This window comes from Mya arenaria, chromosome 15, assembly GCF_026914265.1.
Source record: "Mya arenaria isolate MELC-2E11 chromosome 15, ASM2691426v1".
Taxonomy (NCBI): domain Eukaryota; kingdom Metazoa; phylum Mollusca; class Bivalvia; order Myida; family Myidae; genus Mya; species Mya arenaria.
The window spans coordinates 56,600,890-56,745,068 of record NC_069136.1 but is presented as its reverse complement, the minus strand read 5'-3'; the positions used below and the strand labels follow the sequence as shown (position 1 = coordinate 56,745,068).

The window sequence follows — 144,179 nt, the reverse complement described above, 5'->3', positions numbered from 1 at the left end:
GGTGATTGCATTTAATTAGTTGCTTTCATCTTGTTTGAGTCAATTTTAGGTAAATGTGGCGTCAGTAAATGCCCAAGGAATAGAATTTCAGTCTTTCCGATTTACGTTTTGTCGGCATTAAGTTTGATACACTTGTCTCAACATATTCGCGTTAGCATGTCGATGTTTGCGTCATGTTCGACTCTGTCTCTGCCAAAATATACAATGTCAACAACAATGACCTTGACCCCTGTACGACCTTATAAACCTTCGTCCATTTTCTGTACAAAATCATCATTTGCAGTATTAAGTCCGTATGGTAAGCGTAGAAAACGATACTTAAAAATGAAGTGTTGAATACCGTCAAGTAAGAGGACTTTTCACTCAGTTTAACTAACTAGTACCCGTTTCGGGCATCCGGTTTTGAGAATACAGTCGCTCCTGTAAAATCTGGTAGTTTTGCCTTTACAAAACGGAACACGTCGCGCAAGATGTATGACAGGTTAAGCGTCGGGTTTCAGATTTTGCGACCAAACCTGGTATATAAGGAGGGTTTATGGAGACCTTTTATGGGATTGGGTTTGGAGCTCTTAAGTTCAAGGTCACTGTTACTTAAAATAGATGTTTACGCATTGTACTGAATAACTTTTGTTATGTGTTATGGTTGACATATTGTGACCAAACTTAGTATTTTGGAAGGGCTTATGTAGGATTAGCAAGGAATTGCATTTGGGGCTCCTAGAATTAAAGCCAAGGTCACTGTTACTAAAAATAGAAAAACAATAGTTGAAACTGAATCTCATAAAGAAGGCTCAAGTTATTCTGTCAATCATTGAAAACCTGGTTTTGTCGCATTGCGGCGATTCTTGTTAACTTTTAATTTGACTTTTTTTGTTTTGTTTTGTCAGGCAATTATTACATCATTATTGGTTTCATTTCTGAGACAAAGCAGCATATAGTTTATCTACAACAGCTTTTTTATATTTATATTTTATACTTTTTAACAAACATCAACATGTGACTTGAACATTATCACAGCATTTGAACACTTTCCAGAAATAAGAACCTTTCTTTATTTGTTAGGTCGAGATTGATATAGCTATTGATGGATCCTCGTAACATTCCATGCTCCTTCCGTTGGACTGATGAGGCAACCAACACAATAAAAGATGATTCTGTAAAGTGGATCGAGTTATCAAAAGGAACCATGTCAGAATGTATATTTAATAATTAAATAATGGCAATGAGTATTATTTTGGCTAAACTCTACAGTGGTGCTGAAATAATAAGTACATATCAATTAGTCACTGCTTAATCTGAGCAGATTACTCGAAGGTTAACTTTCATTTACTTAGATCATATAAAAAAATGCGTCATATTTTTACTCTTCATAGCAGCTCTGACAGTATAAAATATTGCATTTAAGCTCAGTACGCATTAGTGGACTTTATTTAATCTTGGAAGAAATGATATTTATTACTGGACTCTACTTAATCTTGGAAGAAAAGATATTTATTAGTGGCTTTACGCATTATTGTCATGATTTTCCAGTTTTGTAAAAAGAGTTTTGTTATTAGTACTCTTAATATGATGTTTTGCAGCCGTGTTTCTTGTCTTTCAAAATTGACATTGAATGAAAAAAATGCGCAGAAATGTATTTAAAGTTCTGTCATAACCTTGGTTTTTGAGTACGGATTGTTGAAATCATACCTTGGGCTTCCTTAAGGCTATGCTCATGAACCCTATATAATACTTCAAACTAACCCAAGGGCAACAACTTGACAAAGGAGCATAATTACATTTTGCCTAATTACATAGTATTTGCCTCATATTTATTTGTATTGCTGAACATTATTATTTGCAAGCAATTAACAATCGGCATTGGAATTCACAATGGCTTCAAAATAGAATGTATTTACTACACAGAATGTATACTGTATATATCTTTTGTCCAGAAAAAGTATCTCATTTTTTATGCAGGCATAAATACTTGGATGATTACCTGGAAAGAAATCATTTGACGTGTACTCTGCAGCAACTCCGAACAAAAAATATGAATTAACAAAACGAAAGACAAAAAATCTGTTCAAGCAGATTAGGAAGTTAAAGACCTAAATGCTCAAACAATATTTAGAATCAGCAAGATGATGTCTAATGACTGCTTATGTTTATGGTATTACTGAATTTGTGGGTTTGCAATTGCTCAAAATGCTCATGTGTACCTATCTATTGATTCATCAGACATTCATGTTTCAGCTGCTCTGTCAGACCGATTGCCATCATGTTTACTTTTTGCACATGCACACATATTTAAATTTCAAGACACGCTTCTCAAAGTCATTACTTTCCCAAACAGTATAGTAATTCATGCTTACACAAATGTCACGTTATGATTGATAGAGACAAAATGAGGATTAATTTGTTTGCACAATTACATTCAGTTAGTTCCAATTAAGTTAAAATATCTTTAAACCAGTCATCATATCCCTACTAAATTATCAGAAATAAAATGAAGAAAAACATAAATGATCAATTCAAAGAATTTGTTCAGTTTCTACTTGGGATCTATCGATGTTGTGTTATAGTTTAATATCACACATGATATGAGTGACATTGATCACAAGCCCTTTGAATTATGGTATTTGCTAATAATGTCAACCTTCATACCAGATTATAATGTTAAACTCCTCATATACTGTAAAGTAAAAGCTAGAGCTTCGATATAAACATAGAAAGTTTTGTAATACAATGAATTGTATTCAGTTCTTGAAAAAAACTTCAGATTGCATGATCAAAGAAGTTTCAAATGTTAGCTTCACTTTTCGAAGAATAAGAGGAGTTTTTTTTCTCAACATGACATGGATGTTTCACCTTGGTTAAAGTTTTGTATGCAAGAACTATAAAGTTTATATGTTTGTAACAAATGCCTTCATTTGGTTAAAACTTTGCACAAGTCTTCCAAGTAATGCAGACTTCAAAGGCAGGTAATTATGGGATATTTTTTTTCCCAGCAATGCAAAAAAGCAAGCAAGATTAACCTTGGGCATATTTTTAATGACATATGACTTCTGTTTGGTAAAGGTTTTGCATGCAAGTTGTTTAAACTTTTACATACAAATAGTATTAAGATTATCTCTTTGTAACCAATGCCTGTTTTGTATTATTACTTTATATTAGGATGCAGCCTATCAAGGCAGTTAAGTCTTGTGTGATTTTGATGTGAATCATTGCTCTTCTTTAAACTTGTAAAACAAGCTTACATGTATTACTGAACGCTAGCCCTACCAGCATTAAAACGTTTAAGGCACATATAATCATTTTATTGTGAATGATTGCCCATGCAAATGTTATCAAGCTTATAACTTAATAACAAATGCCTTTATTTGATTATAATTTTACAATATCAGCGATGCAAACTCTCAAGGCACATAACTCTTGGTCCTATTAAATGAGAATTATGGACCCTATCATGATAGACCTTCTGTTATACTATCTTAGCGGTGCAAAAGTGGAACAAGCTGTCCTGGGTTAATACCATGTTTTAAAAATGAAATCCTACTTATAATCTTGTTTATAGCAATTAATTAATTTACCCATGTTGCTACGAGTATCTGAAATATGCTAACTAGATATTAAAACCTGAAAATTAAATATTAATTGAGTTCTTTGTGTTTTTTAATTATAAGTAATGGTAATTTAACATGATAGACCTTCTGTTATACTATCTTAGCGGTGCAAAAGTGGAACAAGCTGTCCTGGGTTAATGCCATGTTTTAAAAATGAAATCCTACTTATAATCTTGTTTATAGCAATTAATTAATTTACCATGTGAATGTATAGATAAAAATAAAATTACTTATAACATGTATTTGCATGCAATGTTTTAAAAATAAATCCTACTTGTTATTTTGTTTATTAACCATAAATGAATTTACCATGTCACTTATTATTTACCATATTTTTGAAGCATGAAGCTAGAACATTCACCATGGGGCTTAAGACTTTCAACGTTGCTTAAACATGACGCTAAATCATTCAGCACGGGCGGAAAGTGATGATTCATTAAACATCGGGTTAGAACAATCAGCATAGGGCTTAAAGTTTAAATAAAGGGCTGAAGCATTTAGTATGTGGCTAATAATTCAGCATTGCACTGACATTATTAGCATGGGGCTGAAACATGTTTCATGGGATAAACAGTTTTAGCATGGGGACTAAAACATTGATCATAGGGCTGAAAAATTTAGCATGGGGCTTAAACATTCAGCATGGCGGAAAGTTTAGCATGTGGCGGAAACATTAAGCATGGGCTGTAACATTCAGCAATAGTACAAAATTCGGCATGGAACTGAATGTTTAGCATGGGGCTGAAACATTAACATTTTTCACAACTTTTCAGCACTGACCTAAAACATTCAGTATGGATCTGATTACCATATTTACAAGTCATGGCTAAGGAGCATATATAAGACCCATGTAAATTAATTAAGAATACAGTGGGATTTTCATCTACGGGCCCATTAGGAAAACGTTTAAAAAATAGCACCGAATCGTATTTTTGTAAAGATTATTATTATTATTATTATTATTATTATTATTATTATTATTATTATTATTATTATTATTATTATAATTAGTATTATTGTTGTTATTATTATTATTAGTATTATTATTATTATTATTATTATTATTATTATTATTATTATTATTATTATTATTATTATTATTATTATTATTGTTATGATAACTATTATTATCCCGTTCAGTCATGAGTCGTATGATACACCGAAAGTATTGCATATACAGTCATGAAACTTTTATAGGACTGGTGGCAATAGTTGATCTGTTGTGCACCTACTGGTTGTGTCCCAATCCAGTAATTCTTATCAGAAAAGTCCCTTCACTGAGTAAAGCTTTTTAAAATATTTAGAAAATTGTGCTGCATGTAAACAAAAAACAATTTGCACATAGTACACTTATGAAACGCCATATTTGTTACCATAAAGTGCTTTGCGCCTAATAAAGTAGTCTCATTCCACTAGCTCCAACCAGAGTTTTGGTCCTCTTTAGAAAAGTCTAAAACATTTTTCCAATGTCGCACCAAATGTATTGAAGCTTTTAGGGCCTTCCACAGTGCAGAAGTCTTTTAAATTACCATTACTTATAATTAAAAAACACAAAGAACTCAATTAATATTTAATTTTCAGGTTTTAATATCTAGTTAGCATATTTCAGATACTCGTAGCAACATGGGTAATAAGGGGTTGGGCAAATTCTACGAAATAACAATTTATCAGATTTCCAAACAAAAGCATTTACTTTTTCCGGAAATATCTTAATTCAAAATGAATATGTCTTTTAGTCGAAATTGACAGAACAACCCAGTTAACAATGTGTTGAGGCTTCGTGGTTATTGTAAGTATTTTAAGAAAGATATACTCATTGTGTAAGCAGGAAATGAATTTAATTTACTTAGAAAACGAAAGAAGTTAGCCATAAACCGAGTCGCCGATTTCTTGAATAAAACAATTTTTCTTATAAGAATAGCGTGAAATTTAAGACAATATAAATGACAACTAATTAATAGTCGTGTTGATGCTGAAATAGTCATATACATTTATTATTAAGAGTTTGAAATGTTGTTCCCCTCATTATCCGTCGTACTTAATATTATTTTTGGGTCGGATTTCTTTAAACAAATAGTATCCCATCGTCTTATAGTGTTTGTAGTCATTATGTGTTGGTCAAGACTAAATAGTGAGATATATTGACGTTGCAAGAACAGGACAGCTGTATGCTAAATAAAAAAAAATCAAATAAAGTAAATATAATTCAACAGTACACGTAATCCATTTCATGTGTATCAATTTTACGCAAAATACCTTGACAACCAATAAAGAATATTGTTTAAATCATGATTTCTGTTCTATACGGCCCCAGTAATTAACAGCAATGAACGCTAATATGTCTTGATATCCGCTTTCCAATAGCAATTTAATTATTATTTACGTGGTTAGATACGTGGTTGGGCAGAGATAAATGTCCTGCAAAATACAATTTCGACAAACATCATTTTTCTCTTCTCATGAATGCGTAATGAATTCTAAATTACTTCTGCTGCACGGGTCGTTTTAGAAGCGATTTGCCTCTCTTAGATGAATCCGGTTGAGAAAGACTTGACTTAATCAAAACTTCACATATGAGACAATGAATGCAATGAATGAAATATTGCATGCCCCAATATTTAAAGATATATTTGCACATTTTATATGGTTTCCATAAGGGTCAATTTAAACAAATTTATCATCTTTAATGTTATGCAATTTGTTCCACGACGAGGCCTGTTAAAATTCACATAAAATCAGTAGCGGAATCAACTAGATATCTAGTACATCATAGTCAAAATGAACGATAACAAAACTGCTTGAGTGATTTTTTAAACGGGTAAATCTGATCAGTGCATAGGGATTGGATTCGCCCATGGAGATGTTTTCCTTTGTAAAGCGTTCGTGTCGACCCCTTTGTAATATGTACTAACATATTCTCAGAGTTTATAACGAAAAACAGTTGATTGGACGTGAAAAGTCTGTCTTCTCTCGAAAACTACACCATCTGACATTCAAAGGCGAGGACCATTTTTCTAGCTTTTCCCAGACTGGTTAAATGATAAGTCGACTCTTTTAAAAATCTACTGGCATACATGAAGAAATCGAGGCAATTTGGCATGATCTATTGCATCGTTTTTAAGTCTTTCTTAATGTTGAAAACTTCTAAGTAATTGTTTCTTTAAAAGATAGATCATTCATCGACTCTTAACATACTCTGACAGTAATTAAAACATCTAGGACATTTGACGTGATACTTTGAGTATATTTTAATTTGTTCTTGCTACTGAATTTATTTTTCTTAAGGACCAGATTGAGCATCATTATAACATTTCAAGCACTTTTCCCATGAGCACTCAGCCTGTCGTTCATCGTATAAAAAGAAAATGAAAATACAGATCATCACCTAAGTAGACGAAAATGATGCCCTCTATGGTTGAGCCTAATCACTGGTACAAATCATCTTGCTCCATTTAAGAATAATTGATTACCGCTGGAAATACAAATTTCCTGTTCCTCAAGGATCACGATTTCGTTCCGATGTTCCATTACAATCCAAATGAATGTAATTCAGTCATTTCCATTAACAAATAAGGCTAGGATTTGACTTTGCATTTGCGTACATCTGATGTTTATCATTTTAAATTATTTGCAGCTAGAGGTATAATTTTAACTTGGCCAGACATTTCCGACGACAAATCATAATTTTAAGACACGAACTGTACATTATCATACGTATAAGCGTGTGACTGCATCTGCATATGTGGGTGTGTATTTGCGTGTGTGCGTGCGTGAGTGTGTGTGTGCGTGCGTGTGTACGTGTGTGTGCGTTTGTGTTTGGAATCAATTGGGGACACTTGTATGTTAACACCTTCTAATTGGGGACACACCTATAAACGGAGACGTCCCCGTTTCTCAAATGACTAAATCTAAGTAAAACATGATATTACAAGTATCTCCTGGAAAAATATCTGTTAAATAACCCGTGTCCCCAATTAACCGTCCTGATACGTTGCAAATGTTGCACTCGAAATTGGAGCTTCAAATTATGTATACACACATGTCCCAATTTCGCTTTAGTTTGGACAAATGACACACTTTGTCTCCATTTAACCGTTGTTTAGACAAATGACACACTCGGTCCCCATTTATCCGTAGTACAGAATTTGACTTAATTAGACAATGGTTGATTGACAATGGGCCGATTGTTCAGAGCTTTGTTAAAGTGAACAACGTGATTAACGAGATAGTTGTTAACTTTTTAGCGTTTAAATGTTAGATTAGGTTAAAACGTTATGTTCTCATATAACTAAATAAACAAGAACAACTGAAACTGAAACAGTTGTCTCAAATCTTGTTTGAAATACTGCAGATTACAACTGGATGTATTCAATAAACTTACAGAGCAGTACAGATTTGAAAGTGAACAACTATGACTTAAAACCTATGTTACTATATACAGTAACACATTTGTATAGGGATTTCGCGATTATTTGCATGGCTCAGAGATTATCAGTTTTGCGGCCCGGGCCGATTTTCGATTATTATTTTGCGGCCCATAGAACGTTCGCACGTGAATTCAATTTTCGCCTTAAAATCAATTTGACAACTGTAAAATAGTGTCTTGACTAAATAATCAAAATTTATTAAATTAATCTGCTTGAACATATTCATTAGTAAAATCCTAAAGGGAGACAAACGCGAACACAATTTAGGAAAATATGCTTGTGTTTGATTACCAATGTGGACTTTACGGCGGCGTTTTTATACAGTATTGTCTGTTGACATTCTAAAAACAAAACAAAGGAAGCGGTAAATTTGAATTTAGAATCTACTTGAAAACAACAACTGTACATTCATCTTGGAATTAATAATACGAGTTATTTGTTTGTTCAAGTTCAAACAATCGTTGTACTTGCTACGTGTTCATATTTAATTTTGACATTCAAGACATAAAACGACAGATGTCAGTGATTCGTACTAAGAAAATTCGGATAGACGTTTTTGATATTTCAAGACGAACAATTGAAATTGGTGGGAACATTAAATGACAACAAGATATTTTTTTTTACTTTTGTCTGACTCTAAACAACTAAATTAAGTTTGAGATTTAACTAAACGTGGTCAAGCCAGAAGGAAAAAAAGTTGCACAACTGAATTGCAGGTAAACTTTCAAAAGAAACCTTCAAACTTACAGAATAAGAAAAAACAAACATATGTATTAAAGAGATTAATACACGGCGTAACCGGGCCGTTGAACGATAACATGTTAAACGATTGTTTAAAAAAGTAAGCCTACATGTTGTTATGAACGTTGGATAATGTAATTACAAGCATTAGTTTGATCTTAGGCTTAGTTCAACACAAGGAAACGGAGAGTATGGTGAAGTGACAAATATTGTTTATTTAAGACCCAAGCCATCGTGATATCTAGGCGCTCTTATATAAGATAACAGTTTTGGTTTCTACAGAAAACAGACTTAAATGTGATTTGAATCAGCTTTAAAATAACCGGGTATCCTGATTTCCGTAGAGCTGACACAGAAACATGACACGGAATGTCCCCGATTTTGGCAGACGTATGTCATTAGTATATACAATATGCATGCAAGTTATCAAAATCCTATACAGATACAGTACAAAATAAAAGCAATACATTGGAACGTTTTTTTATCTGCGGATGTTTTGGCCACCTAGCTATTTAAAAAAAAATCCATTTTAATGTTTTATCTGCAAAGGGTAAAATTAATATGGATGAGATGAGACAGATTGCTTAAAATGTCATATTCTTTAACATTGACTTCCATATCTGACCTTGACGTGTCATGAGCGAGACACCTTCCAACGGAGTTTGACAAAAAAAATTCAAGAGTATTCAATGTAACAGAACGTACTGCTATGAAAACGAGCAAACTGGCAAGTTTTGTTTTGATGTTTGAAAAATTAAAATGGAAATGGAATGGACTTGGGGAAATAGGCTGATAGAAAAGCCCCCCCCCTTATTTTCACCCCCGTTTTCTGTATTCCATTATTTGTGGTGGCTACAAAGAGCTCATGCACACATACAAACACATACAATAAGACAGCCGATACAGATCCAAACATGTCAAACATGTCAAACATGTCAAAATATTCGTATGATAAGAGATTCGGAAAACGTTTTCGATGTTGTGAGTGGTGTGGTGGATACAGTAACATTGACTATCTCTTACTCGTTATGAAAAACTGTGTGTTCGAACATTCCGCGTGTCCAAGCTGTTTTGATAAATACAACGGCTCTTGTCCTGCTTGTTGGTTGAACCATCCAGTTGCGTTAGCACACATTAAGGAAAGGAAACGATACTACAAGAAATTGGGTAAAATAGAAACTAACGACTGGTTATTGAGAGAGATGAGGCATGATTACCTCGCCACCATTAAGAAAAGCACAAGGGAAAAGTTCAAAAGTGACGTGTTGATGTTCGCCTTTTTATAATGCAAAGTTCAAATGGATATAAAAGCAAAAGACTGCAAAACATTGCAATATACTGCAAAGCCAAACTATCATGGCAAAGCTAATGAAATGTTTTTTGGAATATCAAAACAACGGTGATACCCCCATTTCATGCCATGATTTTTTCGATGAGTACCGCTGCAATTTCTGTGCCGAGAACTGCCAATGCGACGATTGTAAATTGTACAGACAGAAAATGGAGATTTTGGATGAGATGGCTAACACAGTAAAAACACAGAAACCAGACAACAGCAATACCTACCCGCAACAATCGACAACCGAATCGATGAGTGTTGATATGTTGGATAAGGAAATGTTCATGAATTATTATGAAATGTTCAAACCGCAGATGGATTTGAACGATTCCAGTTCCAATGCGGGAACGAAAAGAAAAGTGGAAAATTGTGAGATGGATAACATTGTAAAAAAACAGAAAATAGACTACAGCAATACCTCCCCCCCAACAAACCGAATCGATGAGAGTTGGTGTGTTTAACAAGGACAATGACTGTATGGATCTTGTTTGATAGTTATGCAAAAAGCTACAATGTGCTTCTATTTGAAATAAATGAACATAAAACTAATATGAAAGTTTTGACGATGAATAATATCGATGAATTATTTTTTTGCTATTATAAGGTCTCCAAATTGTGCACTGGTTACAAACAATCTACAATCTACAACATGTCAAGCAAATCATCTCCTCAGCACTACTCAACTGAAGACGAAAAACTACAGGCAATGGCAGAAGACTATTTGCGAGATGCGGCAGAGCCTAGTATGGATGTGAGCATGGATGAAAAAGAATTCAACGCAGTAAAAGTAAAAGCAGACGTTCTTACTCCACCTGATAGCCCGATAAGGAAGAGGTTCAAGGCATGGGAAGGAAAAGATGAAGCTACAGCTATTGTCCTTTCAGATGGCGACGATATCGAGAATGGGAATTTTAGCGATGATCTTCAAAATTCTTCGCCAGCTTCCCCTTTGGATCATGATAAAGTTGCGAAAATACTTGAACAAATATACAATATTCAGGAGTCAAAATATGAGGCAGACCAGATCAGGAGTTGCGTTGAAATGTACAGAGAGATCAAGTATTGTGAGACGGAAGAAGCGAGGACAGCACTGAGACATAGTTCAAACGATTATGCTGAACCTGAGATTCTAAACGATTTTCTGTTGAAGCACATAGGCTATATGTGGGAAACGATAAAACCATACTTATGAACAATGAACCTGGGGACTCTGAGTATCAGGACTTTGGAGACATTTAGTGTGTTATGATGTTTCAAGTTTTTGTAGATAACGATTTAATTGTAAAATAAACATGAAAAAATGAAATATTCTTTGTCTAGTATTTTCGTAAATGTGTAAAACGCAGCAAATATAGACAATAGTTTATTGTGTCACCAACAGTTAAGACTTGCCATGTTACTGTTGTCAAAACATTTGAATTACATAAACTGAATGAAATCGGCTTGACACTATATTAGTGAAATATTTTTGAACCTTTTAAATAAAGTATGGCTCACAACAACGGTCCAAAAAACTCAAAATGTATTTCGTATGATAAGAGACTCGGAAAACGTTTCAGAGCTTGTCATTGGTGCGGTGGCTACAGTAACATTGACTATCTCTTGCTCGTTATGAAACAATGTGCATTCGAACATTCCGCGTGTCCAAGCTGTTTTGATAAATACAACGGCTTTTGTCCTGCTTTTTGGATAAACCACCCGGCACAAAAAATGAATAGAAGAAACATAAAACGTTACTACAAAAGATCGGGTAAAATAAACAATAGTAACTCAGAAGGAAAAGATTATCTGGCCAGAATCAAGCAAAGCGCAAGAGAACAGTTTAAGCACAACGTACTGAGATTTTCGTTCTTAAGACTTATGATAACATAAAATAAACATAAAAACGAATGCTTTGAAATTGCTTTTTATTGAATTTCGTAATATTCACTTGTAAGTGGCAAAAGTAAAGTAATTCATGAAAAATCTTGAGTGTTTTCGTTGAATAGTTCCATACAGGCAGCTTCGTCTAAGAATTGCTGGTTGTCTGTTCGAGATTTCAAGCGCAAAACCTCGTCTTCCAATGCAGTGTTATTTTGCTTAAGCTGATTGTTTTCCGCAGTCAGCTGTGACAGATTCAATGTCAAGCGTGTAACTTCGTCCTGCAATAGTTGACTATCGTCCGTATTCAAGTTGTGCACATGAGTTTGCTTATACCGATCGTTCTCTCTGATCAACCTAAACACCTTTTGCTGTAGTGCGCCACATTTCTTGCGGTACTCAGTCGTTACTAGTTTGTTTTGCAGAAACGTTTTTTCGATATTGTCAAGTATTGAGACGATTTCTTTGAACGTAGACTCGTGCTTGTTATCACCCATGCATAGTCTCGCTACGAAGCCTGTAATTTGTAGATTAAGGTTGCTTATGTCCGTCATATTTCTATTGTGAGCGATCACTGTCAGTTTTTTTTCGATTTATATCACGTTATGCGATATACTAGTGAATTATTTTTTCCATATTATATGGGCTGAAAATTTGGTACTTTTCATAAACAATCTCAAACAATTATGTCCAGTCAAGAATCGACACAGCAAACAACGCCTTGTGAGAACACCAGTGAAAACGAGCAAAAAAGCGAATCTTGTTCACAGCAACCCATGGATGATATCACTGAAGATGATAAAATGATAGAAATGGCAGAAGATTATTTGCGAGATGTTGAAATCGAATCCATGCAAGATGACAACCCAGACGGGGCAGCTTGTTATATGAGAAATTGCTACGTTTGTGACGGTTACTGTTATGATAGTGATAGTTTTGAAGACATTGAGACCGTAGACGAGGAAGTAAAAATTGACGAAATTGAACCAAGCATTTTTGTGAGCGAAAAAAAGAATTGACATTAGTTTTCAATTCGCTCAAACATTTATGATACTTCATTAAGTGCTTTCCGAATGAAAAGGTTCAAACAATTGTTTTGATGTTTTAACTTTGAATAAATGCGCTGAAATGCAATTTGATTGTTTGTTTTATCTCGATTGAAAAATAGAAGCATAGTAACATAGTAGCAAGCACTGTACCTAGCATTGTAGATTGCATGGTCCATGGCTAAAAATAATGCAATGAGTGGAACGAATATAGTTCATATATAAAACTTATCTTTTCTTCTCATGTCATACTTGTCAAAATCTTCTGACCAAGTAATTACATTACATATTATGGGTTTCAAGAAAACCATCAAAACGTGTTTAAAGAGGTTGCTCAGAAGGTCTGATGCAAAACAGAAAAATATGGACAGTGTGCAATTGAATGCGAACATCAATATGGCAATTGAAATCCACACGTGTCCGAAACTATATCCGTGTTTGATTTGTTTCAAAAAAGGGGATGCTGAGAAAACAGAACAGAAAGCCGCAAGCCATCAGTGCCCTGAACTGTACCCCTGTTTGGTGTGTTTGTTGTATGAGGACTTGTCGAGTGTTGACAAAACGTGCTGTTACAAGCGTGTTGAAGATCTCAGCAGCAGCGACAACAGTGAGAAAAATCAGAACCACGAAGCACTTCGCCAGTTCTTCGCCAGGCGTGGGAGACAGTTTGTGCCAAAACGTTGTTGATAAATGAATAGTAGCAAAATAAAATGTATGAACTGTTCGTGTTTTATTGTGTTTATCTATAGTAATCTATTTGGAATCACTTAAGCTTCAAGAACAACAATGCTTGCTCATAGTTATCAAACGAGTAATGGTCATATAGTCATATATATGTGCAAATCGCTATGCATAACTCCTCAAAGATACACAGAATGTATCGTAAAATGCTACAAAGTACGATGCTTAAGCAAAATAAAACATGAAATAAAGTAAAACAATCACAGAATAATGTTACGATTTTCAGTACAAAATTGACCGTTCAGCAGTAGCTTTAGCTGATTATTATAACGGAAAGTGTTGCCTGTCGTATTCACTTTGATATGGCTGAACCCATGTAAACAATACTCTTTGTGTGTAAAATTTGGGATATTTTCTGTGTTTGAAGGTACGACCTTGGTAGTTATAGTTTCTATAATGTTTTCCCGATTGAATTAAGCCGGGTTTATGCATATACATGAGATATAAATGATTTTACGAGGTTTTAAACATTTCCAATTTCAGAAAATATTTCTACTTTCGATTTCGTTTTTCTGAAAATGAACAAACGTTTTATTTGTTCCTAATGTTTAATTTCATAAAACGATACATAATACATAATTAAGATAATTTCAATTATTTTTAATAAGTATATTTTCTTTATTTTCGTAAAAGTTTAAAAAATAAATAAATAATGCAATTCATGGAATGATATGACGTGATATGTATGACGTCATATTGCAGAGTTCTCGCTGTGCGCTGGTCGGCCATCTTGAAAAATAAATTGTGAAGGTCGTATTTCCAGCTTTCCTGCGTTAAATATGACATGCATGTTTAAAAGTTTTATGCGAAATTGTGTCTAAATATATGATGTATCATATTACCAGCAAGTTTTGTCGATGTATCTATTGAATTCCATAAAAACTTCTGTCAAAAGAAATTGGTCCCAGCTCGTTTTAGAATGCTTCGAACATTCTCGAAGCCGATTTTAGAAACTTTAATTCTCGGCTAGATATGTTGAAAAACAAAGTAAGCAGTGTTAATTCATATCTCTTGTCTTGTTTATGTCATATTTTGAGTGATTTCAACTTTGTTTAGGGACCAAACTGACAGAAATAAGAAATGGCAAATCATGCAAGATTGATAAATATCTTCTTCTATTTCTTTGTTTGAAAAATATGTTGAAAATTATTATTTTTTAAACCAGAGACGGCAGTTCAGATGCAGTCGTCCTGTGTGTCAGAAACCTGGTGATCAAAATGGTTGAAGGTAGTACCCAAGAAAGTACATTTACAAGTAAGTAAAATCACTGAAAAATAATTCCATGAATTGAACTGTCATATCATAAGCTTAGTGCATAGTGTGTTTGGAAATATGCTTGGAATAATTTTTATAAACTGATAATTTATCTAATAACAGACACTGTGTTTGATTTATTACATTGAACTGCTATTAGATAAATTTTCAGTTTGTGTTTGATATCTACCAATGCCATAAATTTATGCATAATTTTGTTCCTGTTGTGAATGATAAGAAATGTTGGGAACATAATACCTTTTGCATGTGAACAGTTTTACTGTTTCTGTTTGTATGTAGGAAGTACTTTGTTTGCAGGATTATTTCAACATAGATGATCTGGATGAAATGTTCACTTGGCAATGCTTTTAAGAGAATGATTTTTTTCTAAACTAACAAGCAATATATGTGCAGTTTTATTAATAAAATGTTTTGTTTCAGAGTTGTGAGGAGTAACCTAGCCTATATAACCTGAAGCTCACCCAATATGCAGTGTGTGCTGCTCTGTCAATAACAAGTAAGTAATTTCACCAAATTTCATCAGAAACAAATCTCAAAGTTACAATGAACAGTAAAGTTTACTCATCTTGGTACTTTAATATACTGAAACACTGAACCAACATGATTTGATTTTGCTCTTTGTACTTATTTCACATTATGGTAGCAGAATTACAGCTATGTGTCAAAGAGATTCATGACATTTAGCATTTGTCATACATTTCACTCTTTCAGTTGTCAAACCAAATGCTAAGTGTCAAATCGATTCATGATATTTAGCATGTGTCATACATTTCACTATATTATTTGTCAAACCAAAAGATGAATGTCAAATCATTTACGCATGCTAAGCAGTTTATCATAATTTTACTCTTATAATTTGTCAAACCAAAAGATGAACGTCAAATTATTTGAAGATGCTAAGCATTTATCATACATTTTACTCTTTTCATGACAAATCGACTCACAAATTTAAGCAAACCAGGTGACGATGTACAAATAATTTATATATATAAGTCTTTTAGTTTGGTCGGGCGAGCGAGCCAAAATCTCGTCACTCCAAAATATTTGTACATCGTCACTTTGTGTGCTTAATTTTGAGATTCAACTAAATCGTTCTAATATCAATGTAAGAAAAAGTTTCATAAGGGGGGTACTCAGTGTGAAAAAACTACATCGCTTAAACGCAAATGCGCTTTGGTAGGTATATAGCTAAAACGCGAATGCGCTATGGTGAAAATCCAAAGTCAAAAAATCTGAAAATTTTGAAATGTTGTCCAATAAATCATGATTTTAAGCACTGTTTTAGTGAACTGCTCTGTCATTTGTAAATCAAAACTGAGAGAATGGTTAATATGTTTTGAAATTAAGCATTTATCATTTTTGTAAAAATCCAATGTTATTAATGAAACCCAAATTTACCAGAGTAAACATTAATTTGCTATTGTATGTAAGAATGTTTCGTCTTTTACACTGTTCCATTTCATTTTTTCAGATGAGATGCCATACACAGGGGATCCGACAGAAGACAGCAGACAGAATTCGTCGATGTATTTGAAATGTCATTGTTTATTTGAAAAAAGTTACCTATCCACACTTGTTCGTTTTAAATTGCTGTTTGTATTACATGTGCTTTGTACCGCTGCTTTTTGTTTCATCAGTAATTCTCCAACACTTGTATTTCGTGTTTTACATGAACATTGAAAATTTAACATACAGTAAATCATTTCGAAAATGAAATTTAAATGGAGAAATACTGATTTATCTGTTTGCTTTTATGTTTGTGCTGTCTTGCTTACCCCAGTAACGCGGGTCTTGTTTGCTATTGTGAGTACTGTTGTTTGTTATTTTTGGCGAGATTCCTTTCTCACTATCCTTTATGTGGCGGTTTAAGATGCAAGCCTGTTGTTTTGTCAATGTCTAATGTTTAGCTTGAATGAAAATTGAAATCAATATTGCAAGATCAAGCACTTTTAAAAAAAGTGTTAGAATGTAGATGCGTTGTGAAATACAAGTGAAATGTACTAGGCTCATTGCATTCTTAGTTTGGTTTCGAAGTGCAAAACTTCATTCATCACAAACATTCCTCTTGAACGACCGAACATTGATATGTGGCAATGTTTTCGTTCAGCAAAATGATTTGGCAAAAGTAATTTAAAGGCTAGCATGAGTATGGAGGTGTCGTTAGACCAGCTTAGTATTGGTGTAAGGTGGTGTACAGTGCCAATACTAGGAACCGCTCATGTTCACCATGTCACGCTACAGGCAATGAAAGATAGGGAGTGGCAACCTCTTTGTATTGCCGTGGTCCGACAGTCCACACAGTCTTTACAATGAGAGGGGAAACATAGGCAATCGGATGCTTCTTCCTAAGTGTGCCTTGTCGAGTAACTGCCTTTGGCGTTGCCTTTATTTTCAAATTTATGAACAAATAAAACTAGGTTAAGACCACATAATAGGGTTACGATGAAAATTAGGTTTCCCTTTTAATGTTTGAAGATAACAGCCACTGGTGTTATACTTAAAAAAAAATGGCTCGCAATACATATCACACGAACATTCAACATTTCAACATTTTGTCAGCAGCATTTTTCATGTTTTCAAAAAAATACTCAGATGTATAAAAATAATGCAAAACATGAACAACAAATTCACAATATCTGCTGTGTTGAAATTTAAAAAATCAAACATGAGATTGTATGAAAAAGCTTCTTTTTTTATTTTCAAACATGTTAAATCTGACGATCATAAGCCATATATGTACAAAAATAATGCAACTCTGAATTGTAATTTTCCATGCTCTCAACAAAAAATATGCATCGAAAATTGTGAAAATCTAGAAGTTGATGAGGGATCTCAAGATTTCAAAAAAAACGAACTATAGGCTTCATTCTTCAAAAATTATAGGCTTCATAAAACTCACTCAAACACTCAGATTTCAAAACCTTCAACATTTGTGCTCTGAAACTGGCGTTCACACAAGATCTCATGAAAAAAATCAAATCTTCATAGTGTTGAAAATCTAGAAATTAACGTGGGATCTCAAGATTTCAAAAAAAATTATAGGCTTCATTTATTCAAAAAATTATAGGCTCATGCAAATCTCTCAAAAAAATTACAAATCTCACAATCATAAGCCATATGCACAAAAAAATGCAGCTATGTCGATGAAACATGAAACATTGATATTTTACTGAAACTGGCGTTCACACAAGATTTCATGAAAAAAATAAAATCTTCATAATGTTCAAATTCAACAAATCGACATCTGCAGCAAATCTCACAGATCTCACAATCATAAGCTATATGCACAAAAAAACACCAAGTCCATGAAACATGAAAAATTGATATCTTACTGAAACTGGCGTTCACACAAGATTCATGAAAAAAATAAAAACTTCATAATGTTCAAATTCAACAAATCGACATTTGCAGCAAATCTCACAGATCTAACAATCATAAGCTATATGCACAAAAAAACACCAAGTCCATGAAACATGAAAAATTGATATCTTACTGAAACTGGCGTTCACACAAGATTTCATGAAAAAAATAAAATCTTCATAATGTTCAAATTCAACAAATCGACATTTGCAGCAAATCTCACAGATCTAACAATCATAAGCTATATGCACAAAAAAACACCAAGTCCATGAAACATTAAAAATTGATATCTTACTGAAACTGGCGTTCACTCAAGATTCAAATTCCACCAAGTCCATGAAACTTGAAAAAAATGATATTTTGCTGAAACTGATTTCACATAATCTTCATAGAAAAACTACTTCATTCACAGATTTCAAAATCTCGAGCCATTTGTACAATAATAATGCGGAATCAAGTGATAATTATGGAACTACTTCATATGAGCGTATAAATAAAAGGGGTTAAAAAAATAGTCCTAACCATTTATACACAATTATAATGCGATGCGCATTAATTTTGGCCATCAGCAGCCAATTGTATAAACGTGGATAAGTCCTAACCAGCGGTTATCTTTTGGTTATCTCCCTGGTTTGGGCAAGTTATCCGTAAACCGATTGTATAAAAAATAAGTTATCCTAACCAGCGCGTGATTCGGCTAACTTTTGGACAATATTTAACCGACCACTGGGAGTATGGTTAACTGACTTATCCAAAACAAAGATGGCGGACCAGACATAAACAAGCTCGATTCCAAACTTATTTCAACGATTTTACAGACACATGGACTCTGCCTAAATAAAAAACAAATCGTATAACATCGATATCCATGACAGTGATGAATTTAGAGGTAAGAAAAAACAATTTCTTATTTGTGACCCAATTTATGCATAAAACTTATCCAAGGAACCTTGAAACAAAAACAGTGACAACAAGCTGCATTTTGAGAACGATATTTACCTTGTTATTGTGTGCATATTATTCCATAATCTTACACTAGTCACGACTCTGGGTCGAGACCAACAATTGCTTGCAGGTCTCGCCCTTACTGTGTATAGATATACCCTCGCTTTAAACATATTTTGTTTCATTTCCACATATTTACAATCAAACTAAACCGCGTGTAAACATTGAGAAAAGTTGACAGCTATGACGTCATTTTCAAGGAATCTTACCCATTCTAAAGTCTATTTCTCCAACTTTCTTTCAATACACCCTGGTTGAGGCACACAGGAGGATAATTGCTACTGTTCAGTAGTATGTAATTATATTATTGAAAACACATAAAGAAGTGTGTGTGTGTGTGTGTGTGAGTGCGTGTGTGGGTGCGTGCGTGCGTGCGTGCGTGATATAAATGACTAAATGTAAGCATAATTGTGATTTGAGACCTAACTGTATCCTGCAAATAACATGTTATAGATAAAAAGACAGATACATTATTTATCTCTTATTGTATATAATAAATGTATGTTTCAGTTGAGTGGTTTTACCATCCAAAGTCAGAAGAACCAGTGTTGATAAGTTCTACACATGTCTGCTACAGCAGGGAATGGAACCAACACCAGCTCTAATACTTCACGAGCAGTAAGGATATACATAGCATTATCAGGTTAGATTGTTAACAAAACTATATTGTGAAATTGAAAACATATTTCAAAAAATATAGCAGTATACTCAGTACAGTCATTTTAATAAAAGAAAATACATTTATATTTATATATAATAATTGGCTTCTTCATAATTCAACCTTCATTAATAACAATGAACATAAATATCATAAAATAAAGTGAGAGCAATACTTAATAGGAATTATTAAGAATGCCTACCCTATCACATGTTATGGGTAATATGTTGAATATCTGTAAGTCTGTTTGACTGCCTGATTTAAAATTGTCTTGAATACTCCATTTAAGGGAAAGTTTTACAGGAACATTCAAATGTAAAGCATGGATTTTTATACTTCTGCTTTATTGCTTATTAAATAGTTTAAATTTGAACATTTGAGTACTATAGAGACCAAATTGCATTCTGTTGCATTAAAATCATGTTTTGACATTCCAGTTCTTGTAACTTATATAGTTTAGTTTTCATGGTGTTTTAAAGGGGCGTTCCCTTTATTGGCAAAAATATCATTCATCTACCTTTAAAATATGTTCAAATGCCTATTTAAACGCACATACACGATTGTTATGATTTAAAATATTCATTTTACTATTCTTCAGAGTGTAGCGGTACTAGCCACTTGATGACCAAGTTCATCTGACAGACTCCTGTTTTAGGAAACACCACAAACAGAAACTTAAAAGTTCATGAGAGGATTAGAAAACGTTTCAAATTGCTGCTCCCAGAGTGTTTAATTGTCAACGTCCTATCTTGTATTGATACAGTATGGTTAAATAAAAATGATTATTGTTAATTATTATATTATCCATCAAATTTGATATCTTAAATCTTTTTCTTGCAATTAAAATTATCATAATATAGTCATTTTATATTTAAATTTCACTCTTAATGATTTTCTTTGTAAACTATTCATTTGACAGGTAATGGCTGAATTGGAAAATAAACAACAGTATTTGACATTAATTATATTGACACAGGACTGCATTTACTGTAAAAATAGTTTTTACAAAAGATGTTTGTCAAACATTATGCCCCCCCCCCCCCCCCCCCCCCCTGAGCGCCATGTTGTCAGGATTATATGGACAATTGTATGACATATGCATGGACCGAAATGACAGCTGATTTGTCACTGACATTGGATGCCGTTGAGGCAGTTTTAAGATTATGACCATTCAATGTTTGAGGATAGAGTGTGTTTTGACCATGACCTTTGACTCTACGACCTCAAAACCCATAGGAGTCATCAGCTGGTCACCAAAAATATAAATGTCAAGTTTAAGGACCATGGGTGCAGGCATTGACAAGTTATCACACAGACAAGCTTTTTTCGTTCAAGGTCACTGTAACATTGACCTTTAACCCGATGACCCCTAAAATCATAAGGGGTCATCTACAGGTCAGACACAACTCCAAGACAAGTTTGAGGGCCATGGGTGCAGGCATTGTCGAATGATCATTTGAAACATTTTCGCATTCAAAGTCACTGTGAACTTGATCTTTGACCCAATGACTCCTAATATCAATAAGGGTTATCTCCTGGTCAGGCCCAGCTTCCATGTCAAGTTTGATGATCATAGATTCAGGCATTGTTGAGATTTCACTGGGAGAAGATTTGTTAACTTTTATGCGTTAAAGGTTACTGTGACCTTGACCTTGACCAGATGACCCCAAAGTCAATAGGGGTCATATCTACTGGTCAGGCCCAACCTTCATGTCAAGTTTGATGACCATACGTCCAGATATTGTTGAGTTATCACTTGGACAAGCTTTGGTCTACCGACGGACCGACCGACCGACATGTGCAAAGCAATATACCCCTCTTCTTCGAAGGGGGGGGGGGGATAGTAACGAACATTTTGTATAAATGATGAATGGTTGGTTTTAAAAAAATCTTATAACAAATATGATAAAATAAATACATTATTGCTAGAGTGTGGTTTTATTGACTTGTTGTTTGTAAAATAAATTTGCATGTCTCTTCAACACTACCATTAAAGATTTATTAATCTTAAATACATGTGTGTGTTGTTACACACTGACTTTGAATTTATTTACATAGTTTTATGAAAATAAAGAACAGAAATTATATTTCATGTCTGTTGATTTTGTGGTCCTGGTAAGTGGAAATGGATTCACGCAATGGTTTATCGAAGGCCATATAGAGAATAAGTTATTAATAATGCATTGTATTATGCTGAGAGGGTTAAATTGTAAACTAATAATTTCTCTGTACTGATACTGATACCAGAAGTCACTTATCATATAAATGAGTTTAAATTTGAATAATAATACTAATTTGAATAACATATAAAACTAAACGTTTTAATGTCAACTTTGAATAACATATAATGTCAACATATAAAAAACAAGATAAATATATTAAATTAGTATCAAAAGGAATGGCCCCATACAAAACTCATTTGATTTTTTCAAGGACAAAGTTGAAACTGACTATACATTCCGTAGATGGCATCTTCTACAAAAAACACACACTTAAATGGACGAAGCCATTGCATTTTAATGAAAGTGACACTTTTTATTTCGGGTTAGCAAATACAATTTATTGGCAACTGGTATTCACTTAAAACATGTAACGGTATATTAAAGAAGCTTATATGAATGATGTTTGCATGCTCATGCATTTTTATTTGATGCAATATCAACAATATTGTGCACATTAAAAGTTAAATACCCCTGTTTCCGGAATGAGCTTATCCGTTGAGATGTTGCATGTGTAATATTTATCAAACTATTTTTGACAGAAGGAGCGTATACATTGTTGACAGTTTTTTCAGGTATTTGGTTGAATATTTACCATTTTAATATGCTGGGCAGATTTAATGAAGTTTGTCATTAAATCTGCCGATGCACAAAATTCTATAAAGAGGAAATATGCACTTGAAACAGGTAAGTGCGATTTTATTAAATTGGTACTACTGTACCATGATATATTAGATTTTCATTTGTCATTTTCATTTTCAAAGGTACACCATAAGCCCTATATATTGGTGTATATTAAAATAATAGGTACATGTTTACGCTACTTAATGGATATTGGATGTGTAATGGATTTGATGGGTATTTTTTTTCATTAAAATTCAACAACCTTTTCGTAATGTCGTTGTATATGCCAAACAAGTCTATGATGTTAACAGAAAAATGCGGTAAACACGCACTGACCGGAACCTTGTTTACCAGTGCATTGTGGGTATTTTTATGAAGTTTTGGTTAGGTTAAAGTTGTCCAAGTTGGTTAACTTAGCCGCCGCATTTTCTGCCTTTATACAAACGGATAAACGGTTTGGATAAAATGGCCAACTTGGTTAAAGTTAACCGCTGGACAACTTTAACCAGCGGTTAAATTTAACCAACTTTTATACAATTGGCTGCGGGTATATAAGCTCCACATTTTTCAATATTTGTCATTCCAGTAGCAAGCTCTTAGCTCAGAAGTGCTGTTAGTCTGCCGGGAGCCCAAAGTGGGTTTGAGCTTCTCAGATTTCTCCTCGCACTATGAACTTGGTGCATCAGAGATACAGAGAAAATATCTGAGAGGTTTTTTTGACCTTCTGGTTTGAACATGAGAACCGTATGTCGCGATACCTCATAGTTTTTCGCTCTTGAGTCTGGCCAGCTCATGTTGTCGATCACTGACATCGCCTGACGAATACGATCATTCTCTGTGATAACCATTAGATCATATACAATTCAAAAGCGATTTTGGCAAGTGATTTGTTATTTGCGTCTGGTAGCATGAGCATAGAAGTATAGCTTCGACGAGATTTGTTTCTCATTGCTCAATATGCTACGGTCTTGGATGCAATGCAATAATTTTGTCAACTTCGCAAAAAACATTTTGGCAAAAGTAGAATTTGAGAGGCTACCATGAGTATGGAGGTGTCGTTAGACCAGCTTAGTATTGGTGTAAGGTGATGTACAGTACCAATACTAGGAACCGCTCATGGTCATCATGTCGCGCTACAGGCAATGAAAAATAGGGAGTGGCAACCTCGATGTATCGCTGTGGTCCGACACTCCACACAGTCTTTACAAAGAGAGGGGAAAACACAAGCAATCGGATGCTTATTCCTAAGTGTGCCTTGTCGAGTAGTTGCCTTTAGCGCTGCCTCAGTTTTTTTTCAAAATTCAAAATTCAATCGCTTCTTTGCTCATAAGGTGCGATACATAAAAGGAAATGCTTTCTGAGATTATAGTTAGCATTTCCTGCCTGCAAGTAAAGCGAGAAAATATGCCTCTATGTGCTTAAGAGGTATGTTTGAAAGTGAACTCTGTAGCCTTCTCTTAGATCAAAAGAGAAATAATTCTACGAGTTTTCGAGCCTAGCGTTCACTGATCGATCTATGCGGATGTAGCACTCGATTCTTGCTTCAGTATAGCCATTCATGTATCTGAGATCACTTGTTCGGCGTTGTACCTACAACGAGTCAGCAATACCCCGTTTGTTACACCCGAGTAGTCTAGCACTCTACATTATAGGTGTAACAAATTGTAGAAGGTCGCCTGGAAGGCCTCTAATGGGTGCTGATTTTGCGTAGTGTATGACACTAGGAAAATAGGTTTCTGGCTCAGAGTTACCATTTTCCGATCTCGCTGATGCCGTGGGTAACCTGACCAATGCCAGTCACAAGTCTGGATGAAAAACAGGGAGTGACCACATTGCATAACAAAAATACTTTTAACATTGAATGTTTGATATTATAACAAATGTAAAATTTTGCTTGTGTTTTATTTCATGAAAACAATTGTGTATAATTATGTATATTGATATGTTTGCAATGTTATGTATGCTATGCATGTTTGTACTTTGTTAACTGCTTACATTTTGAATAAATCTTAAACTGAAATTAGAAGCATTAGTTGTATATGAGATATTTTCAATAGTTATGCAACGATTGAGTGAAACAAAATTTAAGCAATATGAAGACTTTTGTCTTTTGAAATGCTTCAAACTGCAATGCTCACTTCACTTTCACGTGAAAGCAATTTTTAAATTTCATCTCATATTTTTTCAAAATCTTCAAACATAAGAAAAATCTCATGTTTCCTTTGCATTATAATTTCAAACTCTTATAACTCGAATATCAGTCATTTATTCATTCTTGAGTTGATGTCAAACATGTCAGATACAACGTTAAGCTTAATTAGCAATTTGGCAGATCGTGTAAAACACTGTGAATCTGACTTGCAGCAAATAAAGCTATTCATTAGTACGCGGAGTAGCAAGCGCACTTTGGACGTGCTAAGAAAATTTCTTTCACTACTTCACAAATGTGTGAAAATATTGCAAAATACAGCGATTTCCATTAAACCTCCAAACAAGATGTGCAAACCGAAACAGAAGACTGGAGACCTATTGTCACAGGTTCAAAAGCTAAAAAATGACTTAAAAATTAAAAAACAGACTTGAACAACATTTCACAGCGTTGTGGTAGGGAGAAAGAAGTTAACATTTTGGCTGACATGCGATTAGTATCCAAGATATTTCGTAAGACCACCACACTAGGAGACCTTCTCTGGCATCACCTCAACATGAAAGAAGAAACGCGACAAGAGTTGCAACTACAAAACGATGAAAAAAACATTTGTCAAATTTGTGTTACGGACAAAGAGTGTATTGTGTTTACGCCTTGTGGCCATTTGACTTGTCATGCATGTTCAATCAAAACTATTAAATGCTATTTTTGCAGAACTGTTGTTATTGGAAAATATCAAATTTATCAATAAATTGTAAAATATATTTCTCTGTACTTGTTTTCAATTTTGTTTCTTCACGGTGGTATTTATGCTATTACCTCCCTTTAAGAAGAATGAGATACGGGTTTTTAGTAGATGAAAAATATCTCGTAAAACTTTATTGTTTTCAAGATAAACAATTTGGGAACGTATGATAACTGTGACTTAAGCATATTGGAAAATTTGTTCAGTTGCTGATACATAACTTCATGTTCAGATTTTATTTTATTTTCAAATCAAAGACTGTGATTTTAGTCTTCGGGTATTTTATGAAAAAAGATCGTCATCCTAATTTTCCATTTATCGATGTGTTATTCAGCAATTTGTATGACAAAATAATAATCAAAGAACGAGAAGCAAAAATAAGTGGTATGAAAGGTTTATTTTGAAATCGTTACATAATTTGCGTTTCATTGAAACAGAACATTTTTCAAAAGTTATACGCTGGGGGTTTCTTCGTTCGGTGTCTGGTCAAAAAGTTCGTCACCCCAATTCATTGCCACAGACAGTGTCTCATCATTATCACCAGTATCATCAGTATCGGAATGGTAACTCAAATCCCTTCTACAAACTGGGATGTTCGAATCCTTCTTGCAAACTGGGGTGTTCAAATCCCTTCTGGAAACTGGGATGCTCAAATCGCTTTTGACTACTTCATTTGTGACTCGTTGAATAATTCCCTTTAGTTTCCGTATGTGTCGCTTGTGCTCTCTAAGCAGATGCTGTGTTTTTCGAATCGCTTTAGAAGAATGCTGGCCTTCTTGTTTTAGAAATTTGATTTCTCTTTCTAATGTTATTTTCTGCCTTCTATGTGCCATAACGACCATATTCATATTGTTGATTGTCTGTACTTTCGAACATTGTCCAAGGTATTCGAATTCCTTTGTCAAACTTGTACGAACATGAGTTGGTACATTTTTCGAACAGTACTTGAGATATTGCTGAAGTAGTATGTTTGTCTTGTTCTCATACTGCGGAATAGATGTGCTATATCTATATTCGTTAGCCATCTCTCTACGTATTGCAGCTAAGGAATACCCATAATGTAGAATATGAGCTTTTCTTTCATGCTTTACGATGAAATATGGGTTTTTAACAGCGAAATAACAACAGTGAAAATATCAATTTGATATTTTCACTGCAAAATAAGGAGTGAAAATATCAATTTTCAGAACTACTTTTAAAATCCTTTGTTGTTACATGTACTTGCCTTGGTCAAAACAGAACACTGGACTTCAGTAAATTATGTCAAAAAAGGTTAAAAAAAATAAAGAAATATTTTATAAATTTAAATAAATATATAAATGGAAATTAACAACTTACCGTTTATTACCGGTTATCCCGTTTATCAAACATTTTACTGATCTTTGAATGTTCGAACATTTGCTTTCATTCCAAACAAATTACAGACAAAAACAACTGTTCGAACATAAATAAAACTTTATAGCATCGATCAAATGTATTTTGAACTGTTAACCGTTGTCGTACGTAAAATGAGCTTCCTGGAGAATTCACACAACAATTTACAGATAGATCCGATATTTTTTACCCCACCCACATCTCAAAATGTGTCAACAAACTAGCGTGGCATTTTCTCTTCTGGAAAACAAACATTTTAAAGCGAAACAAACTGGTCTCTGACAGTAAGATGACTGTATATTAACTTACTATAAAAACACACAATCTTAAACTAAGAAGAATGGTTAAAATCCAATGAGTATCCACATTTGTTTTGCTAACACATTTGACCTTCCAAATTTTAATTCTATAAATAGCGGCGTAGTAATTTGGTTAAAATAAAAAGTGTTTTCATTATTTTTTGGAACATTTGTGCACTAATAATACTTCATATTTTACTGTTTATAAAGCTTTGCAATAAAAAACGAGCGAATATTAAGCTATAAGAATGAATAGCAGAGAACTATTTCTCAGCAAACCGAAAGTAAAAAAGTTGACAGCTATAATTATGCATGAGGGGCGCCCCACGGGTAGCGGCGTAAAGCCCACCCTTTTCCAAAAAGGGGGTAATTCAGAAATAAATAAAAAAAACAAATAAAACTCCGAAAATAAGCATAAAAGAAACAGAAAATTTGTTTATTTCAGTGTAAGATCGTATTTAATTTCACTCGTGATCATAAAAAAACTACATTTTCACTCGTGGCTTCGCCACTCGTGAAAATATGTTTTTCTATGACACTCGTGAAATAAAATACGATCTTACACTGAAATAAACAAATATCCTCTATTTATATCATACGGTTAAACTTTTATAATGCACAAGTGTTTATCCAATGAAATGAGATTATGATGAGCATTGTTAAAAACAAAACGAATCAGTGTTTTCATTGCATTATAATTTCAAGCTCTTATTACTCGAGTTTCATTCATCAATTATTTAATCCATTCATTCAGTTGATAGCAAACATGTCAAACACAACTTTAAGCTTAATAAGCAATTTGGCAGATCGTATGGAACACAGTGAAACTCAGGTGCTGTACATGAAAACTATCGTAGTAAATAACAGCAAACACGTATCTGGCGTCTTGAGAAAACTTTTGCCATTAATTCGTAAAAGTGTAAAATCACTTCATAAGATAGCTTCTTCAGAAAAACCTCCTAGCAAGATGAGCGAGCAAGACAAAAGAAATAGAGTTTTACCACTAGCCAGAGAAATTAAACGTGACTTCAAAAACTACAAAATTGAGTTGAACAAAATATCAGAACGTTGTGGCAGGGAGAAAGAAATTGACATTTTATCCGAAATCCGATCGGTATCCAAGATCTTGCGTAAAACAAACCCACTAACATCCTTTTTGCGCAATCTTCTTTGCAGGGAAGCAGAGTTGCAACGACAAATCGACGAAAAAAACATTTGTACTAGTTGTGTAACAAACAAAAAGTGTATTGTGTTTATACCCTGTGGACATTTATCTTGTCAGTCATGTTCCATTACCAGCAGCGAATGCCACATTTGTAGATCGGCTATTGTTGGAAAATATCTTATGAATAAATCGTAAACAATTATTTGTATTTTTGCTTTCTGTTTATTTCATTTATATGGAAGGGTGAACTGTGTTAATCACTCAAACACTACCAGTTCTGATTCACACAGTTATGCTGTAGACAACCGCAATACGCTAGTTAGCTCAAATTTCTAACATTGGTTAGCAAAGTTGTTGAATGCAAGTTCGAGAAATAATGTATACGCTTTTTTGAACACTTCAAACTATTTAAACACACAGCAGTGACTGTACTTTTCACTTACTATGGCAAAACGATATACTGACATCGTTGGGTTTGCTGGACTACAGTACAATGATTATTTCAAAAGGTTTTGTTGGGAATGCCAATTGTGTTGTGCTGGAATCTTTACCGTAGAACCTTGTCAACGACATGATCTTTTGAACATTTTCCCTCCAGCTGGCTACTGCCAAAACTGTTTTAAGTATGTGTGGTACTGTAATGATTGTAAGGCTGATGAAACGCCACCAAAAGTGCGAATGAGAAACTATTGTTTGTCATGCTTCTTCCACCGATATGACAATCTTGCAATCTTGGCTGGCTAACCCAATGTAGTTGAAATACAATCAGCAAAATATTTCATGTTTAATTTTTCAATTTTCATTTTCAATTTTCATTTTCAATTTTCATTTTCAATTTTCATTTTCAATTTTCATTTTCAATTTTCATTGTAAATTTTCGTTCTAAATTTTCATTTTCAATTTTCACATTTTTCAATTTCAAACAATACCCTCGTGGGACTAAACGCACTCATCGCCGATATCGGGTTGTAAACGATATTGAGCAGCCTTGAACACCATGTTAAAACTTACCTTTAAAATAAAAGTACACATTGTATACGCAACTAACTTTCCCATTGTACTCTAAAATTGTGTGAAGAAATGATTGAATTACCAAAATGTGTTAAAATATATCTGAGACATATCATATTGTTATGAAATACATATTGTACGATATATTAGTCTAGTCTTTTGAAAAACAGAAACCATTTGTATGCTCGATACAAATGATGCTGTAAAATTCTGTAAATGTTAATTTAATCCCAATGATAAAAACACTATAAAATCAAAGTGTGGCCTTGACCTCTGGGAAAATGCTAGAGTGGTATTTACGTCATACTTATAGTGTAGAAAAGTCATATGACGTTTAAATGAAATCCTATCGGAGATCAAAAACAGACTGATGAAACAGCCGGACGGACACACAGATGGACTAATGGACAGTGCGATTACAATGTACATTCCGTTTGGGGATAAGAATACATTGGGACCTTAAGCGACAAACCCAGTGGATAAACGTTAATTATAAACCTGTTTAGAGGCAACTGGGTCAATTACTAACAAACGCTCAGCGTCAGACACACAACGTAATACTTCAAAGACACACTATTAAAGTGTTCGTCAATAAATGTCGGGGAACGGTCGGCGAAACAATTCACTCGAGTAAATTCTACGTTATGAGTACTCAGCCACGCAATTATTTCATCGTATACTAAGTAAAGCATACGAGTTCAGCTTATGCCTCTATCGTTAAGCACCATAACACATTCCGGGTAATTAACAAAAAAGGTTAAAAGTAAAGTTTAAAGACATATTATGTTCATAACAATATACCCGTGCAAAATAAAACGTGATAATAACAATATTTGTATATGATATTTATGGATATGATTTGGATTATATAGATATTCTTTTGTCATTGTAAACACCTTAACACACTTTTCTAATAAAGTGTTAGAACTGACATTTAGACGATAAAATATTTATTAAATCAGCGTTGATCCGAGGCATCTTTCTTTAAGATCTTACAGAACAACGAAACGCTTTAAAATAGTTATATTCCAACTCGCTGCATATTCATTGCAATATGCTGACCGACATAGAGGAATAGTAAATGCACACTTCCAAACGCACGAGAGCCTCGTATTTTTGTTATTTAACTCATATTTCTTCGTAGACAAGGTACTGCATAAATAACAGAAAGGGAATAGAATCCAAATGAACAACACATCTCCACTCGTCGGCTACCTCGAACGGAAATATGTAGGCTTCAAACCTCAGAAGGGGATGTAAAAGGCAACGTTTATACATGAGGAATATAACTTGAAGCGAGACATGACGCTTTATAAATGTCCATGCTGGGATGTCAGTGATATGCAGTGGTCCATTGTATCAATTAAAGAATTCTAGATAGTCTGGAAGTGATAGATGACGACCGTTGTCATGACGCTGTACATAGAAAATTGGATCAGTGGCAATTTTATTGAAAACACGGTTCAACACCAATGTAGATTGTTCATAGTTTGCACTTGCAAACAGCAGTGAATACATTTGCAATTCCATAGACAATGCGTCCTGTGAAATATTATCAGGTATTGGTTTGTCAAGTAGTATACCGTGTTCTTACCAGAATGCCGCTGAAAACAAATGGTGTGACAGTCTTACATTCACCATTGAACATTCTCGGTGGATTCCTTTTGATACCCATATGCAGCACGTTCGATCTGACCTTCTATTTTCTTTTGAAGGCCTTGATACATAAAAGCTTATTTAGAATGTCAACTGGCTGAATGTTTGGAGATAAGATTCCAACATCAATATCAGGAAAAACGGTGTTTTTGTTTACTTGTTCCACAACCGTTATACGTCGAATTCTTGTGTTTCGATTGGCAATCGTTGGATTCGAACGATTTTCCTTGTTAAAGAAATGAGGACAAAAATTAATTTACAAAACTTTCGGATCGTATTCAAATATTGTCGAACGCAGTTTACTAAATTATAATTCTTCCAAATCGCCGTGACATTGGAAGCGATTGTGTGATACACAGAGTAACATAACTTGGGAAATAATTTCCATCAAAGAGTTTTTCAGCACAACGTACGTTCGAATGTGTGTTTTGTTAAAAACAAATATGATTTCTCTCTCGGTAAGGTTGTAGGATATACGCAATTCCAACATTGAATCTTTGCTTTCTGTGTGACCAACGGGGACTAAATTACACGGATATTCCTTTGGTACATGGAGATAACCGTAATGTTTTCCTCCAATTATAATCGGGTCTTGATCCCTAGGGTAAATATTGTCACAAAATATAGGACGAACAACATCTGAATTACTGGTAGTGAAAGAGGGCCCCGTTCTTGATGCCTTACCAGCCCACATCTGTTTTTCTATCAATGCAAATAGGCTATTGGGAATATAGAACTTCAAATCAGTGTCGACTATAAAAAGAATTCCAGGCCACGTAAATATTAGGTGCTTATCTACATCAGGAATTTCGTCGCAAAGCCTTTCAAATTGATGGTAAAGTTCATACTGAATCAAGACTCTGCAAAGTCTTTCATATTTAATAGGGATAGCAACGAGTAGTACAATTGGTACTCGAGTACTCGGACAATATTCCGATCAAGTACTCGGGTACTCGATTACTCGGAATTAAATTGGTTTTCGGGAAAACAAGTTCGTGTTTACATGTATCGGTCTTGTACATTGTGCGTTGGTCGTAATATTGGCCATTTCATCTTTAAATAAGACTGTCATTATGTACCTTAACAGAGAATCAATAAAATGAAAACAAATATTGTTTCATGGTTTTAAAAAAAAACTTTCAATAAAGCGCGCACTTATTGAAACAAGTATCAAAATAAGCGCGCACTTTTAGAAACAACTTTCAATAAAGTGCGCACGTATTGAAACAACTATCAGAAATAGCGCGCACTTTTAGGAACAACTTTCAATTAAGCGCGCACTTTTAGAAACAACTTTCAATAAAGCGCGCACTTATTGAACCAACTATCAGAAATAGCGCGCACTTTTAGAAACAACTTTCAATAAAGTGCGCACTTGTTGAAACAACTATCAGAAATAGCGCGCACTTTTAGAAAAAACTTTCAATAAAGCGGGCACTTATTGAAACATATCAGAAATAGCGCACATTTATAGAAACAATTACACGAAACAGCACGCACTTTGAGAAACAACTATCCGAAATACCACGCACTTTTAGAAAGAACAATCCGAAATAGCGCGCACGTTTAGAAACACCTATCAGTAATAGCACGCACTCATAGAAACAACTGTCAAAATAGAGCACACGTTTAGAAAGAACTTTCATTTAAGCGCGAACTTTTTGAAACAACTATCAGAAATAACGCATAAGTTTAGAAATAACTATCAGAAATATCATGTACTTTTTGTAACAACCATCTGATGTAGCGCACAAGTTTTGAAACAACAATCAGAAGTAGCGCACTGATTTAGGAACAACAATCAGAAGAAGCGCTAACGTTTTTAATCAACTATCAAAAGAAACCTGCTCTCTTAGAAAAAAAGTATAAGAGCACTGGCAGGAAAAGTACAACCGCGTCTGGTTACAACAGTTTTTACACTGAATATTTAATCACACCGGACGATTAAGAACAGCAGAAAATGAAAAGCAAATTAATTTTGTGCGTTTTACAGATCATCATATCTACTGAAGGTATACAATATTAAATTAGCACATCTATTGAAATAATTTAGCGTTGTAATCATACCATTTATTTCAGCCTTTATGCGTTTTGTCGAAACAATCGTTGGAGCCAACTGAACGAGTACATGCGATAAGACTTAGTCTCAGACATGTGTGGTAATCTCGCGATCCTATGACCGTATTATATACAACCATTGTGTATAACATGGTTTTCTACTGTTTTTTTCTGTTAATCCTGCTACTTAGATTTAAATCATTTTTACATGATAAACAATATAATTATGTATCAATTTTGAGCCTTATAACAATAAACTTTCTGGTTATTCGCTCGATTCCGAGTCCGTATTAAATGATACTAATATAAGGATAAAAACGGTTTCGAAACAGTGCGAATAACCCATATACATCCTTCATGACTTAATGAACACGTGGTTTAATTACCGTCCCAAGGCGACATCCCTATCATTTATCAGTAAAGCTATTTTGATGAGTGTGCGTGATGTTTGAATTTGTGTATATGGTGTATTTACGTTTGTATCTCTAGTTCGTTGTCATTTGGCCCTATAAACATGATTTATCTTTGAATTTTCGAGTACTGGGATTGTCCCTGTAGTTTGTATTGTTATAAACAACGGAAATGAGTACTATTGATTAACTTACATGAAAATAAGAAATCACAATTATATATGTATTGGGAGATTTACATTGTGCAATAATTTTTTAAAGTCATGATATCCATAAGAATGGTTTTCTTTTCGATACGAATATCTCTTATTATTTTATTGAGGATGTGATAATGGATTTTGGAATACATGTTGAAGGTGTGATAATGTGTTGGTCAGTAACAGGTATGATGATTTTGGAAGGGTTTATTTTCTTTTTGCAACATTATGACTAAGTGAGAAATTGTGAGAAAAGGATGGGGTTTGTTTACTTTTAAAATGTTTTAAATTTCTAATTTTAGTATTAAAACAATAGCCTATTTAAATGGCAAGAGATACCGTTATAATAAAATGTCAAGTGAACGACAGTGTGTTAAAATGTCATTAGAACAATAGCCTATTTAAATGTCAAGTGACCAACGGTCTTCTCCAACAAGATTCTACCGCTGTCGGGGTTTATAGCGCTCATTGTTTAGAAGAAAATATATACTTATTATTCACTCCGAGTCCATAACATTCACTCATATTATGTATCATATCAACGAAACTCCGCTGTTAAAGGGTACCTCACACCAACATTGTTTAAATGTTGTTCTCAAAACTGTTCTTTTTTCAATACGTTTATAGTTAAAGTAGTTGCATTTCAGTACATCAATATCAATTCAGAACATAAAAAAGTGCATACATATGGATCAGTCACCAAACATTATGTTATCATGTAACACTTATTCCGTAAGTCATAGACTTGGAACGTTATAGTGTAACCAGGCTCTTCTATTATTATATTTTTGTTCGTAAAATATCAACAAAATGTTGGACGAAGTTATAAGAACAGAACAGAACAAAACTGAACAGAACCAACGTTTATCAAAACATATATTTTGTACAACATCATGGGGTACAGAATATAGTATTATTGTATAAGTTGTAGTATAATAATAGTATGAATGTTTTATAATACAATAATGTCCATATAAAATCAGTTTGGTACTGGGGATGAGTATTATCAAATTAAATGATTAAGAATAGCATTTAAAATACACTGCGGTTCTTTAACATAATTACACAGCCTGCTCAGTTCAAACGTAGAGTTTACTGAGTTTTATAGTTGGTAGTATTTAAACATGATCATACAAGTCTGCACGGTGGATGAAATTAACTTATCGATTTCATACGTTTTTGACGGTTTTCTTTAGCCAAAATGTTTAATTGTGAGGGTGGACGAAGTTTAGAAAAAGAGTGAAGACCTGGTACGCTCAGTGCATTAAACACAATGTGTTCAACATCGCCTTTGGTATCCGGCTGTTGCGTGCACTGTTCCAAACTGTAGCAGTTGTTGTGAAATTTCAGACAAAAAATTCGGTATCATAAATTATTTACCTATTAAGGAAAACTAAACCATTGGCAAAAATATCAAAGCGCTGAACGTGTTAATCGAGACCAGCTTGTAGTTTATACGAGCAGTGACTTACGTAATAGAAAATTGAGAAAACAGCTGGTAGCAGGTATGTGTGAATTATGCAGGTTTACAATGAAATATGCGTACGATAGCACGTGGAATTAACTTTAAGGTTATCACCAAGCCTACAGGTAAAGCTTTAACGTAAGATTTAGAAAATTACTGTAAGACACAACTGAAGCTAAATGTACAAGAATACATGTATACAAGTGATGTTTCGAAACTTGTCTTCTATATCACAGTTTAAGTCAATTCTCATTCTGGATCGATGCAAATTCATTCTTGTGAGTATGCATCATTTGATAAAATATTTGCCTGGGGGAACGTTTATTTTTCTTAAACCAGCAAAAATGTCCCGTTTTGACCGTCTACAGATAAATATTGACTTGAACGAATATACGGGCAAAAATAAAACACTAAAATATATATACATGTAAACAAATACCACGCTCACAGAATACAGCACGTGGAACTAATTTCACGGTTATCATCAATATTTATGCAAAAAGCTACAGAAACAAGCTCAGTAGCAAAACGTTTAAACAAGCCTACAAGTAAAGCTATAACGTAAGATTTTGAAAATTACTGTTAAACACAACTGAAGCTTCATGTACAATGTTACATACAAATTCTGTTTCGAAACGTGTCTTCTTTATCACAGTTTAAGTCAATTCGCACTTTTATTTTATTCTGGATCGATGAAAAGTCCTTCTAGTGAATATGCATCATTTGATAAAGTATTTGCAAGGGGAAAGGTAATCGTTCTTAAAACACCAGAAATGTCACGTTTTGCCCGTCTACAGATAAATATTGACTTGAACGAATATACAGGCAGAAATAACAAGAATATATATAAATGTAAACAAATATCACACTCACAGAATACAGCACGGAACATAACATAGTTTAACATACTTAATTCTTAAAATTAATAATGCTAAACACATGGCACTTGAGGAAACTTTCTACTTCTTCTTAACCTGTTCATTATATAACGTCCAACGAAATCATGTCATTGGTCAGTTATCCACCGTTGGTCATTTGTCTCTTCCACTATTACTCTTTGGATCAAAGGAAGCTTCATATCAAACAAACAAACTTATCTTTGACCACGTCCAGAACTATATACGTCAATCTAAACGTTTTTGAGTACAATTTCCAATAAACCTTATCCCGATCCCGATCTGACCAGTTCCTGTACCACTTTCCTTATTACACGTTTCTTTTCTTCAACCTTTATCTTTTCTTCCTTTTAACTAATTGATTACAAACTAAAACAACTTGTTTTTTACACAGCATATTTTGCACCATACGACTGTAAGATTTATTTATTATTTATCGATATATTTATTCGAGTCACTGCAACTTGCGCACCAGCCTAGCAGCGTGAATGACTTACAGAAGAGAGACCTAGTATAAGCCTCAATGCTTTCTTCTCAATTCTGTATACACTATTGTTTTATTATATAAAGTTACATTTATATATAGATAGATCTTTTATTTCCTCCATATGTGAAGAGTATAACATGTGTACAAGAAAATGAACAATTTCAGCGATGCATATCAAACAAGTGCATGAATACACATATATACACAAAAATGGAAAATCAGATTGATATTTATATGGTACAAATGCAATGAAGGACATAATATAACCATATACGAGTGTTTATATTATATACATGCACTTAATACATATGAATATTACCCGTAAGTAAAGAGAAACACTTTTTGTATCAAAAGAAGACAAAAAAAGGATTTTATAACTATAGAGTACAAATCTCAGAAAGCTAGATGAAAGAGAAATTCTAGATTTCAGTTTGCATCAATGTTACAACAACTTAAGTTATTAAAATATTATCTAAAGCAGATTGCAAAGTTAGAAAGCTAGACGAAAGAGAAATTCTAGGTTTCAATTTGCATCCACGAAGCCAATGTGTTATATGATATCACTTTAGGGGAACACTATATGAAGATTTTAGTGTCTAAGCAGTGCACATCGATTGGAAATATAGGACATATTATAAAAAACTAAATCATACGAATATATGAATAAACAATCATGGCAAAAGATCACTAATGCAGACAAACCACTATTATATATAAATATGTAGCTATTGGCATTTTAGACATTCTAATGCTAACATATTTTACATAGTGCGCGAGCCAGAAAGAGACAACTAGACGGAGTCGTGGATAGTCCACCTGCAACAACACAAATTATTATAATGCATTGTTCAAGGGGTGTTCATTTCAGAAATGTCATGTATTCAATGAATCCATATTTTTTATACAAATACTGCCATATTTTATTTTGAGGATCGCTAGCTTGTGGACAATAGCACAGGCGATGAACAACAAAGTTGTCGTTAATGCAGAGACACTTAGAGCACTGATGTTGAAGAGTTCGCGATGATAATTACCCCACTATATGAAGTACTGTTCTAGATAATTCAGCAATATTTTTGTCGCTTACTCTCACAATTGTCCATAGCAATGAAGGTTGTTTTTATTCAACACGAATGGGAGTAACTGTTGTAAGTGAGGTTGGCTAGAGAGTCTCGTCTCGTTCACGTTTCTCACACAAATTCACACACGAGTGCAATTTTCTTTTCCAGACGTACTTAGTAGGAAATGTTCCTTGTCTGATATATATGTACAGATTCACGCAATCTATACTTTTGTAAGAGTCTGTATAACTCGGGGATATAACCCTTAGACTGGGGTTCATAGTTCATATATCTTATGATCCTATTATTTAACACTGAATTTGGTAAATATGTGTTCGGGAGGCGACAAAGCTGACCGAAAAACTATAGTTTCTTATAATCGAAACACGTTTCAATAGAATTAAATGAAATTGAGGATAATGCAAAATCCGTAATTATCCATAAACCAAACGATTGAATTAATTTAATGCAAAACATGTGCGCTCCTTCTAGTTTTAATATGTCTGTTTTACGTATGTTTGTCCATAGATCACAACTATACACACTTTAAGGTAACACTATGCTATTATATATTGTTTTCAATGTAAGTGGATTAACAGATGTCTGGTTAAACCCACAATTACATATAAACAGTAAGGTGCCTCTCAATTAAACACAGGCATCCGATACAAGCTTAGCAGTGGTAAAAAAAACTGTCACACTTGACACTAATGTGTGTGTAGCAATCAGTCTCTTCAATCACCGTTTGACCAAGTTTAAACTTACTAATACCTTGTATGCGTCCACACTCATTATAAACAAGCACAGCACATTTTGAAGCATTGTATTGGAACCTCCATAGCGACGCATATTTCTGACAAATTTCCAACATTGCGTTAAGTAAATTTACGGATAAAGATTCGAGAACCATATTGTTAGCAACAGTAGGAGACCGAATTTTAACATTATAGAAGAAAATGCTATGTCCACTCAATTCAATCTCATTAGTTAATCCATTAATAAAGAGGAGATACAAAATCAGCGAGGTTTTTCCACCCTGTCGAATTCCTTGGCGTCGAACCATGACGACGTCAGTCCTTGATATTTCATATAACTCTTCATATTGCTGTACATGGCAGAGAACGCGAGGAAAGTTGTTTGGTCTTTTTTACATTCATTAATCATTTTATACAAAAGACCATCGTGCCAAACCTAATCAAAGGCCTTCTACCGTCCATATAACACACATATTTTTTTCAATTTAGTTCATGAGTAAGAAAAACTATTTCGCGTAGTATAAATGACGTCATTAGACCCCCGATGTTATCTTGGAAGCCACATTGCTGCTTATTTATCACTGACATTTTATCCGCGTTGGAGCGCTTTGAAACAATCATTTCAAAGAGTTTGAAAATAACCGAAGAAAAAGTTATCGCCCTGTAATTGTCAGGAGTATCCTTCCGTTTGTTGCCACCTTTGTGTAAGTTAATAATAACTCCCCTTTTCAAAGGTTTTGTAGAAGGTCCGAAGTTTGATAAAGACACTTCTCGGGGTTCTGGTTTATTTATTGTGGTTCTTTAAACCAGGATATGATACGATATACTTATAATATTTAGAAGAATAAACAGTTTTGCGATAAACTAAGTATTACTGTAGTAAAATGCCTTTAAACTTTACAGTTTGAAGTTCAGATCAGGAGTGGTTAGAGGAAAGGAGAAAGTTAGCGTGGTGCATTGAAGATATAAATATCGTCCAATGAAATTTTGAATTAAATATAAAAAAAACCCGTTTAAATCATCACCCCATACAGAACATTGCACATACATGAAGATTACATGAACTGAACGAATGACTGTTACATGGACAGCACAAGTGACAAAACAAAACGGACTGCTGGGGTGGAGTTGACCTGTCTACATAGGTAAAACGTAACATTGAATATGTAAGTAATAATAAGAGAAAGTGTAGACTTAGCGTATATCATGTGTTCATAATACAAATCATCAGGGCCCGAAGCTTTGCCCTTTGGACACTTGAGTATTGCTGTTTCAACATCTTTAGGAAGAATGGTAACTGTTGGATCTGCTTTTATTTTTTATTATATTTTATTTCGCGTAAGGAGTTGTCTAGCATGGACGACAAGGTTCGTTTCCACTGTTCGTCAAATTCGACGTTTTCAGATGGCGAATAAAAGTTTTTAAAATACAAGCCCCACTGCGTGGTTATATGTTCACGGTCTCTAACAACAGACTCGTTAAAGTTCATTCCCAATTCTAATTGGGTAGTAGTTTTATGTCTTCTATTCAAAATGTTCAAGAAACGATTGCTGTCAATTTCGGCTGTCAAATTTAATTCCTGATATAGAGATATGTATTAACACATATTCTATGCAACTTGCGGAAATTTCGTTTTGCTGCTTTATACTGTTTATAAGCAAAGTGTTCATTGGAGCACGGACGTCCTTCGTAGCACCACACGCGCCGCCGTTCCACCATGTTCGCGTGCGCTGGTGTTAGCTCGGTATTCCAATATGGTTTCAAATGTTCTACATATTTCTTCTTTGTGAACGCTTTAAACGAGTAGTCCTTTAACTTACTAGTTAATATAGCATATGTGTTATCAATATCAGAAATACTCATGTTACAATGTTTCAGATATGAATCACTACTTATAATTATCATTATATCTAACTATGTCATATTCCACAATTTTTCGCCAATTCAGCGTATTACTCATTTCATCATTTTCGCAGTAATCATAACCAATGTTCAATGATACATGCAACATTGCAAATACTGGCATATGTCTAGAAACATTAAGACAAAGATCATCAATAATTTCACAATAAGGTCACATATCAATAACCTCAATAGGCATGCAAATAGAGTTAATCAGGGTCATATGGAACGTACTAAAACACAGCACCTGTACAAGGTGGTAACGTGTTTAAAGGAAGTACATGTGTAATCATTAAATAACTTACACAGTACATTGTCTCTAAGATTTAAGCACTCAATATCATAATTTGCATTGAAATCGCCTAAGAAGGACACCACACCCACTGGGAGTATACATTCCATATATCGTATAATTTGTCTATGAACTCATGATAGTGGTCATATGATTAATTTGAGCAAGGTAGGTAAATCTGTACAAAAACATGTCCTCTGTAAGTGTTATTTGCAACTGAATCCCTGTGATCCTATCGTCGTCAAATGCATGCGTAACAATGAAATTGTCTAACCGTTTCTGCCATAATATTGCAACCCCACCCTTACCAATATTTCTTCTGCTCGTTATGTCAAGGTTTTTGTCACATTTAACGATGTTATTATAACTGGTAAAACAGAATCCATAAAATGCACATTAAGAGAAAAAAGACAATGGTCTGAAATATTACAATTATCAGCCTCTTTTTGAAGTAAGACATCAGATAAATAAGATGAGCTAGATAATATAACAGTTACATTCAATGTTAAAATATTCAAGTTCATAGCGTTCAAGATACTAATATATGCTAGATGAATTATTAATAATAGATTAACAAACATATTATTTGGATTTAGTACCATTTCACTTCTAACTATATACTATGCTATGATTTTAAAACACATATTGGTTTCTGTGATACTGAAACGAACTGTTAGGATCACACTACGCATCTTCTGCATTCACCCAACTGTCGCCGCTTCACTTCCGGACGCGCCCCCTGGTGATGGTGCCCCGAAGACCGATACCTCTGGCGTTTCGTATCGATCCGCATTCTTGGTGGTTGACCTCGCTGCCTGAGGTCCGAGCCAGAAAGCTAGGGTTTACATGTTACAAAACCAGGCCAAAAGTTATCATCCAATAATAGGTTGGTATGTGTGTCACCATTAACGTTTAACCGGATGATAACATTTGTACATGAATTATTGCATGGAGAAATGTTTAGATTGGTAAATTTGGGCCACATGATTTAACATATATTGGCACTTCATCGATTAAAACGCCCTTTTTAAATCTACAAATAAAGAAACGCTTGTATGTCGGCGTATTATTTCCGTAAAACCGTCGTTGTCACTGTGTGTGTCGCTGGCCAGTCCTGTTATTAATACAGGTATATTTTTGATGTCATTTGTTGAAGTATCCATGACATCAGTAACACTTCTGCTTTCGGTGAAGTGTGTAGCACTGCCCGACTGTACATCCGGGTATTCGCGACCAGTCCCCTGGTGCTGTTCTTTCGAGTTAATTCGGTCAATGATCGTGCAAGTTTCATTTTCCGTAAAGTCCGCTACAGCCGCGACTACCTCGCTGAAACGTTTTGGGCCAAAACTGACCTCTGGCTGCTTAGACCCTAGTGAGGACGGCACCTCAGTGCCGTGTTGCTGCTCATTGGGTGTTGATTATCATTTTTTATTCAGTTTTCCACAGCCAGTACACCATTTCCGATATAGTTCTCAATACTGATGACGTGCATCGCCAGATTTTGCGCTTATTCTTTCAGAGGAGCTAATTTCCGTTCGAATTCAGGGATATGTTTCTTAACATCATGTACACTAGCCTGTAGTACTCTGCTATAATTAAACAAGTCCGTTTTTATATCATTGACAGATTTCATAACACAATTAGTTTGCTCCTTACGAATCATTTCCGACGCGGCAAGAGTCTGCTTTACATTTAAAACATCAGTTTGTAATGACAATACAGTGTCTCTGAGAAACTTCATTTAAGTGACATTAAACTCACAACTGCATTGTGAATGTTGTTTTTTTTACGGCTGGAGTACAAGGGAAGACCTACTTTTTCTAGCATTGCTAATCATGTCTTTAAGCACTGAATACTCTTCCCCCTCTAACACCGAAATGAGAACATGTATATCATTAACTAGCTTAACTGCTACCCGCTCACCCCTACGAGAGGGGATTTTACGATTAAGTCCAGAAGTTTCCTGAAACGGAAAGTCATCGTAAGATTTCACAACATCAAAGAACTGTTGTCGTGTAGCTTCTAAGTCTGATTCATTTGATGCATAGTCCCTGACAACTTGTGATACAAACATCCCTTTAGGAAGTTCTCTGAACAATGTTATCAATCGGTTGTGCTAATCGAGTGTTCATAAAACACGAAACATGCATTTATGATGAAAGCCTTGATTCTGTGACTTTAAAGTGTTATAATGCATATCAAATATATATAAAAAGGTAGAGACAGGAAATTTTACCTGAATAGGCGCAAATGCAGGAATTATATCAATTATTTTCCTATGCCTTAAAAGTTTCTTGTACCGTCAAATTCAGGTATTTCAAAATAGAAGTTCCAACGCTCACGAAATGGTAGTATAATAGCTTCTTTTGAAATGTGCTTCTCTCTGTGTACATATTTCTTCATTTAATTCAGAATTATAACTATCAAATACTTACAGCTCTATGCTGCATTTCTGCTTTTTTCAAGTAACAACAAATATTTATCTAAAAAAAAAAGATAAATACATAATTACCTGAGTGAAGTTTTCCAAAATTTGAATTAAAACGGACAATTGCTGTTTTTTTCTCAATTATTTCATTTAACCTCTTCATTTTTTATCGGTTGAGATTTTCTGGGTCGCCATCAGTAAGAAACTGGTGAAAGAGAAACAGCCTGTGAAATTGACATTTTGTTGTTTGGCACAATTCACTTATAATATATAAAATTTAACCCAATGAACATAATTTCAGACGAACCTGTTGCTATAAGTCAATGTTCTAATATTAAAGAAATGTAGCAGCTTCGTGAAGAAATGTACAACATTGTCAAAGGCGTTCCAGAGTGGACAAGTATCGCTCGAAAGGGACATAATTGCGTATATGATTTCACTCAATAGAAATATAAAACAAAATGTTAGAACAAAGAAATTGAATAAACAAAAACTGAAGATGTTTTTTTTATGGATTTTGATGCATTGTTAAATGCATTGTAGCGATGTCGTGGTTGATTTATGTATAACTCATTTAATTTGATTCATACATAGCAATATCAAATGTAATCTAGGACGTGTAATACATTGACGAAACCTCGGATACCCTAGCTGTAAACGTTACATTCTAACGTTGTTTTGTTCTAAATCGGCGATATGTATTGATTTCGACTTTGATCATCAACATCATCTAGCTATGTATGAAATTCTTTAAACCTTGCGGTCAAGGATAACCCGTGATAGTACAAGCACTTATTTTTCAACGGGGTCCTTTGTTTTTGCTGAAGAGATAGCGGGCGGAAGAGGCAGTTGTGGGATGGAAGTCCGGGTGCGATACCCTAGTTCTTTTTCGAAGAGAACCCTTGGATCTATTACATGCTCGGTGTAAAGCACCTATACACGGGGTACAACTTTCCTGGGTTAAACCAGTACTGAGTACACCTATTTTACAAACACTACCCATTAAATGCCGAGCACCAGGCAATGCAGCTACTTGTACCAACTTTTAACGTCTTCCGGTATGATGCGGCCAGGGATCGAACCCACGACCTCTCGCTTCGTAGGCGGACGCCTTAACCATTAGGCCAAGGAGACGGAAATAAACATGCTAAATAGTTGAAGTAGAACCAAAAATAATTACTATGTATATTTATAAGAGTAGTATAATGTGTAATACTTTATCCTACAAAAAACCTGCACGCCATATTCCGTTACGTTTATCAAGTCTCTATATAATTCCATCATTGTTATGATTTTCAAATAAATCAATACGAGAAAGTCTTATCTTATGGATGCATCTATCTATCATAAATAGAATAACATATTCAAGAGATTACAATAATATTGGCCTGTTTCCAAAGTTTGAAATTTATTCATACACTCAATACTATCAGAGTTTTAGAACATGAGGATATTATAAGTGCTAAAGATCAGGCTTTATGCAGGCACATAGTAAATACATATATGAACACAAAGTGTACACTGAGGTTACAGTTGACTGAAAGGTATGATACATTCAAATTACAAAACGAATTACAATGTTCAATAATCAGAATAAAAATTATGTCAAGTTTAATCATTTTAAAACAGTAAAAAAACACATTATGCCAATTAACAAAATTCTCCGGAAGAATAAAGACTTTTAAGGTATATTGCATGGGAGAATTCTCCAATTTAAAGCGCCAAATAAACGAATGATATATGTTTACAAAATGAACAGTTTTTAACATTAAGTGGTAAACGATTTTAATATGTGTTTCACAAATATTGATAATTTCCTTAAACCATTTTCATTCGTACTTGTAAAGAGGTTCATGAATTGAACTAAACTTGGTGTTACATAAAATGCAGGTTTTATAAACGTTTTTCTTAGATTTAAAAAAATCAGGACATTCTATTACATAGTGGTATTCGTCACCTATTGTTCTGTTGCAACGCATGCATTTTCTATTCTCGTATGGGATATTACTACATCGACCAGTTTCACATGGTAATTTGTGATTTCTCATTCGTTGTGCATTACTTTTTGTATATATGGCATAGGTGTTATACAGATATTTTTCTATTTCAAACTTTCTTTTAATTGTTTTATAAAATCGGAAGCTTGTGGATGTGTTTAATATATTGTACCAGTCAGTAACAAACACATCTTTTAATTTCTGTGATACTGAGAGTGTTAGCCATCTACAGTTAGTAAATGTATGTGATAACCAAATTCTATACATTCCTGTTTTATTAACATTTAACAGTTTTAATTTTATTTATCCAGATTAATTTATTTTGACTCCCGGTATTTTGAAGATCATCATAAAGACAAAACATCGCATAGGAAAGTTTTGTCGACAATTTTATTTTCGAAGGTAGTACTAGGTGTGCCCAAAATTTAACCATCCGTGTTTCTTTGTCAATTCGTACAGAAAATACACCAGTCTCACCATACACCATTGCGTTTGGGGTTGAGGATCCAATGCATAAAATGCGCTTCAAACAAATCAATTTGCATATTTTTTGGGAGGTATAATGATTTAGCTTTTTTTATCATACAAAACATTGCTTTTGTATCTTGGTTTGCAATATGTTTTTGTCAGAAAGAAATTATCCAGAACAACTAAAATATATTCCTAGATTTGTGTAACCTTTCACAGTTTCTATGTCCATATTATCAAATTTGAAAGTGTGATTTGTCATTCTACCAGATGAGAATATAACAATCTTTGTTTTATCAAAATTTTCTTTTAAATGCCATGTAAGAAAGTAGTCATGATATGCATTTAAACAATCTTGTAAATCATTTTCGGTTTCACAGACAATTGCTGTGTCATCAGCATTCATAAATATAGATATTTTCATATATGACAATAATTGATTTTCACCGATTTCGATGCCATTAAGCTCTTTAGTGTTAAAGAATTCGTGCAGGTCGTTAAGGAACAGGGAAAATAACATTGGAAAAGATTTTCCCCTTGTCTGACCCCTATATTACTTGCCAAATAGTTAGACGACTCACCATTAACCCTAACACACAATTTAATAGAATTGTACATATTTTTAATGACCTTTAGAAATTTACCACCAATGTTATATGAAATACGTTTCGAACAAGGATCTGAACGCCAGACAGAGTCGAATGCAGCTTTGAGGTCAATAAACGTACATAATAATTTCCTTTTAGCTCTTAATAATTGTATTTAACAGTGCAGCACAAACATTATATCAATTGTTGAGTAGTTTAAGCGAAATCCCTCTTGAAGATCAATTATATGGTCTTTATTTCAGCAAATGTTTGCAGAGGTTTATTTAAAACACCGGAGAATAAGTTACCTAAACAACTTAAAAGTGTGATCGGCCTATAATTTTCTGTGCCTAGCGGGCTTCCTATGTTTTTAAATATTGGTTGAATAATTCCCTGTGTCCACGATTCAGGGACATAACCAGTACCTAAAACTGTTGAATAGTTTTGCATATATATATATTCAAATAAATTTAAAATAGATTGAATGTGTTCGTTTAAAATTAAATATTTGCCACCAGCCTTGCCATTTTTCAATTCTTTAACCACTTATTGTATTTCTTCCTTAGTTATTGGGACGTTAATACTATTAATATGATCCGGTGTCTCAAAAGGTGGGTTATTATTTGCATTTGTTTCATCGTTAACAATAGTTGCATTAACATTTTCGAAATGATTATATAGGTCTTTTAATGATTCTTCAACATTAGGTTTGCTTTTGCCATTCAATATAATTTCCAGAATTGCTTTGGATCTTCTTGTTTAGATAACTTAAGTTTTGAAACATTGTAACAATTTTATAATTTTTAAATGTTGAATTGAGAGTTTTTTTTAAACTCCTCACTTTCTCTTTGAGTGTAAGTTTGCATAATTCTTATTCAATTTGTAATCATATTGTGCTCGATGGAATTTCTGTCTGGCTTTTTTACAGTTTTTATTGTACCAATTGTGCGTTGTGTTGTTTGCTCTGTTTTTTTAATTTGAATTTTTGTCTTTTGTTTTAAAAGACAATTTTGCACTGTCTTCAAAAATATTTGATAATTCATTTGTGATATAATCAATATCTTCTAGTGATACATCGTTACTATTTATGATATCTTTTAATTCTGCATTAATTGAACACATTTTGTTTTCATCAACATTTTCGATGAATAGCTCTGATTTGGTTTTACCCACATTCCAGGGGTCAAAGCCTGATTGGTTGTATTTTTAATTTGTTTTTAGCTTATATGAATTGTGAAAGATATCGGACAGTGGCCGTCTGACATCATTGGACAGAAATCAAATACATCAAACCGGTCAATAAATTTAAACATGGCAGTTGAAGTGATACAATAACGCTTGTTTCTTTAAATGTGCATTTACCGATTTTATCACCATTAGTCCTACCATTCAATATAAACAGATTATTTTTCAATAAAAAATCTAAAAATTTACTTCCATAATTGTTCAATGTTTGATCACAGCTAATTCTTTCTATACTAAAATTTGTATTTTCAAACATTTTCATTCCAGACATATAATCACCGTAGATATCCAACAGGTCAAGTTCATTAATTATGTCATAGTCAACTTCTATAAAATCTTTACAGTTTCTAACCCTGTAGTTATAATCTCCAAACATACATACGTTATTAAACTTTGTCGATAACAGTTTTATGTCGTTATTGATTTCCAAAAAAGGATCATCTGATGCAAAAGTTAAATTTTAGGTGGTATGTACACAACGCCAAAAACAGTATCTTTTGTTTGGGGAATCAAGTTTGAAAATGAAAACCAAAGCGTTTAATTAGAATCCGTTTCAACTAGATTAACATATTTCGAGATATTATTTTTAACTAATAATGCTAAACCCCCAAACTTTCTTTTCATAAACTCTTTTCTATGTTTAAACAAAATCGAAAACCATTTATATCAACAGTATCTAAAGAATCAGTTTTAGTTTCCTGTAAACCAATTATATCAAAATCACTTATATATTCTTTAAATTCTGGGTTTATAAGTTTAGATTTTAGTCCGCATACATTCAAAGAAAAAAATCTAAGCTTATGAAAACATGTTTTAGTATCATTGATTTGACCTTGATCACTAACGGGATATTCTCCCGGCCTGTCCTAATGAATGTTACTGTTAATCTCCTCGTGCGTTTCGCTGATATTCACACTTCTCGTTTGAGGTTCAGGCGAGGTCACGGTCGTTACATCGTTCGAATTGTCACAGACGCGTTTAACTCCTGTCTCCTCAAGGGAAGATGTTTTATGTTTGTTTTGCTGGCTATGACTACGTTCACGAAGAGGTCCTTATCTGTTCGGAATTTCAAAGTTCGAGGTTTTTTGTCGAGATCGCCCGCGGTCATATTGTGCGGCAGGTCTGGCAAAAACGTCGCTTTGTTGTGGGGGATCCTCGTACAGATGCAAATTGTTTTTATTAACATCATACAATTGGTCATCAACATAGAGGCGGTCTGCTACAATATCATTTTTGTCACCTTTTCGTTTAAGTATTCGCATCACGGGAAAGAGTTTCCTCCTCTTCTGATCGACATCATATGGAAAATGTTTATTCACATACTGATTGCATTCTTTTCATATTAAATTTGACACCTGCTTCTCGAATGAGATCACTATCGTTGGAACTTTGAAAAGTTGTCAGTATCGGGCGTTTAGGATATTTCGGGCCTCCAATTCGATGTACCTTTTCTATAGTTATGTTTGATAAATCTAACTTGTTTACATTTACCTCTGTCTTATTTTGTAGTTTGTTTGTGATAAAATTTCTTAGTGTAGTTTCACAGTTTTGCTTGCCTGGAGTTCCATCTGGATTATTATCGGGATCTTCTGCAATGCCTGTGAATACAAGGTTGTTTTGGAGGGATTTACACCGAGGGTCAGTTAAATGGTTTTGCATAGTTCCTGCTGTCATTCATCTTTGTCGACAGATTTTGATTTTCGTGTTGCATTTGTTTCAATTTCAGGTTTTTGATCATTTTTAATACATTTGTTTCCATGTTTGACAGTTTAGAACAGCTGTTTTCAATCACTGAGAGTCTATCGTTCATTTTGCTGACAAGATCAATAAGCATTTGGGTTTATGGTCTGCTGCTGATGGCATACTGTATGGCATCATCAAGAGGAGACCCGGTGGCGGTGTTGTAGGGGCAGGGTACCAGGGGAAGTTGAAGCCATAGGGATGATAATCAGCATTTTGGTCAAATATATTGTTGTGATCGTCCGTACCCTGTTGAACATTTGACTTTGACTTTGTAATGGCTGCTGCAGGAGCTGCTAGTTGATCTCTGTTGATTTTATTTTCCCAACCCTCTTTGATCTGTGAACCCGCCATTTTACTGCTCCTTGTTTACTCGTGTTCTTGCTCTGTTTAGTCTGTTCCGACATTTTAGCAGTGCAGAGTTTTTCAATAGTGATTAGGTAGTCACTTGTATCGTTTTTAAAAGTTTTAAGTTTCTTTTAAGTGTCCATATTTTACAAATAAAATGATTTTTTACAAGCCAAATTTTGAGCGGCCATAACACCTGAGCCTCGTTTCCGTCGGCTTCCGAATCAAGCGATTTTTAATACTTCACAAACGAATTTATAACGAAAGTTGTAATATTAAAGAGTAAATAAGGCGATTTTATATTACTCCAAAAAAGTTAATTTTGGTTGCAATATGGATCGATTGTTATTTTTTTAATATGCACACACATGTAAACTGTTTAAACAAAAAAAATGTATTATAAAAAACCATTGACGTTTTCTGCACCTTTTTATCTCCGTGCCGGAGCCAAAAGAAACTGAAGCTGGTACTCAAATTCCCAAACCTGTCCAAAAGACCCGAACGCGGTCAGGCCCCCGATTTCAAATTATTGGAGATGCAAGCTACACTAAGTCATAATCGTCTTGTATATGTATTCCGCAGAGGAGAGCAGTGAACCACAGAAACAATCCCCCATCATCAAAAACAAGACAGATCGAGTAATAGATTGATACAAGCTGATTGAACATGTTGAAAAATATATTTATACAAAATTCATTCTCAAACCTTACTTAGAACATTCAATAAGGATATTGGACAATAATTACCGACATTTTAGGCATCTGACTTCTTATTAATTGCACAGACATGAGTAACTTTTAATCGTGATCGAAAACAATGAGTAATTAAAGAAGTCTCAAAGAGGCTTGAATATTGTCGGTGCCATTTCTCATAACCAATAGCCATTCACACAATCGAGCCCGGCTGCTTTACCGGTTTTTAATGATGTTTAAGAAGTCGAACCACTAGAATTCGTAGATGTCTATTCGGTACTGTCGTGATTGTCTGAGATTGGAATAAGTTATTTAAAATGTTTGACTTATCAGTATTTCATACATAAAAGTGACATAAGGGATGGGAGGTGGGAGGTCTTTAGATGTTGTCGTATTACTAGCACTATTCCTCACAGTTTTCCAAATGTGTGATGAAGAGAGAGTACTTTCCAAAAGTGTTGATGCCAAGAGTGACATCAATGAGAATCTGATTGTATTTAGCCACTGGTGGTCATTGTTTATCTTCTGTATATACTTTTTCTCTGACGTAGTGATTTGCTTATTCATTACGAAACCACTGATGGTTTTTTGTATTCATCCTTACAATTTTTAAGGTATTCATATTTAACTGAATGCCATAAGTTGATCAATTAAGTTGTTCGCATAAATATTGATCTCGGCATAAAAACTTGAATTCCAATCAAAAGATGAAACTAACACACTTGACATCGTGTTTTGAAATTCTCTGTTATAAGCGTAAATACGGTGCTAAAATATATGATTATATGGGATGTAATTAAAAATGTCTGCCAAATATACGGAACACATTTAATCAAGGGATTCCAATGAAGTTATAACGCTAATGTGTTGAAGGAATGGACTAGGCGCTGAGATATCTGAGTACTGACCCACTAATGGGTAGTCGTTTGGCAATCATTGCTCCGGGAATCACCCGATCATGGGGATTTACCAGAACCATTGCTTTTCTATATTTACTCATATTTTTCGGTAGATTAAAACAACTGTACTTGTTGTGATATACGCTTTTTTGGAGTATGAGCGCATCTTTAATTCGGCTGCATTGCTTCTTTCAGCAATGTTATCCTTTACATTAACGACGCTTAATGATTTGCAATTTTAAAGACGATGTTTTTTGTTTTGTTTCAATTTCGACAGGCATTTGACACAATGCTATAGTTGGTATAATATAACGTCTTTATTGACAATTTTGACATACACATCGATTTTCACATTGATTATTGTGAATTTGACCGCTTTTTCGTTCGCCTATTTTTAAATTCGACTGTTAAAGTATTCCGAGATGATTTACAGAAGGTGCATTTGAAATAAGAGCGTCGCCATAGACGACTCTTATCTGGAGGGTTTGGAAAATGTTATGGTTGACGATTTTGTTACGTTAACTTCAATATTCTATCGACGACAGTATCTATAAAAGACGTCACCTTAACTCTGCAGACTGCTTGGGGGAAGTCGATAGTAAGGAAATGTCTTCTGCGAATGTAGGGTTGTTACATTTAAAAGACATCACATTTGCACCATATTTGCTTTTTTCTAGAGTATAGAGTAGCTCGTCGACGTAGACAAGAAACAAAAACGTTGACATGACCCCACCCTGACGGACTCCGCGCACGATTTCGAAAGCGTTAGATTTCTTGCCGCTATATCTGAGGACGCAACGCAGGTTGTTATTTGACGATTGAAGCAGGTGAAGGGGCTTACCCCTGTCGCACGGTATCAAAGGCGGCGCGCTGGTCCAGACACGCCACGTAGACGTTGCTGCCAATATTTATGCGAAAAGCTACAGAAACAAGCTCAGAAGCAAAAAGTTTAAACATAAACCCGGTTTAATGGCACTGGGTAATCGCCAAAGACATAGAACATAAAATCAAAAACAAGTAACATGGAAGAACAGCACAAAACTCCTCAAACAGCACTATATGCACACACATGTAAACTGTTTAAACAAAAAAAATGTATTATAAAAAACCATTGACGTTTTCTGCACCTTTTTATCTCCGTGCCGGAGCCAAAAGAAACTGAAGCTGGTACTCAAATTCTCAAACCTGTCCAAAAGACCCGAACGCGGTCAGGCCCCCGATTTAAAATTATTGGAGATGCAAGCTACACTAAGTCATAATCGTCTTGTATATGTATTCCGCAGAGGAGAGCAGTGAACCACAGAAACAATCCCCCATCATCAAAAACAAGACAGATCGAGTAATAGATTGATACAAGCTGATTGAACATGTTGAAAAATATATTTATACAAAATTCATTCTCAAACCTTACTTAGAACATTCAATAAGGATATTGGACAATAATTACCGACATTTTAGGCATCTGACTTCTTATTAATTGCACAGACATGAGTAACTTTTAATCGTGATCGAAAACAATGAGTAATTAAAGAAGTCTTAAAGAGGCTTTAATATTGTCGGTGCCATTTCTCATAACCAATAGCCATTCACACAATCGAGCCCGGCTGCTTTACCGGTTTTTAATGATGTTTAAGAAGTCGAACCACTAGAATTCGTAGATGTCTATTCGGTACTGTCGTGATTGTCTGAGATTGGAATAAGTTATTTAAAATGTTTGACTTATCAGTATTTCATACATAAAAGTGACATAAGGGATGGGAGGTGGGAGGTCTTTAGATGTTGTCGTATTACTAGCACTATTCCTCACAGTTTTCCAAATGTGTGATGAAGAGAGAGTACTTTCCAAAAGTGTTGATGCCAAGAGTGACATCAATGAGAATCTGATTGTATTTAGCCACTGGTGGTCATTGTTTATCTTCTGTATACACTTTTTCTCTGACGTAGTGATTTGCTTATTCATTACGAAACCACTGATGGTTTTTTGTATTCATCCTTACAATTTTTTAAGGTATTCATATTTAACTGAATGCCATAAGTTGATCAATTAAGTTGTTCGCATAAATATTGATCTCGGCATAAAAACTTGAATTCCAATCAAAAGATGAAACTAACACACTTGACATCGTGTTTTGAAATTCTCTGTTATAAGCGTAAATACGGTGCTAAAATATATGATTATATGGGATGTAATTAAAAATGTCTGCCAAATATACGGAACACATTTAATCAAGGGATTCCAATGAAGTTATAACGCTAATGTGTTGAAGGAATGGACTAGGCGCTGAGATATCTGAGTACTGACCCACTAATGGGTAGTCGTTTGGCAATCATTGCTCCGGGAATCACCCGATCATGGGGATTTACCAGAACCATTGCTTTTCTATATTTACTCATATTTTTCGGTAGATTAAAACAACTGTACTTATTGTGATATACGCTTTTTTGGAGTATGAGCGCATCTTTAATTCGGCTGCATTGCTTCTTTCAGCAATGTTATCCTTTACATTAACGACGCTTAATGATTTGCAATTTTAAAGACGATGTTTTTTGTTTTGTTTCAATTTCGACAGGCATTTGACACAATGCTATAGTTGGTATAATATAACGTCTTTATTGACAATTTTGACATACACATCGATTTTCACATTGATTATTGTGAATTTGACCGCTTTTTCGTTCGCCTATTTTTAAATTCGACTGTTAAAGTATTCCGAGATGATTTACAGAAGGTGCATTTGAAATAAGAGCGTCGCCATAGACGACTCTTATCTGGAGGGTTTGGAAAATGTTATGGTTGACGATTTTGTTACGTTAACTTCAATATTCTATCGACGACAGTATCTATAAAAGACGTCACCTTAACTCTGCAGACTGCTTGGGGGAAGTCGATAGTAAGGAAATGTCTTCTGCGAATGTAGGGTTGTTACATTTAAAAGACATCACATTTGCACCATATTTGCTTTTTTCTAGAGTATAGAGTAGCTCGTCGACGTAGACAAGAAACAAAAACGTTGACATGACCCCACCCTGACGGACTCCGCGCACGATTTCGAAAGCGTTAGATTTCTTGCCGCTATATCTGAGGACGCAACGCAGGTTGTTATTTGACGATTGAAGCAGGCGAAGGGGCTTACCCCTGCCGCACGGTATCAAAGGCGGCGCGCTGGTCCAGACACGCCACGTAGACGTTGCTGCCAATATTTATGCGAAAAGCTACAGAAACAAGCTCAGAAGCAAAAAGTTTAAACATAAACCCGGTTTAATGGCACTGGGTAAACGCCAAAGACATAGAACATAAAATCAAAAACAAGTAACATGGAAGAACAGCACAAAACTCCTCAAACAGCACTATATATAAAAACCTTTGTATGTTTATCAAAGATTGTTAGGTACCGAAAGTTTGATATTGTACAGAACCTTCTCTTGAAAGTTAAAGGACGTTGTTATGCATCTTAAGTTTTTCTGGAATCCGTGTTGTAGTTGGCAAGGGAAGTAAATGTTTATTAGTTTTGTGAATGTGTTTAGCCAATTGAGGATATCATTTTCAAATATTTTACAGAAACAGGGTTTCAAAGAAATTGGCCGATAACTAGCGGAATCTGATTTATCCTTACCCTTTCCCTTGTAGACGGAAATGACAACACTCGTTTGCCACGATAACGGGACGCGCTCTTTCGCGATAATGCTATTGAAGATTACGGTCAATCCCGAAGTGAACTCAGCGCCAGCGTTAATTACGTGTTCATTTAATACGTTGACTAAACCTGGATCTAAAATCTTCATGCAAGGCCTTTTATGACATTATTCATCTCTGTGAATGTAATTATTTTAGTAATAATGTTCGTGGCATACTTATCTTCTTGCAAATAGTGATTTAATTCGTAATGTTGCCTTGTATCTAGTTTATTAGCCGATGTTATCGTACGAAATACTTTCGAGAAATGGTGATTGAATCCCTCGACGACCTCTTCGTGTTTGTAAGATAGGTTTACAACGGAAATACAATTACCCTTTTCGAAGTTTTTGCCACTTCTTGCTCGCAATAATTCCCAAATGTTCTATGATCCAATTCAGCAGCTTTATTAAGGTCATCAAACACTTTCCTATCGTACATATCACGATGTTGTAGCTGTGTGCGCCGGAATTCTGCAAATTGATGTCGCGGGGTTCAGTTTGATCATACCATTCATTCTTTGCACACCGGGCATGCGCATAGAAATGCTTTAACTCCGCAGACGAGTATGGTTTCACGTGCTCGTTAAAGGTATCTACGGGAAGGTGTGCCGAGGCTGAATGTGGCGCACTGACGAGTCTCTCGTTTAACTCGCCCGGATTCCACGTTACTGTACTGTTACAGAGTATGTCAATAAGGGTATGGGCTATAAATTATTTGTAATTTACCAAATGAGCGTCTGTGCTCTTCGCTCATGATAAACACTGTCTTTTACTGATCTTATCTGATTTATTTATTGACGCTTGCATTTTAAAAGAAATTCATATAACCAGATGGTCTGACGTTAAGATTTGATTACAGTAACACTGCGATCGCTCGAGGACGCCGGGGTCCGGACTGAAACCTTCATGGAACCGATGATTCAATTTTCCAGTCTGTTATGAAATATCTTTCAGTGTTTTTTTTAAATTAAATCGACTGTTTACTTGCTGTACACATATGTGATATAAAAAATATTTATTACGAAATGTGTTGCGTTGTGGAAATCGCTTATATGTTCAAAGGCTGTCGTATACAAAATTATAAAGAAAAAAACAATTATGAATGAATAAAAAGTTATGTTTATTTTTACAAAAAGCACTTCTTCTAAACAAGCAAAATTGAGATATGACAGTGCATGTTATGGCATTAATCAGATTTATGTTTCGCAAAATCAAGGTTGATGATTGGCGCATCTTGTCTGTCTCGCGAACTGTTTAAACTCATAAGTATCTTCTCAAATGCCCTGATCAACTATCATCGGTCATGCGTAAACAGTTATAAACGGTTGTTCACACCTTATAAAATTTCCTTTTAACTGTCATTGCAATTTTTACAACTTGCAAAAACACCTAGCAATTGTTTTTATTTATTTTGGAACACGCGTTCGAGATAAAGTGTGAAATTATGAACTCGAGGGATCAATAAGTTTTTGTGCATGATTTGTGAATTTGGGACCGGTTATAGAGCTCGACTCCTCGACTTATTAAGGTTTCGACTGCAGCGTCAGTATATTCTAAATGAAATTAGAAGGAAAATGTTTGGGACCAAGCTCCGACCTCGAGGGACTGCCGGATCTCGAACAACCGCCTGTTCGAAAAACCGCAGTTTTACTGTATGCGATAAGTTTTGTATAAGCACACGTCGTTGATCGTTGACTTCTCAATAAATACATGGTCGAGTACGATTAGGAATAAATGTAAAGTCAGCGTTTGATTCATTCAAACACTGAGCAGATTTCAGATTATTGTGATGCACAAATCGTTTTAGCAGTACAGATTTAGGTGACATGACACCTATTTGCCAGTTCACCTGCTAGAATAACGGTGCCTATTTTAGAATATAATGCATACAGGGCGTTTACAATGTTTGAAGTTTCTTTGTACGATCAATATCGTTACAAACAGGCATATAATTACAAATTACACATAAAGGCAGGTGAATACTAATCTTAAGTTCAATTCCGAGAATTCGGCTGCTGCTAATATTATCTAGTTTTGTTACATACTTGCATATGTGCTTATAATCGCGTTACCAGCTTTTCCGCAAGGTGACATACTTAAGGGATCTAGTGAATCGTCCATATTCACGTATGAAATATTATTAGTTGTAATAGAATCAAAGAAGTTTAGAGATCTGTGAAGCAATTTGTGTTCGCTAATAAGTGCTATGTCCACCTTATACGTATATAAAATAGTGTTTAACGTGTAAGCAGATGACATAATGCCTCTACAGTTCCAACATGCAATGTTTAAAATCATAATTGTTACTAGTATTGTGTTTACACTGACCATGGTAATTGTAAGTTAATATAAGAACTAGATGCGGTCAGTTAATGAACACTATCGAACTAATACTCGTCCCTGGCTGAGTCCCATTCGTCCTTTTCGTCCCGGTTGTAACCACGGTCGTATCAATCGTCGTTGAAGGAGCCTCCTTGAGACTGATCATGGTTGTTGCCATGGTGACGTTGACAATCGTCGTCATCCCTGGTGTTACCATAGTGCCGGACGTCCCTCTTGCGTCGCACCCACATCCGCTCCTGCTCAAACTCTGCCTTGCCGATTCATTTGCGAAAGACTACTACTTCCTGCCAATAGTTCTCGTTTTCGACAACGGAAATGTCCTCGGAATAAATGTTTATTCTGGCAATAACATCGTCACCTTAAAGGTATAGGGTTAGCTGATGAAAATTTGTTTGAACCCTTTGTTGATTTCATTAAAATAGTAAAACTCATAGAAATATTGAATAACAATTATTATTACTATTACAAATAAAACTACTAATATTATTATTATTATAATTATTATTATTATTCCACATTCAAATAGCACTCTTTTCATATGGCACATGCGTTCAAAAGTGCTTAACAAGTAAAACGTCTATACATTTTTAAACATACAGGCATATAGCTTAAACACAGCATCAAGTGTAATACATACGTTAAACATAAAACTATCATAAAAAATTTTTATTCATATTACACATAAGATCCAACATGTTTTTGAAAAAATCACAAAACAAGTAAAATCTCCATAAGAAACAAGGGCAATCTTGAGCTTGGATATGTCAGATAAACGAAATCATCAGTTACCTTATATTTTCAAAAAGAAATGAGTTTTCAGAGATGTTTTAAAAGAGTCGAACGTGTTTGAGTTCCGTATTCCCAGTGGAAGCGCATTCCACACCTTTGGAGTAGCATTTGCATAGCAACGATCAACATTTGTAAAAGTACGGGATCTTGGTATCAAAAGAGTTAAAGTGACACTTTGGGATCTAAAAACACGCTGTGGTCTTTGTATCTTTAACATATATTTGATGTATCAAGTCGATTGATCATTAAGGGCTAAATAGGTAAGTGTCAATATTTTAAATTCAATCCGGTTATGCACAGGAAGCCAGTGAAGTTCCTTTAACACTGATGTGATGTGGTTGTATCGAAGAGTCACGATATTGATACGAGCTGTAGGTTTTCGTTGCATTACTGGTTAGATATTGTCTTATGTGGTCTACTTGTCGTAATTGAACATAGCAAGATCGATCTAAAAAATAGCATTCACGTGTTGTTTCATGTCAATTTTGGAATCCAGAAAAAACCTAGTTTTTTACGCAAGATGTTGGATTTATCTCGGAATCTTTTTAGTCAGGTCCAGGATACAATCTGCACTGCGCTTTGAGCTAAACAGTGTAAGTTCGTTCTGTTTTGTTTGCATTCAATTTTAGCATATTGTGGTGCATCCAGGACAAAATATCATTGAGACAGGGATCTACTTGACGCACAGCTTCAACTTGTGTAACAAGACTGTTATATCTTCAAAAAGGCGGTTTATTTTTTTATTTAGTTATGAGATAAATAAGTGTTTCAGATTACTTCTTTCAAGGTGATGATTACAAGAAGGTGATCATAAGGATAACACTGAGTGAAATGAGACGGACGTTGGTATTTCATAACGGTTTAATTAGTGACCTATTGTGATAGCTCACCACAATGTATTAACATTAGTTATCTTGTATAATCAAATATATGTATGACAACGATAACAACACTCTCGTTTCTTGGACTTTCAACACATCATTTAACGACTTATAACTATGTTGAAGGATAATATCTACCATTTAGGGAAGCTTATATGGTTTGAGTTTACACTAAACGGTCAGGCTTTGGTCTTAAAATACCATGAATTCACTTCTGATCAGGCGATGGCTGGCTTATGGTGAACTTTGTTTAATCAACAATAAATCTATGTCTTGTGATCTTACACATAAAATAATCAGAAGTTTGATCACTTAAAAAGATAGAAGGGGTTATTATAAGTCCATCGTCGGATAAGGAGAAAACAATGAATACAGAATAAACCATAGAATACGTAAAATGTTTATTCTTTGAAATAGTTAAATGACTACTAAGACAGTATTGAGCATCTCGTAGTTTATATTTTTATCTATGTTTTTTATGGAAACGTCCAATTTGGGTATAAAAAAGACTAGCGAACACCGTTTGGTCACGTTCTGGTGAAATTTGACATGTTAATCAAAAACTAGTTGTCCAATCACAAACTCGTCTTTTCCAGGCAAATGGCAGGGTCACTAGTCAAAGAAAGTAGTCCTTATTTTAAACACACATACATGAATGTTGTATAATTGTTAGTTACTGTTTTAAGACCGTTTTTAATATTACATTTGATCAGAAATGAGCAGAAAGTTTCAAGTGTCAGGTTTATTGGTGTAAAGGCCCATACTTGATACATTTATTATATATTATTTAAAGTTGGTATGCATATGAGTAGCAGGCTCAAGGGATAGTTGAAAAGTCACAATAACAAGTCCAAATCACGTAACACACTGTTTGTACATCATATGAGCATACGAATGCGAGATTACGACACATGGCTTGCGATTAAGTCATATTTTATCGTATTGGATGCACTCGATCAGTTTGCTAAAACGATGGTTTAGACAAGATTCAAAAAAGGAGGACATAAATGGTATGTATACAAACTTCATTTATTTCATTATATGTGCTAATTCAGAGTTGTAAACTGTCTGTAAATATGATATATATATATATATATATATATATATATATATATATATATAAAAATAAGCAATATTATTTTGCTTTTCGTTTTCTATTATTCTTAAAATTGTTCTTAAAAGTGCATGCTATTTCTGATAGTAGATTCTAAAAATGCATGCTATTTCGGATAGTTGTTTCTACGAGTGGGTGCCATTCTTGATAGTTATTTCTTTAAGTGTGCGCCATTTCTGATAGTTGTTCCTAAAAGTGTGCGCTATGTCTGATATTTGTTTTTAAAAGTGCTTGCTATTTCTGATAGTTGATTCTTAAAGTGCGCGCTTTGTTTAATAGTTGATTCTAAACGTGTGCTATTTCTAATAGTTGTTTCTAAAAGTGCGCTATTTCTGATATTTTTTCTTAAAGTGTGCGTTATTTCTGAAAGTTGTTCATAATCATGCACCATTTATGGTACCTGTTTCTAAAAGTGTACACTATTTCTGATAGTTGTTTATAAACATGCGCTATTTCTGATAGCTGTTTCTAAAATTCCGCTTTGTGCAGGAACTTTCAAAATGTGTTTAGCTAAAATACTATGAAAATGGTTTTCGGCAAAAACGTTAAAGGCATTTTAAAAAGTGTAACATCTTAAAATATTTATTGAAAGTTTTGAATTGAAAATTTTCCTTTTACAGCGATGTTTATCGCTTATTAGATATATATATTGAATGGCATTATTTATTTGTGACATAAATTAAGAAAGATACCAACTCTACGGGAAAACAGTGTGAAAGACCTAAGCAAAACACAAGCATCAAAATATCAATTGATAAATTAGAATCAATACATTTAAATGCAAAAGTAGAACTATTATTTTAAAACAGAGCATGGCTGAAAACAACGCCCCAGTTGATTCTGCTGCCTTACGGGATGTCAAGACAGGGACAACAATAGACACACCCGAAACGGTACGTATGAACAAGTCTTAAACTGCATGTATAAACAAGTTGAAAATTGTATTTATTGACAAGTCTGAAACTGTACGTATAATCAAGCCTGGAACTGATGATACAAACTAGTCTAAATATGTTTGATTAAAAACGTCTAAACAGAAACGAACAAGTTTATTCAAGCTTTAAACGCAGATGTCTTAGTACGATTTCTTACAAGGCTATCTAAATACATCCTGATTATACTGTTTCTTTTCGTTATTAACAGAATGTCTCATTGGAAAAAGAAACGGACGTTAAGCGTGGTCAAGAATCCAAATCAGATGGGTAATACAATAATTTTGAGTAAATTTACCTAAATTCCGTAGGTTTAAAGTGTAAGTAACATAGATAGGTGAATAATCTTCTGTTGAAAGTTCTGAAAATGAAAGGTACATCTTGTATTGTTATTGTCCGATATAAGAATTTGATCAAGGATTTGACGTTAGAAGTGGGTACACTCCTTCCATACGAACAGCAAGCATAATAAGTTTGAACAATTTGGCTGATGTTAGTCTAAAATGGTGCACTTTGACACTTTTAGGGCGTGAAAGCTCCCCATCCCCGACAATTTAGTGTATATGTAACAATAAGTGTTGTTATCCATTGATAAAAAGGATAGGCAATTTATATAATCATGTGTTTATTTAGAATGTAGGGAAAAATAAGATAACTTGGCTAGTTGTTTAAAATAATTTATTATCAAAGTATGTCGTTTGTTCCAATAAACCAAATACATATCAAGTGGTCGCGCACATCAAATTCAGAATGAGATAACGTTGATGCACTAGTTTGAATTATGAAACTTTTTCTATTGAATGTATTATATCACTAGTCTATCACGAGTTAACTTTACATGACGCAATCGTTTATCTTTGCACACACCAAATGACCTGAAATACATTGCTTTTCAATGAGACAGCAAAATGTACACTTTATATTATTTCATATCGGAAACGTCTCTTACTAACGACATTTACGAGTATTCATAGATTGTTTTCAATATAGCAAAACGCTTTTATCATGTATTTTAGTAAAAGGTCACCCGAAGTTCTATAGCAGACTATTATTTAATTATGTCTATTCTACCGGCAACCACGACTAATTAGAATGTTGGTCATATAACGTTATTTCTTAAATTTATACAAATATATGTCAGCTCGTTTGTAAAGACCGATAAAAGCTGACACGATTAACCCTGGAGTCCGTTCCATAGGTAAAATCCAATACTGATCTGAAAAGCCATGTGTAATTTTCCCTGATTGGGATCAGAGACACAAATTCTATACCACTTAACCACCATCACCCGTTTCATTATTTCAACGACTTCTAGTGAAACATTTTGAATTGTGACAAACGTGCAGCTATTTGCAAAAGACAAAGTAGGGTCTGACAGCTTCTGCAATGGCCATCCATTGGCATCGCTTCTCTACGATCTGTCATGCACGCCGGCATTTACCGATTTAATTTTTCACTTTGCTTAGTTTATCCATGTAGTTTTACTACAACCAAAATAATTCTAATAACAAAATTGACTTATTTATTTGCAAATATACTCGTTTAAATGGTAAGTGCTTTCATGCAATTGGTGTGTGACTTCTTGAAATCGACTACAACATTGTCAATATTTATAACGTTATTTAGTTGCCTTCATTTTTCCAAGTACCTACGTTTTAATTATGAGTATTTACTTCAAATTGATTATTGTGTTTTGGAAAACAACTCAACAACAATTAAAATGAAATCCTAGCATTACGAAGAAAACTTATGACGGAAAAATCTTCTAAAACAGGGTTTCAGATATCCTATATTAAGAAAAACATTCTCAAAATTCTTTAATGGTCGTTTTGATATTATATACAAAGTTCAATAGTAGTCTTAAATCGGTGATTGCTAATTGTAGTGATCACCCCGATTTTTATGGTGATGTCTTAAAGAAATTTCGTAAAATTAAAAAGTTTCCAGCAGGTAGTTGGGCAGAATAACTAAATGAATTACTTGGATTTTAATTAAACCGTGGATATAACGGGGGCAATACCTTATAGTACTTGCCACCGGATTTTTGAAGTTGAATTTCTCAAGTAAAATATAAGGTTGAATATAGCGTCCTTACAAAACTAAACTTTCAGTGCTTTGATTTTATGAAAAGTTTTGCAAATTCAAGTTATCTTTAACGCTTAAACCGTCTTTTGCTGGCTAGAAATGTTCCGGCATGTGACGTATTTTTCTTAAAATATTTTACATAGGTAAAATTTGGAAGCAAAGTTCAGCTAATGCATGTCGTTTTAATGTTTCGATAATATTTTCTTTATTTGTTCCCAGTTTTAATACAATGATGTTTTTTTGTTATTCTGAAACGTTATTATCACAGAGTCTTTAACCTTTTATTTGCTAATGCAGACTGTGTGTGATGCTCATAGTTTCAAACAATAACTGCATCGTATCATTGAAAAGTTTGTTTGCATTAGGTACTCTGAATTGCATTCCTCCGTCTGCAGATAAAGTTGGGATCCCTAATAATTGAAGCACTTTGCGTTTACCTATAAGTTTATTATTATATTTTCTATCATAAAGCTCCTCAAGTTAATGCATACTTTAATAAGACTTACCTTTTACGTTTTAACTTTATTCAGGATTGTTGCGATAAGAGTGAGGTTAATGCACGTATACTGGTTTAACCCCAAAATTGATATTTTACTGACCGTTCCAAGGCGGTAAACTCGATAAACATACCTATTTTATTAATAGTATACATTCACTGTGTTGTTTGTGGAGTTTTGTGCTGTTGTTCCATGTTTCTTGTTTATAATTTTGTTTTGTTTTGTGTTCTATGTTGTTGGCGTTTACGCTGAGCCATTAATCGGGGTTTATGTTTAAACTTTCTGCTACTGTTTCTGTAGTTTTTCACATAAATATTTTCCGAAAACGCTCAATATCCTTCCACTGATTTTCTTATTTTTAATATTTTATACCTGACCCCTCTAAAGGGATATTTTGTAGAAATTATTTGAGCATTTAACGAGGTTAATTGTTAAACTCAACTGTGTTTAACTATGTCTTTGTGATGATATTTAGCTGATAATTCAATTGGTATTGCTTAACTTAATAATAGTCGATACTACCAGAAGTATTTAGAAGCAAAATTGGTTTGAAATGTGCATTAAGTAAGGAAAAACAACCGATGAATGGTTACACTATGCCGTTCGCTTCTGTAGTATTTACTAATCATCCTGATGGTATACATGAACTTGATTCATAAAATATTGTTCTAAAAACCTAAATTTGCTTTGATCATCAGCTTACCAAATGAACTTACATGTATATGATTTTCATAACAGATATGTGTCTCCCCACGACCTTGAAGTCTTTAAAAGACCACTTTGCTTAATCAGTGCTGGCCCAAGAAATGAACTGAAGTTAGAGGTGGACACCATTGAGCAGCTTTCCAAAATTGATTTACCGTGTGTAGTTGTTGCAATTGCCGGGCTTTACAGAACAGGAAAATCGTTTTTGATGAATTGCCTCGCTGACCAAAATAGAGGTAAACATATTGATTTTACATGCATTCGAAAACTTGGCAATTAATGATATATTACTCATTTGTATTTTATCAACAGGTTTTGCTCTTGGAGACACAATAGAGTCAAAAACAAAAGGTATATGGGTCTGGTGCCGTGTTCACCCTGAGCAGAAAAACACAGTTCTGGTTCTTCTGGACACAGAAGGACTTGGCGACGTTGCTAAGGTAATTGTTTAGTCGACTTTGTTTACATTTAGCTCCGCTGCTGTAATCGTAATTGACTGCACAACTCGGCAAATATCGTCTAGAAATTATCTAAGCCAGGGTTGTGTTATAGATCGCAGATTTGGGGTTAAAAAATTTAGAATCAGATCAAACAAAGTTTGCGAGAGCCTTTTGTATGTTTGAACAACTACGAATACATGTACAACTCAAGGTCGACCTCTTCATCTTAGTGCTACTTACTTTATTAATTTAATTCAATAACAGCTACAAACTCTGTCGAATCATACATAACCTGAACACTGCGACAAATATCGCAAAAATAGACGAAATGATTGGTTTACAAACATACAATTATTATTATTTTCATACGGTTTGATTCGGATTGCACACTATGTTGGAAATAAAGGTATATTTATTTATGCTTTGGGTATGTGTTGCTAACTGAAATGGAATAAAACGATGCTTGAAATTTTGAATAACCTTAAACAGCATTATTAAATGTAGAAATATACATACATCCGGAATCCAATTAAAATATGATTTTTTTTTCGATGATCATATCATGCACTGTGCATGGAACTTGGAAGAGTATTACATCTCTCACTAGATAAGGTACCTGGTATGTTTTGTCTCAATCTATGTTTACAGGTTTTGATTGTAGATTACGTGCATTCTCTTAATGTCCTAAATTCAATTTTATTCTAAGACAATTTATTATTAATTTATATTCTTCTGGTAATAATTCAGATGATAAACACTCTAATTTCGACTGAAAATAAAAATACAATATTGAAATTACCAACATACGTATACCATCTGTTGAACATGATAAATCTGTAAGTCTTATGTTGCAACTGTAGTTTTCGGGTCAGTGACTTTTTTGGAATTTGAATAGACTAGAATTAATTAAATTGAACTGCTAATTTTACCCCTTTCACCTTATTTATTATACATGAGTACCAGATTTTTACTGTTTTTTGCTGTTTTGCCCAGATTATTATATAGGTTATGATACGCTGGGGTGCTGAGGATGCATTCTACAAGATCGTATAGCTATGCTTTTTAGCTCACCAGAGCACGAAGAGCTCAAGGTGAGCTTTTGTAATCGGTCTTTGTCCGTCAATCAATCCGTCCGTCTGTCAACAATTGCTCAAATAACTTCTCCTCTGAAATTACCTGGCTAAATTCAATGAAACTTCACAGGAAGCTTTCTTGGGTGTCCCTCTACAATACACAAGAAGGGGTCACGATTTATTTACAACAACAAAACAAAATGGCCGATATCCTGTTGTGCTTTAAAATCTCCTCTAAAACTACCAGTCCAAATTTAAAGACACTTTACTGGAAGCTTCCTTGGGTGACCTTCTACAAAAATAAAACAAGGAGTCACGATTTATCAACCATAACAACAACAACAACAACAACAACCAAATGGGTGACTACCTATTTTGCTTTAAAAAGCAACTCTTCTGAAATAACCACTGCAAATTCAATGAACCTTTACAGAAAGCTTCCTTGGGTGACTCTGTACCAAACTACAAGGGATCAAGATTGATCAACAACAACAACAAAATGGCCAACTTCCTGTTTTGCTTTAAAGAAACATCTCCTCTAAAACTACAAGTCCAAATTCAATTGAACTTTACAGGAAACGTCATTGGGAGACCCTCTACTAAAATACAACAAGGGGTCACGTTTGATCAACAACAACAACAACAAAATGGCAGACTTCCTATTTTGCTTTAAAAACATCTCCTCTGAAACTACCAGTCCAAATTCAACGAAACTTTTCAAGAAGCTTCCTTGGGTGACTCTCTACAGAAATCCAACAAGTGGTCACGATTGATCAACAGCAACAACAAAGAAATGGCTGACTTCCTGTTTTGCTTTAAAAAAATCTTCTCTGAGACTACCACTCTAAATTCAATGAAACTTTACAGGAAGTTTCCGTGGGTGACCCTCTACCTAAAAAACAAGAGGTCAAGATTAATCAACAACAACAACAAAAAAATGGCCAACTTTCTGTATTACTTTAAAACAAATTCTCCTCAAAAACTACCAGTCCAAATTCAATGAAACTTTACAGGAAGCTTCCTTGGGTAACCTTCCACAATAATACAACAAGGGGTCGCAATTGATCAACAAACATCTGGCTAACTTCCTGTTTTGCCATAAAAACATCTCCTCTAAAACTACTAGACCAAATACACTGAAACTTTACAGGATGCTTCATTGCATTACCTTATACAAAAATACAACAAGGCATTGAGATTGATTAATAACAACAACAAAAACGGCCGACTTTCTGTTTTGCTTTAAACAAAACTACAAGGCCAAATTGAATGAAACTTTACAGGTAGCTTCATTGCATGACCCTTTAAAAATATATAACAAGGCATGCTCATCAGTAAAGATATGTTTAAATTGCAACATTTTTATTAATGTTTTATCACAGTGTTATGGTCTTTTGCTTAGGTGAGCGGTTTAGGACCAAGATGGCCCTCTTTTTTTATAAATGCAATCATTTTTCATGAGACCCCTTAGCTTCCGGTTCCAGTTTTCATTCAGATGTGTTAAAATCTAAAACATTTACTTGGGACCAAACGTAATACAGAACATGGAATTTTGAAAACAAAATTGTTTGAAAGATTGCAAATAAAATGAGTATATAAAAATTACCGAAATACTACATTGGTTCCTGATGACTGCATTTATAACGAATTTCGAGACCGATTTGAGCAGGAATTATGCATTTCGATAAAGTATTTGATTTCTTTCATGAATGTATGAAATAAGAACAATTTGGCAAGATTTAAACAAAATGTATGCTTTATAATTGACAATTCAAAGAGTGAAAACAAGACTCTAACGACAGAGAGAGACAATGACCGATTCATCACGTTCTTTCTTTGAATAATAACAGCGAATTTGTCATTTATATTTCACATTCGATTTGTCAGTATTAATCATGTTTACGTCTTTATGTGCAAATGATCAGCATTTTAACAGAACTTTCATTATAACGTATAACGTAGCCTTTCTTTCGAACTTATGACACAGGGTATGTTACCATATCGTACAAATAAATAAAATTGTGGCTACCTAGCAAAAGTCGTAGTAGCTGATACCTTATGATAAACATGTTGGACAATCTCGTGTTTTGCATGTTGATGTCGATAGAAAAGAAATATCGAAGGAGTCCCTTATTACTGTCGAAGACACTCGTACATATTCGTAAAGTATCATAGGCCTATATATTGACAGCCATTCTGTCCAGATATTTCTCTTTCAATTCTCGACCTTTGTTGGTGAGTTATAACGTGTTTAAACGCTTTGTATGACGCCATAAGTCCAAAATAAGGTCGTGACGATACAACAGATGTATTACTACATATATTCCCATTTTCATATAATGAAACAAAACACTCTTTATATTTATATTAAAACAGGGAGATCCAACTCATGACAACAAACTCTTTACGCTAGCGACCCTGTTGAGCAGCACACTTGTTTATAACATGAAAGGGGTTTTTGACCAGGATGCTGTAAATAAGCTCACGTAATATCATTTATCAAACCCTTTCTTAGACTTGTCCTGCAATTGATACCCGGAAGTATATTCAATAGTTTACATATTTAATTCAATCAATTTTGAGGAATTATTAATTCATAATGTACATGTATTCTTCAGTTTTGTGACAGAACTATCGAAAAATATAACACTTGGAACGAGGGTTGTGGATGAAATGGCAGCTCTTCAATGCATTATGCCAGGTTTCGTCTTAGTCGTTAGAGACTTTACTTTGAAACTGATCAAAGACGGCAGAAAAATTACGGCGGATGAATATTTAGAAAAATCCCTTCAAGATGTTGACTACGAGAAGTCAGAGAATGAGAGATACAATCGTGGAAGAGCGTCTATTCGAAATTACTTCCCAAATTCAAGACGCAAATGTTTTTTGTTGCCTCCTCCTGGGGACCTGGATATCATTGAAAACCTTGAGATGTTGAAATTCGAAGATTTATCGAGAAGGTTCCAGGAGCAAACAACATATTTCGTGTCCTATATCTACGCACAACCTCCAAAACAGCTCGTTGACAGCAAATATGTCACTGGTTCTAGTAAGTTTCCATTTTATTTAAAACCTCAGTTATACTTAATCTTTAGAATATTTAAATCGGGAAATCCATTAATGAAGTTATGACAGTAATTAAATCTATTCTTTGTAGTGTTTGCGGAATTAACAAGAACATACGTTGAAGCTATCATCAGTGGTGGAGTACCAGATGTTGAGGACGCATTTGCGGCTGTGGCGAAATCCGAAAATGAGAAAGTGAAAAAGGGAACACTTGACATGTTTGAAGATTTAATGTCGAAACACACTGTTCCGGCTCCAATAAAGCAGCTTGAGTCACAGTATCGAGAGGCGGAACTGGCGTCATTAGCGCACTTTAGGAAAAACGCTGTGTTTGATGACGATAACATTGTGGAAAAAGAAGTTCAGGTTTGAGATCGTTTTTCGCAATAGCAATTGCTGTTTATTCATGATTCTTACTGGTTAGCCATACACCGGTTATGGCCATTTTAAGTTTTAAAATAACATATTGTTCCTATCTAGTATCAGTTCATAGTTTATGGTGTTTCAACTAAAGGCAATTAATAGGTGTAAACATTGTATGTTACAGATGAATATGGATATTTTCTGGGCGTCGATGAAAGACAAAAACTTGCGTTTAATACGTGAAAAATGCAAGGCAGCACTCGAAACGTCAAATTGGGTGGTAGATTTCAAATCACAGTTAGATAAAAGAGAGTTTGAAGTAGCGGGTGGTTATTCGAAGTTTAGACAGAGGTTGCAGCTTGTGGAAATAGCATTCAAACGTACATTTGCTGGATACGATGAACATGAGGTAAAATGTATGGCTGTTGAAATGGTCGTGTTTATTTTGTTGCATTTTATTGAAAGTAATTTTGAATATTATATTCCCGGGTTTCGACTTTGTTTTTGGTACTAACTAAAAATCTATTACAACAAGTCGTACAACTTACTTTATATATTTTTTGAAACAATAGGATGTACATGTGTATACCAGATATAATTTAATGTGTTGAAGTACATGGTCGCCTGGAGTGAGTTCTTGGAGAGTATCCAATCAAAAGAAGTGTTTATCATGGGCAAAGACGAATCTTTGAGTGAAGAGGAAAGAAAAAGTAAATGCTCATTTTATGTTTTGCAATGTTACTTTAATTATGTTAGGACAAAAATAATACATTAAATTTAAACATATCTGAATAAACATATATATTACACATTATAATAAAACTTTATGTGTTATACTATTATAAACATGATATATTGGAATAGATTTTCACGAGATAATAATGTTATTGATTGCTTGAGAAATAATAACGATTTTAAATCTTCTTGACTTTAACGTTCTATATATGAACACTGTATCATACAAACAGAAAGTTAATATATTATGTGTGTTATCATAGCCTTTTCTCAAATTTGTGAGGTTTCTACTTGGTCTTTCTTAAAAACTATTTGCTTTTATGGGTTCACCAGTATTCAATTGAGAAAGTAGTACATAAATCATTAGCGTTTGAAATAATGATTAACGATAGAAAATGATGTGTAGTAAATTTAAATATAATAGAAACAAAACTGATATTAATAGTAAACACTCTTTAGAAGGAGAAGCAACTAGAACAAATGCTGTTGTTTTTTCTAAGACTCTCTTCTTTGCCTTTTTCGTGTAACATGTAACGGCGTGGGATCAGGTTATGCAGACATTGAGCTTAAAACGTCCGACAAATATTTCATAAGATTAAGAGAGCATTATAGCGAAATCATGCAGCATAAAATACATAAAACTATCGTTTAAGCTGTTTTCAATAAAAGAAATATCATTCCTTTCGGACAAAACCATTTAATGTTTATTTATGATTATTTTGTTCATAATTACCTCTAAAATAACTTCCATGAACGTTTAAAAAGGCATTCTAAACGAGCGACACATATAATAGAGAAACTATCGATATGAATGCCTGTACGTATGGATACTTATCCGTTCTATTCCGAATAACAATACAACGGTTGGGGGATATTAGTCCCTGTATGGTGGCTAACCGGAGTAAATAATGCTGCACAACCATATAATATAGGAACTGGTAGACATAGCAATGATGTTTATCTCTTCACTTCCAGAGGAGAAACAAAAACAGGAAGACAGATTTCAAGCGATGTCTAATAAGATGAAAGAGGATGCTGCAAACGCCATAAACGCACAAGAGGCGATATTCAGACGACAACAAGAAAAGCTAAACAAACAACGAGAAAAAGAAAATGCAGAGCGTGAAGCGGATATAAGGAAGTTTATGACAGACCGTAACATTGTTCTCGAGAATATGGTCAAAGAGCAGCAAAGGCAGATAGAAGATATCATAAATAGGCCGCCTATTGTACGTGAAGTACACCGCAAAGGTGGCCGTGGTTGTGTTGTACAATAAGATATTGAAATTCGGACTCAATGACAGACTTGCTATCAACAGTCATAAAAAATTGTAATGATTCTAATGAATACGATGATTTATTGAATTGTTACCACTTGTTCGCATTTCATTTTTTACTCATTTTTGAGGGAATTTTGAGCTTTGTTCACATCATGATGAAGAAATTGGTAAGTAACGCCTATGATATGTTCTTGTTTTTATAATTTATTTGATAACAAATGTTCAATCAACTGAATAGGATCGTTATACTAATTCGAAAGAAATGATAATGCTGTAAATGACTTCTTATCTCATGTTGAAAAATAATAGATATTTCGTTAATATACAGTTTGTACGATAGGGCATGTGGAACGTTTCAATTAGCCAAAGGTCAGGGAAATCCTTTTGGTAGCTGGTTAACTATTTATTGGGAACATGTGCTTAAGTTTTAGGTACGCAAACGCATTGTTGTGTATCTTGATTGGTGTTTGCTTTGGCCTATTTTGTTAAGTTTTGCAATTTTCAGGATGTATTTCCAATTGTTGATGGAAGATTCTTTTAAATTGATCAAGTTTAACGATGATGCTATACAAAGGTAATAATTAATCAGTAAATGTGAATATGGGCTAGGATGATAATGGTATTTTTCAAAATCAATCTTTATTAATGTTCAGTGGCTTTTTGATAATGACCCTTGCAATGGAAGTTTTAAATGCCATTCAAGATATCACAAAGATATTTGCTTATTTATTACGTAACTGTTAGCTCTGTGAAGCGTATGTACTATGTTTATCAATAAAATAGTTTTCAAATTCCTTAGGTAAAGAGTGATTGTTAACACAAATGTACAATCCAAGTTAATCCAACAATTTTAATAAAGCATATTTTTCTGATATATTGCACTTTGTATCACGAGTATACTTTCAATTATATGACCATTTAAAAGCATTGTTGCAAAATTGAATTCGTTATAAAACCAATTCTCAGTGTTACCAATGCGCTTAGTATACATACATGATGTACCATATCAGCCGTCATTTGCATGAATATATAAACTTGAATGACTTTTGATTTTATTTAACATAAGTATTGCTACTTAAAATTAGCTTTCATTTATATAATCGGAATTCAATTGTTTGATTTTATCAGTTCTTTGATTTAATACATGTTTATAATCTATTATTTATTTTACTTACTTATCAATACTTAGTTTGCTGTTATCATTTAATCAGAATTTATTCATATTGGATTGCTTTTAAAAAAAATATACTCGGAAATTAATTATTTGATATGAAATAGGCGTTGATTTAATTCATGTTTAGAACTCATTGTTTTGTTTTACTTACTTATTACTACATGAAGTTTGCTGTTGTTTATATAATCAGAATTTGATATTTAAAGTGTTTATGTGTTAACCTTTTGCTACTGGGCTTGTTTCTGTAGCTTTTTGCATAAACTTTGATTGAATACATATTTACAATATATATCATTTCTGTTTAGATTTGACTATTTCTACCTTTTAAAGAAGTTTTAACAAAGATATACATGCGTCTGCACGTCTTTATATTATGTTCCACATTTTGTTCTAAAACTTATCTAATTAGAATTGAAAAGCACTTATATAACCTATATTTTTTTAATCTGTACATAAAAATTGTGTATTGTTTTGTTGGTTAAACGATATTTTAAAGATGGTGCAGAACAGGTACAACTTTTTTAATGATATTCAACATGATGTTTTTTGTCAAAGAAGGGGATTTAAGAACTGCTTGGACTGAATAATTAGAAATATATTTAACTGAAAGGTATTGTTTAATTCACTTTTCAACCAACAGGAATGCACATTCCTACCACTTCTTTGATTAGCTATTGCAGTACAGTATATGTTATGGTTGTGCGTGTTATTGTTTGTGATTGTGTATGTTTTATTCTAATTGTGTTGTTTGATTATAGCACTTAATGATAGGTTAAAGGGATGATAAAGTAATAAATATATTCGGAATAATTATAACATGTAATCAAATAAAGGTTCGTGCCATAAATGAATGTATGTTTTTCGTTAATACATTAAAGGTTAAAGCCACCACTGACAGTATCCGAAATTATTATAATTGTAAGTAATTTTAATGAACAGTAATAGAAATATGAGCAGTTTAGTACCATTACCCAAATTCCGCGGAAACGATAAAATAAATACATACCATAGTCATGCTCATGACCATTATTTGGTTTTTAAATGACAAAAATATTTTTTTTATGGTTTTGAATAATGCTTTCATGTAGTCTTTTGGGCTTAAATACAGGAAGCAGGAAGCTAAGTAAAATGAAAGAATTTAGGGTGTAAAGGGTATAAAAACTGACCTACCCTACTAGCCTATGTTTGAAGAAATGCGATATGACGATACTGACGAACATACTGTTATTGTGCATGGTAGTCGCCAACTTCTTATCAAGTGTCTGAAGTTCACAATATTTAAGCCATTCTCAATTTCAATATCAGTCCATTTAATGCTTAACGTATTCAAAAGAGATTGAACACGTTGTACGTGTTTTCTTTATTTAGAAGCGCACTTCTTAAAGAATATTATCCAACCAATATAAGAATGTTCATTATTAACTTTCAAAATGGTCATTATTCCAAAACAAAATTATTCTACAGGAAAAAAATGCAGTTTCTTAAAATAAAAAGGAACACTACAGGGACATCCCAAGTAATAGAACATCCAAGTTTAAACCCTATTAAGGATAAGAATTTTTTTCTTAAGCAATACCTTCACTTTATGTTTTACTGTTAAATTATCGTTTTTACCAATAATAACAAGAACCTTTCATATGTTGGCGATATTCAATCGCAAAAGCATGACAAAGCACACAGTAAAATAGATTTATGAGGGTATCAAATAAATAAAAAAAAAGTTAGTATAAAATGTAATTTTGGAAATTCTTGGCGGAGACACTGACAATACTGACAAATTTCCCATACATATAAGTATTCAACTGAATAGTCCATTATAATATTAATTGATATTTCGCAATATGACACATTTTAGTGAATAATGACATCTTTTAACGCAATATGATGGTACTGGTTGTACAATTGGAAATAGTTTGCATAGCTTTTCAATATGACATTAAACACAATTGTTAATTTATCCATGTTTAGCGTTTGACAGTTGCCATCAATATCAAAGGTTTTCAATGAATGAAAGTGCTCGAGGTTCTCTAGTTGTTCAGAGTTCTGGACAACCAAGGTTCTTGATACTTGTACATTTCTTTCTTCAGCTTATAACAGTAATTACCTACATACGCTCGTTTAACGTTATGCTGTTTAACGTGTTTTTTTTAAAAATAACTTTAAACAAATTACTACCTTCAAAGGTCAACGCTCGTGTTCTGTGATCGAAAAGGTGTTTTCCCGGTAATGCATCTGACAACGCTTCCATCATAAAGGGGTTCCAGTCGTCAGTATCTTAGTCTTAACACTCCAAATGATTTGCTATCCGTACGTGCAGTTTACAAATGAAGATTTAGTCCCTTTGATATGTCTACAATTGAGTACATTCATTTGACTAAATTTTCAGCTTAAGGAGAGAATATAAGACACATTGATGGTGTCCATGAATAGGTATAGCAAACAATATATCTCATGTTAGTATGCCCCTTTTCACAAAGAATTATAATTATGAACATTTGGACAAAACCTCTGTCAATAAGAGCATATACTAGTTATGTTGAACTGGTCGTTACATGGTCATCAATGATTTCATCTGCGTCCTCGTTTTCTTTCAATCCATTCTCCTTACACTTGACGAGTAACGATAACGATAAGGATATCCGTTGATTTTGGTGGCATCGGTGGGATTCGAACCGCTGCGAATATGTTGCATTAAACCAAAGATTCGCTCGGCCACGCTACCTGATATAATATTCAGCTTGGTTTTGAGTATATGTAATTTATGTCTACAAAACAGAGCATTAAAATCGCATTGATTGATTACTGACAAATATCAGTATTAATGTATAAACAACATGAACTGCAGCCTCACAACTAATACACAATCGTTTCCCGGGAGGACTGATACTCACAATTAATGTCAACGAAATGAATTAAAGGCAAGTGATATTATAGAATAATCCTACATCCCCCAATGACACCAACATATTTCTCAAATGTATCACTGGTAAAATATTTTGTAAGGAATGTACGCCTGGTGCAATGTTGTTTCTTATTATCAGTTGAAAATATGTTGCTGCTGATTGCTGTAGCTAGCTTTTATGATGAGAACGTATTTCAAACAATCTTGACAAAGTTTAACCAAGGACATTTTAACCAAGAAATTTGTTTGCAAAACTGTACACATTGTCTTGTCCAATGACATGCTTATTTAGTACTAAAAAAACAAAGTAAAGCTGAAGTCATACCGCTACACAGTGCCACCACACAGTGCCACACAGTTTCTTTGAAGTTGGAAGTCAAACGGCTAGCAAAAGATATTTCAATGGATTCGAAATTTATTTCAAAAAGTGTATAACTACGCGCAGACGTTTGTACATTCAATCGAAACTGGTATTAATCACTTATAAAATAACTAGCCTTGATACCAATGCAAGGACATCTATTGAAACGTAATCACGCTATAGTGCTGTTGGCAGCAAAAACATGATACTGGTAAATCTTCGCGTCAGTTTTACAGATAACAGAGTACATAGGATTGACTTTACTATGACGTAATAGCTATTTCCGTTCGTTGTGATTTTATAATATGACCCCCTTTTATCTGCTTTAAGTAAAGGTCAGCAGCCAATTGTACACAAATGGTTACTTCTTTGGTTTGGTCAGAGAAAACCAAACTGTTAATTGATTGGTAAATAGTTTTCGAATGAATGGTATTAACAAATCAAATAATTTTAAATAAAAAACTAACCAATATATGGTATGTTGACAACATAATGAAAATTAATTATGTATACAAAAGACCTTAGATGATTTAATAAAGAATATGTATAGTATTCAAAGTCTACATTTGGTCATTGATAATATCTTTACATAGAAATGCACAGGAAACTCTAAAGCAATAGAATATGCTCTTTGTCTTTTACCTTTAAATGTATTAAATTCCCATACTAAATCCGGCTTATCACGGTGTACATGCCATTTGTTACAAAGTAATATTTAGATTTTTCGGATACTGCCGGACAAAATCTATTTGCTCTATTTAACATTTTTCCAAAGATGTTTATTGCGACAACGATAAATGCAAGACAACCGCATATATTTTTGGTATCATCGGGCACATATTAACATAATTCAACGTGTGAAAGTGTGACAAATAGGTTGAAATAAAAAAATAATTCCTTGACGAACTCCCTCGGTTAAACTTCTGAATAGTACCTAATGTGCTTTTTCGTACGCATGCCGTATGCCGTATGTAACCATCATACGCTTAGTTTTTAGCATTGCATATTCATTGGAAGTAATGATCAGTTGAAAGCAATTGCCCGCCTTAAAGATGTCCGAAATATCATCATGTTTACATGTGACAAAATCACATGATATGTACAACGTAAAATGCAAGATGCAAGATCACGAGCACGTTAAAAGCCTACAAGCAAACACAAAAAAATAAATGGCAGCGGTGGGATTCGAACCCACGCCTCCGAAGAGACTGGTGCCTTAAACCAGCGCCTTAGACCGCTCGGCCACGCTACCTCATATGTGCGTGAGTTTTATTGTTATATGTAATACTGCTACCTTCATATTTGCATGAGTTTCATTGTTATATGTGATACTGCTACCTTCATATATGCAGGAGTTTGGTTCTGATATGTGATACTGCGATTTTAAACGGTCCGTATTGTACACATAGTACATATATACTCATTACCAAACAAGGTATGGTCGCGTTGCCAAGCAGTTAGTTATAACACATACATTCACGAAAACGCAGTAGGCAAGCCCGTTAAGAAATCGATATAGATCAAGTACCAGTGAGTCAATCGAAGCACGAAAACACCTTGGTCTTACCCTATTGGGCGACGTCAAATGGACATCACATGAATCGTCTTCAGTAACCAATGCCTGAAAAGCGAATCAGAATCCTAAAATCTTTGAATATTTATCTCGCTAAAGTCTGTAATGCATATCATATGAATACAGTGATATGACATGGGATAACTGTTCCACTGACCTTAACAATGCCATAGAATCCGCTCAGAACAAAGCAGTATGAAGAGTCACAGGAGCCACCAAGTTTTGTAATATTTAAAGACTTCTAAAAAGATTATACTTGGCTACCATGACTGAAAGAAGTGGCCAACATAGATTTCTACTCTTCTACAATATGAAAAATACCCCAGCATACCTCTCTGATGTTATTCCAAATCAAAATAACCAGGCTTACCTATTGCGTTCTTCTTACGATGTTCCAACACTTCATACTCTAAACTATATCTACGGTTCCTATTTCTTACCCTGTACCATTCGGGATTGGAACAAACTTGCTCTCAGCGGACAACCTTCTCCCACACGCAAGGTGTTAAACGACAACTTCAAAACAGAATAGTTCCATAATCAACACACCACTTGATCATCAGCAGCAGAATAAGTCAGATGCATAACACTCGCCTTCTACCTAGAGGAAGCACTTTGCTATTTGAACATCATCGTCGCAATCTCACTTAATCACCACTATGTACATGAGGGGCCGACTCGCTACCTTATCCAATGTTTGAGATACCGACAAAGCCGTCTTCTTAACTTTTCGGACGAGCCCTGTGCAACAACATCCAACATTCAGCTGTACAATATACGAGCATATTTCTTCTGAGGAAAGCAAACTTCCGTCCACACGTGTACAGAACTTCATTACTGCAACTAACCGTTTTGACTTGTAGTGTTGAACGGATGTTGATGGGCTGCCGGCCAATATGTGTGACACGACTTCTTCTTATTTCGACGTCTATAGTGTGTGTGTGGGGGGGGGAAGTTCAGATCAGCATTTTAAATTAACTCACTAATTATGCATAGCCTTGTCTGATGCTATACTTTTTAATCGATTTAACACGTTTTACTTACCAAGTGTGTCACAGGGTGTTTTATTTGAGTGTATTGAGATTCATGTAACCCTTATTTGTACTTGTTGAAATAAAGAAACAACTATTTTATTGTCTCTTGAGTTAATATTTCCCTCATTCATAATCAACATTTAATACGTTATAATGTTCTGAACAGCATTGTGTTCACTGTAGTATTAAGGTGATAAGGTATAGGGTATAATACTGTAAATAACAATGGTATTTGCATGCAGGTATTAAGTGACAAAGTAAGTACTATACTACCTTAAATGAAACTACACTGTATTATCGTAGCTTAACACCCCAGTGAACACAATGCTGTTCAGAACATTATAACGTATTAAATGTTGATTATGAATGTGGGAAATAATAACTCAAGAGACAATAAAATAGTTGTTTCTTTATTTCAACAAGTACAAATAATGGTTACATGAATCTCAATACACTCAAATAAAACACCCTGTGACACACTTGGTAAGTAAAACGTGTTAAATCGATTAAAAAGTATAGCATTAGACAAGGCTATGCATAATTAGTGAGTAAATTTAAAGCTATCGTTGATAACAGATAATGCAATGGAGGGCGATGTAGAAACAGAATGCATCTGTGCAAAAGCTCTGATGACATCTACATCAATAGTGTGCGCTGATATCTCTTCACTGTCATCACTAGAGAACGTTTGTTGCCTAGATAACGTGTCAGCATCAATGTTTATCTTGCCGGGCCGGTAAAATATCTTGAAATCATAGACAGCAAGTGAAGCGATCCACCTTTGACCACATGCATCAAGCTTCGCAGTAGTCTGGACATAGGTGAGTGGGTTGTTGTCCGTAAACACCTCGAATGGGACACCATACAAATAGTCGTGGAACTTATCACAAAGAGCCCATTTAAGTGCCAAGAATTCCAGCTTACTTGAATGATAATTCCGCTCAGGTGGTTTGAGACTTCGGCTAGCAAAGGCCACAACCCGATCTACACCATCGAACTCCTGGTACAACACGGCCCCAAGACCACTAGAAGAGGCGTCAGTGTGGACCTTGAATGGCTTGCTGTAGTCTGCGTAGGCTAAAACAGGCGCACTGGATAGCTTCTCGACAATATTATCGAATGCTTTCTGCTGATCGTCTCCCCAGCTGAAGACTAGCTTCTTCGACTTCTGACTGGCACCAGAGTTTCCAACGAGGAGGTTATTCAGAGGGCGAACTATGGTAGAGAAGTGCTCTATAAACTTCCGGTAGTATCCGGCAAACCCTAGAAAACTTCGAACCTCCTTAATGGTCTTAGGGATAGGCCAGTTTTTCACAGCTTCTGTCTTGGTTGGGTCCGTCTTGATGCCATCTTCGGAGACAACATGTCCAAGGTAAGTAACCTCCTTTCTTTAAAACTCACACTTCGAAGCCTTGAGCTTTAAATTGTGTGAACTCAATTTCTGTAAAACAGACTCTAGCCGTTCCAGGTGTCCGTCGAAGGTAAAAGAAAAGATGATGACGTCATCGAGGTATATAAGACATTCTTTAAGGTTAAACGTACCCATGCAACGCTCCATCAGCCTCTGAAACGTCGCTGGAGCATTACAAAGGCCGAACGGCATACGATTTGCCTCGAAGAACCCAAATTGCCAACCTGGAACGCCGTTTTCTCCTTATCGGCCTCTTCCATCTCAACCTGCCAGTATCCGGCCTTGAGGTCCAACTTGGTAAAATACTTGGAACCAGCAAGAAGGTGAAGAGTATCCTCGATACGCGGAAGTAGATATGCGTCCTTGTGAGTTCTTGAATTCAACTTCCGGTAGTCGATGCAGAACCGGATGGTTCCGTCTTTCTTGCGAACAATGACAACATTTGATGCAAACGGACTTTGTGAAGGTCGTATGGCTCCCATGGACAGCATCTCCTGCAGATGTTCGCGCACTTCATCTATCAGTCCTGGGGGTACTCGCCTATAGGATTCCTTAAAGGGCTCCGGGGTATCAAGTTTGATATGATGCTTCACAAGATTTGTGTTGCCTAAGTCTAGAGGCCCTTGGGAGAAGACACTTTCCCATTTCCATAACAAATTTTCAACATGTTCCCTCTTGTTTTCATCCAAATGACCCAAATCTACCTTAATTTTGTCTAGGAATTCCTGTTTTCCTTTTGCAGGCGGATTGTCTTCTGAAGACTTTTTTGAAGGCTCGGGTGACCATGACCGCAACACTTTAGCTTCCTGGAGATCGCACAAAATACTACTAGGTCGTATATCCATCACCTTTGCAGACATGTTGTAAACCCGAACAGGTACTCGACATGAAGTAGTTTCACCAAGTCTCACCACTCTCGGACAAATACCTATCCTAGTTGATGCTGTAGGAGATTGTTCAGTTACTGCCGTAACACAATCAGAATTCTTCCTGACAAAACCCGAAAGAGTAACTGTTTCAAAGGGTTGAACCTGTATAGGTCTGCTATTCGTACTTCTCACGGTCCCAACTGGAATATGGGCAGAAATGGCCATATAAGCAGAGAGCCATTCAATGGGAAGGGATTCACGTTCAACATGAGACAATAGGCGTATAAAGTTAGTTCCAATAATTACAGGTACTGACAAGTTGTATTCCGTGTTGTTTACAACCAAGACTGGGACAATAAACGCTTCCTTGGTTATATGAGGAACTTCAATATCCGCTTCAAAATAACCCAAGTATGGTATCTCATTACCATCAGCCCCCGTCAGGCGTAACTTGTCTATAGAATGAAGTTCAGGCATTGGATTTATCTTTTCAAAGAAATCTTCACTGACTGTCGTAATCATTGACCCACTATCAATCAAACCCTTAACCACATTACCATTCATGACTATGTCTGCTTCATTAGCATAACTAACTAATCTATCAAAAATATTTGGACAATTCTTAGGGCTTTTATTCATGTTGTCACCATTTTGCCAATCAATAGTGACACCTACATGTTTAAAGCTTTCTCTCTTGTCTCCTTCTCTATAGCACCTTCTATCTCTTCATTTCTATCTTCTTGGTCCCCTTGACGTTCTCCATATCCACGACCACGGCCTCTATAATTTCCACGAAATCTTGAATTCTTATATCCCCCTCTGTAAGGCTTTGGTTCTTTCTTCTGCTCTTCCTGTTTGTTCTTCATATCTTCAAACTTCATATCAAGATCTTCAATCTTCTTAACAAGATTCCTGTACATGTCATCCGTCCTCGAATCTCTTGTTATTCTATCAGTGTTCTGCATATTGGCGGATGTTTGATGAATTTTCTGCGTCCTTTGTCGTGCTCCTGACCGATCAGTTTGTAACTTAATCTCATACTCTTCTGACCTGACTTTGTTACGTAACTCCTCGTAATTCATTCCACTATCATAGTAAGTTCTGGTGGCTTGTTTTAACTCCTGATTCCTCAATCCCCTCCAAAATCTATTCTTCAATTTGACCTTCTTCTCTCTCTCATCCATAGTTGATCTCCTGCACACCTGCAACAACATCTCCTCTAACCTCAAACCCCATTCAATGATCGTCTCATCCTGTCCCTGCTCAGCTGAAAGAAATCGTGACAAGATACTATCTTCACTCGCTACATTCCCAAAACTTTCCTCCAACCGTTTCATAATATCAGACACACTGACTTCCGTTCCCAAATGTAATAAAGTTTTCCTGGCTTGATCTTTCAATGCTTTTCTCAGCCCCTGTTTTATTACTTCGTCAGAGTAAGTATATCTTACACTTTCAAATTCGAGTTTAAACTCTTCAAATGACGATTCATTTTTGGGAACTGGTTCTCTTCCAGAGAATGGTGTCAAATTCAGTTTCACATTTAGATTGATGTTATCTTTGACAATGGGCTTCACTGTTCTATTCTCACTATAAATATCATCCGTGATTCTGGTTTCAGACATGCGTGGTGTATACTGATTTGAAAAACCTCTCCTCGCTTTTTTATGTCAATCATTTTTCTATCTAGCTCTTCTCTCTCCTTCTCTATGTGCATACGATCATCCTCAATCTGCCTCTGTTGTTTAATGAAATTATTCTCTCTCTCTCTAAAACGACATTCCATTTCATCAAATCTTTCAGACATTTTCTTCTGCATCTGTGTAAGTCTTTCTTCATATTGCAGAATATTCATATCTCGTTGGTTCAATGGTTTGTTATCCCGTCAACCTTCTTTTCAAATTCAATTCGCCTCTCGTCTAATGCCTTTTCTTTCACTTTCAGTTTCAAGCTCCATTTCTCAAACTTCTCCATCTTGTCGTTAAAGCTGTTTCTGCCAGAATCCACCTCATTGTCCATCCGTCTGTTGGGTGAAGAAACATAAAGCTCTTTTCTAAACGTGTGATCTTGAAGATACACGTTCTCTTCTAATTTGTGTAAACTATCTTCAAGTTGTTTCAAGCTATTGGGTGTATCTTCAAACTGCGTAAATCTAAAGTCTGTATTTATTTCTAACTCTTGAAGCTGATCTTCCAACTTTCTAGTTTCAAGTGAAAAGTCAATATCCCTCTCTTCAGGTACAACTAGTTCGTCTCTGGTGACAAATGACGTGTCTTTTCTATGCGCAGGAGTGGATTGTAGTAGCTCCTCTGGTCTGGTACGACTAGCAATTACTCTTTGCCTTTGTTCACATAAAAGCTCTAACTCTTTATTCCGCCTCCTTCTCTCTTGCAATTTTAGAAGTCTACTTTGAGCACGTTCCTCTTCTAGACGACCCCTTTCTCTCCTTACATCCATCGTTGTGTCCCTAAAACTATACGGTAAACCCCCTTCAGCCATATCAAAAACACTTTAAATTTCACTAGCCCTTCTTCAATAATACACTTTCAAGAACACTTTATAAACTTCCAATTTATAATGGCAATGATTAAATGTTTAAGCACGTTTTTATGTCCACTTCAATTATGCAAAAGCAACACAACAACAATCACAACGTCTTATCAAATGTGAAATATCAAAACACAAAACATACAAGCACATGTGTATATAAATTGATTGAAACCAATATATTTTGCATCCAACAAATCAAAAGTCCCAATAAGTCACCTTTTCAATGTATTATCTCCCTTTCACATATCTACATAATGTGTTAGCTTAATATTGCTTAAGTTTGACGTTTCTGATTACTTCCCTTTTTTAACTACCTGACATGAGCTTTTATATGCAACCCGCATAAACAGTCAATACTCTATGGATGTCAGATCTTACTTCCCTTTTACACAATCACTCAACAAAGACTAGATTATCTCCCTTTCACTAGAATTTGCCATTTACAACTGCACCGCACACCTCATTAGCTCTCTTATACTAATCACAGAAATCTCAATTCTATAAATATTCTATCTATTGCTAGGCAACTGATATCCAGTATCAACTCATTCAAACAACTACCTTTCACAAATAATCAGAGAAAATAATGCAACTATCTCTGAAAAATTGCGCGCTCCAGATGGGGATTCGAACCCGCTTCGCCGGATCGTCAGTCGGACGCGCTAACCATTAGGCTACGGGGCCAGTGTATAATATGGTTATCGAAGTCGTACAAATAACGACCGGCGCGTTTCGAGCTCGATTCGATTTTGGTACGTTCACGGTTACTACGGCGACGGTTTCGAATAAATGAAAGAGTATGCAAAACTCAAACAAAATCAATGATTTTGACTTATCAAGATGATTTAATAAAAAAAATGGTATGTACGTATGTATAAACAAAATCAAAGAAAAACAACTTTCTACGTCACTACTTCATAACTCAAACATGCATCTAAAACTATTTGTTTAATGTTAGTGTTTGGTTGTTGTTGTTTTTTTTATCCACACCGCACATGCAAATTATAAATTTGACTGCAGTGACGTACAAATAATACGTATATGGTCCAATTATGAAACACTCCCAATATTGATACAAAAATGATATTGTCAACAAATTCTATCATGATGTATGGCATAATTACAATTAACATAATACACTATTGAAAAATATACACTGGCCCAAAATAACGGTATTATGCCAAGACTATGATCTCTTGCCCACTTTAAACGGGACAGCAATTATCCAATCAAACTGGACAGTGTATATCCTTACAATGGAATAGAATAATCACTCACCAATTATCCGTCGACAGAAACTCCAAAACACATATTAAATAAACACAATATAAGTCCGATCACAGTTAACACGAGTGACCACTATGTGTTAATGTAAACTAACACATACATGTACCTAGGGTACACGTGAAGTGTCAATGCACTAAATCCTGTTCATCCACGGTTCCAAGGCTCCTGGTAGCGTTCCGTCGACGTCCTAGGGTCCGGAATATGGTTCACAGGGTGACCAGTAAAACGTAATCCCCGGGGTAATATCCGATCATAAAAACTATAGTGCACTTTCCAGCGTTCAACAAGATATCAAACACTTGTATACGTCCATTCACCACTAAAATGGTTCTCCTTAAGCGTCCTCAGAATGCGCTTGTGTTCGACTGCTCCCGTTCCGTCAATCCCATATGTTGAGGCGCCAATGTTACCGGAGGTCTAGCTCGGGTTCGTATTATTGCAGTCGCTTTGTCCATGCAACCCGTCGTCAATAATACGAACCCGAGCTAGACCTCCGGTAACAAGTGTAAGCTAATATTTTCTCAACAAAATATAGTCCATATCCTAATTAGCTACATTAACCACTTTTTTCGTAACTAGAACATGTCAACTCCAACACGGAAAGGAGCTAAATAAGAATTAAAAAAGGCTTGCCTTCCGGTCCTCTCAGAAACATTTTATTTAGTACATATATGTTCACTGTGCATTTATTTTTGTATTTTATTTAATACATCCATATCCGAATATTAACGAACAAATAAGTTAACTAGTATCAAAAGGAAGATACATTTGACTAAAATTTAAACAGTGCGAATGGTAAGACAGTATATATTTTTTAAATTACATTTATTAAAAAAACACAACTTTACTCCAACATAAATGTACAAATGTGAGTGAAGTGTGTTAACACAATTTTAGTTGTCAAATACCAATAACAACAGCAGACAGCAAACAAAAAACATTTTAAAGCAGCATAGAGGTGGTGGATATCATTAAAGGCTACGAATGTTACAATAGTCCAGTATAAAAACGTGCTTAAAAATATGGGTGCATTAAGGCCCGTGCAGATCTGCGAACGAGCCCCTTCCCTGCCTATTTGTACAAGGGGTTGCTACAGTAAAAAATTGTGGGCAAAGTATTCGCCTAAACTCGAACATGCACTGACAAATTATTAGTTTACTAGAACAAACTATTAAGTGTCCATGTAGATATAAATTACATTTTGGCTAAATTGAAATTGACCTGTACTGTAACTGATTGATCGAAATTGATTGCAACCAATTTTTATGGAATTTTGTTGTTGTGTTGGTACAAAGTTTGGAAATAAGAGCGAAGACCTGGTCGCTCAGTGGGTTAAAACACAATGGGTGCAACATCGCCTTTGGTATCCGGCTGTTGTGTGCGTTGTTTAAACAGTAGCAGTTGTTGTGAAATTTCAGACAAAATATTCAGTGTCATAAATTATTTACCTATTCAGGAAAACTAAACCATTGGCAAAAATATCATATCGCTGAACGTGGTGATCAAAACCAGCTTGTAGTTTATACGAGCCGTGACTTATGTAATAGCCAATTGAGAAACACCTGGTAGCAGGTATGTGTGAATTATGCAAGTTTACAATAAAATATGCGTACGATAGCACGTGGAATCAACACTTAAAGTTATCACCAAGCCTACAGGTAAAGCTTTAACGTAAGATTTAGAAAATTACTGTAAGACACAACTGAAGCTAAATGTACAAGAATACATGTATACAAGTGATGTTTCGAAACTTGTCTTCTATATCACAGTTTAAGTCAGTTCGCATTCTGGATCGATGCAAATTCATTCTTGTGAGTATGCATCATTTGATAAAATATTTGCCAGGGGGAACTTTATCTTTCTTAAACCAGCAAAAATGTCCCGTTTTTACCGTCTACAGATAAATATTGACTTGAAAGAATATACGGGCAAAATAACCTAGAATATATATGTATATATACATGTAAACAAATATCACGCTCACAGAATACAGCTCGTGGAACTACTTTCACGGTTATAATCAATATTTATGTAAAAAGCTACACAAACAAGCTCAGTAGCAAAAAGTTTAAACAAGCCTTCAAGTATAGCTACAACGTAAGAATTTTGAAAATCACTGTTAAACACACTGAAGCTTCATGTACAATGTTACATACAAATTCTGTTTCGAAACGTGTCTTCTATATCACAGTAAGTCAATTCGCACTTTTTTTATTCTGGATCGATGAAAAGTCCTTCTAGTGAATATGCATCATTTGATAAAGTATTTGCAAGGGGGAAGGTAATCGTTCTTAAAACACCAGAAATTTCCCGTTTTGCCCGTCTACAGATAAATATTGACTTGAACGAATATACAGGCAAAAATAACTAGAATATATATATCACACTCACAGAATATAGCACGGAACATAACATAGTTTACCATACTTAATTCTTGAAAATAATAATGCTAAACACATAGCTAAATAACAGCAATCAAATAGTAATCAATAAACACCAAATGAAAAAACTAACAACAACATTGACAATGATTTAATATATAACATGGACAGAATTAGGAATAATGTTTTAGGTCAGTTCAATTATATGAACATCTTTGTTTTGTAATTTACACCCTTGTTACGGTGTTTCATTATTTTCAAGACCTCCAGTGAATCGGATGAATACGGTTACATTTGTAGCAATTCACAACACGTAAAGATCGCTTTTTAATTTCAAAAACCAATTTGTCTTAAAATAGTCCTCTAAGTCGTAAATTGTTAAAAGAATCAAAACATTGCAATGGCTAGACGTCCTTTTGTGATTAAATCATAGCCAGGGCTATAGACCCTTTATAATTATTGGATATCCAGTGCAACAGGCCCTTTTGTGATTTAAGGATAGCCATGGCTACAGGCCCTTTTGTGATTGTATAATGTTTACCAAACATAAATTAAAATGGAATTGGTTGTTGATTTTTTTATTTAACTCAATAAACATACCTTTTGTGATTATATGATAGCCAGGGTTACAAGCCCTTTTGTGAATATGAGATAACCAAGATTACGACATTTTTGTGATATTAGAATAGCAAGGACAACAGGCCCTTTTGTAATTATAGTAAAGTCACGGCAACACGCCCTTTTGAGAATATAGGATAGCCAAGGCTTCACACCCTTTTTTGATTATAGGATAGCCAAGGCAAAACTACCTTTTGTGAATATGAGAGCCAGGGCAGCATACCCTTTTGTGAATATAGGAAAGCCAGGGCTAGACACCCTTTTGTAAAATGTAGGATAGCCTGGGCAACAGGCCCTTTTGTGATTACAAGACAGCCAGGGCTAGACGCCATTTTCTGATTAAAGGATAGCTTTGGCAAAAGGCCCTTTTGTGAATAAAGTATAGCCAGGCCAAGACGCCCTTTTGTTATTTAAGGATAGCCAGGGCTAGACGCCCTTTTGTGAATATTGGATAGCCTGGGCAACATGCCATTTTGTCATTTTAGGATAGCCAGGACTAGACGCCCTTTTGTGATTATAAGATAGCCTTGGCAACCGGCCTTTTTGTGAATATAGTATAGCCAGGGCTAGACGCCCTTTTGTGATTATAGGATAGCCAGGGCTAGACGCCCTTTTGTGAATATAGGATAGCCTGGGCAACATGCCATTTTGTCATTTTAGGATAGCCAGGGCTAGATGCCCTTTTGTGATTATAGGATAGCCTTGGCAACAGGCCTTTTTGTGAATATAGTATAGCCAGGACTAGACGCCCTTTTGTGATTATAGGATAGCCAGGGCTAGACGCCCTTTTGTGAATATAGGATAGCCTGGGCAACATGCCATTTTGTTATTTTAGGATAGCCTGGGCTAGATGCCCTTTTGTGAAGATAGGATAGCCAGGGTAACAAACCCTTTTGTGATTATAGGATAGCCAGGGCTAGACGCCATTTTCTGATTATAGGATAGCTTTGGCAAAAGGCCTTTTTGTGAATATAGTATAGCCAGGGCTTGACGCCCTTTTGTGATTATAGGATAGCCAGGGCTAGACGCCCTTTTGTGAATATAGGATAGCCTGGGCAACATGCCATTTTGTCATTTAGGATAGCCAGGTTTAGGCGCCCTTTTGTGAAGATAGGATAGCCAGGGTAACAAACCCTTTTGTTATTATAGGAAAGCAAGGGCATCAGGCATTTTTGTGATTATGGGATAGCCAGGGCAATAAGCCCTTTTGTGATTATAGGATAGCCAGGGCTAGACGCCCTTTTGTGGTGATAGGATAGCCTGTGCAACGGGCCCTTTTGTGATTATAGGATAGCCAGGGAAATTGGCCCGTTTGTGATTATAGGATAGCAATTGCTAGACGCCCTTTTATAAAGATAGAATAGCCTGGGCAACGGGCCCTTTTGTGATTAGAGGATAGCCAGGGCTAGACGCCCTTTTGTGATTATAGGATATCCAGGGCTACAGACACTTTTGTGATTAAAGGATAGCCACAGCTTCAGGCCCATTTGTGACTATAGGATAGCCAGGGCAACATACCGTATTGTGATTATACGATAGCCTGGGCTAAACTCCTTTTGTGATTATAGGAAAGCCAGGACTAGACGCCCATTTGTGATTATAGGATAGCCAGGCTTAGACGCGCGTTTATGATTATACGATAGCCAGGGCTAAGCGCCCTTTTATGATTAAAGGAAAGCCAGGGCTAGACGCCCTTTTGTGATTATAGGATAGCCAGGGCTAGACGCCTTTTGTTATTATAAGATAGCCAGTGCTACAGACCCTTTTGTGATTATAGGATAGCCAGGGCTAGACACTATTTTGTGGTTATGCTTTTGGATATGCGAGGCGTGTGGCCATTTTCTGATGCTTTAAAAGCCCGTACTGGTATGATACACTATGCCTTTGCTAAAAAATGAAGAATAACTCATAATCATTGTTATTTTTTTTCTACCTCTAAAATATTTTTGACAATAAGATCAACCATAAGATTGTATAAAAATCAACATTGATAAATGGTCTTTATGTATGAGTATGTTTTTAAATAGTTTGTAAACCGTACAAAATGAATTAAAAATGTTAGTCAGGGTATATGGAAATTATTTGTAAGATCGCACTGTCGCATCGCCAGCATGTTTATATCCCTCGAACGCAGCTCCAACATAAAAGCAGATGGCCACACGGTCGAATTACGACATTCCTCGCAGACCTCTGGCACACTTGGCAGAAGCTGTGATCTGCATGCCCTAGAATAACGTTATACTGTTTAATAACCAGTCAAATTAATTTCTTTATACGTATATATGTTCGTTGAAAGTATTCATGGTATCATTGCATGTTTGCGGTAATACTTCCTTCAACATATTTACTATAACATTATATAATATTCACACAAACATTACTACAGGTATCCTTTGGTATGCTGTTGTCATTTCTTACTGCCAATCATTATGCCTCATCATTGCAAACAATAAAGTATTCGTTTCAAGTACCTTGCGGGCTCCCTAAAGCATCAGCTTCTCTGTTTTCTTCTGCTGATAAGCCTCTGTATGTAACTGAATTGAACAGCAATATATAGATTAAGTATTCGTTATTTTTCTTTTTTACATAATCACAAACCTATTTATTTCGAATACGAAATAAAATAAACAATTATTCAAACAACGAACTTATAATGGTGTCAAATAGATCAAACAAGTAGTATTCACTGAAATATAGTGGATATTGTGAGGCCTATCTGGTGACATTTATCGCGTCGAGTTCGGTGTGTTAACACGTATCCGTCGAGACCGCAGGTCGAGACGGACACTTATTTACACACCGAGCGAGACGTGATGCAGGTCACCAGAAAAGCGTTTTATCGTAATTTTCCATTTATTATAAACCTGCATAATTAATTTTCATTTTTATTTATTTCGTTTCAATTGTATTTAAATTTAACGCCATCTTTCAAATGTCAAGATATGGAATGGCTTGCGCGTATGAATGTGTTACGTACTAGTGTGTATTGAAGTCAAGGGAGGCTACTACAGCGAAACGTCAGAAGTTACAGAATTCACTTAAAAATAGGAAGAATTGTTTTTATATCTTAGCATAATTAACAATTTTCTTATACGCAATTAATTATTAAATGTCACACCAGAAAAGAAAACAATAAAAAAACGGTACTTATTTTACAAGTATACACTTATCATCATTTCCTGTAGACGTACAGACAACGCGAAAACTTTTTCTTCTTCACAGGACATTGCGACAGGTAAACACCTTAAGTTTACCTGTCGCAACAAATTTTTACCTGTCGCAATGTTACAAACAGTATTCAGTTACATCAGTCTAAACCTTGATTTTAAGCCTCTTTTTTAAATAAGTTTTGTAATTCCCCATTATTACAGGTTTAGATCTTTTTGGTTAAATTTGTCCTACAGTACTATAATAAAATACAAAAAAAGCTAAACATCATGTAAAAAAATCAATATTCGGATCTTATGTCATAATTTTTTTCTTCCCTTGCCTCCCCAAAAAAAACTCATATCTGGTTCATCTACCCATGGAACAGCTAGATCTTACTCTTTTAATTTATCTTTAAATAAAAGATACAGTACGGTTATAAAATGTAACGAATTGTACTACAAGTCAAACTCAGGCGCAACATTTATGCGAAAACGAAAGTAGAGTTCTTGTTATTGGCAATGTTAAACAGAGTGGAAAGAAAGCCAGCTCGGTATATTAATCATCATATTTAAATTAACACGATTGCCGGGAACCACTTCGCCGAAAATAAAAACATACGAATTTTGTAATTTCCGAACATTTCCGTAAAATAAAAGTATCAGAGTACGAGCTGAACTCGGAACCTTACGCGTTTTATCGGCTTTTACGGAAACATGTCGAAACGGGGTTTACAAATAGTGATACACGGATTAACACGCTGAATAATCATGATATAATAGTTAAAAATAACTCTGAACATTTATTTAGAAACTGAAAGTAATTTTTCCGAAAATTAAACGGTGCTGACTGTAATTTTTCACCGGACATTGTGACCGACCAAAACAAAAGTTTCGTCGGTCAAAATGAAAATAAACCGGACATGTCCGACTGTCCGACGGACATTCGCATTGTCTGGACGTAACGCGGCTATTTTTAACAAAGTAAATATTCGTGGGATATTTTGACGATCATTATATGCAGAATTGAGGGAAGTTCGCCAATCAATCGCTATTTTTATCGATGACGCGAATTCGCCTTCTTATTTGTATTGGCAAGCTGCTCATGCTTATGAAATTATGATAATGCTACAATTTATGAACTTCGAAATGGCAATCAACTAGTTGTATATACACGACTAACCATGATTCGCGGATGTAATAGATATATTTGAATGGTCTCTGCTTTGTGCTTATCCTCATGTTTCTTTGAAGAGCCATGTTCCTGAATATTTACATGCTTCTGGTGCGTGAGTAAAGTTAGATTATTTTATGAATTTAAAAGTTGACAGGTTTAACCAGTGCTTTGTCACGCTATTTTTAGCTACGCGAAAGTAGTTCCAAGACTACTCACGGTACTCGCATGATACGGAATCAGAAAACAACAGTATGGTTATACAATTTTTCAATACGGCGTGTTGTTTTTTCACTGTTGGATATTGAAAAGAAAATTGATAGGCATATAATAAAAGCTGATACAACACACACATGCTACGTTAATATCAATGTATTATCATACATCAGAGGTCAAACACATGCTTTAGATTATTAAAGTTAAAAGCATACTTAACAGATAATACTTATCATTAAAGACTACACATTTACGAGTATACTCATATTGTGTAAAGCTGTAATAAGTTGGTTATTTTCTTGATGCTTAAAGGCCACTGACCTATTTCCCATCTAATAATATACATCGATCTAAACTTTACCTCCAAGCATGACAGTAAAAACAAAATGAACAGTAATTGGTTTAGGTAAATGTATTGACATTTGACGTTCTAACCTTAAAATTTAAAGGGGTCAACTGCTGATCCTGACCTATCCGCCTACCTAGTTTTAAGTCCCTTGGCCCAAGACTTCTTTAATCATTGATTGGAAACTGTGGTGACGGCCGGAAAGACTAATGGATGGCCCTACTACTATATGCCGCCCTTCTGGGTCAAAACAATATGAACAAATACTAAAAATTGTGAGTATAAGATAAGGTAAAATAATACCCATACCATCATCATGTACAGGTGGCATGCCAATAGGTCCCCCTTCGTTACGATCTAACAACAGAAGTTAATAGAATTAATAGAATTAATAAAAGTATATATCATATGACACATACTTTATATAAAGTCAATCAGCAAAGTTAAAACTGGGACAACACAATCATTTATCATATTGCTAATACGTCTTTGTTAGTGGTGTGAACATGACTTGGTGGCGAGAGTATGACTGTTATACGGGAAACAACGTCACATCGTGTTGTACTATTCTGCCAGGCTCCATCAACCACTAAAACCTTCTAAGTAAGAGCAAGAATAATATGTACTATGCAATGAACAGCCATTTTTCACCAAGCGTCAAATAATATTTTGATTATTAAACTTTAACAAAATAAAAAGAAGAAACACCATAGTAAGTACATTTACAACTGACGTAGATAATGTTACATATAACATAAGTTTGGAGAAAAGTTATATTCGATATACTACAGTTCTTTAAATGTGTTTGAGATACATTTATTGAAGTCAACCTACAAGTAACAGATGTTCATCTAAAAGACGGTCGCTTTGCTAATTTTATAAGAGTCCTGACATATGAAACACTTTGCCAATATCATTGGAAAGAAATAAAGATAAAAAAGGTAATCAATTTTGTCGTAATTGTTTGAAATGTTATATTTCAGATGTTACAAATAGAGAAAAGTGAAGTATGTGATGTAATATATATATATAGCATACCATGACATCATCATACTGTGTAATTATCACATTACCAAGTAGATTTATGTAAATAATAAACCAACGCTCGTATGTTGTTGCATTGTCTAGTTGACCATAGTGCGACAGTTATTAAAAACAGAGACATGGGCCTCGCAAAACACATTAAATGTATTAAGGGTAATAACTTGGGTTAAAGCCTATCTTATTTTCTGGTATTTCCTTATGGAACAAATTGACATCTAGTATAGCACAGACTAAGAAATTATCCGTTTTTAAATTGCTAGTAAAGAATCTTTTTTTAGATAATTTGGCATAATTAGTTATGCTATCAAAAGGCTTTTTTTCTTCTTTTTTCTATTTATTTATTCAAAGATTTTCAGTAAAGGAACTATTTTAACTTAACCTCGCATTTTATAAGTACTACATACTGTCATTTTCATACTATAATGTGATAATTATAATATATAACTTTCTCAACTTATAATTTATTATGTAAAGTGACTGTGATACAACTACGGCAATATTTATTTTAATGCATAAAGACTAACTTTTAATATATTTGTGCAACTTCGATTACAGCCATATCATTACTTAAATATGCAATGCCTCTCCATGCCAAGCCACCAAAACAAAGGACCACAATGGAAATAAGAGTTTTCTCTATTTTGTGTCATCCTTGGTTCGGTGTGCCTGTCATGGCTATTGATAATATCATGTATGTATAATGTTATTTACTATACATGTTGTTTACTTTAAATGTCCATGTATGTGAATTCCTTACCGAAATAAATCTATCTATCTATAACTAAAACTAAAACGTGAATATATTGCAAGTTTTTAAAGGCCAGGGCTAAGTCTAAAGTTTTTACCAGACACCGGCAACTTCTACGACACTATGACAATGACAATACCTTAATCTGTTTAGATTAAAAAATATAAGCTTAAACTGTCACCATTTGGAGCATCGCTTGGTTGTACTGCAACAGTCAAAACATTCGGAAGGGGAGTTGCTGTTTCACTTGATATTCCAGTCTGGCGCAATACGTTGGTTGGGACTTCGCTTTCATTGTCGTCATTTCGCCCTTGTTCTAAAATATCTCTTAACTCCGACCTCTGTGCACACTTCCAATTATCCTCCAATGTGTGTGTAACTGTGGTCTTCAATACAGGTTAAAATTCTACGTTTTTAAATATTGTAGAATTTAAAAAGATTGTTAGTATGCGTATCATTTGAAGAGCATAAAATTATATGACTCGAGTACAAGCAATCTAATGAAATCTTTAAAATAGGTCTGAGAGACCTTTATCGCAGCGTACTGTTAAAAAGGTATCTTACAGATCCATCTGCTTCTGTTGTGTTCGCGCAGTCTGTTTCCTTGTTTTTCTTGATTTCCAGGCCTAAGCTAGGGATCGTTTTGGAATTTTCTTTCTGAAGAGGGCATTTCTCGACTTCTCCATTATTTTAATGATAGGAGCGTTATAATAAGACACAACATAATACAAGATTTTTCATTTTCCATTACACATGCATTACAACATTTACAATTCATTTTTAAATGGAATACAAACGTTGGCCAAAATTATCTTTACAAAGTTCATCAAGCAAGTGCTCAGTACAATTAAAAGAACGCAAGCTCGTTATTGCAGGTATGTTAATATGGATTATAAAAACAGAACTACCATAAAATAACTATAGCTGGATGTGACGATAATGAGCTTATAACAAAAGAATGAATTGCGTGATTGATGTCATAATTGGTGTATGAACACAGTCGGGCTGGTTAAAGTGTGTGGAGTCCGAAGGGGTAAAACATACACTCATTGGCCATTTACTTAATACAACCATTAGCCATATCATGCATATACACGGCAAATATGAATGCAATCATTAGTCATTCGCTTGCATACAAACGGCAAAAGATTTAATGAAAACATTAATGCTATCATAAGCCATTGCCTTGCATACAAATGGCAACAGACTTAAAGATCTATTAAAACACAAGGTAGCAAAATGAGAATGGTGGTAAAGCGTTAATATGTTCCATTATAAAGCTTACTTAAACACGGATCAATGTCTGTGTTAAGTTTCTCGACATTTATCACTTCCAGTGATATCTTAAATTACTATAAGTTTCAATAGTTTGCCTCACCTTGCTCACGCTCGCAGGAAGTTTTTCAAATAAAGGATTCTCCGAGATTTTCATCACCAGACGCATCTCCATCGATTGTCGATTTCACTTCGATAGTCCCCTATAAATAAAGAAATGTAACGTACAATTCCAAGGCAATCATCAAACCTAGTATTCGCATGGTACATACAATTTCAAAAGGACACACACACACACACACACACACACACACACACACGTAATATTATGGTTTTGGTTTGTAACAAACTCACATGTCTCTGTATGTTTTAATGTGTGTGTCTCTTCTCCATATAGCATGTTCATCTTCAATTTAAGGTGTTGGGGAGTTTTTGTACATTTTACCACAATGTGTGAGCATCGTTGTCTACTGAATTCATAACATGCATGGATCTCGGTCCAAAAGCCTTGAACTTAAGTAATAGTTTGAATAAGGTATTTTTCGAAGATATAATTAAAAACCAACGCGTTAAAATTGTTATTTTATTACCTTGAATTTGCACTCCGATAGCTGTTCCGTTGCTTCAATCCATTGATGTATTTCACCTTCGTCCAATTTAGTTTCTGCATCTAATATTGTCAGTGAATGAGTTCCTACACGACCGCCCTTTTCTATGTAGGGAGCCGTTGCTACCCGCGCTTTTTCATTTCCCCTTTTAGTTGTCTCTCCATAATCTACATTTGAGCTCTCCTGCAAAATACATGTTCTATAATTCTCTAAATTTGTAAAACATCCACACATACCTTAACAATCTAACCATAAGGGGACATGTCTTATATCTCGTGCAGCTAAAAAGCTGTGGCCGAAATGTACATTGTGAGTGACTTATTAAAAGCCTTTTGTTTTATAGCGCTGTGACACGCAGATTCAGTTTAAACTTATTCTAAATTCCTAAGCCGTATGTTGGAAATGTCTGCATGCCAAATTGTCTTGAGGAACTTTGACAAAATTTGCTCAAAATCGAGTCATGACCTAATGATCATTTGTTTGTGTTCGAACTTCTACAGCATTAATACAAATCAACATACTGTTTATTAAAACCAATATCATTAAGCAAATAACACAAGCCTTTGGCGGCACAGGCTTTGGACCTTACTACCAAAAGAGTGATGCAGTGCCAAGGGAAAGCCGACATGTTGAATTGTTAGAGTGATGCAGTGCCAAGGGAAAGCCGACATGTTGAATTGTTAGAGTGATGCAGTGCCAAGGGAAAGCCGACATGTTGAATTGTTAGAGTGATGCAGTGCCAAGGGAAAGCCGACATGTTGAATTGTTAGAGTGATGCAGTGCCAAGGGAAAGCCGACATGTTGAATTGTTACTGATATTTCAAATTAATGCTTTGTTTGTTTCGACACCAAAATAACTTACGTCTGAAGATTATAAAATCGACCTTCACCTACATTTTTTTCTTGTATATTATACTGTTACTATGATTTATTTCGAGCTTAACTATTAGTTTGAATAAAGCCACTCTAAAGATATTCTGTTTTGTTACCTCCAAAATGCAGTCCAAAGGTTGTTCTGTTGCACCAATCAATCGGTGTATTTCCTTTTCGTCCAATTTAGCACGTTTATCTACAGGTGTCAATGAAGGAGTTATTTTACAGCCGCCCTTCGCTATGTAAGGAACAGATGCTACCGGCGTTTCGTCACCACCATTTTTCCTTGTCCCTTCATTATCCACAATTACTTCGTCCTATAAAATAAATCAAGTTTCTCTTAATATGTTATATATCCTTAGTATCCATTGGCTCCATAAAACAGCAATGATTGGCTTTGCTCTTGGACCTGCAGCCTCGATTTATACTTAAAACGGTGTATTATCCTCCTCTAAATCCTAAGGTTGTAATATTGAAATGTAAGCATGATAAATTGACTGATTAAAATTGGCCGAAATGTACATTGTACGTTATTTTGACCATCGTCAACTGTCCGTCATATGTCGTTTGACCTTAAGCATTGCTTGGTAGAACTACGACTTAGTTTATTTTAATTATAATTAAAATCCTTCCCATCAGATTTTTGTGTCCGATCTTTCTCAACCGAAAAAGAGGTTCAAAGCTTATGGTATCAGTAATTGCATCAGCCTTTGGATTATTTCTAAGATGAGTGATCATTTCTACGTATCAAATAATCAAAGCAAACAGCCTTTCATGAATAGCATTACCACCTCGGACATGCACTCACAATATAAATGTTCATACCTCAAAATCTCCCCCCTCTCTCTCTCTCTCTCTCTCTCTCTCTCTCTCTCTCTCTCTCTCTCTCTCTCCAGTGTGTTATTCATTGTTAGATAAGTAATTTAGAGCACTGGATGACCTCTGCATATGAAGCTATTTAAAAGGATTTCCAAATCCATGCTTAGTTTGCTTGAAGGCTTTGAACACATACCTTATTACGTTCAATAGATGTCTTGGTAAATCCCATTTTTTCCGTGTATCCTCAGTTTGGTCCATGATATGAACAGCTTGCTACTCAGACTTATCTGAAAGTAAAACAGGGATAGCTGTGTTTGTATGTCCCGCTGCAGGTGGACAGGAAATTACGCTGACACTATATAAAAATAATCCCAAATTTTGGCAGTACAAACCTAGATGCTACACGTAGCCCACTTACATCATGTGGTGCAAACATTTTGCGTATAAGCAGAACATAATTAATTAATTAGATTCCTAGTGTCGTCAATTCACACAGAAATTGTGCGCAAAGTGAAACTTTGTACATTTATACCATTTTCTTTTGTCCATACATATTTTTAAGTTATTCCCCTTGATCGAGTGTCAAACAAAAAGTAGTAGCAAATATGTCTTATGTGTTTTTCATGCGATCATTTAAATATATCAAAGTATAAAACCTGCGTTTACAAAATTCATTTCGCAACCATAAATATACACAGAAGGGTTTCTTTAGTTCATTATCTTTCTCTTACTGACGGAGAGGTTATTTTATAGTTCATGTGTAATGCTATTTTTAAAATCTCAACAAAATGAAGAAAGTACATCAAAACAAACCCAAGTGTCCGAGATCCACCTGGTAAACACCTTTGAATTGCTAAAGAACAAAATGTACAGGTTTTGTTATCTTTGTAGAACAACGTTGCATAAACATAAATGGGAAACCACTTGAAGGTCATAACATGATCGGATATAGGTAGATAACGGCCAATTTTGCCGAAAGCCCAACAGAAAGTTTTTTGAGAACCTGAAAAAAGCATGAAGAAAATGTGTCGGTATTCGAACCTTTTATTCTAGGTAATAAACTAAGGATCACCATAGCCTACCTTATTTGCAAACAAAAGTATGTGCAGATGTATGATATATTTGTAGCAGACAGGCGCAGCAGAAGGTTAACTGAGTTATGATTTGACCGATGCGTCTAATGATATAAAAAAATCAAAAGCGAGCATGCTCTAGTAAGCATACTTCTACCTGATAAACAACTACCATAAAGTTAAGTGTCATCATATCTAATGCTGATCGATTCTCTGCAGTAAGGCTGGTATATAAAGGTCAAATAAAATATTCGCCATTTTTTAGTATTTATTGCTTATTTCGCAATACAGTTGCTTGTACGAATTAAGTATTTTGAGAAAATCTCATAATTATCAAGGGAGAGCATTCTTGTTAGTTATGTTTATTAATATTGATTTGTCTGCCTTTTATTGTTTTGCGCTTTCATTATTCGTTCTGTGATTTTATTCGGGAGTGAACGCTTGTTAACATTTGTGCACTGTCATGCCCTATACTTAAGGAATGATTCACATTTCGAAATATTTCAACACTAGACATGTCATTCGTTACTTAAATAGCAATAGAGATATATAACGTTTCAGTGACTGAGTTTTGCTTAAGCAGGCATTTTATCTTCGGTCACAATTGCATTGTTAAACGCAGGTGTGGGCGACGATCTGATTTATGTATGCCATTTACAATCACCAAAAACGACAAGTATAGTATCTCAGTAGACAAAGTATGAGTCATATGACTCAGTTATCTTCTGTTTACTTCATAAATAATTTTTTGAACAGTGGATTTAAATCAGCCATTGTTTTTTATGATTGCCTTATCCTCGTTCAGCAAAAATCACACAGATCTTTTTGAAGTACGGTCGTAGTGCTTTGCATTTTGATGGTTTTTTTTGCAAGTCATGCTCAACCTAGTCATTTCGCAAACACTGCGCAAATCTCTATACAAGGCTACATAACATTAGAGCTACACCATATGGCCAGGAAATAGAAGCACTATCAGTGAAGGCTGCGTACAATACCTACGTGTTTTATAAAATATGTGTACAACTCGTGTCAGGAGGACCAGCATGCAATACACAAACAATATCCAGTACATTTCTTTACTACACTAGCACACAAATGTGAAGAAATATATTTGTTTTTATTATAAAACAATACCTTTGGACCCACCTTATGCATCCTCCATGTACATTAGCTTGTATTAATCGGATTATGTATACTGTTTGTATTCTTATCTTGTATCGTTTATTTAAATAAATACTGTTTAAACCCAAACCCAAATAAAACGTTACTTTTGCATTCATTTTCTCGCTGTTCTGAAAAACACTTCAATTAACCCTCACATTATATCATATTTAGGCATTTGATAAATATAAAATGCTGCTACAGTGTCAAATCGCAATTTACAGTATACTTATACACAAATGATCGGTTAAAACACCCGTATAACAAACTGCGTTTCTGGTTCCGCATTACATACTGGACAGTGTTACCTTCTTAGATCGTTCAATATTGTATTTATTCGGTGAATTCCCTCGTCATGAGTTTAGTGTTAGTATCTATCTATATGTTGACATGGTCTACTTATAAAAATAAAACAATCATTTTTTTATTATTTTTTTTGGATTGATATAACTGATTTTCATAAACAAAATAGCACAGATTCCCGATTGGCATATTGATATACAGTCGTTAAAATCAAATTTAAAAGCTATCGCATAATCAAACGTGTCTGTCGGCTGAACATTTAGGTCTTTGTCCCTATTACAATTGGTATTGAATTACCGTGAATGTCAAAACAATGCCAACTGTGTACTCATGCGTAGGTGTTTCTGGGTCATATTCGGTGCATTCGTTTCCTTATCGTCAGTTGTCAATCTAGGTCAACCAATGTTTTTGGGTATGGTGTATCTTCTTCTTTTTGAAATCTGTCAAACTAATATTCTGTATATGGTGTTTAGAATACATGAGTTTATTATTACATATTTTGAAGAGTTTTCTAAACAAAGTTAATTTGTGCATCGTATGAGTAGAGGTTGGGTTAAATATAGGTATTTTCTAATGTTTTTAAATACACTTTTCTGATTGGTCAAGTAATGTCTCGTCACGGTAATGGAGTCCCAGAATACGTTTAATGGCGGATGACCCTATACTTATTTGAATGATGCTTTTATTATGAAACTCTATGATCACACAGTTTTAAACCTTTTAATTTATAAGGCAGACTGTGTGTAATGCTCATAGTTCCAAACAATGACTGCATCGTATCTTTGAAAAGTTTTTGCATTAGGTGCTTTGAATTGTATTCCTCAGTCTGCAGATAGAGTTGGGATCTCTAATCATAGAAGTACTTGGGGTTTACCTATAAATTTACTATTATGTGTTGTATTGTTAAGTTTCCTCAAGTAAATGCATACTTTGATAAGATTTACCTTTTGCGTTTTTTCTTTATTTAGGATTGCTGGGATAAGAGTGAGGTCTGTGCACTTAAACTAGTTTAAACCCCCAGAAAATTTACATTTTACTGACCGTTCCAAGGCGGTACCTAACAATCCTTGATAAACATACCTAGTTTTTTATATAGCGCATGTATGCAATGTGCTGTTTGTGGAGTTTTGTGCTGTTCTTCCATGTTTCTTGTTTGTGATTTTTTTTTTTTATGTTCTATGTCTTTGGCGTTTACACAGTACCATAAATCCGGGTTTATGTTTAAAAAAATTGCTACTGAGTTTGTTTCTGTAGTTTTTCGCATAAAGATATGTATGCTGTGCATGTAATTGTTAATAACTTGTATTGACATTAAATCATATATCTTTATCATGAAGAATCATATACTGTTTATTTCATTCCTTAAGACGTTGACAAAGTTTTACGCCCACCGACATTGGGTCACCCAGTGTGTACATGAAAGTGTACATAGACAGTTGTAGAATGTTAACATGTCAGGAATGTATACAATGGACTTTCTTGATTTACAAAATGGGCATTTTTGATGTCCTCGATAAAGATTCCTTTAAGAAAGAATTTGGTGTTTCTCTTTCAAAGCATGATTAACAATCCTCTGTACCGGCGACTTGTCACCCCTGCCCATCTTGGCTACATTTACTACAAGTTCTATAACTGACAGTTGCTATGAATCTATTAGATAACTAGACTACTGAAAAGGACTATCAACCAGATGAACCATTGCAAGAATAAGAAAATTTACATAAATTAATGTCGTTTTGTTCAACGCATTAAAGCTTAATTAATGATGTATCACAGCGCTAACGATACATGCATATTTCGCAGTTTTAGCATATTTTTCCAATGCGAAATGTATTGGGTTTGTATACCGCGTAAATCACAGTAAATTTAAAATAGGGCGTCGGTATATGTGTTGGTGCTAATCACGGGATCTTCACATGCTAATTAGATACACTATAAACTGGGAAACCAGTATGAGCTATTTTTAAACGGGTAAACTCAGCTGAAACAGCTTTAAAATATTATTTCAATCATGTATTATCGGCCTCATACTAGCTCGTATTGAGTTAACTAGCCTTGATTTGAGAAAATTCTATTTTGCCCATGTTTCGAATACCTGGTGTCTAATCAATTGAAGCACAGTTTCTGGGCACGGGGTAGATACAGTTACACGGAAGTCTACAATTCTTGTCAAAAATGACGAAGTAAAATTAAAACTTGATTTGAAAATGTGAAACAAGAAAACTGTTCACTAAATAGAAGCTATCTTCAGGCAATTTAAGCGTTGTTTTCAAGAACAGCCACTTTATAAAACTAGAATGATTTGGAAATAGTGTCAAAAAAGCGAAATAACTATTTGCTTAATACTCCTCTCAATAAAAAGGTGCAGTTTATGAGCATGATAATTGAAAAGCAGGTGATAAGGCAGTTACATGAAGTTGAAAATTGCATGCCCCAAAATCTACTTCATTTATCATCAATCTTTCCCAATCACCGACCCAAATTTTAGTTTTTCAAAACATATTTGATAGTAAAATTCTAAAAAAGGACATAAAACTTTTGAAATAAATTGAAAAAATATTTTGAATTAATTATTTAAAATTATTTGTTGAACACGTAAGCATAAATGTAGTCAAAATCTTCATTGAGTTGGAAATATTTTTTACGTAAATACGAGTAGAACGGACAAACTAACATAAAGTGATATTCGGCATTAGTATAAAATATGTTTATTTATGATCTAAACGTGCAATAAAGCAATACCTTGCAATTTATATTACAAGAGAGTGCAAAAATAATCGTAATCAAGATAATGCAATTCTAAATGTATCATTGATATTTACACGTGTTGACTTGCCATGTAAGATACCCCTAAAAATGTTTGTGATAATTTAGATTAGACTGCGAATCGATGCTGTACATATTGGGCCTAATGCTGTAGTTTAAATGATGCAAAAACATTTGTACAAAGTGTTCACCATCCCATAGAGCTAAAACTAAGAAATTATTGCACATTCTTCACAGATTAAGAACAATTATCCCTTGCCCTGCAAATAAGTATACCCCATTATTAATTTGCACGTTATAGTTATAATAATAAGCTGGTTTGCATTTATTTATTTATTTAACATCAGATTAAATTACTGCTTGTTTTACTTAGCATCGATAATGGAAAATATCCTAGCTCATCCTGATCTGCTGTATTGGATTATTTGAGAACGAACGCCAAGAATATGTTCGCAATCTTCGAGGAGAAATGTATTTACCTATTTAATAGCATTTATTGCCCAATTCTCACAGCCATACATAATAATAGGGGCCGCAATACATTCAAACAATAACAACTTTGTCTTTGCATCGTGTTAAACTCTATTGCAAATTTATACAAGATGAGTGTATGATTTCAATGCTTGCTACTTCAAAGCCGTAACAGCATTTATAAAACCCCATTGTTATCTAATTTCTATACAAAAAAAAAGGTATGTGCAATTTCCACAGGTTAATCATTTATTGCCCAAGTAAAGATTTTTGAAATAGACGTGTTTTTTTTTATTTTGGTGAAAAGAATTTAGACCAGTCTTGCTTGAGTTTCTTTGTGCTAAATAAAGGACTACTAGGATAAGAAGTAAAACAGTGCTATGTCATGTTAAAACAGTAAACATGTACAAACATTTTGTTTAAATCATTATGGGTCATATGCTCATTCTTAATATGGTTTACGAACAAACAAAAAAAGAGCAAATGGTTTCCATAGTTTCAGTTTAAGGGGAAATCAAAATGCTCAGTGTAAAACATATCATTCATATCGCTTTAAATTGGCATAAAAAGACTTTACGTTACTATCATCCTACTAATTATACAATATTACTATTTCTTCACAACGGATAATGCATAACAGTGTCAAAAGCCTTTTCATAGTCAAACTTACATAAACGCGCACTCAAGGTTATCTACTGAGATGTTCTCACTGGTATAACATCATCATTACTGAAACTAACGCACTGTACGTTTGAGTGTTGCACAAATGACAGTCAAAAAGGGTTATCATATGTTAGAAGTTGTTTCTGGTGACTTTATACGTTGAAAAATAAACTGAATTTTGCCATATTTGGGTACAACGTTTAACCTATGTTTAATAAGGAAGTGTACTCAGATTCATATGATGTAAAGTGCAGTTGTATTTATTAGTTTCAAAAAAAGGTGAGCCACATAAGCAGATAAAGATTATTATAGTTATAAAATATGTTCAATATGTTTACCCAAATTATTCAGACAGGTCAATGTGTTCAGAAAGATCAAGTACTTCACATTTTCTGGTTATGTTTCCAGAACTTCTTTCACATCTGCTAATGCCAGCTTCTATTTTAGCCTTAGTTCAAGAGGAACATATTACTATAATAGTTTATATTCCACAAATATCGTTTTAAATTAAAAAGTTGAAACACTGGTTGGACAATGTGGGCTTTTTTCTGGATAAGGCGTGCATTACAAATTTGAGAATGAGTTTAGACTGTATACTGATTGATAGTTGTTCCTTTCATGATCGGCTTAAGAGCTTTCATTATCGAGATATATCACGAATTTTGTTTTGAGCAAATATGTTTTGCATTATTAAATCAACGACTTCATGAGCAGTATGTTCAACATTAGACAATTTAAGAGATACGTTACGTTTGTAAAGTATCTTGATGTAAATATGAATGATAAATTTAGTATTGCATCAACTATATTACGATTATGTTCGCACCCTTTTTAAATTGAAATGGAACGTAAAAAATGTAACACGCTCAGATCGTAAATAAACCATATAATACTTATATGCTTGATTTTACCGATACTGCAAATAAAATCTTAATCTTGATAGTTTTTTATCTGAAAATGAGATCGTCCAAACATAACATTGCCATCTCAATCGATAAGTACACACGACCCCGGTCGTATGTTTGTAAAACACCTGAGCTATTGCAAATGTCAAAACAAATATTCATGTTCGATATATCTAAATCTGTTCGACGTACTGGAACGGCATTCCGGTTGTTATAAAAACAGTCAAGTCGTGATGTCAAATGACTATTAATACTGTGTTCAACCTGGCTGTCCAGTTTACTAAAGTGAATCAACTTCAATCATTCTCGCTCATAATAGATAAAGGCCAAAGGCAACAATACTTATCTTTTTTTTGTAGATTAAGGACATCTTGGAGGTAATGAAGATTATATCAAATTTCATTTTCATTGTATCTGATCAGTCCAAGTCACCGCTCCTTTTCAACACAAATCATTCATTAGCAAAACAAATGTGAGGTATAACACAATGCAGATTGATATACACAATACAAGTTATAGTCCGTTTCAGATATGTTATGTGTAATAAAGGGACTCGTTCGTAAATTTTATGTCGGTAACCATTTTAATACCGTGTTGATATTGAGTTATTTGACATATTCTTATAAAGTAACAGCAACTAACAGATTCCCTTTTGTAACAGAATTGTGATAATCCAGGCCTAAATAATTCAATGTATAATAGCGATCTTAAGTTTTATAAAAAAAAATAGAGCGTTTTTAATAATATATTTAATGATTATAAACATGAGAGATCAATTTGAATGATGATTTATTGAGCATTTGAAGAATACTTTAATATCAATTTCACACGCAAATTATTTGTAAGATATCTGAATCAATAAAACGCAAACGTGTCCCCTAAAAGAATAAAGGTGTAAACAGTGATGTTCGACACTTCAGGCGCACAATGCATGTTCATCTGCGTATTCTGCAAGGTCAGCATGTCCTTTCCATCCCAAATAGGTTCCACAAAAGACAATTTAGTACCTTGTGAATACCATTAGTTCCAATTAAACTCATCAAGTGTCAAACGTAACCCTGGATGATTTTTCAACACCCGACCATGTACCACAACAATACAACGTGCAGCTCTTATTAATCATAAGTAGTAAGTATCTCATTTTGAATCTAAAACCATGTGGTTGCTTTTTCGTGGAAACGGTTGCAAATATAACGCTGACAAAAAGGGGGTGTCAGAAGTGGGATTCGAACCCACGCCCACATACGTGGACCAGAACACTCGTTATGAAGGTGGGACAAACCTTGAGTCTGGCGCCTTAGACCACTCGGCCATCCTGACAACTTATATGTATAGAACTACTGTCAAGTAAGCAGGTTGTTCATTATGCAGCCTTGGCTGGTTTTTGCACTCCTTTCAGAGCTTTGTTTTTACAACATATTTAGGTGTAATGTTAGTCGCTTATTTGCATGGGGTTTAGTGGTCTGTTTTAGATGATCTCGATTATTCTGTAGTTGGAACACCCCTTGGTTGTCACGATGTAATTGGGTCTGGTTTTTGAACGCCTTTCGCAGCTTTGTTTCATAAATTACTTACGAGATGTGCCATTTACTTTTAAGTCCACTGATACCATTGATATTATTAATCTTGCCTATCTACTAAATTTCATTTTACCTGGGCTCTAACCTGTGTATTAAAGTATAAGTTTGTTTAGGATTGCTTCATATTGATCAGTCTTAGAGTTTGCGCACTGAAACATGTTCACAGGCTTCATTTTTCCATTGGATTGAGAGTGATGGGGTGATTTCAAGTGATAATGTTTATCCAAGATTGCATAAAATCATTGAAGTCTTTGGATGTGAATTAGGGACCACCATCACTATCAATCCATGACGAACACTTCTTATCTAAAACTATGGCCTTATTTTAGAGGTCATGTCATTCCTCCGTTCTGGTCATACATAACAAAAAAGAGCGTGTCAGAAGTGGGATTCGAACCCACGCCAACATACATTGACCAGAATACTCGTTATGAAGGTGAGACACACCTTGAGTCTGGCGCCTTAGACCATTCGGCCATCCTGACAACTTATATGTAAAGATCAACCAAATAAGCTTCATTATACATATAATATCGTAATACCTTGTGACAATACATGATAGAATACCCAAGATAAATTAAGTGATGTTAAAAATATGTGGCTCCATAGCTCAGTGGCTAGAGCGCCTGTCTAGTAAACAGGAGGTCGTGGGTTCGATCCCCACTGGAGCCTTTTGAAACAATTTTGAGATATAGGTTTTAGATATTTGTACAGAATAATGACTATGCAAATCTTAAGGTAATACATATAATTTTGACAATTATAAGTCGCTTATTTGCAGAGGTTTAGTGGCCTGTTTAAGATGATCTCGATTATTCTGTAGTTGGTACACTCCTTGGTTTTCACGATATATTGGGTCTGGTTTTTAACTCCTTTCGGAGCTTTGTTTCACAAACGAGATACGAGATGTGCCATTTAATTTTAAGTCCACTGATACTGTTGATATTATCTCTTGCCTATCTACTAAACATAATCTAAGCTGGGGTCTAACCTGTGTATTGAAGTATTAATTTGTTCAGAAGTGTTTCATATTCATCGGTCTTAGATTTTGCACACTTAAACATCATGTTGCCATGATTTTGAACAAACACCAGCTGCATTGTTCCATTGGATTGAGAGTACTGAGATGATTTCAAGTGACAATGTATTTTCCAAGTTTTCATAAACTCCTTGTAGTATTTTGATGTTAAGCGGGATCCGCCATCACAAACAATTCTATTCGGAACACCGAATCTTGAGAATTGCTTCTTTGATTTCTCAATCACATGTGAACTTGTCGTTGCTATCCAATCAACGTCTATGTAAATGATTCCTCATTTACTGTGTCAAAGATTGGGTAGCGATACTGTTTCACCCTCTAATATAATTCCATCATAATGACTCAAAGTGTCTTTAATCTAAAGATATGGCCTTATATCACAGTTCATGTCATTCCCCATTCATTTGGCCATCCATCGATTATACAGTCAATCGATATCTCAAAGGTCTTATCATTTGCGGTTTCATCTCTTATTTCTTTATAGATATCTTCTTATGCATATTGATTTAATTTTCTCTTGTTCTGGTCACATCAGATGATGTGTATGCATGACTAAGAGAGCCTTCTATAACAAAATCCTTTCACAGTTACATTCGCATATGGAAATTCATGTTATACCTAAATAGTTCCCTTAGTATGTCTTGAACATGTTTTGAGCCTGACTTACAGACTTTCTTAAGAATGTTAGGAAGAGGTCAAATATCATTTACCACTGTCACTATACGCCCATACGCAAAGCGTGAAAGACCGTAGAGATCAAATAACGCTTCTTTTCAGTTTGTGCTCATATTCAAGCGGTCTAATATATATCTTGTTATAGAACAACACCTTGTCAATCCTTGCTACTGTCAACTAGAAGTGCTCTTTCTAAGGGCATCGTAAGACTAGACTTCAGTTTGTGTCAGGATTTTTTTTACCTTTTTAAATCCGTCCGTGCACTCATCTGTCCAATTTCAAGAAATATTCTCACGGGTCCTGTTTACAATGGTTTAAGCATTTCTGACAAAAATGGCAGGAATTGTACCATTCAACAGAATCGTTTGACTCCGCTCACGTCGAGACAATAAGAAAAGACATCACCCGTTCGTGCCAATTTCTTTGTCATCAAGTTAAGTAAAGATTTTGCACTGTTCAGTTCTGGTACAATATCATCTAATGCAGGCAATTGATATCTTTTCCTTAGGAATCCTTTTTAAAAGGAAACAAACATCAGACGATACCATTGCAAGAAAAAAAGAAAATTGTCAAAAACTTAAATAAAATTAATATCGTCTTGTACACGCATTAAATCGTACATACTGATGAATCAAATCGCTTACGACACTGTATATTTCGCAGTTTTTGGTTATTTTTCCAATTCGAAATCAACTAAGAGTGGTTACGACGTAAATGCCAGTAAATTTAAAAAAGGGTCGGTATATGTATCTGTTCAAATGACTATATGATAAATATCGCTATCATTCTTGTTTGTAGCGTTGTCAATCACACAAGGGTAAATACTTTTTCAAAAAGAATTTTATTTTTTATTTTTTAAGAAAGCAAGACATCGGGTTGTCTTGTCCGTGAAACGAAAATAAAAATAAGATTATATCGCCTGATTGTTGTAATTTGATAACAATCTGGACGCCAGAGCCAGCAGTATAGGTGGAATGGTACGCATATTTTATAGCATTAGTTCACTAAGATATGCTTCTTTGATATTAATTTTGGTTTGAAAGCATGCTATTGTATTGTACATTCTTAAACTCTAACGTTGATAAACCAGACTTTCAACATAAAGGCGTGTCCGGACTCATAGGTATGCCTAGAAAACGTGTCGAACCCATCACCCTTTGTAAGAACGGCGAATACTAAATACGTTTATTTACTTTCACAAAAATGAATAAAACAAAGTATTCAAGATAGCTCAGCAAAAGATTGTTTTGTATTAAGAACCATGGGTAAAATTAATAAACGAGACATCTCAGATTATCATAGGTTGAATTATAATTAATGATCATTGGTCGTGTTTCCTTTTGATCTCTGAAAGTTCTTATAAATCAAAAGACGGAGTTATATAGTTCATAATGATCTTTGCTCTTCAAGAAATCTGTAAGTTAAAACAAATTCAAAACGAAGTATTCATCCGGACTCTTGACAGCCATGGCAAGACATTTTAATTAATAAAAGACAAAAACTAGACTATTAGATAACACACCGATTAAATATTTATTCAGATAAACAATTCTTATATAAAACCTTGCAGTTCTTTCGCATTAGGAATTAAGGAAATACTAATAAAAGTGCATGATAGGTGAATAAATATACATGAATTCGATGAACTTGTTAATATGTTAAGAGATACTGATATATATTCTGGAATTTACTAAGCGTTCATTACAATATGTTTGTGTAATTTCGTTCAATACTATTAGCACATCAATCAATATATTAAGCACAGCAAAACATAGTGAATGTTTGACAAAACAGTAAAGCAAAACTAAATAAAATAAATCATACAAGAATGTACAAAATAAAAAGTATAGGTTATTCATTCGGAGTCAAGTAAGGGAAAATAATAATATAAAAACATGAAAAAGTTGAATACATATGTACTTACGTCGAACATAGCATTTATATCATTCATTAAGTTGTGCACAGTGTTTCCAGAGCGTTATATAAGACCGGCTAAAAATAATCTAGTAATTGTATGGAGGCAGTATTTCGCAGATTTCTTAATGAGGCAATGTACCGGAGTCAAGGTAGTTTCAAATTTGTATAAATTATTTGAATATGGCTGCATTGCTGATTGTGTTAGTCTACGTATAAGTTAGAGTTCATTTTGGCAATCTACAGAAAATGGGGCGAGCCCAGCAAGGCTGCAGGCCGAGAAAGCACGCATCATTTTTTGTGGATCGCCAAATTGAACTCTTACTCATTTGGTGATCACACTAAGTTGACCCACTAGCTCCGCCCTTTGTGAAGTCACGTGGTATTATTAAATATATAATATGTACAAATAGGACGTTGTTTAACATCTTATTAAAAAAACATCTTGTATATTTTGAAATCCCGTACCAGTTATTATAATAACAACTAACTTTCTAAAAAAGAGATATAAGACTAAAATGAAATTTTAAGAATTGGCATCATAATAATAATATTATATATGACGAAATTAAATATATAAAATGCGAAAACCACACCAAAAATGAAACAACACTGCAGCCAAACATAATCGTACACATGTGAGGGGTTTTTTTAACAATAATTATATGAAAAACTACAGGGACAATTACAGTAAGTTTAAACATAAACCCCGTTTATTGGCACTGGGTCAAAGCTAAAGACATAGAATACAAAAAAAACAACAATCACAAACCAGAAACATGGAACAACAACACAAAACTCCACAACCAATACATATATATATATAAAATAACTAGGGGTGTTTAACAGGACTATCTGTCAAAAACGTTTTATAACAGCACACAACTCATAAACAACGCTTGAAATTAGCAGAGCAGTGTTAAGAGGTCGATAATATCATTCAAGACAAAATATTTGACAATAACCAAGTATATAAAAAACGTTTTCTATGCCAAACAAATCAACAGTTTTTATATCTTTATTATAATAGCTTAAAATTATTAACCGCAGTTGCTTGAAGATATGAGTGCTATTAAGGGCCCTACTGGTGCTCTAGGAACAAACCCTTCTTAGCCTATTTTGTGTAAAACACTGCCACGATTAGACTATTTGACCCAGCCTTAACTCAAACTTGTTCATACACAGACACATTATTAATTTACTAGTGATTATTCATACTGATAATAACTACATTTAATATTATTGTTCTGTCATTGATTAATCGACACAGGTCATTTTAATAAGGCTCTATTATAATATAATTATTTGTTTGTAAACTATTAACTACATACCGGACGAAATTACTCCTTTATAAGTCTCCTCGGTGGTTCAAATGTCCTTATCCATGAAAGTCGCTTAAGACGAAATATCGTTCGCAAACTAAATGCAGCCGACGAATTGTGAAAAGTTAGAAATTTGACGAACAAAAACGCGAAAAATATGTGTCAAATCACCTTTGGTATCCGTCTTTTGCTTGCGTTTTTCAAAACAAAGTAGCGGTCAACATTTGTTATAAGGGCGACTTTTCAGACGATATGGATTCATTGACATCAATGATTTTAGCTTATACAAGTTATGTCACCTGCGAGATTGCTGTCATGACTTCAACAAAAGAAAGATTGCGAAACCCTACTTTAACGGGTACGTGTACATGTGGACTACCTTCTGTGCATCATGTCATCCAGGTATGTGTACGTGTTGACTACATTTTGTGCACTATGTATATGAAAGTGTGGACTACGTTTTGTGCACTATGTTATTCAGGTATGTAGACATGTGGACTACATTCTGGGCACTATGTTTGTGTACGTGTGGACTATTCATGTGCCCTATGGCATCCACCATTCAACTGCAGCTTTTACATGCGCGTGTAGCTTCACGTTTACGTACACGTACATGTAGTGTTTCGCAACCTCTCTAGAACTGTTAAATTACCTTCTAATTTGTTTTATACTAGATATATGAAAATGCTAGTGCGTATGTATCCGTATATAGTCTAGTCAGGGAGATTGGGTATCGTTCTAAGAAGACCAGCAATGACCCGTATAGTCTGGCTACATATAAGTCTTGATTTACATAAATTGACACTCAAAAACATAGTATGTACAAAAGTAAAGAAATATTACAGTTACAATATACAGCATGCAATATTACATAGTGAAACATGCTTAATTCCTAACAGTATCATGCTTAACATCAAACAAAATATCAACTTAAAATCAAATAACACGAAATAAAATATTAAAAAAACAAATGTTAAGAAAACAAATTCTATGAAATAACAGGGTTTTTTGTAACTAACAAACTCGTTATGGTATAGTAAAATCATTTTACACTATTCAAGAGTTTTAGTACATAGCAAATGTAATACATTGTCATTGTTTTTCAACGGGGATATGCCAGAAAAGTAGATAAAAAATCAAACAATGGCTTGTGAACTACTTTTCTTCAGACAACAAAAACACATACATTACAATCAAAACACGAATTCAATTTGTCACGTATTTGTTCTATAATATAAACATATTTTTGTTCTCTGAAAGTACGAGTCACACTTTGCCGACGAATTTCTAAAATCCAATGTTTTACAAACAAACATTTTAGTAAGATAATTAATCATTGACAAATCTTAATTGTCTTTTAAAAGAATCAAGCTCAGCACACTATTTTGTTTTCATTTTATTCTTTCGTTTTTATATAAATTCTGTCAAATTCTCTATTCGAAAATCATATAAAGAATAGTTACGATTAACTATATTTGTTTTAAAAGGTTTAAGTTATTCGGCGAAAATCATTGATTATTTCGAAATACAAAGAAATTGGACATCAATTGGTTTGTTCCAATGTTGTTTAAAGCATAAGAAGAGGGCGAATTTATGTTGTGTTTTTCTTCTCTCTGAGTGTATATGTCTGTCGGGTGTGCGAAGAAAATAAAACACAGTGTAAAAAATATTATACTATGTAGTCGAGTTCAAGTTTCATTTTATGATATGTATATTGATATATAACTTTAATGTACATTAGACTATTCAACTATGGTTTCAAAAATGATGAAAAAGTATTGGTCCCATTACGCAATGATTAACTCACAAAGAACCATATATTTAAAAAGATAGAACAAAAAAAGAAAGACCAACAGTACTCATCGAGCCACTGAAACAGGAAAGGTGAATCTGCTGATACCTTAGTACCACAACCTTTAGCTGATAAAACTGCTGCAGCATTTCAGCCGACCTTATTTCAGATCGACAGAGACTATGATCCGGTTAAGGAAAGGCCATGTGGTCCATTACCTGATGCCTTCAATCCTGGCAAACAAAGGGCGGACTACAACCGTTCCAAATCTCGGGAACGCAACTTCGACGCGTGTTGGAAAGGACCGGATCATCCATAACACAACCGGCGTGATCCAGTACTGTTATCAGTTCTGGCGTTTGGTAACTATATGGGTAAAAAAAAGTTGACCACGCCCGTCAAAATGACCATATGGTCGGGATCTCAGGAAACTACCTCCAAGACAGTAACATTCTCTGCCCCTAGACATTTGACTAATATAGTATTATTTTTAATATATAATACGTGTTTCTCTTTAATAATGTATTATAGGAAGAAGTCAAAGTCAGATAGACAGTCGTCGTTTGGAAGAGTGAAGATATATATGTTTACATAGTTTTATTTATTAAACACAATAAAACTGTAAATAAAACTGTAAAACAACAATAGTAATATGTACATCCAAAAGGCCGCCAGTGAGAATTTAACTCACGACACCTGGTTTACAATTATTCGTTATTATAAATAAAACCGTAATTACACTTGGAAGTTAAAAAAAAATATATTCATTTAACTTTAGAAATGATGTAGAATCAGGAATTGAAAACTTACTTCCAGGCCTCAAGACATCTATATTTTGACTCCTTTTTTGTAGAATAGGAAACCGGAATAGGAAGTACAACTACTGTAAAAAAGCTACGTTACTGTCTTGACATACAGGGGCGTAGCTTGATATAGGCCGTGAAGGCCGGCCAGTATTTGGTCGCTGTACTGCACTTTGAATTCATAATCTCACTTGTAATGACGCAACACATTTTGGGTACTACCGTGGAGCTGACAATTCTACTTCAGAAGGGAGACAACGATCTACTTCACGCTGTTGAATAGACAAACGTTATTGTCAAATTGAGCAATGAATGGAGGGCAACGTATATAAGCTCAGGCTTCGACATTCAACCATCAATGCTAAGAAGAGCTGACCGACAACAAAACAGAGCAAATCCTGACGTGCAAACACCATCTGACTACTTCTGAATAACCTTGTAAAATGTCTTCATTGATCATTTAGTACAAGAAATGGAAAGCCGTATACTATGAAGAAAGATACAGTATATAACATTTGCTACCTTCAAAATATGACATTCTGCAGGACGGCATACTGCCATCATTTTATACTGCTTATGCCCTGATCTCCACCAAACATTTGACACATTAAAAACAGAAATTGCTGGATGGAAGGTCAGATGAAGCATCGCAGCCGTAAGTCCGTCAAGACTACAATAGACCCTCAAGCAGACCAACAAGGACCTGTATCTGTGCATATTTACAATATTCGAGGTTCTTGTTACCATGCTACCTACATCAGCCTCTTGTGAAAGGTCGTTTAGTGGAATGAAACGAATAAAAAAACTTCCTGCGAACGACAATAAAAAGCGACAGGTTGTCACCCTTTGCCCTAATCCACAGCCACAAGAGCATGTGCATAGATGCTGACTGCGTCGTCAATGTGTTTAAGTCGCAAGAATGCCGGAATCCGCAGTGTTTTAATGATACCGCGGAAAGTCAAGTGTGCTGTAGAAAGTGAAATAATATAAATGGCATTGTTTGTGCAAATAAACATTTGTTTATCGTTGTTGTTTTTTCATCAACATGCATTAATATTGAGTGTAGTTTAATTAATATAAATATCAATGTTTTATTTCTATGACCTGTTTTATTCAGCTAAGATACATACACCACCTAGCTGAAAAGAAAATACGGGGGCATTTCACCCAGACGTTTGACTTATGGACGAGGACGTGGCATAGCACTTTCCGGGAATACTGGCGGCATTATCATGTTGCTGGCGATAGGTCGTATGAGTGAAGCTCTTACTCACAGCATCATCGCCAAAGAGGCTAAGTGATTGAGTATAAAGAAAATTAATATACAGACATTACTCGTCAAATGCGCCAACAGAGTTCAATTCGGAAGACGTTTGAAGTAAGACGTTTCCATCACGCTCAATACGGCATCTTATTGACCTTTATTTGAAAACAAACAGTTTACAAAACAAATGTTATTAAAGATGTATTATAAACCCAGAGGGCTTATTGTACAAGAAACAGTTAGGTTGATTTTGTTTCAAATGTACTTAATTTACATTGTGATATTTGTCTGTTATCATGTTGCATCATTTAGTCACTGAAAAGTCGCGAATTACAAATAAAGTTACTTGATTGAATGTGATATAACAAAGGATATACGTGTATTATATTTCGAAGTAAATATGCTTGGTGTGAAGATGGTTGAGTTATGTAACTAGAGAGCAGTTTATCAAATTTCTAAATAAAGCACTTTTTATTTAATCGTTCTGTAGTATTATATGACTATTTGAATATATATAATTGTGCAACCATTTCTTTTATCTTCGTTTTCTGTGAATAATCTGATACAATTTGCTCATGTCAACAATAAAGGAATTGGTAGCCGATAAGTCTTGTTTATTTGCCCTACCTCTAAACATACAATTCGATCATAAAATAGTATTTAAAACTCGTTTGTCAAATAAGAACGTATGTTGAGGGTTTGGGCCTTAATTTCTTTGAAATCACAAATGTAAAAAAGAGACCACTTGATAAAGATCAACCGTTAAGCCAAAAAGCTTTAACTGTATGAACTTTAAAAAAAATCTAATTGTGTAAAGATTATTTTTGATATCGGTGAGAATACTAAACTAATAAACAAAATAATTAAAATTATTGGTTGGTGTTAATTCTAATCATTTGTAAGATCGCTACTCCGCATTGCCAGCATGTTCTTATCCTTTGAGCACAGTTCATACAGAATAGCCGATGACCACATGGTCGTATCACGGTGTTCCTCGCTGACCTTTGGCATGCTAGACACGAGATGCGACCTGGAATCCAAGGAAATACGTTATATATTTCAAACAAATAATCAAATCAATTCACTACAATTTATAATTATCCTTGAAAGTAGTCATAGTATCATCAAAAGTTTTTGGTAATACCTTCTTCAAAATATGTACAATGCTTTTATACAATTATCTTGTAAACAATAGTACTGGTAAGTTTTGGTCTGTAATTGTAATATTTTAAAAGCCCATAATGTATGATGAATAATTACAAAAAATATATCCCATTTAAAGTACCTTCAAAAACATTTATAGGGCTCTCCAAGTCATCAACTTCGATGTCTTCTTCAGTGCATCTCCCATTGTAAACGACTTATATGAAAATCAATAATGTTATATAATATAATAATATACTAAAAACGAACGTTTAATGCTGTTATCATAATTAAGGTGAAAATCTGAAAAGGCAATACCTACTTTAATATTTGTATAAGCATCAATACCAATACATTGTTAATCAGTTGATGAAGAAAACGTGTATTCACAGAAATATGTCACATAATACACATTTGTTGATGTTAAGAACACAATCAACATTCGTACGTATGTAACAGGTTTTTTTGTGAGGAAAAAAAACGTTATTTCGAACGCTCATTTCCGATTTCGGAAAGGGCTTCTCTACCAAAGATGCGATGTTTTCCCTTGCCGTTAATTACAGAAATACTTAAATGATTATAAACGACCTTATGTTGAACTGTCGATATGATGAAATGTCTTTATTAAATCTATATAAATGCATTACGGGTGATATTGTGCACACCCGTAATTCGACGGGAAAGATACGAATAATAAGGGATATGTACCAAAGAATTAATTCTTTTGTAAATTCGTGTTCTATATTTTATGATTACTTCGATTGTTTTGTCGGCCTTCGTCAATTTCACATTGATCTGTTCACTCTTTGTTGAATATAAAGAGGTATATTGACAAAATGGCTTAAACTCGGGCTTGGCAATCGATGATATTGTTGTTAAAGAGTTATTATTTGTTGACGACTTGGTCATTTTATGAAAACCACCTGTCGAAGTTCTGCAACATCTCGATAGACTGTCCGAAAAGTGCATTACTTAAATTTATCAGAAAACGCACTAAAACTAAAAGTATGCTAATTCGCATAAGGGAGAGATATTGGCCACGGACATTTGTACCTATAATAGCCAGCCAAATAATGTTGTGAATGATTTTATTTACTTAAGAGCTGTTTAGAACTATACTTGTAATTTTGCGTTAAACCAAAAACATTTACTTGATAAAGCGTTAAAAATGCCGAAAACTTTATCGTATACATGTACGGATTTGGATCTGAAACCAATGTTATTATGTCAGCTTTTTTATGTCGCTCATGTTCTTAACAATGCTTCCGAAAGTTGGGGGTAATACCAAGGCGAAAGAAAATGAAAGAATTGATTTGATTTTTTTAAAACGTCTGTTAAATGTAAGAAAAGCATTCACGAACAACTAGTGCTGAGAGGGAGCTTGGTAGATATCAACAGTTTTCCCATATATTTGTTAGAATTACACAATAATAGTTGTTGTTTTTAAATTCTTGATAGTTATCAGAAGCATACAGGTGTATACGAAGTACATGTTTCTATGCATTATCCGACTGTTTAATGGAATGAAAAACTACGTAGCAAATGTAAACAAAAAATATAAAAAAAAGGAATTATGGTTTTGCTAATAAACTTGTAAAATTCTAATGGTATGTACGTGAAATCAGTCTTATGTAAATTCAAAACAAGAAAACAATGATAGCAAGGTGCAGTTTTATTAAGAAAGATAACTCTTGCTAGAAGAGTTACTCGGGTTAACAGACAAAATCTCTCTTTGATTATGATTGTTACAGACCAATGATTTTGCGGGGAAATAGTCATGTGATCACTGGTTTTCATTGTGTGCAAAAAATGAATCATCGAGTTACATATGTTTTACTTGTTTTATGAGTTTTAAGTGACAATTCATACACAAGGGTCAGTATTCGTTTGCATTTGTTGTCTTTTGTATTTGTAATGGTTTTGCAATGTTTTTAAATGATCAATAAGTTCATTCAGCTGTATTTATTTAGTTTCGTTAAATTATTTTTCGTGACAGGTGTACATTTTGTATTGAAATAGAAATGACAGTTCTGATGTGCTCTTTTTAGTCTATTTCCACAACTAACACATGTGGGCTCGGTTTACAGCTGATTATCAACATATAAATAATACAGACACCGTGAGAGAGAGACATTCGGGTTTAAGAGCGTTCAATTCCTTACAATGGTAAGATCATTGTTGATGGGATGTTTTGTGTGAAGTGCATTGTTTTTGTGATCATTTGTCATATATGTATGTTTTAGCCATTTTATTTAATCTGCCACTGCACACGATTAAATTATATCATATAATACTGTATACTGTATAGAATGTTTGCGATGTTAAGACAGTTTAACTTAATTTAATGAAGTAGATTATTCATATGCTTATGATTGTTGATATTTGTCTTTTCAGAACGTTCAACTAGGAATTATGTGAGTATTGTTGACGTTAGATACCTATGACATGAATACAGAGAATTGGTGAACATCATTGTGTTGTTAACATTACTCAAGGATTATCCATTGAATTGAATGTTGAAGTTTAATGTTGTTCCTCTTCATCCTCAGCTTAATTGATCATATAACTTATATTAATATTCTATTATTTCATATTTTATATGTTGAATTACCCATGATTTCGTTGTGGTAACGAAGACGATTTACCTGGTTCAAATCTTAATGAAATATTTGTTATGTTCTGTTCTGTTATACGCATATTTTAAAAGCGGTCATAAAAAACTGATGTTTTGTTATAACACTCATATTGCGTAAATCTGTTATATAACTTGATAGATGAAAAGAGGCTTCTAAATTAGAAATAATATTTACAATTACTTTCAATTACTGCTTCTGTTCTATATATGGTTATATATTTAATCCACGATCTTTCTCTATCTTCCCCCTTCTTTCCTACCTTTAATCTTTCTTTAACACTCTCCTCAACAGCTTTAAATACTGTTAACATAATCTGTATATTTTTGTTATACGTATATATACATGTATAGTACTGATATGTAACTTGTCCAACAGTAGTATGTGTATAATATTTACTGATGTTATAATATATACAAAAGTTAATAAAAATATCCATCAAATAAACACGATACTTAGGTAGCAATAACCAATGAAACAAAACAAAGTTATATTCAAAATCTACCGCCTCTATTGTACGCCTAATCATTTAGGACGTCTAAAGAAATTCCACAGAAACTGAGGTGCAAATGCTCGTTAAGCTGTCTGTTAAAGTCATTACCAGAAAGCGGTTAGTGTCTACTGTGCTCCAACGACCTGTTTGTTATCTGAACTGTCTAAGAGACCAGAATCAAGTAAATTCATACACAGAAAAATCAAACTCAATACGACCAGAACAGAGCTGATAATTGACGAACTAGACAATCTATCACATTTAACTTAGTTTTGAGGAACAATTTTTTCAGGAGTGGAACACACGCACATTGCAACATAGTCTGGGATAATAAGAAGTTGATCAAATTTGACAAAAGAAGATTTTATCAGATTTTGGTTAAAAAACATTCGCATTTTATTCGGAAAAGTCTGCCGGCAATATAAATATGTTATTGCGTCAAAATGCTCGAGACAACCCAATCAACAATGCCTTGAAGGTTCTTGATAATATATTTTCAACTAAGAAAGATGTTCAAGAAGATAATGCATTTCCTCGTTACAAAAATTCAATTATCTTTCTAAAATTCCTGTAACCACCACAAGCCGCGATTCATTGTTAATCAGATTGTCCTGAATATCTTGACACAAAAACATAATAATTCTGTTTAAGGACATTTCCGTAAAATTTCCTGACAGAGGTTGGCTTCAAAGATTCCTTTATAAGATTGGCGAAAACCCTCTTTTCTAATATAACATTTAAAATAGCAAAAAATGAATGAATTTCCTTTTATTTACAACGTGGCGTTCGTCGGGGTTGCCCTCTCTCCGCTCTACCTTATTTTTCAGTTGTCAACTCCAATGAATACATGTGATAAGAATGAAGGTATAAAAATACATGAACAGCACCTAAATGTAATCCAGCTTGCAGATGACCACGCTATTTCTTAAAAATCTTAAAAAAAGATATACCATTTGTTCTAGATATAATAGATGTTAGGGGGAAAAAATCAGGTCTCAAACTTAACAAGACAAAAACAAATGGACTTTGGAGTGGCTTATCCAAATGATATCGATATGATATATGATATAAAATTTACAACTAGATACGTTAAATCTCTTGGTGTCTGTTTTGGTAACGATAAAGATGAATGTGTAAATTTAAGTTAGACTACCAGAATTGAAAAGTGCAAACAGCTTATACACGCATTGAACAAACGTAAGCTTACATTACTTGTAAACCTAGCCCAAACTATTGTAACATACGATTCTATAATTTAGATAATAAATTCAATGATTTTTTATTTTTCTGGAACGGAAAAAAAGACGAAATAAAGCGCACGACAATTATTGGAAACAAGGTTGAATGCGGCTTAGAATTGACAAATTTCGGGTTCTTTTCTAAAACAATGAAAATAAAATGGATTACACACCTGATCACATAGACATCGCCAGCTGGAAAATAATACTAAATGTACTGTTTGACCAGTTCGGAAAGAATTTCAGCATCTTTCACATCAGCATAGAGTCTATAAAATCTATAAAACCTATAGCTCCAAATATAAATAGATTAACCAAATTCAATAAACAATGACTGTCAATATGGATTCATTTCACGCAAATGGCTGATTACCAACCCAAAACAGCTTACAACTATTATACTTTTAGGAAGGAAATTATTTGGAGTAATAAATTCATAAAAACAATAATAAAAGACTTAAGCATGCCCTTAAGCACTTATTACTCAAAGACATGTTACTTTCTCGCTATACCCTTGTTTTATGTTTTTGTATGTACACATTGTATGAAATAGCGATTTTTATGAACTAATAAGCGGATTGTAAGCTTTTGGCAAATTCAAAAAGAAGAAAAAAAGAAGAAAGCATTTCCTAAATAATGCTTTTTGATTGAAAAATTCATAAAATTGTATTCTATAAAAGTTGATCACCTCCTCATTACACCTACACATGTTGCAACGGATGCATGTATTTGCTTGCTAAATATTAAACGTCAAAACTAACGCTAAAATGATTTTTTAAACATTTTTAAAACATTTATGTTTTGGTCCTTCAAACTAACATTTGCACTGTAGAAGGTCCTTAAGGTGTATGTTTTGACAAGTTACTTATATAGTAACAAGAGAATATTTTATCATTGTAATTGTGATGTATGTAGTAGTAAAGGGGGTATAATAATATATTTAAGTCTAAATGTAGATTTAGTTCTTTTAGTAGTTGCTTCCCCTAGAAAATAATTAAATAACTAAAACAATGCTACTTTAATTGTGTTTAAACCGGTCATGCATGGAGTTTTGATTGTCACATGACCAGATTATGTGAGCTCCCTTTGTTCGCAGTAAAACAGGTTTATTTTGTGTAGAGTTTGGCTTTGTATTAAATAGTTTAAGGAAATAGAATATTAGGAGGTTTAGCAATACGCAAAGCACCAGAGTTAGTGATTGTTGTCCGCTCGGTCCGATAGACCGTGTGGACTTTTTATTATTCTATGATGTTATTTAATATATACTGGAATTATACTGCGTATGAACTATTTAAAAAGTAAAAGGTATTGCAGACGTGTTGTTTCGTGTAGTCAAACGTACTACTTTCACGAAACATGAATGTTAGAACCCACTACTACCATCTTCCAGACACATATGTATTTGTTAAAACATCGGTTTAGAAGAGCTGGTTAAAATTGGACCAATGTTTATTAAGTCTTGAACATTAACTTTTATTCTACTTACCACTGGGATTATGACAATTGTTCCCTGGTGGCGGTATCTCGTATAAAAAGACATAAAACTTTTTAACGTTACACGGTCTAGCCTGTTCTTATTATCACTTTATATCTTTGAACAGTCGAAATTGTCGGGGGATATAATGCTTTAAATTTTCAATTATACACACTATTATAAATCAAAATATTAAGCTTTGAATGTTGGTAAGTGCCAACGACTGTTCATTTAACTAGATGATTTATCTGATTTCGGCCTTATTTATACAGAAAAGGCCTTTTCTCTTCAGATGAAAATAACGATAGTCAGCCATGTTCGTAATTTGTTTCCCTTTTCAATTCAAAAACAGACAGACAGTTAACGTTTCCTTCTTATTCGTGGAATTCCGCAAAATTGCAACCGGATGTTAAATAGTTCTCAAGCTCTGTCGATGTATTTCATTATTTTACGATTGATCTTTTGATTGAACAAAACAAACATTCAAAGCTTCATTCAACATGTAGCACATATGTGTTGTTGTAATATTATTTTTTTATTATTTTTTTAATGACAAAACATTAAAACTTATGGAAATATCCTTAATTTACTCATTGTTACCCAAGTCATGATTCAAGTTTGGTTCACTTTATTCCACATATATAGTCACAATTCTCATCAGTACATCAGGTTCCTTTGTATGGACACCAAAGCCCATTTAAAACCCCTCTTACTGTATAAATTCAAAGCTTCTATGTGTATTAATGTTGCAGTCAGTATTTGTGGATATTTTATATATATAACTGATAACCGATACAGCCTGTGGTGTTATGTTTATTGTTTATTCAATAAACATAACACCACAGTCTGTATCGGTTATCGGCATAAACGGTACCAATGTATTAAATGGGACGACCAGGTTATTTACCTATGTCCTAGAATGACAGTAGATATAACAAATGATCAGTAAAAAGTTCAGGTAAATGTCTTCACTGTCATCGTAACCCTGACCTTTGACCTACTGACCATAAAATCGATACGGGTTATCTGCTGATCATAAACTACCTGGCTACTTAGTTGGAGGTTAATTGGCCCAATCTGCCTTCAGTTATCGATCGGAAACAGTTTACACGGGCGGACGGACTAACAGCCGGATAACAGTCCGATTACTATGTTTGGGGGCATAATAATAACAACTGTGAGTAAACAAAAGGGTAAAATAGTTCACGTACCTGCATTTCTTACAGAAGGAAGACCAACAAATCCCACTTCGTTGCGACCTTAAACAAAAAATAATGAAATTCATGAGAATATGTATCAGGGGACAAGGACTTTTCGACACGAGCATGCATTTTTTTGCGATACACCTTCATATAAATAATTGAGGGAAAACTTTAATCTCCTATCGGGCTCCGTGACATTGCTCTTTGAGATGATAGCACAAATGCAATAACCACTTGACAGCTATTGCCATATAATGATTTGATGATTTCTGTTTAATAAAATAAACGAAATAAATAATATCTGACGAACTCTTACAACTGACCGGGATAATGTGACATAAGTTTTGAAATATGTTAAATGCGCTATGATATCTATAATGCTCTATCATTTTTTGACATAAAAAAACCCACAAAATGACTGGACATATATATATATGTATTCATGTTTTGCATTAAAATACTGAAATGTATATAATACTGGCATGGCACAATTTTACGAACCTATTGCATTTACATGGCTCATATAAACTTAGTCGGACAAAAAAAAAATACATAGAGAATAAAATGTGGAGAAATTTGATCCCAATGTTACTATCCTAGGTTATGGTGTAGTCAGAGAATATGCGGAAAGGGCTCCAAGCGGCATTCAACCGACAGGTGTTTCCCAAGAAAATCCTAATGCTGTGTTTATGATTATGTTTTGCGGAATTATATCCTTTATCCATACCCGATGCAATTTTCGCAAGCTTCCAATTCTTAATAGCCAAACATAAGGGGATACACGGGAGAAACCTAGTTTTAAACTGTTCGGGCTCAACCCTGGCCCCTTATTACATTCCATTTGTTGTAATTGAAACCAACATAATTTATGAATACATTCCGCAAAACCTGCATCATTTATCCTCCCAACCCAGGTTGAACTAAATGTTCAAGGGAAATAAAATCCTTTAATAAATAACTAGATGTTTGATATTTCTAGGTTATTCCATCGTTCCATCGTTAAGACCATCATATGAATGGCAACACAAGTCAGGAGCATGGCGCCTTCAATTTTCCGCCATATTTTTCTTTAGAGACATATATACATCTAGTTCCTCGCAATCAAGCTCTTCACACAGCAAACAAAGAATAGTTACTGGACCCTCTGTTTTCTCGTCTGCCGATGGTACCACAAAATCGGTCATGCATTAGACAAATACAAACATCAGATGTTGACATTCGTTAGTTACGCGCCTGCCCCCACCCCAAAAATCGTCAAAGTAATAGATTGTCACTCGATGCTTTTCTACGCACAGAAAACTTCCTTAAAAGTGGCAATTTGTTCAAAGGTACTGTAAAAAAATGCTACAACCAAAAAGCAGACATTTATCAAAATAAAATTAAACCCCGAAATGGAACTCGGGCCAATCAAGTGCATTTGGGTGAACCGGCAATAGTCTAAATGCACTCTTAATATCCTCTTTTAAAAGCATTACCCTTTGTCCCAGACCTTGTATCATTGTCAAAATGTGTGTATTGTAATGTGCAAAGGGCTAGGTCAATAAAATCGTTTACAAAATTACCAACATGATCAGATAGATGGTGTTCCATCTTAAATTCTCATTTGATATTCTAAGGAACCAGACTAATAGGTGACAAGCAATGATTTGCAATTGGACTTGAAACAAACGGGCGTGCTACACGACTTGCAGCTAATTCCTTCGATGTTTTGTTATGCCACTAACTGAGTATGTAGACCTAATGTTAGTTGCAAATGATGTCTGCATGGGACTGTAATACAAAGGAAATCCATATGTAAATCCGTCAAGTATGACTCGCTTGATCGCTTGTATAATCATGCAGTTCAATTTGTAAATAGTTTATGTGAATTGATTATGTTGGTAAGGACAAAATGACAGGAGTAAGCAACTGATTACTTCTGATGACAGTTCAACCGTCGCCAGCCATACACTCGTCCAAAGCTTCGCCTTCCTTGTTAGCTACTATATTGGGAATTAACATTATGACTGTTAAAGTTTCCCATCTGGTCAGAATTGTCATAACCTGCCAATGTGGTAGTGTTGGCAAGAGAAAACAGCTCTCCGTTTATTACTCGTCCAGGCATGCTGTTGAGATTGCTTTAATATTAGAAGAACTCGTGTGTTCGCATCCCAATGGTTCGAACTAACGTCCCCGATAATCGGTTATGACGGACGTTTTCATTGGAAAATAAACGCGATTACAGTACACGACCAAATCGCCATTAATTTATCTGAAATATGAAATCCCATCTACAATAAGATTATAAGAGCTCTCACATATACGTTATAATTATGTAGAAAAAAAGGTTAAAATGTAATGTATTAGACACGAATTATTGCAATGATATCCATATTGTACAACATTGCCCTCCACGTTAGAAATTGACTTTTGGGCTAACCCTTACCCTTACCCTAATAGTCTGTATAAACAAGATCACCATGGCCGTGCCTTTTGCCCTTATTACCTCAATTTCAATTTTGGCAACTTCTGGCCCTGTCTTTATATTTATCGGACAAGCTTTATGTGTATTAGATGACTGTGACCATTACATTTGACCTGCTGACCTCATAATCAATGGGGGCTTCTGCAGGTCTTGTTCAACCTCCTACCAAATTTAAGAATCTTAGACTCAAGCACGCTGTTGTTATCAACCAGACAAGCTTTTTATGCTCAAGGGAGCCGCGACCCTGTCCTTTGACCTGCTGACTTCAAATCAAAATGGGTCATTTGCAGGTCATGACCAACGGTTTTGTTTACCGCCTGACCGAACGACGGACCGACATACGCAAAGCAATATACACCAACTTCTTTGCATGTGGGCATAATAAAATAATCGATTACTAGCAAAGTTTATAAAAGAAAATAAAGAACCAACGTTCGACTGTTGTAGCTGTTTTGAGTCAATGGTCATAACTCGACACTTACTAAACCCAGACGTACGGACCTTGCAGCACACGTGTTATGTTACTTTTAACAATCTTAAAATTATTGTAAATATATCGTTTGTGACGTCCGGGTTCAAGTAAAACATTCAAGACGTCTGCTACTACTACGAAACTTAGGCAATGACAATACCCCTATTTTTCTTTGAGCAAAATATAACCTAAACTGTCATCATTTGGAGCATCGCTTGTCTGTACTGCAACAGTCAAAACATTCGTTAGAGGAGTTGGTGTTTCACTTGATATACCAGTCTGGCGCAACACGTTGGTTCGGACTTCGCGTTCATTGTCGCCATTCTGTGCCGACAAATCTCTGTCGTTGGATGCAAATGCCACCGGTGCTACAATAGCATCGGTCTCCACATATATTACCCAGTTCAAACTTTGCATCGAAGAGGTCTACAAAAAAGATTAAAGTTATTTTATTTAATGAGCCCGGTATATATTTATTTGAAAGGACGTTATCAATTCATATTAAACGTAGTGAATTTTTGAATAAATAGCATACATATCCATTCTTTTCTGGTGTTTTCACGCTGTCTGTTTCCTTGTTTTTCTCGGATTCCATGTCAAGGGTAAGAATGGTATTGCAGTTATCTTTCGGAAGAAGGCGTTGCTCGACTTGTCCATTATTTTCTAATTATTGATATAAATGTTGCCATAAGAAAATTGGTGATGTTTATATCGAATATCTTATAAATATAGATATAAAATATATATAAAACTATAAATCATTTGACTGAAGATCATTTTTAAATGAATCATGATAATAACGACTTAACTAAAACGACTTTACTAGGTAAATGTACCTGTTTATACAACATTTACAATTCATATTTTCTTTAGCAATACAAATATTTGTCATTAATAGTTTTACATACTAGTAGTTCATAATACAAATGGTAAGTACATCTGAACAAAAGGGCCAAGATGTCCCTATACTGCATGTCAGTGGTTATTATGGGCGTTGCTGCTCTCTATGGAAGTAAGTGGTTGCCAAGTAATTTGATGATTGATAAGGGGTTAAGTCCTTGTTAAGGAATTTCAATCCTAGTGCCAGCAAATATCAAGAGGTTGTCAGCTGGTTGTCCCAAGGGACAAAAATATGATGGCAATAGAAAATGACTGTTGCAATGAACGTCAATGGTTGCCGAGAAAGTCATTAATTGCCATGGATGTAGATAATTGTTAAGCGAGAAATAGTTGGTAAGGTAGTCATTGATTGCTTAGGAAGTCAATGTTGGGTCAGGAATCTCGTGTTTGCTAAGAATATTAATGGCTGCTAAGGCTGTCAATGGTGGCTAAGGACGTCACTGTTTGACAAGGAAGTCACTGTTGCTATTAATGAAGGTAGTTGCTTAGATCATCATTGGATGCTTTGAACGTTGTTGGTTGCTAAGAAAGTAGTTCGCTATTGATTGTTACGGATGAAGGAAGATAAAGAAGTAATGACGTGCTAATGAAGTCATTGGTCAAGTAAGTTGGTAGTTGATAAGAAAATCATTGGTCATTGAAACGCAAAGGAAGTCATAAGTAGCTAAGAAGGTCCTTGGTTGCTTTGGAAGTCATTGGTTGCAAACAAAGTTATTTGTCAATTAGGAGGTAAGAGGTTGACGAAGTAATTGGTCAATAAGAATGTAAGAGGATGCATTGGATTTATCTGGTTGCTAAGGTTGATTTTGGCTGCGAACGAAGTCATTGTTTGCTAAAGAAGTCATTTGTAGCTATGGATAAAAGTAGTTGCTAAGGTTGTCAATTTCAGCTAAAAAGTCTTACGTTTCTCATCATCGCCGAAAGTTTTTCCTATTAAGGATGCACCGTCATTCTCATCACCAGACGCATCTCTTCGCCTCATACATTGCTTTTGGGTGGTATCCTATATAGAAGGAAATTTAACGTACAAACCAAGTACACTCATCAAACCTGATATTCGCATGTAGTTGGAAATTATAGGAAATTCTTGGACCTTTATTTGAAATTATTTGTACCATTGAATTAATAAAACGATCTCAGTGATATACATCTAATTACAAATCATTTAACAGTTTAACAATTGATAAAACGATATGTCTTCTACGACTAAACGTCAACACTAATCCTGATTTTTTTTACCTCTCTAACAGATTCAGATGATTGTCAAATTTTATCTGGCCTTTTCTCTGGATTAACCAAACTATGTTTCACTGTTTATTGTCTTTATATATATATATAGCCGTGCTGGTATAATAATATCATAATTATGTTTTCGTTCCGGATAGAAAAATTCGACCCGAGGGTACCTGCGTTGCCTCGGCAAGCCTCATAACCGGCACTACAGCGTGCCCGAGGGTCGGGTTTTCAATCCGGAATGGACACACATAAAAGGGTGTGTTTTTTTCAAGTATACCTTGAATTATATTTTTTCTGAAAAAAGACATAGAAAAAGCACATTGTACATTTCACCAAAAAGCGCGTGCGATGATGTTAACTGACGTCATGAAGCGCAGTATTTTTAATGCATAAGTCAAGAAGTTCCTTCAGTATAACGTTATTTAAGGATTATTTGGTTTTGTTTTAAAGATTTTTTTTGTAAAATTAATGTTTATGGAAATAATCTATTGATATCTCATAGATGAGTCATGCGCTATGGCGCAATACTTTTTATTTATTTTATTATACACTTTATGTAACCATAATTATGATATTTCAAAACTACAGAATCAAGCTCAGTAGCAAAAAGTTTAAATATAAACCGGGTTTAATGGCACTGTGTAAACGCCAAAAATATAGAACACAAAAACAAAAAAATACAACCAAAAACATGGAAGAACAGCACAAAACACCACAAACAGCACAGTTCATAAAATCAAAATAACCCTTAAAAGACGAAATAATGAAGGAACTTCTTGATGCATGCAGTGAATAAAACCACTGCGCGTCATGACGTCAGTAAATATCATCGCACGAGCTTTTTGGTGAAATTTACAAAAAAATGTTTTTCTTTGTCATTGTTTTATCTGGCAACGCAGGTGCCCTCGAACCGGAAACACATGACAGATATTATTATTCTTCACTCAATAAAGGATCTTCACTTACAACTGATGGACGACTTCCAGTGACCTTGTTAGATGTGTCCGGTCCGGATGGAAAAAAACTCGGGCACGCTGCGTAGCCGGTTACTTGGAAAGCCTCATTACCTGGCAACGCAGGTGCCCTCGAACAGGAAATTCATGACAGATATTATTATTCTTCACTCAATAAAGGCATTCGGAACTCCTCGGCCATTTTTATGGAAAACAACCTCGGATGTATGCGGGTATATCAGTTGAAGTAGTTCGTAAAATTTTGAATTATATTTTTATTTAAATGTAGTGTTTTAGAGTTGTATTTATTGATCTAAGTTTATATTGATTGCCAGTGAAGTGAATTATAGCAAAAATCATTAGGATTCCCACGAGTAAAGTCATAAAGTTTAACTGCTAAATAAGATTACTACGCGATCTACTTGCAGCGGACTTAAACGTGCCCCTTTTTGAGTATGTAAACCGTCCAAATACATCCGAGGTTGTTTTCGATAAAGATAACCGAGGAGCTCCGAATGTCAATAAAGGATCTACACTTACAATTAATGGACGACTTCCAGTGGCCTTTTTAGAAGTGTGGGGAAGATCTGGAACATTCGCTTTCCCATTTCCACACGCGCCTGTCTCTCGAAAGTCAGATGATTCCTGTAAAATAAAACAATATATCTTTCACGACACATCGTATTACATGAAACGTATATATGCACGTTAATAATCTAATCATAGGCAGTAGAATTTTCATGCATTCACGAACTGCGCAGTGTGGATATGTTGTACGTCATTTGTTGCAACCTATTGCTTTTAAAGACTTTGTCTTTGGCTTAAGAGAATGACATAGGTTGGTCGTGTTTTGAGACACATAGCGTCTAATATACTAATTACGTGAGTTCACTATTGTCTCAATTCAATCGAAACCGTTATGTATCTCTTGGGTGGTAAATCTCAATACCTTTTATTTCTTATATTATACACTTTATGTAACAATAATTATGATATTTCAATAGATGATTTCCAAAAGCATCAATTTTACAAAAATATAGCTTCAAAACAAATCAAAATAACCATTAAAAGACGTCATATTGGAGGAACCTCTTGACGGATGCAGTGAATAAAATTACTGCCCGTCATGACGTCAGTAAACATCATCGCACGCGCTTTTTGGTGAAACGTACAAAAAAATCGTTTTTCTTTGTCTTTGTTTTCACAAACAAGTAATTTAGGATCTGCTAGAAAAACAATCAATCATGTGTGTCCGGTCCGGATAGAAAAATCCGACACTCGGGCACGCTGCGTAGCCGGTTACTTGGAGAGCCTCGTTATCTGGCAACGCAGGTGCCCTCGAACCGGAAACACATGACAGATATTATTATTCTTCACTCAATAAAGGATCTTCACTTACAACTGATGGACGACTTCCAGTGACCTTGTTAGATGTGTGGGGAAGATCTGGAACATTCGCTTTCCCATTTCCACAAGCGCCTGTCTCTCGAAGATCAGCAAAAGATTGTTCCTGTAAAATAAAACAATATATCTATCACGACACATCGTATTACATGAAACGTATATATGCACGTTAATAATCTAATCATAGGCAGTAGAATTTTCATGCATCAACGAACTGCGCAGTGTGGATATGTTGTACGTCATTTGTTGCAAACTATTGCTTTTAAAGACTTTGTCTTTGGCTTAAGAGAATGACATAGGTTGGTCGTGTTTTGAGACACATAGCGTCTAATATACTAATTACGTGAGTTCACTATTGTCTCAATTCAATCGAAACCGTAACACTGAATATTCCAAAATTCCGAGAGCATTTGTTTGTGTTAGAACATCTTAAGAAATCGAACTTCAAAAGATTTTGTTTTAGTAACTCTTCATAACTTTTATAGTTGGTCATCTTTTAGTTCCATAGAAAATACCTAATAGGCTTTCAGCACATACCTGACTACCTTTAAGACCACTTTCTCTAGGTGTCTTTGTATCTTCATCAGGTTTTGACATATTTAGACCATGCAATGCTAAGCTGTCATATCTAAAAGTAAGTATCGGAATTAGTCGGATGGAATAAACATCAAATTTACATTCATTGCAAAGAATAAACTGGCTCGGGCGGTAACTGTGTTAAACTATCAACATAGTTAAAAAGAAGTTTGGATTAAATTCTTAACAGTTATAAAGTAAGCCAGGCGCAACGAATTTGGCCTTTACCAGTGGTCACAAGCTGACCATGGACAAGAAGTGATCAAATGGTTTTAATAAATTCAACTTAAGTTCTAGCTGTATGAGACTAAAGAGAAACAATTCTAAGCTTTGACTTTACACATACAGACGGATCTGTGGACAACCGACAACATCTCAAAAGGGGTTTCATTTAAAAAAAAATTCAAAAGAAAATAATTGATCACCACGTGACATCCTTAGACACTTATGCATTTGCGACACATGATACGTTGTACATGTGTTACAGGTGACAATATGCCCATGTGTAGCAAGGTCCATGCTTTGAATTTCACCATTTTAGTCATACCCCTTGATCGACTGATATATAAGCTAGTAAGTCACATGTTATAACTATTCGATCATTCTATAGGTCATATATCAATAACATATATGAAGCTTTATTCGGTACCATAGAAAACAATTATGTAATATTTAATTTTATTAAAGACTGATTGTTTCAAACAGTGGTAGAGCCGTTGAATAGTGAATATCGCAAAAAGCCATATAGAACAATTGGGGCCATAGGCCCCTGAATCGCCCACTTGGTATATGGAACTCTGTCAATGGCATCAGTGTCGTACCTTTTCACTAGACAAAACCAATATTTATATTTGACCTAGATTTGATAAAGACAATCATGTTGATGCTTGGATGAAAATGACTGTATTGACTAGATACCTTCAATTGAGTTCACAATGTTATTCTATGAGTTGACCCGTCAATCTAGAACACACCCAACATGACCTATTTTCAAACTTGACCTATATTTCATGAAGACATGTTTTTAGCAAATTTTATGCAGGTCGGATGAAAAGTACACCATCTCAAAATATTTCTTTGATTTGGCCAATCGACCTTTTTGACCTGACATGACCAATATCCGAATTTGATGTATACTGCATTAGAATAATCAGTCTGGCCAATGTTTATCAGAATAAGACTAAACTGTGGCCTCTTTTGTGTTAACAATCTTTTTCTATTATTTGACCTTGTGACCTTATTTCGACCCGAGATGACTCATATTCAAAATTGTCCAAAATTTCATCAAGACAACCATTCTGACAATTGATAAGACGCATTGGTCTAAAATTGTGCACTCTAAGGTGAAAAACAAAGAATTAACTAAGTGGCCCACCTTTTAAGCCCGAGATGACTTACATTCGCAAGTGTCAGCGGTTTAATCAAGGTAATCATGCTTACAACAGGGTCTTTCTAATATTTGGCATAGTAATATAGTTTTGGCCCGACATGACCCATATTCGAACTTGCCCGAGGCAATTATTCTGACCAACGTTAGAAACATTTGGTATTTGTGTGTATTTGTGTATGGCCTCAATTGTGAAAACAAGGTTTTTCTAAGTTTTGACCTGACCCGTATTCGAAATAGTCTGAGATTTCATCAAGGAAATCATTCTGGCCATTTTTAGAAAGCATTGTTCAACAATTATTCTGACCATTGTTTAGAAACGTTGGTCTACAAGTATGACCTCTATTGTGTAAACATGTATTTTTGTAAGATTTGGCCAAGTGGCCTAAATCCTAAATTGTGATCTCTATTGTGATCAGATTGGTGAAGAAATAAAGTAGATAGAGTGGTAACAATATTAAATAAGATATATTTTTATTAATCAAGGACAATCACTCTTGACCTACTCGTCATATTTAGCCCATAATCGAAATTGGCCGAGATCCTATGGTCATACATAATATGTTTAAACATGATTACTATTGGTGAATAGATGAAAATGTAAACAATGTTAAATATGACATTTCTATATAAGTTAATGACAAAAACTCTTGACCTGCTGTAAGATGTGTAAGGTTATATACATTATGTCCAAGTTTAAATAACATAAATTTAAAAATGTGGATGTTTCAAGGGAAACAAACTGAAAATGGACGATGAACAAACGGCCCTCACTAAAGGACCAAAACTGTCAGATGCCCGTGATCTTCTTCAATCACACTTAATATGCTCGTAGAAAATACTTACATTTTTTATTTTCTTTAAAGAACCATTTTGCGTAGATCTGCATAAGAACAGACTTCAATGACATAAACGGGTATGGTCTAGCTCGACAATGGGTAACCATTTCCAACGTTCAAACAGGTAAGTTTTCTATAACCTGAAACAATCAAGAAAATAGTTTTACATATCGTAGATATTTGTTTACTTATTCTCAATAACTATACTTAGGATGGCTGTATATTCATTGTATAAATGATTTTGAAAATTCCATTTAATACGTTAAATATCCAAAATACTTCCTACCATTGTAAGAGCATTTATATTAAACTAATATTTCTTACATAAAAGTGCTTTTGATCTTATAAATAAATCTCGCCATCGAGTAAGATACATTCGGTGACCAAAGTTGAATACAACATCATACCTTGTAGTCTGACAGATCTTAGTTGATTGGTGTAATCGTGTATCGATGGTCGATGAGTGAATTGAGCAGTCCTCCCGTTGTTACTTATGCCAGCAATGTGAAAAGTGTGCTACACCGGAAGGTAAGTAAAGACAATTTTATAAGCCCCTTTCAGTAAGACAAGTCTGAAATACATACAGAATATCACTTTGATTTTTTCATCATATCGAGCTATTTTGCAGTTTCTTTCAAATTAACGAATTATGTTATAAAATATACAGTTAAAGAAGTGCTCATTTGTGTTTAAAAGGGTTTATATAAAAAGGTCTGCTGCCTTTTTAGCGTTTTTACGGTGCGAAAGATAATTGCAAAAAGGAGGGGGAAATGGGCCATTTGGTAACCCGAAATAAGCATGTATATTCGTGACTCGTATATTATTAGTGGGTGCAATAGCTGTAACATTACACTGCAATGAATAATTGTCTTTTGAAGAATTTTTGACCAATTTGAAGGTAATGATGAAAGATTGCAATTTCAAAGACAATGAAGACATGATCATGGATATGATTGTGTTTGGTGTCTTATAACAAAAACAAATGAAAAAAAAATACTTTGAACAAGGCTATTCAAATATATCAAAGTTTTGAATATTCACAAGCGCAACTGCGGGAAATGCAGGAACCATAGCAAAGAAAACCCGTTAACGTTGTTCGTTCGAGAAACGTCACTATTCCTCAGACCAGTGAGAGCACCCTCAAAGATAGAGGTTATATAGAAAATGAAGCCACCAAAACATAAATCAGAACTTGAAACCATATTAGGTATGGTAAACTATCTGAAAATGTTAGCTCCAAACACTGCTATGTAACAGCCCCTTTGATACAACTACTGTCAAAAGATGTTGAATTATGTTTGGAAACTCCACAAAGAGATGCATGTGACAGAATGAAACAAATCTTCACAGGACCGGGCATGGTTTTGTCGTATTATGACAAAGGCAAGCAATTAACATTGCAAGTTGATGCATCCAATTTTGGCCTCGGAGCAAACATAATGCAAGACGGGAAGCCACTTGCATTTGCATCATAATTACCAACACAAACTGAGGTCAATTATGCATAAATTGAGAAGGAAATGTTTGCTGTTTTTTCGGCTGCAAGCGGTTCCACCATTGTGTTTATCGTCGCAAGGTCAACGTGCAAACTGATCATTTGCCATTAGTTTTTATTTTTCAACACAGCTCCTGCACTATTCCAGCGTATGCTACTTCAGCTACAGAAATATGATCTTGACAAACAGTACCTATCTAAACAAGTACCAGTTGCAGACACACTGAGCAGGAACGTTTTAAATGAAACGTTAACTTAATTGTAAAAAGGCATAGACATGCACGTGCATATGGTTATGTCGCATTTACATGTATCTGTCAGAAAACTTGATTGAAATGAAGGACAAAACCAGTCAAGATGAGACTTAAGTATTGTTGAAACGGACTATACTTCAAGGATGGCCAACCTCTAGAAAGGTGTGTCCGCGATGAGTAAACTACAATCGATGGTTAAGTAATGAAGGTAAATAAAATAATAATCTCCAAATCAATGCAGTCTCACGCACGTCACATGGGAGTTGAGAAACGTCCCAGAAAACCCCGAGATGTTATGTTTGACCAGTCTCGTGTTAAAATGTAACACATGTTTAAAGCACAGAAACTCAAGCCCAAAGAAGCCATAAATTCCGATTGAGGTTCCTGATTATCCATGGCAAATTATTGGCACTGATTTATTTACCTGGGAAAACAGGAACAATCTGCTGATACTGGAATACTATAGTAGGTATCTTAGGGTCAAAGAATTAACCAATGTGAGAAGGACCACGGTCATTAACAGAATGACCGACATAATGGTCAGATGGGGATTTAGTGAGGGAATTAGTGAGAAGGTATTATCAGATGGTGGTACTTGTTATGTAGGAATTCGTCGATTTTGCAAAAGAATGGGATCCAATCAGACAATCAGTCCCTGTCACAGTCAGTCAAATGGACTAGCTGAGATATATGTGTCAATTTGTAACAAAATTCTTACAAAGGCTAAGGACACCAGGCATGATCCTTTTATTGGTATTTTAGAATACCAGACCATCCCTCTTAAGTCAGGTAATTCCGCTGTTCGGTTAAAATGGGCAGACAAGTGCGCTCTTTCTTCCCAATACCTAAGGAAATCTTAGGTAAATTTAGTGAGGCGGAGTAATCAAGATAGCAAACAGGGGGGGGGGGGGGGGGGGCAATATTATGATAGACAATTAGAGCCTTTAACATTTTGGAGAAAAGACAATGATTCAACAATCTAATAAATGTTGTAAACCAGCCTATGTAGTTGAAAAACTGACTGAAATGTCATATACATTTTAGTGCCCTGATGGTTGGTCTTTGTACACCCGAAACAGACGGGAACTGTCAATGAGCCCTACCACGGTCAATTTTCAGAGCAGAAATACAGGAAATGTCCTTATACAAAACACCTTCCCAGTTTGACATCAAAGATTCGGAAAACCCCCTAATTGGCAATAATTCCTCCCCATGTATCAACATTTGTACAACCATAAGATATAATTTTCACAAAATATATATTTACGCACATACTCATTTAGATAAAACCGTAAATCGAAATAAATAGATGGATTTCATCTTGTAAATGCATAATTAGTAGTGTGTTTAAGTTATATGGTTACACAAATATTTTATACGTAAGTTATGCTTATATCTGTACGTTCCATAAGCAAGAACTATTCTGTACGGTTCATAATTACCAAATATTATAGCTTTTATATATCATATAATATTAACATATAACGTATTCAATTAAATTGATCACAGTTCATGTTGGTCAAATATGTATTGATTGTTACATTCATTGAGAAAACTTCCTTATTCTTCTGTGCCATCCATGATGACGATTCAGCCTTTCAACAAATAAAACGTCGATCAATATGAAACTTAAACGTCAAATAATTTGATAGACTTCATTCAATTGGTTACAAAACTATTTCAGCCATTATAGAGGTCATTGGCTTCACACAATGATTTGCTTCGATGGTTTAATAAATTATTTCTGCATTTCTCGTATCTATATCATTTATTTTAGTGGATACAAATAATTATGCAGACTCTATAAAATCATTCTGAAGGTGTTTTACATGTAGTGTTCTGGAGTAATATGATCGATTTCAATACGCAGACATTGTCTGTTCAATTTTGTTGAAAAACGATATTAAACGAACCACCTTTAAAAGTAAAGGACAAAAATACCTCCGTTAACCTCAGCCAACTTCACAAGTAATTTAACCACAATATCAGTCGTATGAATATACCACTATAACCTTGAAGTACGAACTTTATATTAGTACCAGCTATACCAGTCTTAAATTGAGTTTAAATAAGGCAACCTGGGTGTTCAACATATGATATTGTTAAACACATGGTTACATTAATAAAATGTTGCTTTAACTTGTATGATTATGATAAGAGATCAATGCTTTAGCATGATAGTGTTTATTTGTCGCTTTATGTTTTAATTTTGTTATTTGGCTTTTTATTGACTAGTGTTTTATGTTCACGTTATCTACATGTATATGTATCTTAGATTCAGATCTTCATTGTTTAATTGTCTTGTTTCATTGTAAGGAGACATATATTCGTTCAGTAATGATTTTCCCCTTTAATATGTTTATAATATATTAATCAGGCATTGTTGGAGTATTCTAGAAGTTTCTGTTTATTTCATGTTTAAACGTTTTAGAGCGAACAAAATTCATCGAATTATAGAAATTGAGAGAGAAATATTAAGGATAAGGTGGTGTTCTGGGACATTCTTATTTGGACATAAGGGTAAACTTTTTTCACCACTGGTCTTGTGGTAAAATTGAAGTATCTTTGAATGGTTACATATCGTTCAAGAAGTTCCCTAGTGCTAGAACGTTTATGAAATCTTAGTTTAATTAACCCATTCGGTAAGGATTACATATCAACCTTTTGTGGGAATTATTCTGAAAATGTTGTTTGATTTAAATAGTACTCATATAGTGTATTAAATACTTTATGTAATTTAAAAAAACATCCTGGATCAGTGAAGATATTTTGTGGTTTTAAAAGTATTTTCATTTTCGCATTTCTCATTCAATATTTTGATGGACTGTGAGTAAATAAATGTTGTGGTTGTGTTAGGAAGTCGTAACAGATTTGAGGGAGCGGCTCGTCCGGGATTGCAGATTAAATTTTGAATTGTTTCATTTTAGTTTAATATAATTACATTTGATACCCATATTTTGGTGGAAACTAGCCATTCCATTCATCATTCATACATGTGTAACTAAGCCTTTCCTGGTGGAGTGTAATTTGGCTAGAAAGACGGATTTGCTCAACCTAGCTAGAAGCAGTGAGAAAAAAGGGGAATCACGGCAGCTTAAGTTAAAATTCAGCGAGTTACAAATTGAAACAGCGAGCCAATCGGTGTGAAACAAAAATAGTTTCATACTTTGATGTAACATACACATAAGGATTGTTCCACCATTTCAATGAAAAACAAGATGACAGTTAGTTCATGCACTTCGAAAAGGATGCAGACATTCTAAAATGGCCTCAATGGACATTGATCTTGGGGTTTGTTTAGATGAGCAAAAATGGTCAAATTTACACGAAGCTGGGTTTGGGACAAAGCTCTCATTATGGAACAGTTAAATAGCTCAAAATGTTTGAAAATTGTAGGAAGGAAATGACCAGACCCATGTAGTATCCACAAGAGCTAAGGAACAGTTATTTGACAGATGGTGTATGACTTAGAAAATTGTCAAAACATATGAACTTCCATTCAGATAAGCATTCGGATATCAAATCATTCTTGAATTAAAATCAAGTAGAAATTATGAAAGAAGCTGCTCATCTAACTATTCCTTGACCAACACGGTATCATCTAAAATAAATAAAAACCAACTTCCTAACATGAACATTCCAAAGCTACTTTTGGTCATTTGTTGGGCAGGCCAATTGAAGTATGACTTAGCAAGTCAGAGAGAACAACAATTACTAAGATGTTGACTTAGCTGACACGTTTAGAGGTGAGTGTTTGGATACTAATGTAAACGAACCATTTTTTCTTGTCACATCTGAATGTTCTCAACCAACTTTAAATAATTAACGTTAGGACACAATGTTAATGCCACAGCTTAATCAGGAAAACGAAATGGTCCTGAGATTACCACTTCGTTTGAAAAGACTTTAGGCGAAGATGAAACTTCCAGTTTCTTACAATAATGAGAAATGGATTCTGATGGGAAAATGGCGACAACCTTATGTCCCTGCTGAAGATTATTGGACTGTACGCCACCACATTGGAAAAATTTAGTAAGGCCCATGAAACACCCATGTCAGTTCATCTAGGTGCTAACAACAGTTGCCATAAGATACTTCATCATTTATATGAGCATGGCCACAAAGCAGATGTTTTATGGCACTTTAAATCATGCCAGAATGGACATATTTTAGGGAGTGCAAAAAGTTTATCTATTCCTTCATTTGGTGAGTCTCTTACTGTGAACATTATAGCTGTGTTCATCATTTACCTAAAAGTCAGTTAGGTCTGAATACCTTTTGAAAACCATGCGTTACTCAAAACGCTTTCCCTATGTTTTTTTTTCTTTAAGGAATATTGAAACCAATACCATTGTTTAGGTTCTACTGAGTTTTATCCTATTTGTTGGTCTTCCAAAACCAGATCTGTCTGATTAAGGGTCAAACTTTATGTCTGGCATTTTCAAACAGGTCATAAACGAGTTCGGGATCAAACAAAATAGGTTTTTAGCCTATCCTCCAGAAAGTAAAGGTTTCACAATACATGTACATTGAAACCTATGAATCTATGATACGGTCATACTGTTATGACACTGAGAAAGACTGAAATGAGTGCTTCAACTTTCAAGTATTTGCAGTAAAAGAATCTGTAGAAGAGTCGCTTGGTTTCATCCCTTTTGAGTTCGTTTTTGGCCATACTGTGGAACTTTAAAACTTCTGAAAGAGAAGTTCCTGTCAGACCATGAATATTCAGTATATTTGTTTTAGTAAGTCTCTGAGTATGCGAGTTTGCACTGTCTCAAAATGTAACAGAGCAATTAGCATCCTTAAACCTAGAGATACAGTCTTTGCTCTTCTGCCTACACCTGGTAAACCTTTACAGCCTAAATATTTTGGTCATTTCACTGTTAAAAGGAAGATGATCTTGATTGTGTTGTAAACACTCAAGAAATACGTAAGCAAAATTAAGTATGTCATGTCCACGAGTTTATATACGAAGACAGAGATAGCCCATTAACTTAACCATATCAGAAGTAAAATGTCGGCAATATCGGAAACATTTATGATTGAATCAAAATACAATTGTGATACTATTGTTGAGTCTGATTCTGACCGAACTAAGCTTGAAAAATCAAGACATTCTGCACAATGTAGACCAGAAATGTAATCACTATGAACGATCACAAAGGGACGGATTAGATAACTTGATCAAGAACTGAACTTTGATATCATGATGTCGTTGAGGTTGACATTAAACCAGTTAAACAACATCCAAACAAATAACCCTTAAAACAGCAATACCTTAGAGACGAATTAAAATATGAGTTGGATAATGAAAGATCTCCATGTAATCTTGTGTCAAAACAATATGGGACATACCGAATGTGCAAAATGGCATTGGTGTAGGTGTGGTATTGATAGTAAAGGACAAGATGGAGGTGGACATCTAGTTTGTTACTTTTCAAAAAGGTTAATAAAACATCACAGAATGTACTCAATAGTAAAAGATGTTCTTGTTCTTGCTATTCAACATTTATAAGTTTATTTGATATCACATTCACCCATTGTTGTCTTCTTTGATCACAATCCCCAAGGTTTCTTACACAAATTGAAAAGCAACAACCACAGGTTGCTGAAGTGGAGTTTGTTGTTATAGGAACATACGTTTGTAATTTAACATATAAAGGGAAGAGATAAAATAATTACATGTACACTGTCCTGTTTGTAGTTTGTTTAATCAACATTTTATAAATATATTGAATATTTCATGTAAATAATCTTCATGTCGTATGATATCCTACTGTTGTTTAATGCAATTGTTATACTCATTCATTTTTTATGTATGTTAAAGTCAATACGTCATTATTTCATGATCTGTTGTTATTGTAAGGTGACTGACCTATATTCATTAAAACATTCTTAAATATGGAATATACTGGCACACTTCTCTGAGCATTGGTATTTGGATAAAATTCCACTTTCGTTGAAAAGGTAAGTCTTAGTTAATAACATTTTCACCAGTGCTAAAACTGTTCTCAAATATTATATTTAATTATTTTGTCTTGAGGTTGACTCAGTATTTCCGGTATTCATTTAACTTCCTGATTGAGAGAACAGGAATGATAAAGAGCTCATTTTAAAGCTATTTAAACATTTTATCAAACATTCTTACCTATTGGTGTATCCGGAGTTGTGTAATTAGCACACTAAAAATGTTTAATTTATATAATATTTTAATTTGTTTTGATTAGAAATGAATTTTATTATTTTCGCGAGATTGACTAAATGGTAGCAATCGGAATACACGGGTGTTATCGTTAAAGTCGGACTGGTTCACGATATTTCACAATAGTTAAAGTTATATTTTTGAACGATATTAAACCGGTCTACGGGAACAGGGAATATTTATATTTCTTGCAAAATTCGCGCTTCGTGGATAAAAAAGACCACCCAGCCCACCCACTTATAGAATGTTTTCCCTGTTGCCCGCTTTAGTATATACCTGTTATATAAGGTATTTTAGTACTTAGGTTTACTAAACTTTGCTCAGATATATTTTTCCCGCGTTGCTGCTTTTGGTTTTTGTATTTTACCGTACTGCATCGCATCGGTTGTTCGAGTCTGGTCCACATGCACGCTTTTACGGATTGGTGTCTCCTCAGGGGGCGTTTTTCATGATTGAGTATGGCATAAAACAGTCGAGGAGCAATAGATACTTTATTGCCATCGGGATCTATCTGGAGGGTCGCCTCATAAAATCAGGAATTAACTCCCGCTTTTACACATGCAACCGCTGTAAGGAGTAATATTTTGGATGATGTTCTGTGCCATCAACACATAAAAAATTACCTATGTTTCGTTGTGATGAATCTTTACTGGAAACGCATGGGCATTGCGGTTCCAGGGGAACACTCGACTTCTGCCATAAAGAGGATATGGCAGACTGTTCAACCCCGCCCAACTTCGTGAAAATAACTTTTGTTTAGGACGCATTGGCTTGGACCGGATCTGTTTACGTCGTTTTAGGCTTTGAAAAAATTGTACTTTCATTACATGTTGAGAATGTGCATAGATTTTTTCAACCATGTCTAAATAAGTGGCCATGAACACCGGAAATGACTATCGGTTTGCACTGTTGCTAGAATATGAAACAGTGTTATTTGGTTACGGGTAGACGGCATCGTTGGTAGTATATCATATTAGTTTGAATCTAACGTGTGCCGCTTTCCAAGATTCCACATGCATTTTATTCCTGGTCAGTTGTGAAGGCGGGGAGTATTTCGCAAACCGAGAATTGACCGAGCTGTCTTCCATTACAGTTTGAAAATGCATACATTTATTATGTATATAATTCATTTAGTTGAATTTGGGCTTTTAGGCTTGTCGAGACCTTTACCTTCGTCGAGCACCTCTTTCACTTTTATCACATGGTAGGGGAATCCATAAGTTGGCTATAAATATTAAATTGGGATTTATAAACTAAAATCCATTAATTTGGGATGGATAAATAACGCCTATAATCCCGATACTGGAATGACAAAGTCTGAACAAGTCTGCTGCATCTAGGCCGGGAGCCCCTTGTACTTGGCGTCTTGGTGGTTGCATTATTGCTTTGCGTTGCCAGGAGCTTCCGGATATGTATTGCGGATTTTGCAATGGCTTTAGCAATAGGATCATTGACATGAAGACCGTAGTTGCTGGGTAATACCACTTTGCTAAACAGTCTATTACAGCACGGGTAGACCATAGGACACTATAGCTTTAGCAAAATGTTATTACATTTTGTAGACACTTAATACAACGGGTCAGCCTAGCCTTTCTCGGCGTGGGTGGTTTGTTCCCGCTCGGACTTCCAGCCGTGTGTCACTTAGACCTATTATGGAATTCGTTCGTTAGTAAAACTGTCAATGTTGTTAATTTGGTTTCTATTCAACGAAGTAGTTAAACCACTAATAGATATGGATATGAAATGAGTTTCACAACTCAATACCTGCGTATTTAGGTCAATAACTCGGATTTCAAAATATATTATCATTAATCTTATGTTTTAGCGGTTTGATTTGATAAGAGATTTAAGATAAGAAAAATATAGGTTATATAAATTGCAATTTGATATGTGGTAATAATATCCCAAGTAGTGTGGAAAATATGAAATAACAAATTTATAGTGACAGTGTAAGCATTTTCGTAGGCGTTTAACTGTCGGAAAGTGTGTCATCCGAATCCTGTAATATCAGGAAACCTATTCGTGCGATTTCATGGGTTTTTTTTGCACAAAATGCAAATTTCCTTGAAATATTGAGTATCAAAGGAGCTCACTAAGTGGGGAACGATTTCTTTTTTTAATCAACTGAAAATGACCCGTTCTATTCAATTTTGTGAAATAAAAACACCAAATAGCAACTGGCAGATAATGTTAGAGTTGAGCAGATTTATGCAAATCCAAGATTGAAATAATTAAAACTGTAACCATTACTACGCTTTACGATAAGAGCATTTTTTTCACTTTTTTGAATAATCATTTATAAGAGGGCTCTAATTCCAGTGCTGTTTCGAATCATTGTTAGAAGCCCCAAATGCAATCCCATGAAAGGTCTCCAGAAACTCTCCCTATAGACCAAGTTTAGTCAAGATATGTCATCCCTAACTAGTTATTCAGTTTCAACAGTTTTTCTATTGTTAGTAACAGAGAC

At 34.5% G+C, this 144,179-nt stretch overlaps 2 protein-coding genes, 2 long non-coding RNA genes and 4 other non-coding genes across 14 annotated transcripts; 4 read left to right on the top strand and 4 right to left on the bottom strand.

The window, feature by feature from the left end:
* Window positions 1-14,044: 14,044 nt before the first annotated feature.
* Window positions 14,045-16,606, top strand: LOC128219978 (uncharacterized). Of its 2 annotated transcripts, XR_008258698.1 has the most exons (5): window positions 14,045-14,126; window positions 14,462-14,509; window positions 14,925-15,013; window positions 15,455-15,530; window positions 16,506-16,606. It is a non-coding gene; the product is annotated as an uncharacterized LOC128219978 (long non-coding RNA). The 2 variants fall into 2 exon arrangements; XR_008258697.1 differs by lacking the exon at window positions 14,462-14,509.
* A 43,266-nt stretch (window positions 16,607-59,872) lies between these two features.
* On the top strand, window positions 59,873-61,233 carry LOC128219977 (uncharacterized). The gene is made up of 3 exons (XR_008258696.1): window positions 59,873-59,924; window positions 60,838-60,921; window positions 61,172-61,233. It is a non-coding gene; the product is annotated as an uncharacterized LOC128219977 (long non-coding RNA).
* A 2,905-nt stretch (window positions 61,234-64,138) lies between these two features.
* Window positions 64,139-71,550, top strand: LOC128219507 (guanylate-binding protein 1-like). The gene is made up of 9 exons (XM_052927316.1): window positions 64,139-64,143; window positions 64,281-64,483; window positions 64,560-64,687; window positions 68,137-68,246; window positions 68,379-68,809; window positions 68,918-69,192; window positions 69,374-69,598; window positions 69,803-69,899; window positions 70,900-71,550. The coding sequence occupies exons 1-9, from the start codon at window positions 64,139-64,141 to the stop codon at window positions 71,199-71,201; spliced, it is 1,776 nt and encodes a 591-aa protein (XP_052783276.1). The 3' UTR covers window positions 71,202-71,550.
* Window positions 71,551-76,811: 5,261 nt separating this feature from the next.
* Window positions 76,812-76,893, bottom strand: Trnal-aag (transfer RNA leucine (anticodon AAG)). Its single transcript has one exon. It is a non-coding gene; the product is annotated as a tRNA-Leu (tRNA).
* A 29,273-nt stretch (window positions 76,894-106,166) lies between these two features.
* Window positions 106,167-106,275, bottom strand: Trnal-caa (transfer RNA leucine (anticodon CAA)). The gene is made up of 2 exons: window positions 106,238-106,275; window positions 106,167-106,212 (listed from the first exon to the last, which is right to left on the bottom strand). It is a non-coding gene; the product is annotated as a tRNA-Leu (tRNA).
* A 636-nt stretch (window positions 106,276-106,911) lies between these two features.
* Trnal-caa (transfer RNA leucine (anticodon CAA)) lies at window positions 106,912-107,020 on the bottom strand. The gene is made up of 2 exons: window positions 106,983-107,020; window positions 106,912-106,957 (listed from the first exon to the last, which is right to left on the bottom strand). It is a non-coding gene; the product is annotated as a tRNA-Leu (tRNA).
* Window positions 107,021-107,134: 114 nt separating this feature from the next.
* On the top strand, window positions 107,135-107,207 carry Trnat-agu (transfer RNA threonine (anticodon AGU)). Its single transcript has one exon. It is a non-coding gene; the product is annotated as a tRNA-Thr (tRNA).
* Window positions 107,208-111,166: 3,959 nt separating this feature from the next.
* On the bottom strand, window positions 111,167-141,794 carry LOC128219874 (uncharacterized). 6 transcript variants are annotated; one of them, XR_008258680.1, is made up of 13 exons: window positions 141,659-141,794; window positions 134,166-134,329; window positions 133,766-133,898; window positions 131,494-131,584; window positions 130,952-131,062; window positions 130,093-130,197; window positions 128,267-128,366; window positions 126,999-127,126; window positions 126,652-126,889; window positions 123,537-123,584; window positions 122,338-122,374; window positions 116,630-116,704; window positions 116,311-116,374 (listed from the first exon to the last, which is right to left on the bottom strand). XR_008258680.1 is itself a non-coding variant. In XM_052928009.1 (12 exons), exons 4-12 carry the CDS (start codon window positions 131,551-131,553, stop codon window positions 116,214-116,216), a joined length of 1,026 nt encoding a protein of 341 aa, XP_052783969.1. In that variant the 5' UTR covers window positions 131,554-131,584; window positions 133,766-133,898; window positions 134,166-134,329; window positions 141,659-141,794; the 3' UTR covers window positions 111,167-116,213. The 6 variants fall into 6 exon arrangements, 3 of the variants coding, with proteins under 3 accessions (XP_052783969.1, XP_052783971.1, XP_052783970.1); XR_008258682.1 differs by having other exon boundaries at window positions 126,739-126,889; XM_052928009.1 differs by lacking the exon at window positions 122,338-122,374 and having other exon boundaries at window positions 111,167-116,374.
* Between the last annotated feature and the right edge of the window lie 2,385 nt (window positions 141,795-144,179).

Excerpts from the sequence above, each read along its gene's own strand:
- LOC128219507 (XM_052927316.1), top strand. Across the intron at positions 64,484-64,559 it reads CCTCGCTGACCAAAATAGAG|GTTTTGCTCTTGGAGACACA; the intron begins GTAAACATATTG and ends TTTTATCAACAG. Across the intron at positions 69,900-70,899 it reads GAGTGAAGAGGAAAGAAAAA|AGGAGAAACAAAAACAGGAA; the intron begins GTAAATGCTCAT and ends CTTCACTTCCAG.
- LOC128219874 (XM_052928009.1), bottom strand. The coding sequence starts at position 131,553 with ATGTCAAAACCTGATGAAGATACAAAGACACCTAGAGAAAGTGGTCTT. Across the intron at positions 123,585-126,651 it reads TCCAAATGATGACAGTTTAG|GTCGCAACGAAGTGGGATTT; the intron begins GTTATATTTTGC and ends TTTTTGTTTAAG. Across the intron at positions 116,705-123,536 it reads TCCTTCTGTAAGAAATGCAG|TCGTTTACAATGGGAGATGC; the intron begins GTACGTGAACTA and ends TTTTCATATAAG.